Raw genomic sequence first — 140,579 nt, 5'->3', positions numbered from 1 at the left:
GCATAGGGTCTCCTGTTACCCTAACTCTTGTCAACTTCACAGAGTTGTTTGAGAAGTTTGCTTGATATACTTATTTATTAAAATTATATGCAATTAATGAGGCCGCCTTTGGGGTTCCGTCCTCTACTTACTGCTGGGATCTCATGTCTCTTGTGTCTCACAAACACACTTTTCAAGCTGTCACTGAATCCTCTACAATTTTTATCTTCTTTTAACTCAGAGTTTAAATCAGAGTTAACAAGATAGCTCTGTTCCCTGGCCATGCCAGCAGATCCATCATTCTCTTCAAAGTTGGATGTCTTGCTGTCCTTTTGGGCTTCCAACTTGCTTTTCTCTGAATGCGTAAACACAGCTACTGTTTTCACTGTCCTGGATCAGACTAAATAAATTGTACTTCCTCAAGCTGTGGCCAATATCAGGTGCTTTATGGGAAAAATGGGAAAATGCCGGTACCCTGAAGAGTATTTTTCCTTTACCAAAGTATAAACCCTCCTAATCCAGAGCATGTATTTTCCAAGAAGATGAATGTTCTCCCAGGATACACGCACATACCCAGTCCTTTTTTTTTTTTTGTTTGTTTGGTAGTCTCTTGGACTTAACTGGTATCACGTGTCAGTGAGCAAAAGCTAGCCAGCAGTGTTTGTCTCTTATTCCAAACCTGTCTCTTTCCATTCCCTTGTTGTTAATGTTAATTGTTTTGATTGTTTCAGCATCCTTCTGGAAGCTTAAATATACCTCCCCTGCTTGCCTTCCCTTCTGCTGCTTGAGTCAGGTTCTGGATGTGATCCTTCAAGCTTCTGCATTCATCCATAAGATCTAAATTGAGCGTTCCTCCTTCCTCCCTACCATCCCCTCTGCTCTCATTGCCTCTTCTGCATAAGTTGTCCACTCTCAATTCAGTGTTATTCCTTAGTGTCTGTCCTTATCTAAAACTGTGTTAATTGTACAGAACAAAGCCATTAAAGCTTTATGCGTTCCTCCTGGGTTGTTCTGTACTCTCCTTGTATGTGCCTCTAGACTGTAAGTTCAAGGCTGGGACGCTGTTTGCCTGATGTTCTTCGCCTAGCAAGCTGTGCATGCTCACTGTGCTCATACAGTAAGTGATCCTTAAAGTGCTTTAAGGGCCTCATGTGATAACTGTTGCGAATGTGCTGTACTGGGCTTGCAGGGAGGCTTGCGCCTGTAAGTATAGACCCAAGAGTTCTCAAAACTTCAGGTGAATCAGATCCAGCTTAAAGTCTTTTTTAGCTGTGTGTCGTGGTAGTAGAAGAGAGAGGGAATCTAACATTGCAGTAGAAGAGATGGGAAGCAGAATAGCACAGAGAGGGGGGACTGCCTTTTAAGCACTTAAAGCCAGGTGATAAATGTGACTGGGAGCCATTGATCTCTTTCTGTAGCACCTTTGCCTAATCCTAGTTTATTTAACGCCATGTAAAACTTAATTTGTGGGGTTTGGATGTGATTAACATGGCAGTCCAAGAGGATAGAACCCTGCCATGACATCAACTTTCCACTGAGCTGTTTAAAAAGATACATTTATTTTTTTTTTAATCCTGTGATGGCTCATCATTTTAAAACTAGTAAATATTTCTCATTGTAAGAACAAACTTCCTTTTATAGTATCCACATGCTGCTGTTTTTATTGAATCCAGTACAGAGCTATTTCCTATTTCTAATTGTTCACTCACACTCTGCAGCTCTTGTGTGTTCGTGCGCGTTCTCTCTCTTTCTTTCTCTCTCAGCTTTTTTAGCCTTGTTGATCTGTTATTGTGACTTTGGTGAGACGACGCCAGCTTTCAGCATTTAATGGGCTGTGAGGAGGAATGATCAGCTACTTCCTCTGCCTGTGAGACCATGATGTCATCAGCTACTCTGGGCTGCTTTACCATCTGCTGCTGCTGTTGCTTTGGTGTGTGTGGAAAGAATGTAAACAGCACTTTCCAGATGTTCTCAGGGCAGCTGGAGAGCCATAAATGGACTGTTTTACTAATCTATTTAGGAGATGGCAGCGAATAAAGTCATAAAAACATACAGCTCCGATGCGTATCAAGGGTATCACAGTGGGTTGTTGGAATGGTTTAGTGATTACATAGCATGTTCAGGACTTGAGCTAGGAAGGTGAACTATCTTTATACCCTCTCTCCTTCCCTCTCTTACCCTTCCTTCAGCTTCAACTCCTGAATGAAACACAGCAACCACGTCCTTCTAATCTCATGCAAGGCAAATGCTGTTTTGTTCACCCAGAGTGCCTCCAAGTTGTAAGTGATCTCAATAGACGAAGAGTGAAGAAAGATGATTTAGTTTTTAAACTCTCAGTATAATATTTGATATAGTAGAAACTACTGAATAAACATGTGGGTGTTTCATCTTGGTGCGGTATAGAATACGAATTTGGAAGCCGATGTCTCTCATGCCTCTGCAGGGCTGGAAAAAGCATCAAATCTCACCCACTTGTGGTATATCCAAAAAAGTCTATTTTGGGGGAGAACCAGTCACTTCCTTCTTTAGGGTGTGTGTGTGTGTTTTTAATGCATTAATTAATTTTTATTGAGTGGTGGAAAAACTGATGTCAGAGCTGCATTGCGGCTGGACGTGCAGGAACACAAGCTTGTAGGAAATAATACAGCTAACAGCATAAGGGCAGTGAAAGTTTAACCATGGAGAGTTTAAAATAGCAAAGCTGAGCCATATGGATATTAAAAGATATGACTGAATCAAAACAACAGTCTAATATTAAACTAGATTTTGCTGGGGGAGTAACAAACTTCTTGGGTTAATTTTTCTTGTGTATCCAGTGTCCAAGGGTAGGTTTCTTGTCTCAACACCTTGATTTCTGACTTTGGTGTTGTCAGTTTCTGGCTATTGCAGGATACAAACTACAAGGGGCAACATAGGTTGTGTCTCACTGTTTGGTTGTGGGGTTTTTTTTGCCATGCCTCTTTATTCAGGAGTCTGTAGAGTATCCTTTTCCTTTTACGGTGGTCTGTAAACTTGTCCAGCATGACTTCTTCCCTGGCACCTCTCACAGTTCAGATTGCACAGATCCATGACAGCAAGGCGGAGGGAGGCGGAGAAAAGAGCTTTGGAAATTGGAGCCAAGGAGCACAGTTACATAATTGTACAAAGAAAAAGGATTTTTTTGTTTTTCCTTCTCATATCCTTCTGCGAACTGAAAAAATGTTGGAAAGCTGGATGGAAAAACTTCAGCATCATTCATCCCTGTGGGGACATGAAATGTATTGAAATGTTCCACCTGTTTTATGGCTGTTGCTTTTCCTCTTTCAGGTTTGACATCTACAGGAAGGTGCCAAAAGACCTTACACAGCCAACCTACACAGGGGCCATTAGTAAGTAACACTTCTTTTTGATGTCCTTGCATACCCCTGATCTAAAATTAAAGATCTTTTGGCTTCTCTGTCTCCGGGGATTTTTTTTAAAGGGATATTAAACACTGGAAAGGGTATCCTTTGTTGCTGAGACAGCTCATTTTGCCCGGTCTGTCACATTATATTAAACGTCAGAGTGGTTTGCATGGATTCAGAATCTCAACAACAAAAAGTAGTAAAGATATATTGTCATGAAAGGGAGCTCCTAAAAGCTAGGACTGAAATACCCTCTCTGCTAGCTTCTGAAGTAGCTAGAGAGCTTTTTGATAGTGTTGTCCCATGAACAGAAGCTGTGAGTCTGTTCCAAACACTGGTGGGGGAGATGACTGCAGATTTTTTTACCTCTCTCTGATGGACATCCCCTCCGTTGGTGTGAAAGACACCTGGTCACAGTTGCATTCACTGTTAGTGTACCCAGGCGTGCGTTTGTTGAAGAGACTTGAGGAACCAAACTACTGCAAACAGAGAATCTGGATCAGTAAGGAGCAGTGTGGGTGGCAATATGCGGTGGCCAGCCGTGAAGATGATTTGGGAAACACATATTTCTCTCACAACGTACTCAGGGAATTCATCTGATGTTGTAGGTGGGAATAATGAGCAGAGATCTTATTTTGTTGTTATATGTCACGCTTTTAAAGAAGAAAAATTGCTCGGTCAGAAACCACCGACAGCCATCCACTCTCACTCCTGTGTATCAATACATAGACTTCAGCTGATATAAATCTCTTGCCTTGGGCCCCTTTTCCTTCCTTCCTCCTCCTGAGGGAGGCTGTAGGCTGAGTAATGCAATTTCACACAATTATGTGCAGTGAGCGCACTGTGCAGAGTCGTAAACATTGATCAGGTTGATCCTGCCAGGCCTGTAATTAGACGCCTAATGCAGCTTTCCTGTTCCATTGAACAGTGACTTCCTTTGATCATGTAGCTGTGCTCCATTCATCCATTCTTGTAGATGGGTCAGTAGCCTTGTATGTCATTGCTGACGTGAGTGATGTCACATCCCTTGCTGACAGCAGGCATCAAATAGAACTGAGTCAGTACCACTGAATCAAGGGACACAAAGGAAAGCCCTTTGTGAGCTGAAGAAACCCTTCACTCCTTACTGTGAGGAAGGTCGAAGAGTGGAACAGGTTGCCCAGGGTGGTGTGGAGTCTCCATCCTTGGAGATACTCAAAACAACTAGACCTGGCCCTGAGCAATCTGCTTTAGCTGACCCTGCTTTAAGCAGATGAGTTGGACGGGATGATCTCCAGAGGTCCCTGCCAGCCTCAACTATTCTGTGCTTCTGTGAAGATAGCACGTTACTCTAAATATTTATTTTCAGAGAGTCCTTGTCCTCTGTATTCTCCTGACCGCTGAATTATTTGTATTTTGACTCCCTTTTAGGTTTGATGAAGCTGTGAACAAAGGGCTTGAATAAAACTGTTTGCTAATTTAGAGGAGTATGAGATTTAGTGTTTTGAAAGAACACTTTGAACTTGTTACTGATCCTGCCTTCTCTTCTGTTTTGGAAACTAAGAGTTCCCACACTGTAACTGGGCTCCCTTTGAGAATTTGTTTTGTTATGAATCACCTGCAAAAGAGTATGTTTTAGAAACAAAAAAACCATCAAAGGCCATCCAGTGTTAGGCTTTCTGATCTGCAGTAAACAGCTCAAGTGATAAGTCTGTTGTGGGAAGGCTTGAAGGCTGTGACTCTTACTTAAAATTATTAGCTGACTTATTTCTCTCTATTGTTATTTGCAGCTTCTCAGGCTTTGAGTTTCTTCTCTAACTGGTTCTCCTTCTTTTTGTCAGAGTGTTTTTAAACAGGCTGATAGAAGCTTTTGAACCACACAGGCAGCCAACAAACTGTGTTGGCTTTGCATGTGAGGATCTTGTGCGCAGCTTTCCTAATGGGCTTTCTGTCTGACCGAGCTTGGGACTTGTAATTTGAAAGCCGGTAATCTTACATGTTGTAGGAGGCCATGAATGAGACCAGCCCATTGCCACACCAGTTTGAAGCCTGGGAAGGTTGCATGATTTTGTGATAAATGCTTTAGGGAAGTCAGCTTGTAATAACATCGGGGGCTTGAGGGTAGGGGAAGTTTCTGCCTCTCAAAAAAATCTTTTAGGGTCTAGTAAACGTGTGAAACAACTGTGGCTGCAAATGTATTCTGGCTTTCTTTAGGTCCTTCAAGTTTTACACAGCAGATATAAAATAGCCTGTAGTAGCCAACTATTAATTTGGGGCCCTTCCCACATGATTCCTGCTGAAACTTTAGTTCAGTATCACTTCTGGTGTTGAGGGCTTTCTGGAATAGGAATGGGTTTACTGCAGAATTCCTACAGTTGTTTTTGGATTGTAAAAAGGACTTTTTTTTTTTTTTTTAAAGTTTGAGGTTTATTAGGGAAGAAGGCATAGATCCGATTACAGAAGAAAAGAGGTAGAAAGTACTAGCTCTGCTTCTGACCACCAGGGCTAAAGTGGCCAACTCCTCTAGGAAAGAATCAGCTCAAGGAGAGAGAGTGTGAAGGTATTTTGGTGGAGAATAGTAGGCGATCTTGAACACAAGCAAGTTTAGAAACCAAATGGACTGTTACTGAGGCTTTTTATTATGTGTGGGTTTGTAATTTCAAAAGTTGCAGTGAACGTGGCATACGAGATATTTCAGATCTGTGTAGCAACCCTTCCTGCTATTAAAAAGTAGTAGGGATGAAGGAACCAAGAATAGTCCACTGCATTTTACTGGAGTGAGGTTTGTATAGAACAACATGCCCACTGCTGTGGACTTCTCTGAAAAGTGTGCAGAAGTTACTCATTCCTTTTTCTCAATAGAAATCTCTTCTTTCAGGCAACATTGCAATCCCTGTGCCACTCAGCCAGTGGTGCCATTGCTGTCCCTCTTCCACCAGATGCTTGTGCCAGTCTTTCCAGGCCTTCCCACCCCTGTGTAGTGTGTGTATGATGCCAGCACACGGCCGTTCTAACAGACCTGAGTAACGTGGTGACAACTTGGCCATGTTTGGCTATGTAGGCAGCAGCAGCACATGCCCTGGCTGGCTGACAGTTGGCATCTGGCTGGACAGGAGCAGTCTGACTTCGTCAGAGAGGGGCCTGCAACTCAGACAGCTGCTGTAGCAATCCTGCTATTTAACAGTCAGTGTGGATGCATAGTTTGCATGCACATGTTGTATGCACACATGGTAATCTTATCCAGAAATACTCTATGCTGTTTGGAGGCTGAAGTTTTAAATACACATCAGGAAATATCAAAGTTATGATTCACATGGCATCTGTAACAAGACCCGTTCCTTGCACTTCATAGCAGTTTGCTCCATTGAACAATAAATTCTATTAATTTTATGCCTTAATATAGACATGGATCCACGTTCTGAGTCTGTATGATGTGTTAAACACTTTGCGTTTCTTTCATTTCTTGTGGGGTGGGGAGGAGAAGTCAGGAATGTACATAGATGGGGTACGTATCAGAAGGGATATGTACAAAAAGGTTTGGTTGTCCAGGAGGAGGAAAAAAAAAAGCTTGCGAGAATTTCTCATCCTTTTGGAAGTACTGATTAGCCAATAGCAGTGTGTTCCAGTGTGTCTAACACCAACAACCTTTGATATATTGATTGTGTTATCATATTAGAGTTTTAAGAAATCTGTCTTAGACAGTCCTTCGAGCTCTGTGGGAACATTGCAGTGCTCTTGTAGTTAAACTAAGCTTTATGCATTAATTGTTTTATTCTGTCTGATCCTAGCCTTTAATCTACTTTTCCAAATATAATACAGTTGTCAAATGTGGGTGGCAGGAACTGCACATTTGCATGGAAGCAAGTAAAGGCCGTCACTATGAAATAAGTAGCTGAGCCACTATGTGCGTAAATTCTTATGCTGGGAATATCATATATGCCTGCAGCTCCATGCTAAGGAGAGGAGCTCACGTTCTGTGTCTGAAAAAACATTGGCTCGAGAGACAGTTTAACGCATAAGACTTTCACATGTCTCATGCCAAAGACTGGCATGAGACCCCCCCTGCCCTGAAAATGTGTGTGTACAAGAAGAGTTTAACACAGGAGCGGCCATGCGAGCTAGGTCAGTGCAAATGTCCACGTAGTCTGGTATCCTCTTGCCAGGAGTGGTCAGCAGCACATGCCTGAGAAAGAGCATGAGGACAGGTTAAACACATCGCCAGGCTTTGGTCAGTTGACACTTCTGAACTTCTTGAGCTAGAGGTGGGTCCTTTGTGTTTAGTAGCCCTCAATGGATTTCTTCTTTGGGGCATATCTGATTCACATAATCGCAGAATGGTAGGGTTGGAAGGGACCTCTGGAGATCATCTAGTCCAACCCCCCTGCCAGAGCAGGGTCACCCAGAGCAGGTTGCACAGGAACGCGTCCAGGCGGGTTTGGAATGTCTCCAGAGACGGAGACTCCACCGCCCCTCTGGGCAGCCTGGGCCAGGGCTCTGCCACCCTCAAAGGAAAGAAGTTTTTCCTCATGTTCAGATGGAATTTCCTGTGTTCCAGTTTGTACCCATTGCCTCTTGTCCTGTCGCTGAGCACCACTGAGAAGAGTGATTCCTTTTTGAAATCTAATAGGCTTTTTTTTTTTTTAAGCATCCCCAACATCCATAGTCAATAATTTTCAGAATTTAGTTAGGTGTTGTATAAAGGAAAACATCCTCTTGTTTTTAACCTCCCTCTTCCCTCCCATTCCCATACTGGAAGAGACAGTGAGTGATTGTTCCCCACTCATCTCCTTCAGGCTGTTCATGATTTTATATACCCCTCTCATGTCCACCCTCAGTAATCTCTTTTAGAGGTTGAAAACTGACTCTGTAGTTTGAAGACTGGCAAAAGCATTGAGGAGCTTTGAAAGCCAGTCCGTGCCAGGTGTTTCAGGGCATTCTTACAGGATTTTTTAGATATAGGTTAGTGGAATTTTACTGTACTGTATTTGGTAAGTGTTGTCAAAAGCCTTCACTGCAAGAGCTGGATTGGAAGATGGGCTTGAGGGAGCAAATACTTTGTGTGCTGGAAAGGGAGAAGATAATTTGATGATGGAGATGGCAGTGAAGAAAGTTAAAAAATTGAAAGAGAGAAAGCTCTGGGAGAGAATTTAGATTTAGTAGTACCAGGCTTCCATAGAGGTTCTGGAGAGCAGAGAGGTCTAGCTGATGCTGTGGAAAGCAGCCTTTACAGGATGATAACAAGCAGAGCGCAATATGGGAAGCAATTAAAGAAGAAAGGGTTGTCTCTATGTCAAATGCTCTCCCCTGCATACTGCCAAAGATCAGAGATCCTGTGTGTCTGCTGTTCAGTGATTAACAGTAAGAAACATTGGATCAACTAGTCTTATGCCTAGGTTGCCTTTTTTGTGCTCGTACGTAGGTGTATATGTTCTGATAAGAATTTGCTGCTGTGCTTTAAGTAGATCTTTCTCCTCCCCCACGCTGCATGGTGCACCGTGCCAGTGGCTTAGCTGGGTTACAGCAGAGGTGGTGTTCTGTGTCTTGACAGCCACGACTTGGAAGCAGCTCTGTGGCCGTGTGAAGTTTCCCTTTAGAAATGAGTATCCCCTCTTGCTTCCCATTTTGCTACTGGTCTTTGACTTTGTTTTCCCCTTTTCTCTCTTTCTTCATCCTAGCTAATGGTGAGGGGGTTTTGGTATCTTTTATAATCCCTTGCACTTTTCAGAGGGTCAGTAAATTAATCCACCCTTGAAATGACTCTGATGAGGAAAGGGAAGCAACGCATTTCTCTTTCCTCAGAACTATAAACTGACTAATCTGAAGAATGAAGCACAAGGCTTTAGGTCACTCAAGGGTCTGTCTCGGTATTTGCCTTATGTACCTCCTCTTTCCTTCCCTTGCCTCTCACATTCTCTACCAAGGGAGTTTGGACAGGCGCAATTGTATGATAAAATTGCTCCCCAGCCAGTTGTTGCTTGAGCTTCCTGAAAGAATGAGTATTCAGGCTCTATAGGTCATGTGGAATAAAGTTGAGGAACAGGGTTTTTCTTATTTATTTCTCAATCCTAATTAGTGGCTCTGGTAAAGTGGTCATTTCCAAAGAGCAAGTGGTCATTGTAACTCGGCTGGGATTGAGGGGTGAGCCAGATTGTGCTCCTGTTGTCAGAGCCCTGGAATAGCGTGCCATTTCCTGGTTTACTCTTTCATATAGTGATTCATGGTGAACTTGGGTATTTTATTTAATACAAACGCACATTGCAGCCCTGTCTCCTTAAGTTGGCACATCCTTGTCTACTCCAATCATCCCTGCTCAATAGGATTTACAGCTGTCCTTCCTTCCTCCCAGCCCCTCCTGTGTGGGTCAGTGACTCTTGTCAGTGCTGCGTGAACGTCACCGTACCATGTTTTGAATAGTTTCCTGATGAAGAGTCACCAGTAGTATGCCAGTTACTTTGGGTTCCCTCCTTTTAACTCTAGGTTGGCATTCTTAGAAAAGACATGGGACTTCTTGTCCAGGTACTTTGCATTTCCTTCACTAGGAATTTTCCCTCTCTGAAGAGTCAATATATTGGCAAATGGAGAAATCGGAGAAGTATCAGGCGTTGGCTAGGTGTTACCCGTTATCGCCATGGCTCTGCTGTATCAGCTCTATCTAGTGGGTAGTGAAGGCTGTGAGATGGCTTACACTTAAAACTTGACAAAGAACCAAAGAAATGTCTCCTAATCCACAAAAATCTGCATAGCTGACTGTATGCTTTTAAAGCAAGGAGGTGTTGATTCTTTTTCCTTTCCAGAGGTTTTAGTAGTAAGAAAATTTCATTTGGAGCAAGGGCTCCAAAGAAATCATATTGTCAAGCAGCTTTGTCAGGAAGGAGGGAGAGCTGGCAGACCAACATTGTGTGCTAGAGTTGGAGAATGCAGGAAGCATGGGAAGATGGAAATCATGATGGAAAAGGTGGCCCAAGAATTAAGATACTCAGCAGGATGTTGGGTATTGTCATGCCATTGAAGTCACTGCTCTGATGGCCTTGTCTGGATCATTGTCTCTAAACAGTGTTAGAGTTCTCAAGTGTGTCTGTGTGGCATATCCATGGGGGGAACAATATCCCTGTGTGAAAAGACTTTATGTCTTTGTTAGAAATATGAAACTAACCTTCTCCTCTCTTTGCCTCTTTTCCAGTCTCTGTCTGCTGCTGTCTCTTCATACTGTTTCTCTTCCTGTCTGAGCTCACCGGATTCATAGCCACTGAAATGTAAGTAAAAATCATGTTTTCCTTTGTTTGAATGTATGTGCATATATGATTCTTTACAGCATTATTCTGTTATCTTGGAAAAATGGGCCTGCAATTTACTAGGTCAGTTAGCTGTCTAATGTTTTTTGGATTCCTTTTGGTTGAGTCCGAATTCTCTGTCAGTCCTTCAGCCTTGTAATTTACTGAAGTATGCTAGGCAAACTCGGTTCTAAAATCCTTTTGTTAGAGAAAACTGTTCCAGACCTGCTTGATCCTTTATTAGCTGCATACTGGATTTCTCTGTTGAGCACAGTGGATATTTTTCATGTCACCACAGATCACATCAAAAGCTTCTGACCCTTTTCAGTTCTCTGGTGATCAGGTGTAAGGTAGCGTGAATGCTAAGAAGATCAATGCCACTCAGTTGCAGTTTCCTTCTTGCTCCTTAAGCTGTTGATTTCTTGTCTTCATCTGAGATTTATTTCCCCTCTCTTCCTGAATAGGCATTTTCCTCTGTACTCGTTTGATTCCAAGCGATTCTCAAACTAGTGTATTTTTCATTGGTGATACTGTATGTTAAAATGTGTGGTGCCAACTGGTTGAATCCACGTGGTCTGTGCTCTGAGACTGGGGTCCCATTGCAGATATGATGGGATCTCTGGCAAGATGTTTTCTTTTCCCCTCACTTCCATGTGGATAAAATGGGTATCACATTCTGCCAGTCTTCACTGGATGTTTTTGGAGATGCTTTTTGGAACTATGAATTGCATAAAGTACAAATGATACGAGTTTAATGTTAGTAATACCTTTTTTTTTTTTTTTTTTAATGTCAGAGGTGAATTTCTGATACATGCAGATAGCTTTACTCATGCGTGAGTTTTATCTTCTTTTCACGTGGTGAGCCTTACTTGGGAACTTGGTTGACAGGTTTTGTGCCTGAAGACAAGTTGACCCAGGTAGCCTCTTTGGGACCTTGCTTTGAGCAAAATGGAAATAATTTCCACTTTAAAAAATTGCTCATAGAACAAGTATTTTAGTTAATCAGGGTTTTATTTTTTTCCCCCTGTTCTCATGCTGCTTCTGCCTTGAAGTAAACTTTTCTTGGTAACTGTTAACACAGGTACCTTTGTTTTGGGTTCTAGGAAAGATTCTCCGTCATACTGCTGATGTGGCAGTGAGCTCACTAGACTGTGATGCACAGTTCCTGGATAGTTAGGAAGGGTGGAACTTCTGTCAGACTTAGGTGATGGTCCAGATAGCAACAGATGTCACTGCTGAGCAAAAATGGTCTGAAACGCATTGGGCTCACGTGGTATCAGATGGCTTCTGATAACCATGTGGGTTTTTCATTGGTTTTGTGCAGCTCTGACTTGGGTCAAGAGTATAATTTCAGGAATAATTTTAACTTGAGTAATGTTTAACCTTAAGATGGTAGTGTAATCTAGCTGTAGCTAATTTTTTATGCCCATTGAACGTTTACTTCAGAGATGATATCTTAGGTTTCTTACTCGCTGTTTCTTTGAATTCAGTTCCATAAATTTGCTTGTAAAATACTAGGGTCACCTTATCAACCCACTTCTCTCAGGAGCTGAGTTTTCTTGGTTTTCTTGTTTAAAAAAAATAAATAAAAGCTAGGTAAATGGCTTCAAGTAAAATAGTACTTTTTCTTGCTGTCCTCTTAGATCTCATTCTCTCATCTGGTTTTCTTTTTTCTTTTAGTTAAGCATTACCAGAGGAATTAATAATATTTACCTAATTTTGATCTGATTATTTGAGTGCACACGCCTTTCTGTAGTGGTAGTTTCCTGACTAGAGATTTCTTTTTGAACAGAAAAATTGCATGATTGTCTGAGGCTTCTTTATGTTTTTTTCTTAACAAGATGATGCATTTTCCGCCAAGATATTAGAGGTGCTGTAAGTTCCTGCATGTTCTGCTGGCAACTTTCTCATTAAAACCTTAGAGAGATGGTAAACTGCTTTTCCCAGCAGGAACTGCGTGGGGAGGAGGTGTTTGTAAGCAATAAAGCAGTAAAATTTTAGAGAGGATGTCATGGAAGAGACTGAGACAAATGAATGCAGGAAACTGATTCGTCATGGACCATCCAACACAATACCTCGCAGAATATGAAAACCTCCTTCTGATGAGTTATAAGTCATCAAAATCTCTCTTGCTGGGAACAGATCACCCACAGCATTTGTGAATAGGCTCTCCCTGTAACAGCGGAAATACTTCAGAAAGTCACATAACAAAGTGCTTCCCAGTTTAGCAACTTCTAAAGTAGAAGTAAACTTTTCTTTTTCCATTTCTTAGTCATTGCTTTCTCTTCTGGGAAACCCAGTACCTTAAAGGTGTTCAAAGATGTTGCTTCCCTTTCAAGTGTATATTACTGGCAGTGCATTGCGGGGTGGTATAGTCTCATCATTTGGAACAAGGGTGTAGAAGTGTGGAGCTCTACGTGGTCTGGAACAAACAGTGTGAGAACTCTGTGCCACCATTTAAACTGGGTGGTAGCAAATAACAGGGGAGATATTATCTCACAAAGATATTTTGAGCCTTGTTTGCCCATGAATCAAATATTTTGATGGTATGGAAGATGCCTTATGTGCAAACTGTTCGATTCCCATCAGCTTTTACTGCAAGCTGTATTAATATTCTCCTACAACAGATATTTCTACCAGATTGAAGTTTCCTGGTGTCAGCCAGGATCTGAATGATTAACTAGAGTGCGCACTTACATGGGGTGAGCTTTCCTGCTTTGCCAGTGCCAGCTGTACTATGAGACTGCATCAGTCTTTCTCCTCTTGTGTAATATTTCCCTTAAAGTAGTCATGCACTTGACAAAAGCTGGATTGCATGGGGATAGCTGCACATTTTTGATGGCAAGGTGAAATCGAGAGCACTTGGCCTGGCACCTTACATCAGAGACGTACCAGGTTCGCTGGTGTGGACTCATGCTTACCTCATAGCCCTATTATGCCGAGTAATTGTGCATGGCGTGTGTGCATCGACAGCTTGCTTCAGGGCAAGTCAGCAGCAACCTCAACAGCAGTGGTACCCACAGGATTAACTAATGCTCACCAACAGGAGGTTTCTTTGGTATCTGCATCTAAAGTGACAGGTTGGTGTGGTTTGTTGAACTCATGCTGCAACATGAGAAAATAAGGTCTGCTCCGCACCACGCTAACCCCTAATGCTTGTTAGCTTCTGCCCACTGTTGGACTTTCTTCTGCATTCACATGACTGTAGCAACTTAAATTCCTGGTATTACTAGAAATCTCAGTTTGGTCACTCTTGCCCAACTTCAAAGCTGTTTTTTCTTGACCAGCCCATTGTCTTAGCGCTTATAGTCTCAGCTGCTTAAGACTTGTCTGGGTGGCAGAAAGCCAAGAAATTACACCCTCGTCTTGAGGATAACAGTCATAACACTAAAACCAAACGGATTACCTATGTGGGGAAGACAGCGTGTATCGCAGTAGCTATGTCATAACTCGTGTGGGCATTTCTAATGAGCACCGAGATTGCGTCTGTGCACGGGCGCTTACTTCAGCTAGGAAGCCGAGCTAAGACACTGTGTGCGTTACAGCAGACATGCAGGAAGTTCATGTGGCATAGGTAACGCGCTATAAATGCACATCCTATTTTCCTGCTGACTGGCTTCCTGTGTAGACAAGCCCTGAGTAGGGTAGAAAACTCATAATTTCTCATCCTCTAGGTTTATTGCATGACCCTAACAGGCAGTCCTCCGAGCAGCCATGAAGGAAATCAAAACTTGGTTCTTAGGTGGGGCTACATCCTTTTCAGGAAAAGCACAGTTGAAGGGCTGCTGAGGGAAGAGCTTTTTCTTTCTTGCTCAGCCACAACCCATCATTGCAGTTAAGGGGAGGGTGAGTTTAACTCTGAAAATCAAGGATCTTCTTGATTATTTTCTTCTTTTTTTTTTTTTTCTCTCCAGACTGAGAGTGACTGAAGACTTAGTCCAAAACAAAAACCTAGATTAACTTCCTCAATTCTGTAAAAGACAGATAAAGACAAGGAGGTCCATGCTTCACATTTGAACCTCTGCAAAGTTAACAGTATCAAACACAACTGTCCCATGCGCAAATGAATCAAATGGCTGAAGAAATGAAGCTAAAGTGTTAAATGTGTCTGGTATTTCCTGGGCAGGATCGTTAGTAGGTTGAGAGCTGAGAGTAGATTGAGGGCTAGAAATTGCTTGGCATGCCTTCGGCAGCCTTCCTCATTCATCGTGCTGTTATGTTGCAAATCAAGAACGTAGAAATCGCCTATCTCTTTTCTAATTAGCTCAGATCAACACTAGAAGTTAATAGCTGGCAAGATGATAATCTTGCAGTTTTATCACTGTAATTAGGTCATGAATTATGTTCTGTAGGATCAATAAGAGTTTTCCAAGTATTCCATCATTAAGGAGGAAAGATGTAATTAACTAATCTAGTCTGCCTTGCATTGGCAGCCAGGGGAAGGGGTAGGAGGGCATGAATGTGATACTTGTGGTGTGAATGTAGCTGCTCAACAATAATTCATCTGCCACAGCACACTGTAGAAAGCAACAGACAGTTCCTGGCAGTGTTTTTTTTTTTTTCCTTTTAGATGTAGTAACAGGCAAAGAACAGTCTGAAGCGACAAGTTTGCCACTTGGAAGGCTGTGCCCCCCTGCAAGGCAATTAATTACTTAGCAGAATATCAGTAATAAAAATACTGCCTTTGCATAAAAGCATAAGTCATGAGCAATGTCCAAATCATTTGTTCATTTAAGGTGACCAGATCATTTACTGTCGACCAGCTTGCTTTAATCTTTATGAAAAACACCTTGGCCAGTCTATGAATATCACACAGCCCAGCTCCTGTGCTGGGGCCACATCGTGTGCAGCACAATTTGACTGTTGGTGCAGGCTGTCAGGTACTCCGAATGTGGGAGGAAGGAAAATGCCGGGAGCTTCTGAGACCAATGTCGCTTGTTCACACTGGATTCACTTGTATTCCCAAGACCAATCCTGCACTGAAGCAGAATTGTTACCATACCTGCCTTCAGAGCTTTTTTGTCCCTTAGCTCTCCAAGGTATGTGGAATGTGTCTTGTGGCTCTTAGCCCATGAAAATTTCTCATAACAAGCTGCAGGTGCTGCAGGCAGCAGAGTGTGATCCTGGTGATCCTTCTGCTGGAAATGGTAACCTTGGAGCCTAAGCACTGGGAGCGCAATGCTATAGTTCATATGGTCTGATCCAGGTCCCAGACACTAAGCTGGAGATGTAACTCCAACTCCACCAGCTCATCCGTTTGAGGCATATGAAATGCTGGAGCAAGCTAGACCAGCATAGGGAATACAGCCTAGTAGTCAGATGGGAATGGGAGTTGTAATCCTGCTCTCGCCATGGACTGACCTTGAGACAGACACTTTTCTGTAGAAGGATGTAATGCTTAGCTGCCTACCTCTCAAGGGTGCTAAGAAGCTTAATTAATGTTTGCGTGGTAACTTTGAGATTACCTAATAAAAGGTGTTATATATTTCTGAAGGGTTGTTATGCCGTTTGTCCTAATCTATGTGTGTGGGTTAGCAGGAAGCGGAAGGTCGTATCATGATGTCATTTGCAATTTCTGACTCTAATCTACATTGACGTCTTTCGAACCCTTCTCCTTCTTCCTGCGTCCTAGAGAACTGTAATTCCTTCCTTTGTAGGACAGTGTGTTTTCTGTGCTTCACAGCTGAGCCAAGACCTAATGTGGGACAAAGACCTTCTCAATGAAGAATTGATTGAGATTCAAGGTATAGAAAGACGATTGCAAATGGCAGAGCAATAGACATAGGCACAATGGCACAGTAGAGAATTTGCCAACCTGGTGGTTGTTTATTCCTACAAGTTGAGAAGAAGATGGGTTGTTTGTCCAATGTTGGGTCTTCTCTGGTCTGGCACAACTGAGAGGAAGGCAGTGGAGGAATCTCAGCTTCGGATGGTTGTGTGTCTAGAAGGTGGTTGATTAGAGCTGAAATGGCAAGCAGAGCCAAGAGAGCTCACCTGAGAAAGTCTTTTGAGAAGCTTTGGGCTCCCTCAAGAAAGAATAATTATTTTCCCGCTTAGGCTTAGGGTCCTGGAGAGCAGAGAGTGCCTCCTGGGAGTTGTAGGACAAGGTAAAATGCAGCTTGCTGGAGTAAGCGCTTGTATTTTCTGTATGGCTGATGACTGGGGAGGAGGACGGTGTCTTGTTGTTTGCTGTGAAAGAGGGAGAACAAAGGCTAGAACTTGAAGCAGAGACTAGGACAAGGAGAACAGAAGACCAAGAAGATGCATTTAGAGAGCATCCAGGCAGCATGTGAAGCTCTGAAAGGTGCCAAAGCAGTGTGTCTTCTCTTGTATTCAAAGGGCCGCAGGCCCTTCAGCTGTTGAAGTGCTGAAGTGTCTAACATTAGTGGCCAGGGCCGCTGGGTGGAAATAAGTTACTGGGGAAGTTTTGTTTCTGCGGAAACAAAGCTGTTGTGTCATAAATCTAAGTCCTAAAGCATGGGGAACAGGTCTGGCTTTCTTTGGATAAAATCTTAAAGAAATTATGAGCCCTCTTGCTGCTGTTTCCCCCTTTCATTCTCTCTCGCGTGCCATTTGCATGATCTGCAGTCTTAGCCAAAGAGTCCCTCCAACTTTTTCTGTGTAATGCTGCAAGTTTGTAAGCAAACAGGATAAGCAACTGAGAAACCCAGCAGCACCGCTCAGGAATGTGAAGTATTTCGAAGCAGATCTTTCTAGAAGTGAAGCAGATTCTTTCTGTGTGGATCACGGCTCCTGCTGCATGGGGAAACTTTCCTCCCTTTCCTTCAATCAGTGGTGGGAGGCCCTGCGGAGGGAGAGGTCCACCTCTCACCTGTCCTATTGCCCTTGTTGTACTTTCATAGCTCTGCACCTCACCCCTGCTTTATCGTGCCACTTTTATTTAAATAGTCCTTAACAGCAACCAGTAAAATAATAACTCCTACGTGCTTAGGGTCTTCAGAGGAGGTATGTGCCATCTTTGGAGTCACAATATGACCCTATATGCTTCCTCTATAAACAGCCATAGAAGCAACTGTGTTTACAGTGTCCTTCTGCCCGACCTCGGGTTTTATTTCCCTTGTGACTGTCCCAGGATCACTGTTAAGCACTGTTACTCCTGGGACACTTCATGTTCCAGGAGGGACAGCTATAAATTAGAGCCAACTTCATTTCTTCCACTGGAGACGCTATCCCTTCAGGGTGGTAAATAGTGCTTTTCCCAACATTGCAGGATTGTCCGATTAAATAATAGGAAGGCTGTGTGCAATTTGGCCTCTTGGCCCTTGGGAAGAGGATAGCAAGGGCGGCGTGAGTGCCAGTTCTCTGCCAGCTCCATCCAGACTTAGATGGTGGTGGTGGTTCAGGGGGAGAACCTGGGAGGAGAAGCCTTGACCCTCAAAGTTTGTTTTACCTCTGAGGTTTCCAGAATGTATTTTGGGAATGAAATTTCCAGTTTGTTGAAAATGATGTTTCTTCTGAGGTTTGCCCCAGCAAGTGGTGTGGTGTTGTTGTGCCCTTGGTTCCCCAGAGTGAGAGGGAACCTCAGTAACAGAGCAGGTCAGCACAAAGGGTGCACTTGGGAGCTCCGCTAAGAAACCTTGCTGGGTTTGTTAGCTTGGGTCCTCTGCAAAAGCTGATGCTGCCGGGAGGAGGCAGTGGCTGGAGCTGGGAGGAAGAAGCAGGGTTCCGCAGGCGGAGTGGTCTGTGAAAGGCAGCGCTGCAGGTCCGAGGGAGGGGAAGGAAGGACAGACTGTCACGAGCTGTCAGATGTCTGAGGAGTGATAGACAGCGTTATGAAATTGGGATCACGAGTAGGAGAGGGCAGGGGGCTACTAGGTAAAGAGGAGGAGGAGGAGGAAGTGGCCGTGAGCCTTGCCTGAAGGACAGGTTGGGAACCGTTGGTCCAGTGACCAGAGTGCAGGACAGGAAACCAGTTTCCTTCATCTGCGACTAATGGGCTGTGTGACGTGGACAAACTGGCCTACTTCTCTTTGCCTCAGTGATCCAGTCTGCAACCGAGTGACCTCACCACTTGCCTTCCTATGTAAGAGCTTCCACAGGCTCACTGTGCCCAGTTTATCCTTTGACTTCTACCAGCAACCGCTTCTCACTCGCTTATCACCGAAAAGCTTATGCGCCTTTGCTTACAGACCACACATGACTACACATTTTCTGACAGGTTCAGAACTGGAAATCAGCAAATACAAATATTGACCTTCCTAGAGCTTTCCTCCAAAGAGCTGGGATATTCAGCTGAGCTGCTGAACCTGATGCTCTTCTCTGCCAGCCCTGGGGCAAAAGCTCCTTTTGGCCAGTAACATCAAGTTGCCTGCGGCACTGGCTGGCCATGTCCACATCTCAGATGGCAGAGAGTTGGGAAGAAGCCAGGTGCTTTTATGAAACAGGTTGGCTGGCAACTGGGATCTGGACGGTAGGACTCAGGGAGCGCAGAAAGGTGCGTTGCCTTGGGGGATTAGTGCCTGTCCTGGCTGGAGCTGCTCCTTACAACCCTATTTGGACATGTGACTTAATCCCCATCACTACCCAATCTACCAGTAATAAACATGTAGAAGATTTAATGCATTCCACCCGGGAGGAGAGGGCTCAGCCAAGAAGCTTCTAACTAGGTCACTGATGAGCAATCTTTCCCCTCCCTCTGTGTCATTTTTATTAATCACTTGAAAAATACGTTGAGTAATGATTGCAAGCATCTTGTCAAGCCAATTAAAAACAGAGAAAGGTAGGGCTGTGAAGCTGAAGACAAATGCTGTGCTGGTTTTAAATGAGTGTCTGTAAACCCCACTGACCTGTGAGTAATTACCTCCAAAAAAAATTGGCAGCTGTGTGTTTCTCAGTGTGAAGGCTTGTTTCTCCTGAATCCACAGGGCAAACAGTTCATTATGGTCCAGAGATGTATCACCAGAGCAAAACCACTTTGAATCTGTCTTGTAGCTGCCCTTAGTCTGGTTTGTCTATTAGCATATAGACTCTTCGGCAAGGGCTTGTCAAAAGGTTTCACGCACTTTGAGCATTAAATAAAAATAATACAGAGCACTTACTAGGGAAGGTAGTTTATTTTATGTAGCTTGGCTGAACATAAGTTCCCATAGCTTTATAATCTGTCCGACTAGAAGACAAATTGTCAAATCTTCCTGTTTGATGAGGCTGAACAGTGCTGGAGTTTGAGGGAGAAAGAGCTGCTAGGTAATCTCGCCATCTTCTCGGTTCTGTGTGATGAGTTTCCCTGGAGTGGATTCTCTAGACCATTCAGCTAATTCAGCTGTGCTTGATTTGGGCTTTTTTGGTTTATATTTTACGTGTCAGATGGATTGTATGTGCCAACAATAAATATTTATACTCTTGTATTCCTTTTACTCTATATCTGCATTTCGTCTTCCGTGAAATATGTGCCAGGACTGTGGGTGCTATGAAACAACATTGCTCTTTGGGAGGCTGTTGCATAGTGTGTTCGATCCTGCTGTCCAGGATGTTTCTTCCCATCTGTTCCTGGCTCAGATCCTCTTCTCCTCAATTTTAGTCACTGCTTTTGGTTACCATTCGTAGATTGAAATGAGATATTAAGGAGAGGGATACAAGTATGCCACGCTGCCTTCTGTTGCCGCTGTTCTGTCAACTGGGTGGTAATAACAAAAGGCAATTAGTTACACAAATAAGCTTTCCTGTGGGATGGTTGAGAGTGGCCTTTCTCTAAAACTATTTATGAAACAAATGGAAAAACACACGCTTCCCTCTTTCCTAAAAGGAGTAACAGCCCAGGTATGCGGCAGGCTGGCGCGCTAAGCCTGCCACCCCTTCAATGTTAGATTCTTGTTTGGTGTCGCCTCTGGAAACTCATGTTAGGAAGCATAAATCACAGCAGGAGTTTTGTTTTCTGCTGGTGCAAGGGACTTGCTGAAAGCCTCCTGCACTTGCCAAGTAAGAAGTAAAATTAAATCGTGATTTGCCCCTGCACAGTTGTGGGGGCTTTTCATGCTCTCCATCTCGTAACTCTGTTGCAGGTGTCACACTGCCAACCCCCCTGCTTTAAAGTCTCCTTTTTTCCCTTCCCACGCAAGTTGTTGTTTTCCTGTGGAAAGCAGCTATGTGCCTGAAGCCACCTGTGTTTTCTGTCCTCCAGAGTTAATGAGCTCTATGTGGATGACCCAGACAAAGACAGTGGAGGTAAAATAGAAGTGAATCTGAACATCAGTCTGCCAAACCTGCATTGTGAATGTGAGTACCCCTTTTAACTTATCAGGTTTTCCTTGTATTTTAAGTAATACTTGAAAGGGGCCCAGACTGGTACGGTGACCCTTCTTCTGTAACCGGGTGGATGGAGATCAAGTAGCTGCAGCCTTTGCCAATACCCCATCGCTTGCTGTTCAGAACACCTGTTTTCTTGGATCCTGTGCTCGCTCTGCAGCCTGTGTTAGTGGCTGACCTCCCTCGCTGGCTTCTTCCTAAATCTCGTTCCCTTTTTTCATAGCGACCTTTTTGTCTCTGGGAGCAAGAAACCTCCCAGGTTTCATTCGTAACTCTGAATGCACCAGCTACTTGTTGGCTTTTCACAAATCACCTGCCTTGCCCACCTGAAGTTTTTCTGGTTGTGTAACTGAGGCTGCAGTGAGCTGGCAGGGTATGGGAGGTATATTTGCGTCAAATAGGCAGTCTGAGAAGTTTGGTTACAAAGCTCTTTCTGAAGAGCTGGTATAACAATATTTGACAAATGACATTACTAGCACAGTTTAGTCAAATGTCAGGAAAAAAGATGTGGATTTTTTCCCAGTGAAAGCAATGCACGCTTTTCCTATGCAACCTTCCTGTTATTTCTTTTGTTTTGATTTTTGTCTCCTCCCCTCCCACCCATGCAGTAGTTGGACTAGACATCCAAGATGAAATGGGAAGGCACGAAGTGGGTCATATTGACAACTCAATGAAGATACCTCTCAATAATGGGGATGGCTGCAGGTTTGAGGGCCATTTCAGCATCAACAAGGTGAGTAGGAATGACAATGGGTGAGTGTGTGCTGGCTGGGGAAATGCCATCAAGATCCATTTGTAAAATGCTCATGAAAATCTGTGTGTTGGTATCTCTCCTGTAGAGTGTACGTTCATGTCCCTAATCGATGGTAAGGTTAAGTTTCTCGGTGCTGCAGAAGCGTAGGGAGAGGAGGCTGCATATTTAGACTCACAGAGAATGTGTTAGGTCAGGCTTTTTCTTCGTTCTCCGAAACAGGTAATCAAGATAGCATTGCTTAACAGCAAAGAGAAGGTCTGCGTTGCGGCTAGTGCTGTCACTGTCAGTGCAGCAGCCTAATGTTTAGGGGATGTATGAACACCCTACAAATGCCAAACGGCTTCTGTGTTTACTTGTCAAGACTTTTGCACCTCCAAAATGTGACTCACTGTGCAGAGGTCTTTAGCAATGTTTCTATCCAAGTGCTCTTTTGTTCCGAGAGCCGCAGAATGACAGGAATGTTCCCTACTAGAGGGTGCCAGCATAACAGAAGCAGCTCCGTGCTGAGATGTTTGGAATACGTGCACGCGGCCTCTGCGCATGCTTTGTCAGGATGATCCGTTTCTGTATCAAAGAATGAAAATCCAGGCCTGGAGGAGGCTCCTCTCTGGGATGGGTGTGTTCAGAATTGAATAATCTTGCTATGTAATGCTGGAGATGACTAGCTGGGGTGGGGGAGGCAGTGGTGGGGCCCACTGATGTCCTCAGAAGGGCACACCCTTTATTCATGCCTCCTCATGTACCACAGGCTACAGAATCCTACTTCCTTCTTTTCCTCCCAGGTCATGTTAAATCGCATCTAAAAATAACAGGCAGAACCTCTTACTGATTCTGTGGCATGGAAAGGATTAGGGACTTAAAAAAGAGGACGTTTCTTTCCTCGCCTCTAAGCCACCAAGATTACTGGCAGTTGATAGTCCACAAAACTGGGAAAGGGCTTCTTGAAAGGTAGTTCTTGTTCTGTTAATTCCCAAAGCACAGAGCTGAAATACTTGGTGTTTTGTCTGGTAGATGTGGTGTGTTCTGCTCACCAGAGCGACTCAAAAGGGGGTTGCTGTATGTGCAGTGAGGAGCTCCCTTCACTGCTTCGTCTGTGAGAGGACACTAATTGCATTGTCTCATAGGGTGGTTGGGATTGCTGTCAGAGGGAGGGGACCTGACCCAGGACTTCTGGCTCTGAAAACCTAAACCTATCGTGTGTGAGCTGGAAGTCTGCAGTTCCTTGTCAGAAATTGTACAGGCTTCTGTATAGCTGCTATCTAGAGTGGGACATGGCCTGGCTTGAAACTTCACCAAGGGTTGCACTTGGGTGTTATTCTCAGGCCTGAAGAGGGAGGACAAGGTAACAGTGAGATGATTGTATGTACTACTTACTGCAGAGTCTGCCACCCTGTTTACCAAGCTTGCGTATGACACAGCTCGTGTCCACACCTGAAAGTGTTCCCAGGAGTGCGCTGCTGTTCCTCAAGTCATTTAAATTAGCTTTCCTGAAAGCACATGGAACCGGCATGTGGCCTCCTGTGGCCCTGCTGGTGAGGTGTCTCTACAGAGAGCACAATGGGCACCAGTTGTATAACCGTCCTCCCACTCTTGTCTTAGGCCAGGTTGGATTGCTCCTCAGTGTTGCCTAATTTCCCAACCTTTTCTCAATAGGAAAAAAATCTTGCACCCTTGCAACAGTGATTGAGCTGAATCTGCTGAAAGACTTCACAGAGTAGGGCTAGTGACCTGAAAAGTGTGTGCATACTAGAGTGATCCCATCAGAATGACACTAGTGCTCATTTTCTGTCTTGAAACGAAGTCCTTAGGTGAAATCTGTATTTTTCAGAAATTTGTGTTTCCCTCCGTTTAAAACATTAAAACCAGAAAATCCTGTACTTGGAAGGGCTATTGCCAGGACTAGAAGCTGAAGATCTAGCTTAGTTTGTATGGGAAGCCCCATTGTTTTTGGTGTTTTTTTCTCTTTTTATATAAAACTTGTGCAAAATCTTCTCAAATGTAAGGTTGCTCATGACCAGTACTATAATAAGAATATATCCACAGCTTTCTTGGGTTGTTCTGCAGCAGTGGGCCCATTTACAAATGCAAGATGTGGGAGTAAAACATTAAGCAACTGTTTGATGCCTGTCAGAGACATGAATCTTATTTAAATAGGGATGAAAGACATAGCCTTAAGTGTTAGGAATACCTAAAGTTGGGAGTGATCCACTCATCACCTCCTAGTCAGCAGCAGTAGCGATGTGAGGGTGCCAGACTCTTGGGCTGTGGGATGTAACCGATCTCCGCTCCCTATGCGGTATGGTGGTGTTGGTCAAGTCAAGTGCAGGAAGGTATTTCAGAGCCTTTCTCTGACATGCCAGAGGTTGTCCACTGCTAAGTAGATACAGCCTGCCAGGCTGGATGGATGCAGGCATTTCTGCTTCATATCGCAGAGCCTAGCAATGCCTTGAGGGATAAAATGTGAAATCCTGTCTTCCCTGTCTTGACTAATTTTAGGTCCCTGGTAACTTTCACGTGTCAACGCATAGTGCCACTGCGCAGCCTCAGAATCCTGACATGACTCACGTCATCCACAAGCTCTCATTTGGGGACAAGTTACAGGTGAGCTCTCTTCCCTGAAAATTCCCTGGCTCTAGGGGAATGAATGCAATGAGTGACTTTAATATTAGACACTTTGGTATGGAAGGGCCATGCACAGTGTGGGGAGGACATGATAAAGGACTGCCTGGGTAGGCAAGCCCATCTCTTGCATTCATGCAGTGTACACTCAGTCCGGAAGAGCTCACAAACTCCTTGCACACCACCACTTCAGGAGGGAGTAGTGTTCAGTCATAGCGTAACTTTGCTGTTTCCATCTGAAACTGAAAGTGCTTTTGGAAAACCACATGGCTATCTTCCTGCAGGGAGTAGAAATGAGGATTCCTGGCTTTGCAAAATCCTACATTACTGTACAGTACTGTTTTCAGTATTAATACAGCAAATATCTTGACTGCCTTTGCAGAGGAGCAGTGAGTACACTAAGGGAAGATGCGTGCTCACTACTGTCTTTACCATGGCACCAGTTAAGTTCTTTTAAATTTTCATTTCACTGTACTTGTATAGCAGACACTTATTAGTCAAATTTGTTCTATGAAACACAAGTTGGACTTAGAACTGCCAGTTTCCTGCTGGGAAGAAGCTGAATGTGTGCACTTGCCCAGTCGATAGAGTTTCACCAGGTGTTGCAAGTTATGTAATAATTCCTGATTTCTCAATAAGGACAGATTACAGCACTTCTCTAGCCTACTTCCAAGGAGCAAGCATCATAGGTGGGAGTTATATATGTGCACACCCAGTTTGCGACTCACCCTAAACATTGCTTACCCATAGTCTCTCTGTAATCTTCTTTCCTCAGCACAGACGTCTCATTAGTCTGCTTCTTGTACACCCACTTCCAAAACCCTTTTTCATGCTAACAAGTCTAAGCGTTGCTTTGTAGTCTTCTGATTCTGCTCCCGGCTTCTTTTAGGAAATATCTTGTGTGGGAACGCTGAAATATTAGCATATAAATAAGCTTGGCTTAATGTCTGTAAAGCACACTGAGATTATGAAAAATATTAGGTAAGTGCTAATAGAGAGTTCTGCAGTTTGCGTGGGAAATCAGTGCTCTAAGGTAGCGTTCCCATTGTTTTATCATGGAGTCTTTGAGTAATGGAACTGAAGAACTGAAGTGCGAATCAGCATGAATGAGATGAGAAGCCTGGACAGTTGGGAGCAGAGGAGCAAGCGTCTTCAGTTCTGGTGGTGAGAAACCTGTCTAGCAAACATGTAGTTGGCTCCTGATTTGGACAAGTTCTGATTAGTATTTTCAAAGTTCAAAATAACTACTCATCATCTCCATACACAAGAATGGAGCATGTAGGTGCTGCTGATCCTGTAGGCAAACATGAGTTCAACAGCACAAATTAAAGAAGGATATGTTCACTAAACAGGTGCTACCAAGACTCAGCAAGCAGCGTAGAGAGTCAGCAAGTAAGGAGAGCCTTTACATCTATCTAGAAACACCTTTGAATATTTTGGGTTGTCTCCGCCTGCTTTGATGTAATATATGCTCATATTTCTTAAAGAGGGTGAGGAACTTCTCATTCGCTTGTGTCATGTGCTGGGAGTTAGTTCTTTGTAGGTCGTTACCAACTTTGCCAGAATGATCCACTAAGGTACATGCTGTGTTTTCCAGAAAAACAGTCTATTTGAAATAAAGATTTAAACCTCGTCTGGCAATGAATGAGCTTCAGTTCTTCAACAGTAGTTCATGCACAATAGTGTCAGACTTTTTGTAGATCTTCCCCTCGTGTAGATGAGACCAAAATTCAAGTTCTTGTATGTCAGGTAACCAAGCAGAGACAGATATGTGGAAAGTAGGAGATTACACATTTTTAATCATAGAATTCTCTTGAGTGATAGATAAAACTAGGATTATTCAACATCATTAACTTTGTGAGAGGTCTTGTGTTCCCTTGGGATTTGTGAGGTTGGAAGTTATTTTAGCCTGCTGTTGGACTCTGCCTGAGTTATATATCCAGTTATATATCATAGAATCATAGAATGGTTTAGGTTGGAAGGTACCTTAAAGATCATCTAGTTCCAAAACCCCTGCCCTGGGCAGGGACACTTCCCACTAGACCGGGCTGCTCAAAGCCCCGTCCAGCCTGGCCTTGAACACCTCCAGGGATGGGGCAGCCACAGCTTCTCTGGGCAACCTGTTCCAGTGTTTCACCACCCTGACAGTAAAGAATTTCTTCCTGATATCTAATCTAAATCTACCCTCTTTCAGTTTATAACCATTACCCCTTGTCTTATCGCTACACTCCTGATAAAGAGTCCCTCTCCAGCTTTCTCACAGGCCCCCTCTCAGTACTAGAAGGCGGCCATAAGGTCTCCTCACAACCTTCTTTTCTCCAGGCTGAACAACCCCAACTCTCTCAGCCTGTCTTCATAGGAGAGGTGCTCCAGCCCTCTGATCATCTTTGTGGCCCTCCTCTGGACCCACTCCAACAGGTCAAACAATATGCTTTTGCATGTGTTTGTAGAGGTTAAAACCTAGAGTGTTCAAGGTCCTGGCAGGCATCTTTTTGAGGTCCATGTTGGCAGGAGAATAAAATGTTGGCACTGTTAAACCACTGGCTAGCCTCCTGTGCCACTACTCCAAGCACTAGATTTGGCCTTGGTAGTGCAGGACAGTCTTGAGAGCATCTGGCTAAACAGGCTTGCTTAAGTTCTCTGTTGCAAAGCAATTTTGTTACTGTGGCCAAAAACTTACTCCCTGTTGAAGTCCCTCCAGGTACTTAACAAGGTACAAACAAGTATGTTCCCCCAAGGAACACACCTGTGCACTTTGTAGAGCAGAGATTAATTAGCAGTCTATGGACAGCGAGTATTGTAATGAGAGTCCAGAATATTCCACAAGGAAAATTGTGGTAAAACATCAGACTGGGAGTTACAAATGCCATCCGTGTTGCAAAGACAAGAGAGGCAGATGCACCAAAGGACCTGATGGCACAGAAACTGGCAGTTGAGGAGATGCCTGGTGGCTTTGTCTGTGTGGAAGCTCTGTAAGTCGCAGTTTGCAAACTCACCGTGTAGAGAGATGCAGAGCAGACAACTTTTACACATAAACAGAAATGTGGATGCTGGGGAGGCAAGGACAAGAATGTAAGTCCAAATATACAGGTACCTCACAGGACAGATAGATACAGTTGTTTGCTGAGTGTAACCACTCTAATATTTACTGTTAGTGTTTGAAGTGGACCTTAAAGTCTCTGGCCCAGATATGCTACGAGACTTACTTCTCAGCTGTGTCACGAATAGAACATAATACTGTAGCTCAGTCCAGGGGCTCCTCTTTCTTTGTATGCTTTTTAAAAAGAAAATAAAGAATATGTACGGTCTGCATGTGTAGTTCAGAAATGGTTGCTGTTGTGTAAAATATTTGAAAGGCACTGTAGAAGGTTCAGCTGCTGCTTTTGCTCTGTGCTTGTTACCAGCATCTTGCCAGTTGAGTCGAACTTTCTGATCATTTTGTTTCTCTAGAATTTCCTTTCTCAGGAGAGAAACAGGTTCAGTTGCTATTTCCTCCAAATCGTCATCAACTCTGTAGCATTCAGAATACGGAAACAGCCATTAGGATGAGACAAATACATCCACATGCTATCGGTTGTTGAGAGGGTCTGGGAAGGAGATTGCATTGCCCTGTTAGTGAGGTGAAACTTGGTCACACCGATGACCAAATACTTCTTCCAAACTCTTCTTCCCTGTTGGCTGGCTTAAGGTCAGGAATTTCTAGGTTGTGGAGTTACTTGTCTGTTCTGTATAGCTTACTGTACATTATGTGAATGATGCAACCTCTGATCTACAGCTGTTGCGGTGGGGTTTTCCCTGTCTAGAGAGTTCACAAACTGATTATTCTGTTGGTGGACATCAGACTCCAGATCATAGTATGTGGAAGGCATGGGATGGAAATCCTGTTATTCTGGGCAAACAGATACTTGCATGCCTGGGACCAGCTGCAGGAAAAGCTGAATGGATGGCAGTGTTGGCATGTGTCCTCCCCACCTCCAAGGTCATAGTGTATGTGGTGTGAAAGCTGGGCTGATGACTTAAAGCGGTACAAGCCCAACTGCTCTGGCCTGAGCTGCCTTTACAAGAGAACTCTTGAGTTTTTAGCAGAATTTGACTCCCATTTATTTCCCTTTCAGCCTGATAAATGAATTTCACAGTTAACTATGCAAAGCTAACTATTTCTTAGGAAATACCTCACAATGAAATTTCACAACTGGCCTCTTCCAACTGCAATTCCTTTAGCTTTGGAGTGGTTTAGGAGTTTCATCTTGTAAGACGTTGTGAAATCAAATTTTTTACTTGGAACCAGCCTCTGTGGTGATGGTCACTGAAAGATATTTCAAGTCATCTTTTATTGGGTTGCAGCTTTGTTTTCGGAAAGGTTGAATCAGGCTGATCTCCTCGTTACAGGATAGGATAGGGAAGCAAAGGTCAAGCGTACCAAGTCAGAGCATAATTCCTTCATATGTCTTTTTGCTTTCCAGGTCCATAACGTTCATGGAGCATTCAATGCCTTGGAGGGAGCAGACAAACTCAGCTCAAATCGTATGTATTCTTGGTGATTGCAGGTTTTAGCCACTCTACAAGAGGGAAAACAGGGCCATTCGTGCAACACTGGTGTATCTAGAAGTCTTTAATCTGCCTCTCTAACCAAAATCATCTCGACATTGCTGACTGACATTTCCATTTTCTCCAGTACCATAGAGAAGTCTTAGCCCAAAAGGTCCTTTGCAGCCCTTCTGCAACCTGGACATTGTCTCCAGCTCTATTATGACAAAGTCAGAGTTACTGAGCGTTTTATCCATATCCTATTCCTATAGCTTGCCTTAGCTGCTGTCACCACCAGCAGAACTTTTCCTTGTTCTTGTGTTGCAAGTTAGCTCTTACCTTAAGTTCTACCCTGTGGCTGGAAGGATAGACACTTTCATTGCCCTTCTTTATGACCAGCAACACAAAAAGTAATTTCCAGTGCATGCTACAATTCAGCACAGTTTTTCTTCTTCAAGTGTTCAGGCTCCCGCAGGATATCATTCTTGTCCACTTCTTGGAACAAAATTTCTATAGTTGTTCCTGAAGCTAGACAATTGTGGTTGTGTTTTTTTTTTTTTTTTCCTCTCCAGGAGCCAAACGTCATTGTGTTACACTTTGTCAAAGGATCCTGCAGAGAAATCATTTAGAATTCTAGTTTAGAACTGTTTCAGAAGACACAAAAAATGGCCCAAGCCATTTAAATCATGAAAAAAATTTGATTAATAATTGTTAAGCAGTTGTAGGAGAAGGAAGGAGAAAGAGAGAGAGAAAGAAAGAGAGAGAGAAAGAAAGAAAGAAACAAACATGGGTACACAAGAAAAGGGACTACACAGGTTGTGATACCTCAGCTTTTTCTGTCAAAAGCAGCTGTGAGCTGCAGCTCTAACCTTAGCTCGTTCTTGATTTATCCAGGACAGCTTTTTGTGGTGCTGATAAGTCTTACCATTTATACGTACAAGCAGGTAGGAAGGTTCAAGTGACGCAAACTGATCTCTGTGGGTCGTGGTGCTACAGAAGTCTTAGAATGGTGTGCAGGTTCTGGCGTCACCTGAGTGCCTTACAAAGTTTTGTACAAAGGACATAAATGTAGGATGTGAAATTGTCACTTTGTCACAGAATCTGAGATAAAGAGGAGGGACATACCCTTTTTGTGACGTGACTTGTTTTAGTTTATTTCGCACACACTTAACTTTGAAATGTTATGTAGGTTGTGCTTCCTTTCTCTGAATGCTAACTTATACTTTCCTTCCCTTTCCTGGCCGCAGCTCTTGCATCTCATGATTACATATTGAAGATAGTCCCGACGGTGTATGAAGACATGAGCGGCAAGCAGCGATACTCATACCAATATACTGTAGCAAATAAGGTAAAGAAGCAAGTAGTTCTCAGAGAAGCTCCCCATTGCAGCCCAGTGGATGCATGGAGGATCTTCAGTCATCATTCCTCCTCCCTTTTGCTCCTCTGCTCTGCAGCCATGAGCATTGGTTTGTAGGTGAGCAGTAGCCTCTGCTGGGAGAAGGAGGAATTGAAGCTCTTCAGAGTAGGCCTTCCCATTGCTCCTGGTGCTGGCATTTACCAGGGTTGGGGTTGTCAGGGCTTGTCAGAGCAGGTGGTGGTATTGTTTTTATTCTAGAGAAAGGTATTCCTACCCCTATACGTCACTTTAACTGATCTAGATTTCTATAAATTGTGTGGAAGGTTTTTACAAGCTGCAGAAGTTCTTGTGGTTTGTGTCAAGATGCATCTGGATGGAAATTGCAGTTCAACTGAACGTGCAAAAGAGCACTTATGGTTTTATTAATAAAACAGTCTCAATTGTGATGCATGTATCAGACAAATAAGTTAGGAGAGTTTTTAGCTTTTTACACATGTTGATTTCAGATATTAAGCCACTGAATCTGCATCAGCAAATATGTACTGGTTGGCTATTTCACAGTGCCTACTTATTGTAGTGGATTATGATAGTTATTGACGACTTTTTAATTCTTAAATTAGTTTACATTAAATGTGAAGATATTTGTATTTTAATAATACAATGTATTGAATTTAAAAAGACCCTATTTATTTTTTAAGGTAAAAAGCCTCTTTCAATTGAAAGCGATTTGCCAGTCAGGTGCTAAGTGAAAGTACAGAATCACTTTATAATATCTAATTACTCCTAGTTTGCCATAACTGAGAATCAAATACGCACTGTCATGGACTAGTTCTGAGATTAACGTTCCTGTCTAGTGACTTTTGGGCTTGCTTGTACAGTGTGTCCCAATGATTTGGATGTCTCCCTCTGTTCAGATTACAATGTATTTGTTCTGCTTAATGTCACAACTGTTGTTCTGATAAGACTCTTGCGACGCAAGTTCTGAAAGTAATTTGGAAAATAGACAGCAGGAGCTTTTGACACTTGTGTGAGCATGGTTGCAAATTGGGGCATTCAGCCAAGGCTGACTCATTAGGGCTGGCTTACTGGTGGGGAAAAGGGGAGAGGAAGGGAAAAATGATGTCAGTTCTATCAAAACTGAAGTGCAGAGAAACAGTGCTGCCTCGGCGTTTTCTTCTCATTAAAAATAAAAATTCTTTTGTCGGTGCTTTAGTCCCTGATTCCCATACTGATCAGTAGGAAACAGAAATTGGAAGCCATTGGAATAGTCTGGCACAGATTGACTAGTATGAAGAGATGAGTAGAGTCTTAAGTGTGGACTGTCTGTCTCCCCTCCCCTTTTACCTCCTAGGCCCTCTGTTTCTTCAGTTCCCCAGATAGCCACTGTCCCGAGATAACGCTGCAGAACTTCTGCAGTAAGACCCCTGAAAATGTTATGACTAGGGACTTCAGCTGCTTTCCGCTTCTCTTGTCATCCATGGAAAAAAAAAAACTAAATAGAGGGAAATTTGGGATTTATGTGAAATTAGTGAAGGAGATAGACGCTGTTTCACTATCTCCCTCTGAGCTCACAGAGAGTAAAATTATCTTTCTGGTATCATTCTCGTGGGTAGCCTCTCCCTTGTTCTTTCTTCATCTTTCCAAAGTATTTGAGTTTGTCTTTGCCTCTGTGTGAAGGAAAATTAAAACAGAAGAGGTCATCTGAGTTGGCAGGCATGTCATAGGGCTAAAGAAGGGCAGAGCAGGTGGGTAAGGAGGCATTGTGTGCCAGGCTGGTGCTGGTGGCTCTCATTGGATTGCTGAGTCCCCAGCCTGCTTTTCTTTGATTTTTCTTCAATCTGTCAAGATAAATGTCCTGATCCTTGAAAATTGATATATATTCCCACTGAGAGCACAGAAAAAATATCGGCTCAAAAAGATGTGACTTTTGATACTAAGTTGATGTTAGGATCTGTTCTACGTTGGCATTGTGCAGTATGTCTTGTTGGGGTGTTGTCCTGTGGCTGATTGATTGCACTGTACCTGTTATTAAAGAAATGGATTAGAGACGATTATCACTGGCAATTTGAAGAGGTCTCTCCCGAACTAGCTTGGATTATTTTTTGAATCTTTGCCAATATTTTTCTGAATACAGTTTCATTTTGGCTTTCAGCATGATTTTTAAACATGGTTTAAACATGGTTCTACGAGATTCGTACTGAGTGGGCAAAGCATTCACATTGTTGGTCCCAGTGCAAGGGGGGCCTTACAGAGGGGAGCTGCTGCTTGCTGTGCTGAGTGCATGGACAAGAAGGGATTTTCAGGTTCTTGCAAACTAAATTCCATTTGTTTGATGAATATCCCAGTATACGACTTACATACTGGCACTACAAAAACTTCACCTGCAACCACTTAGCGACTGCTTGTATTTAATAGAGCAGATCTAAGCTAGAGAAATCAATGACAGCCTTTCTGTTTACTTCTGTAACTTTGAATGAAGGTGAGAGTAAGCACCATCACACTCTGTTCCCAGCTGTATCATTGTCAGACTGTAAAGAACTTATTTTCCTATTTGATAAGGGTGGGGGTGGGCAGTCATACATGAATTAACTGTTTGCTTCTTTCAGTCTGATCATTAGTACAAAAACAGTGGAGTAAGGGCCAGATCCACAGAAGCAGTTTTATTGCTCTGAAATCTGAAATGAAATTGCTCACATTTTCTGCCATTTTCCCCCCATTTTCTTTTCTAGGAGTATGTAGCCTACAGTCACACTGGCCGCATTATCCCAGCTATCTGGTTTCGTTACGATTTGAGCCCCATCACAGTGAAATACACAGAGAGGCGACAGCCTTTGTACAGGTTTATCACATCGGTGAGTTACTCTAAACCTCTAATTCCCCTTTCTCCTGCATTTCATTTCTCTTCTGAGCCTTTCTTGTCCAGAAGAATTGAGTTTCTGCTTCAGAGCATTGTGACATGATTGAAATAAAGCAGTACATCACCGCAATTGTACTGAAGTTTAAATGAGGTAACTGGTAAGCCCTACGCTCTGACAATTTGATTTAATAGCTAGGCACAAGAAGAAAGAAAATTATCCTCTTCCAGAAGTGCCAGGCTCTGTCTAGGCAGGATGGGCACTATTGCAGCATGTCAGAAACTTGGAAGTAAAGCTAGTGCGGTATGCAGTAGAGCATGCTGCAATAAACCGTCTCTCTAATGATGAGATCTAACTTGCAGAGAACGCAGGGCAGTTGTTTTACTCAGTGCTGCTGTTTGACTTAATACAGGTTTGCCAATTCCAGGCATTTACTCCTGGGTAGTAGTGGAGAAGAGCTGCATTATCAAATTCCAGAGGTGTTTTCCTGACAAGTTATGTTTTGATCTATCCAGATAACATCCTGCAGTACTGATCTCAGCATCTGTAACAAAGCTGTACTGTCCAAACCGCTAGTTAGGCAAAAAGCTATTTAAAGATCTTCCAGAACTTAAGAAAATGTGTCCAGAGGGAGTTGGCTTAAAATTTAAGCTACAGTCTGCTGTGCCAGTGAGGCATGGTAGAATGTGAAATAGTTGATAAATTGGCTGGAATGAAGACCTTGGATTTTGATTTTTAAACTGTTTGAATATTTTAATTTGAAGTAACATAAAAGAGTGTGGCTGTGCTGCACCTAAAGATTTTGATTTTACAGCTTCTGATAAACACCAAGTTCCCTCACTTAACTTTAGAAATGCGCGTGATCTCTAGGATACACAAGAGAAAGGGACTTGAAGTAAAATCCGAATGTCGTGGTTTAAGACCTTCGCTTCTTAGCACGTCTGTTTGATTTCGAAACATAATCGTAAAAAAGGTCAAACATCAGCATTTTATGACTTGGCATTTCATACTGCCTCTACTTTCCCTAACAATATGCTTTCATAGGTTTCTTACACACCTTGTTGGGGGTGAGGGTGTGGAGGTATTTTTAACAGGAAATAGCGTTTGGAAGTGATTGATAGCTGCCATTATTCTTTGGCATGTCCGTTGCTAGCATTGATTTACTGCTGTTATGCCACTGCATTCATATAAATAGGATCTTCATTGAATTTGATACCGTGCTTCGGAGTTTACACAAGGAGTCCACAGTAGAGGCTTTCCTCACTGGTTGCCACAATGACCTTTTGGATTTGAGATGGCCCCAGCTAGAATTCTGCTCCATCCTGTCTGTAAAGTTATCCAGGCACGTGCTGGCTGCTAGACTGCTGAAGAAGAGTGTTACAATTTGATTTTTGTCTACTTTGTTTGGTCTTATAAATGGATGTAGTCTGAAGCAGCTCACTTGGGGCCATTCCAATTGAACGTCCTTCCTGTAGAGCCATGTGGGTGACCCTGATACCTGCAGTAGCCATTACACAGTACGTCACCCAGGTGTGACAGACCTTTGTGAGACGTGGCTGACTTAGAGGCAGATCCTTGTTATAGATGCCGTATCGTGGCTATCAGTTCGGACCATCTGGCCCTGGTACAGATGACCTGCTTTTGCTCTTATTTAGGCTAGGAATGTTTTACAGTAGGGCAGCCTTGGCTACACGTAAAGCTTTACAGCGTTCAAGGTGGCATTGAAAAGGTTGGAGGAGGGAAGCAGCACTGCAGAGGATCAAAACACCTTTTGTCCTAGGTTTCCTTTCCCTGTTCTGATGACTTGATCTGTTCCGTTGTCCTTTCCACTGCTTTAGCCCCTTCCTGTATCTCCAGGGCGGCCTTTTGCATCACAGTTGCTCTGGAGACCAGTTAGTGATGATCAGCACTGGGCTGAGGTCCAGACAGAGATTGTGCTGGGGCATCTGGAGTCATTGCCGAATGGAGCTGGCCATGGAAAACATCAGATTTTTCTGAGCAGCAGCTGCTTCATTTAAAAACCACAAGAGGGTCTCTGGGGCAGGGGGGTCACCTATGAATCCTTTTAGTGAGCAGATTGTTTAGTAGGGCACCCGTGTGGTTTTCAGTAAATTTAAATGTGTCCTGGGGATGGGGGAGGATCCTGTGGGCTTGAAAAGGACGTTAGGGGGGAAACAGTATCGATGTTGGAGGAAAGGATGCACTGTGGAGGGATGATCCCATGTGGAGAGATCAGGTGAGAGAGGGGGTGTTGGCTGTTCAGCAGGGAGCCAAAGGAATCTCATTCTGCTGCTGGGAAGATTATCTGATGCTCTTTGTTAGTAATGAGTTTAGCCCAAAAAACTCAAGTGCCGCTGAGAGCAGCATTGTAGCACCATAGCAGGGTTCACAGGTCTTCTGTGTTCCCAGCAGACCCACTCTAACTTGTGCCTGCTCCTTGGGTTTTTGTGGCATGAAGAATTATCCTAATTTTCTGTACCATGTGAGAGATGCTTCCTGTGCAGGACAAAAGGCATTGGCTTAGCATAGATTTTACTTTACGTGTCACACTTCAAAAAATTCAGTACTAACTAAGATTTAGCTCTGCCTGTGGGTCAGTGCTGCCACTGTCACTGTGCTGTGAATTTGACAGGGATTTGGTGGGGTTAACCACAGACACTTGGCATAGCGTTAAACGCAGTAGGTTTTGCCTGTTGAACCGTACTGCTTAAAATCAAGGCATCTCCCCATAAAGAGAAGCTATTCATGGCCTCGTGGTTGAGGTTATGGAGCAAGGAGAAAAGTTTCACTGCTGAAAATTTATGAGTTCCTGTAAGTAGCCAAACTGAGAGAAGGTTTTATCATGAGGTCAGTCTAGGGGCTGGGAGGGGAGAGGAGGCAGAAAACAAGCCAAAGTTCTGGTGAAGCGTTCAAAATCAAAGAAAAGAATAGAATTTTTTCCTGATGTGAGAGGACTCGTCTGCCCTCTAGGTGCATTAAAAACATTAAACTGGAAATAATGGGTGGAAAATGGAATGGTTGCAGGGAGAATTATTTCAGATATGGGACCTGTTACCGACCTGTATCAGAGACACAATCCCATGGCATTTTTAAAACCAAGACAGTGTTGTTCTAGAAGATGTGATGCAGGTCAGCCAGAAATCTCTGGGTAGGATTCTGCAGCTTACCTTACTAGGAATTACCTGGGACTCCTATTGGTCCCCTCTGTCCTTAAAAGTAATTTTCAGGTTTTAAGGTCCACAGTCATGTATCTGACATTTGCCTTTCTACCATCTTGCTTGCGGCCTTGCCTCCTCTTACCTATCCGCTCATGTTTTCCTTTAGACTTCAGCCTGCGTCCCAGCCACTATCCTATAATTGTATTCTGTTCAAAACCCTTGTGTGTACCCCACGTTGCATGGTCTCTCACTGCTGTCATTATTACACTTCAACATTTCTTTTCCTTCCCCCTTTAATGGTTGGGCCTGAGTCAGACTAACCTCATGGAGCCAAACGCAGATCGTTCCCAGTATAAAACTCCATTAAATATAAATAAGTGCATGATGCCCGACTTCCTTCAGTGCTGCTAAGGAGCAGTGCTCCGTACACATTAGAACCGCGATGACAGAGAAACACGGTGGTGCAGCTTCTGTGCTGACTTAGAGACCAACCCTGGTGCTGCCTTTTTTTTTTTTTTGTCGCAGCGAAACAAGAGGGCTGTGTGCGTGCTGGGAGGCAGGCTCCGAGCGAATGCCAGGTGTGTGTGACTCATAGACACTCAGCAGTACAGAGCTGTGCAGATGAATATATATTTTTTTTCTATTCCCCACCCCCTTGCACTGCTGCACTGAAATCAGATTTTCCTACCATATGATGCAAAATCTTAGTGTTGGACGGGTTTTCTGTTGTTTGCGGCGTAACATCTCCTGTCAGCTGAGCTGCTGTGGACTGAAATAACCCAACTCCATTGCCGTCATTTTCCCTGAAAAGTCACCCTGCGTCATGCTCCGAGGGATAGCAAGGAGGGGGGGCACAGGGGGCAGGAGCCGGACTTGTCCCCTAAAAATACTAACTTTGCCTCAGGCCGGTGCTCTGGTTTTTGAAACCTTTATCTGCGGAATGCCAACCGTCCTGCAAAAGCCATGTTTACTGCAGCTCCGCATTTCACTGAGCTCACTGAACGCATGTAGCCCGGTTATAAATACGCATGGAAATGACTGCTTTATTTTTTGCTGCCTTTGCTCACCATTAATGAACTGTTTGCTCTGTTGCCACTGCTAACTCCCTGCTGAGCGGAACGCTGCTGCTGTTACCTTACTCTTTTGGCTGTAACTTTGCCCATGGGGTGTAGGGCGCGTGGGAGAAGAGACATGGCACCATAGGTCTAGTGTGGCACTGGTTCCCTTCGGCGTCAGTTGTATTGCGCATCCCTGATACCCTGCTACATTGGCTTTCTGATTTTGGGTTCCCCTCTCTCTCTCTCAGCTTCTAGCTCACAGCAAAATCCCCCTTTTCCCAGGCAGGCCCTTCTCAGGAGATAAGCTCGGTATCTTGTCCCCTTCTCACTGACCCGGTGTCTCTTATTCTCACAGCCACCTAGTCCTACGCAATGTAAAAGGCCAAATTAAAAGAACATCACAGTTATGAAGTAAAAAATGTGGGAGTTAGGAAATGCCAGGTCCTGTGTAATTATAACTTGGCTGTTAAATGTTATTAGGTTACACTATTGTGTATCATAGTTTCCATGTGAACCCAGCCTTGTGCAGCCCGTGGGGTGGGGGTGGCACCCTGTGGGCAGCCTTCCTTCCCATCCTACGGCATTTGCCTGCTGCCTTGTTACTGGCAGGTGGTTTGTATTAACCCCGTCCTGAGTGCGTTCCACAAGGACCCTTGTCATGGTATTGAACCCTTCAAATGTGTTTTCCATCGTGGTTTCCCTGGGAGGCAGGTTTGGCGTTGTCCCCATTTCATAGATAAGGGGATTGAAGCAGCATGTTGCAAAGTCTGTAACTGATGCCCCCTGATTTTGGGTGCTCCGAGCCAAGGTACCTTTGGTTTGACATGTCAGAATACTTTTGTGTTTTTCTAGCGCTTGAGAACTGAAGTAGGCTGTTATGCTAATCAGGAGATTAATTTTTTTCCCTAACTCTGTTCTTGAAAATGATTACGTGCTTTTACTGGTGTTTAAATAATTCAACCCGAGACATTGTGCATGGAAAACTTTGGCCCACCGAGAGTTAAGTTGGCAGTGCTTTTACAAGCAGCCCTTGTAATGGAAAGTGTTAGACAGACTTAGCTGTAGGTGTCACTGGTAGCTGGGTTCCTCTGTTAGTCACTGTCCTTCACATCCTATTTAAGTGTCTTTTGCCTGTTTGCAAATGCTGTATCTTGTGAAATAGGGAAAAGACTACAGGGCTGTGGTATTTTTAATAGAAAACGGTAGTAGGAAGATATGAGCAACACAGAACTTCTAGAAAGCTTTGTTAGGTGGAGTTTAGCCCAGAAAGGAACAGCATTCATGCTGTAGGCTCTCAGGAGCTGGGATTTTCGATTGGCTCAGACTGTGATGAGTTCAGGATAGCACTAAGTTATTCCACTGTAGGGAATGGTTTTCCTGAATGATTGTCATGTAATTACGTCGCCAGTACTGTTACCCCGTTCTTAGTATGCTTCCAGAAAATGCTCCAGCAGTAGGCAAATAATATCCTTCCTCGCAGTTTCAAGCTGCGTAAAAGTTTCCCTCGTCACTGACAAACCTGTTTCCTCTCTCTGTACGTTTCAGATATGTGCCATCATTGGAGGAACATTTACTGTAGCTGGGATCCTCGACTCCTGCATTTTCACAGCATCAGAGGCCTGGAAGAAGATCCAACTGGGGAAAATGCAGTAGTGGTGAAACTCTACCCTAGTCTCCAAGGACAGGAGCAAAGATTGAGAGATCTACCACTACGTGTTTTTGTCTTTATTTTCTATTTGATTGAATCAATAAGTTTTTCTCTAATCAGGCCGTTCAGTGAAGACATCTTCAACAAATCAAAGAAATGTCCATGCATTTCAGAGCTCTGAGGGTGAAAAATCAATGGAATCAGGGCGTGGATTTCGATTCTCTCTCCCCCAGAAAGAGAGGTTGAAATGCCGTATATGAAATACACCGTCAGATCTAAGTAAGGATGACAGTCTGTTCTCTGGGAGGTTCCTATGGCAGTGTACAAACTAGGAAGTAGATAGCAAAGAGTTGAGCTGTCTTGTGGCACTTTTTGGAATTCTGTTGGATTTGCATGATTAGACAATCGACTTTTGTATAAGGAAAAATTATACATCAGGAAGAAATTCCACTCATGGTGCCAAAAAGGCGATGTATCTGTTGGTGAGGAATGGAAAGTGTTAGTCCCCGTAGCAAACTTTAGACACAGAGGGCAGAAATAACATCAAGAAATGTTGTGTGCTTTTATTGAAAGCTCTTTTGTCCAGATAAGACCTTTCTAATGAAATGAGCAAACAAGAAGAGGAAGCCTTCCCCCAGCTACCTTTTCCTGGGTAATCTGTGATCCAGGCAGTGGAGGGCCTTTCTTTTACTCTGGATGTAAAAGGGGTTTCATTTCTTCCCAGAAACTGAATATCCAGTCTTGTGTTTACAGGTGGCATGAAGTAAAAACCAAACTGAGCAACACAGTTTTATGTGGCCTTTGCTTTGAAAGGGAATAGTTGTCTTTACAGCATTAGCTTTTATTCTTTCTTATGTTTTTTAAACACAGACCACCCAACAGTCTGGATTCTGCACTTCTGCTTTGTTGTTGTTGTTGTTGTTGTTATTTTGAAAAGGGGTTGTATATTCTATGTGTTCAGAAAAATGGTGCAGTCTTCTGGGTGGATGATGAGCACAGCTTACTGTCTTGCTTTGTGTGTGTACATTGAATACACCTGTCAAACACAGGCAGTCTGTCTTTTCAGGGTTTAAGGTGCCTCCCTTTTCCTTTAAAATCCAGTCAGGCATCTTCTCTGAGCCCTAGACTGACACTGTTCACCCGCAGGTACACCAGTAGCAGGGCGGGCATTCCCACAAGCTGGGCCCTGCTAGGAGGTTGATTTTTTTTAGTTTTATTCCTTAAAGTGGTACCTGAGCTTCCATGCCCATTCATTCAAGCCTTGTCTTCTGCAGCCTCCAGTAAATGGAGGCGTGAGGGGAAAACTACTGCCAGGTGTGGCTTGCATGTAATGGTAGACATGAGTTCACTAAAATTAGACCAATACCCACCAGCGCATTTTCCGTAGCCTCCTAGATGTTCCTTGAGTAGTAACAGTCTCTGCATGCTTTGTAAATGTCTGAGCTGAGGATACACAAATTTTAAGTGTTCCAGGATGGATAAAAATCATAAGATAAAAATCATAAAATAAAAATCTTTTAACTCAATCAATGCTGTAAATTCTGGTGGGTGCAGGATTTCTCTTGGATATTATCTACTGCCCGCTGCCCTTCCCTGGAGGCAAAAGTATCCAGACTTTATGCTGTAATAATATGAATCTTTGAATATTCAGTGTTAATGATAGAGTCAGGTGCATTTCAAAAGTATTCCTAATACATGTCTGTTGAAATTGTCTCATTGCTTTGGAAGTAGGGAAGGTAGCCAGTTTTATCCATACACCAAAAAGAAGCAGCCAGCCACCCTCCCCCTGCCGTCCTCTGCCCCGTAGCGACTTGGGACAAATCACAGCATTGGAATTTTTTCCCTGTTCTTATTATGGACTGATTGCTATTACTTTAGGTGTAAACTGGATTGTATAACTTCCTGTATCTGTTAATGTATGGATAGATTTTATACATTTTTTTTTCCATTTACAAAAATCAACTTGAAAATGAGATGCTTGTCTTCATTTCAGTGCGTGCGTCCGTGTGCCCGGGAGCGGTACCCACTGGATGGTGGCGGCTGCCTGGTGGGAGCCGGGATTTTCCATTGCAATTGCTTCTCTTGCTGGATGAAGGATTTCCTCTAATCCACTGCGACCAGCTGAAGTTTACAGCAGAAATGTCCTAGTTTTTCCTCTTGAATTTGTTGAGTCTTTGCTCACAGCTTGTGAACCCAGTGGATTACAAGGATGTAATTTTTAATACCTTAGCAGTGCATCTTTCTCCTGAGCTGTGCAAGGGAAGATCTTTGCAGCGTGGTGGATTGTACTGTTAGTTTTGTCACATTTCTTCCCTGGTACAATTTCTTCAACACAAACGAGCAAAACAGGTCACAGATTCCTTGTGTCCCGTGCCGTGTTATTTCTGCCCTTCTCCCCATCTTCTGTCTGAATTAAACGCTGCCTTCTGTGCAGTCCAGGCCAGTTCCCTAAATCAGACCAGTGAAATTGTTTGGCTTTTTTTGGAAATAACAGATGCGTACTTCACTGTGCCTGCTTTCTCTGCCAAAATGTCCACTGCAATAACCTAATAAATCACATTTTTTTGCTAGATGTGGAAACCAAATTGTACTCGAGTTCTGACAAAACTCTGCAGAAGAAACAGTCCGCACCATAGTTCTGTAAACCAGGTCTAAGCCTTTGAGTACTGCCAAGGCCCGGCTACCTGCCGGGTCTGCTCTACGTTGTGGTGAGCTTGGCCTTCGGACATGGCTGGCGTGGGTCGTGTGATGATGCTGCATCCTGTGTTTACAGAAGAATCTGCTCTTCATCTCTCCCAATGTGAACGCGAGGTAGTTACTGTTACAGCAGCCCTGCCCCGCGCATACACACCTTGTTAGATTTCACTTTTTATTTTCAAACACTTTGTAGAGACAAAGTGAGCTTAGTTACGCTTTTAAACACCAATGCAAACAAAAATGATTTCAAGCCATAGTGGAAGGAAAACCATCGATCGTAAGCGTTCATCCGTATTCCTGACTTCACTCTTTGACAGAAGTATTTGTGGTTTTCCAAGAAAGAAATCCCTGTAGGAAGTAAAATATTTAGAACTTCTATGTATTCCAGTTTAAGTAAGTCCCTCTAAAGCTACACTCCATCATAGAGTGAGAACGTGTGGCATAGGATGCTTTGCAATGGTCAACTTAGAATTTTTAGCTCTGGAGAAAGCTTAGGTATATTCTAGGCAGTATGTGGACTGCTGAAGATTATCTTTTAAGAAAAAAAAAATGAAATATGGTAAGAAAAAATTGGAAGACATGCATTTGTGACTGATCTATCAAATGCGTTCAACTACTGCTCTGTAAAAAGTGAAATCTGCAGCGTAGATAGTAACATCTGTAGTTAATTTCTGAGTATTTCTCATTTAACGTTGTTTTTTATTTGTGTGATACACAAACTGTTCGGGCTGTAAATGACTGCGATGAGTATCTGCTTTAGAATAGCCGTTTGAAGTTTCGGATGAAATATGTCAATCAGGTATTTCTCAATAGTCCTTGGAAGAAGGGAGAGAGGTGCAGGGGAGGGAGGACGTAGTCCTGTAGTGTGTTATGGCGATGTTCAAAGCACAAGTCTTTCGCATTTTTACAGTGGAGATTATTAAGGATTTCTGGCATTTCTCTCTTAATTTGCAACTTTATGTTAATAAAATATTAGCCTTTTTAGTTCTATGATTAAAAATAAAACTCTCATGTTTTGATTGGCTTCTTGTTGCGCTACTATTGCAAAATCAATCTAAAAGGGCTTTTTTCTTTTGTTTTTAATTATTATTTCAGTGAACTAAGCGTTATCACACAATGAAATCACTGTAAGCCAGGTCACTGTGTAGAAAGTTAACACGAGACTCTTTTGTAATCAGCACTGAGTCATGTCTGGACATTCAGTGCTTGGTTTTGAACAGTACCAAGTGTCCTAACCTCCCTTTTTTCATGAGAGGTGAGTGGACTGTGCTGGAACTTGCTGCGTTTGGCTTTAGTCACTGGGCCACTTGGTATACAAAATAACCCATTTTTTGTCATCCCCCCCCTTTAATTTCCTTTTAGCCTTGCTTCACTAAGTATTTAGAAATAAGTGCCTGAGGCAATCATTAAAGATTAAATAGTAAAGGGTTACAACACAGTGAATTTGGGCGCTATATATCTGCACTGTATTGAGAAACCAATTCCTTTTAAGTTCTGGTATTGCTGGCTTAATGGGGTGTCAGCTGCACACCATCTCTGTGAAGGAAGAGATCCCACCTGCTTCCAGTTAACTCAAGGATGGACTGGAACTCAGATTTCCAGAAGTGGCAGGACGGTACTGAATGTTCCTTACTCCGTGTAAAAGATGAGTAAAGGCACTGGGAAAGGCATTTGTCCAGCTCTCAGCCTGCTGCAGCTCAATAGTGCGGAAACTTTTCCATCTTATCTTTATAAACCAAAACCCCACCAAATGTCTGTAGCTGCTGCTCACCCCATTCATTGGTTCGTTTCTACCAACAATGTGTTCTGACATAAATAATTTTCCTTGAGAATAAATTAATCTGTGTCCTGAAAAAATGTAGTAGCACCAAATCTACCTGAAATACAAGCAGTTTGTGCAGGTAAGTTAGTTTTGGAGACGAGGATGCAGGTGACAGTAGCCACAGGAGCAGGGTCTGGGCTGAGCAATTTGAACTTGGCAGAAGTTCCGGGAACCCGGTCTCCCTTTTGGCTGAGGGCGTTGGGCTCTTGGCTGGGCTGGAGAGGGGAGAGCTGGTTGGTGATTTCTCTGTTTTCGTCCACGTTCGGGGAGAGGCTGGGTTTGGGGAGAAGGAGCTGCTGCTAAATAGCCCTGACTTTGGGCACGGCGAAAGGAGGGGATGCAGGAGCAGATGTGGGGACACCCGTGTGGGAACTGGGGGTGATGCCCGGGTGGGTACTCCGGGGGATGGTGCTCGGGTGGGTACTGGGGAGGATGACGCGCGGCTGGGTACCGGAGGGATGACGCCCGGGTGGTTACCGGGGGAGTGATGCCCGGCTGGGTACCCGGCTCCCGCCCCGCCGCACCTGTGTCCGCCGGCCGCCAGGGGGCGCAGGTGGTCCCAGCTGGGCGCGCACAGGATCTCGCGAGACCCCGGCGGCCGCTTCCGGAAGCGGAAGCGCGTCGAGTTCCTCTTTCCGGGCGACCGTCGCGGCGGCAGCAAAGGGGTAAGGGCGGCGCGGCTCGGCCCGGGCCCATCCGTTGCCATCCTGCGCGGGGTGGGCCCGCCCTGTCCCCCGCCGGCCGCGGTGTGCCCGACGGGGGCTGTCCGGGGCGGCGGGAGGGAGCTCGGTCGCCTCGGGCCCTGCAGGCGCTGCCCGGGTCCTCTTGGGACGGGCAGGCGCTGCGCTCTGGCTGGGGAGGGGAGCGGGGCTGGCCCGGGCGGGTGTGCCCAAGGGTGAGGGCGCTGGTGGCCTTCGAGGGTCGGGCAGAGGCGCCGAGGGAGCCCGGCCCGGAGCCCGGCTGCTGGGGTGGGTGGTGGGACAGGAGCTGTGCCCCAGGTGCGCAGTTAGGAGCTCGGGTTCCTTTGGTCTGACGTTTGGTAATGAATTGTTTGCGTAACGCAGCTCAGGCAGCGTGTGGTGCCCTGACCTACAGCGTGCCCTCACTTGCCGTAGGGCCCAGGCTGGCCTGCGCAGGAGGTGGGAGTGCATAGTACCCGAAAATCGCAGAACTGAGCAAAAGTATCACCTAATGGACCCCCTTTGTCAGTCAGGATGAACAGTGCCATGGCAGATGGCCTTGTAACACATTTTTTAAGATTTAGGGAAGGCCAAGCGTATTTTGTGTTTGCAGATGTGTTATGTGCACCAGTTTAGTGTTATGCTTTATTGGAGATACCAAAGCAGTACAAGTTCCCTGTCTCTGCCAGTCCAAAATATGCATTCTCTTTATAAATGAATGCAGTGTACACTACAGTGCAAAACTAGAACTAGTCACTCAGGTGTCCTGACTTCTGAGAACAGCGAGCTTTGGATTTGAACAGTCTGATGTGCATGTGTGTAGCACATCTGTCAATCACAGGGTCCTTGTCAATTAGGGAAGAGGCTTAACCTTATTTGAAGTCCAGTTCATGAGGGTATGTGAACTGGGGGTGGGATTAAAAATATTTAAAATTGCTTTTTCAGCCCCAGTATGCTTTGTGCGTGTAGATGATAAGCACAGTGTGTATGAGTTAGAAGCATCTCTTGAACTATTGTTTTTCTTCATGCAGCCAAAATGAAGTTCAATCCATTTGTGACCTCGGACCGCAGCAAGAACCGCAAACGGCACTTCAATGCACCTTCTCACATTCGAAGAAAAATCATGTCCTCCCCGCTCTCCAAGGAGTTGCGGCAGAAATACAACGTCCGCTCTATGCCCATCCGAAAGGATGATGAAGTCCAGGTAGCTGTGCTGCCTCTCTCTTACGATGTATTGTCACATGTGAACTTCTGACTGTGCTTTGGTTTTCATGTATAGCCTGGGCTAAAGGGAAGGGCCAGACAAATTCAGACTGGTGCTAAGGCTTTGCTATGAGTCTTGCAGAAATAATACGGGTTAACATAGCCATAGGCTTGGCCTGTCGAGTGTTTCTTGAGATCGCATCAGTGAGAAGGAAAATACAAGGAACACAAGTGTGCTGGCACCTTTGCAGCATTTTAGTTACGTGCATTGATTATCAAACTGGATTAAAAGCTTTTAACAGTAAAGCACAAAACAAAGGATGATTTCTTTTGGGTTTTGTAGACCATTTGCTACCTGTGATATTTGAAGGATCAGTTTAGAAATGAATCCAAGTGGCTTTATTGTTTTAAAATGCCATGACAAGTGGAAAGTTGATGAAAAACTGTTGAAGTTGACCATTATTCTTCTGGTTGAAAAGATACAGAGCTCCTTCGTTAGGGAAAATGAGTGAAAAGAACCATTCTGATCCATTATATTTTGTATTTTAGTGATTGCTGAAACTATCCAGTAATTGCTGTCTTTGTAGCATGTATATACAAAGAGCACAGTTGGAATGTCAACCTATGCAGTTCTGTTTTTCTGTTGGGATGATTAGATAGTGTTTCTTAAGGTCTGATAATTATTTAAGAGGTGGTTTTGAAGTATGGGACTGTGTCCTTCTTACATTCTTGTTTAGGTTGTCCGGGGGCACTACAAAGGACAGCAGATTGGCAAGGTGGTCCAGGTGTACAGAAAAAAATACGTCATCTACATTGAACGTGTTCAGCGTGAGAAGGCTAATGGCACAACTGTCCACGTGGGGATCCACCCCAGCAAGGTACGGTGCGTGAAGTGAGATCTGAAATGCATGAGGAGACCTTGTTGGCAAATGAAGGCACTGCTGCTGGCATAAGCAGAACCTTGTTATGGCCCATGGAATGAGAGACTGAGTTACCACAGCATTGGAGGGGGTAATAAACAAGGAAATGTTACAGTGTCACAATAGCACAGAAGTGACAGTTGAAAGCAAGAACTCCTCGACGTTGCTAAGGCTTCCCTGGTGGAGAAGCTTCTAGGGACTTCGGAGTCTAGCTAAAATACTTTTTTGTAAGAACTTGGTGTTTTTAAAGCACAAAATAGATCTTTCAGAACAATCCTTCATCTTTGCCATGTGACATTTGCACTGGTTAAAGAGGTGTTGGGCATGTTGAGATAGATGCTCAGAATTGTGGTTTGTTCCTGTGTACTATTTGAACAAAGTTCTTCTGAATCTGGTTTTAGCCTGAAGTGATTCACAATGTTTACGGTTTGTGAAAACCAGGCAAAGCCTGTTTAGATCATAACAGGAAAACATTTCAAACTGAACAGAACAGCTAGCCAAAACCTGGTTTAAAGCAGATGAAATTAGTCTGCTTCAGCCTTGCCATGTGGGCACGCACACTGAAGTGTTGGTGGAAGAAATCCGGTTGTAACAGGTTTTCTAGTCTAAGTGGTTGGTATGTGCAGCAGAGGGAGAGCAGAATTATTCCAAAACAACATAATGACTTGTGTGCAGTAATAACATTTGAGGGACAAGGTGACATTGCGATGGAACCAGTGCACATATTACTTGTGTGGTAAATAGCAGTAGGAGAAATTGAGGTTTGTGCCAGTCCTTTATTTCTCTTAAAGTTTTCTCTAATTGGGAATCAGAACTTGATAAAGCTTTGCATAAAGATTCTGATTATTAATGCAAAAGGAACAGAAGAATGTAAGAATATTTTGTTTGTTGCAAACTTGTAGTGGTGTGAACAGTTTCTACCTCTTCTAGGTAAAGGTAGCAATTAATTGTAATTAAGAGAGATCTGAATGCACGATGGAACTGAGCGGGAGTGTGCAGCCCTGCTGCAACCTGTGTGGTTTTTCTAGGATTTGATTGTCTGTTGCATTTTTAAAGTACTTTTGGTGATATCAACACATTTATTTCTTTGACAGCTTGAGGGGGCACAGAGGGCACTGAAAGCTGCTTCAGGGCTTAAAATCAGAGCTTCAGTTTGCTGTTGCTTTGTTAGGAAATAACATTAAAGCTCTGGTAGCAAATGGGCTGCGAAGTTTACCTTTTGTGTGTCCATGTTAGTAGTACTTGATAATTGCCTGGCCACTTCGCAAGTGTTCAATAGCAGATGTGTTCTTTAAAGTGTCTTTATGTGAGTCACTGTGATGCGTGAGCTTTTACTGTTGCCTGTAGTTTAGCCAGATGTCTTGGCTATTCCAAGCTGTACAGCAATGATACAGTAATGCCCAGCGGCACCAGCATCGTTTTCCAGTGTTCCAAAATTTAGATAGTGTTGCTGAAAACATGGAGAAATCGAAATAATGCTCCATTACTAGCCTTTGTGGTGGTGGGAAAAATACTCAGGTGTAGGCTGTGTTCTAGATGGGTGTAGAATCCATCAAGTTTGAGCAGCATAATGGAAATCAGATTTACTTCAAAGTAATTTTTATGTAGACGGATAGAAATTTGGCTGCTCTTCAGTTCGTACAAATGTTGTGGCTGTGCATTGAAAAAACTGTCCATATGTTCTGATTACTGAATGTACCCGGAAAAATTAATATAGCTCAGTGTTTTGCAATACAGAAGGCAATTAAGTACCTCTGTTCTACTCAAACCAAATTAGATAGTCTATGCAAATAAAACCTTGGTGATACGGTGCAGTCTGTCAGCAGTGATCTTCTGGGCCATGCTGTTACCACAGTTCTGTCACGTTGTGCTTTAACACTGAAGAGACACTAAAATTCTTTGTCCTTTCTCTAGGTGGTGATCACTAGGCTAAAACTGGACAAAGATCGCAAAAAGATCTTGGAGCGTAAAGCCAAATCTCGCCAGGTTGGCAAGGAGAAGGGCAAATACAAGGAAGAAACAATCGAAAAGATGCAAGAATAGATGGTTTCCTTTTTGACACCATTAAAGAACTGCTAAAATTAAACCTATTGTTGTGTCTTTTCCTTTAGAAAGTTTTGATACGGTGTGTGATCAGCGCTTAAATATTCATTCTCATGTTTTGATGTTGGCTATGTAAAAAATACTTCCACTAAATTAAAAAGCTTTTTGTGCCTTTTTTTTTTACTTCTAAGAAAACAAAAGAGTTTTTCCTCTTAAAGGAATGTTTCAACCAACGTTAAAAAGGGTAGTACAATTCCCAAAACATGCACCTAATGACCATTGTACTGTCTGTTACACTGATCTTTAACACTTACTTAGATGTGTCCACTGTCTTAAATGAACACGTTAATTCTGTGCACCATATATATTTAATATTTTATCAGACATTTGAAGTAAGCTGTTTCTGGCTATGAATCTCTTTCTGTAATCCCCCTAAATTGCGGTTTTTTTTCAACTGTCTTGCATATTTGACAGTAAAGAATGACATTTTAAAGGTTCACCAGGCGTGTTGTGGCTAAACACAGTGCTGCATTTGCTCTGTGATGTCGTGGGGTCTTACATTTATATTGGAGATTGAGGATGGGGGATTTACTTCACCGGTGCTTGTGAGGTAGAGCTGTCTGCTCTGAAAAGGATGGGAGTGAAGGCAGTCTCAGTGCTGTTTTGGGTGAACTTTTCTGTAAATGGAAATTAGTTCTTCAGAGATTTATAGTTCTATAATGGAGAGCTGCTGCAGTGTGTTGAAAACAGCCCTGCAATTAAGTGAATTTACTTCTGGCACGGTGAATGGCCCTCTAATTACTTGCTGATAGAAATGGAGCTTCTGCCTGAACGACACTAAAATCTGAGAAATGGGATGGTGAGAATCGAGGGAAATTACATTAGCGCTTCTGAAATCGCTTATTGGCATTGACGTGAAGGGTGAGTTGGAAGGCGCCTTTGAGCGTCACTTCTTTCACGTATGCTGGGAGGTTTTACCCCTGGCGGTTCAGGCCTGCGCTCGCCGCTTGGTGAGGTCGTTCTTCACCTCGAGCCAGAGCCCTGAGCGGCTCCTCGGGGTTCGCTGCTGCCCGCGGCCGTCTCGGCTGTTGAGCCGCTCTGCTGCCGCAGCCTTCGCCGCCTGCCCGATGTTTTGATGAGCCCGGAGCCTTGTTCCTTCTCCCCCTCTCGGGGTCGGTTCGTCGGAGCCCCGCCGCCCCCTTAGCGCCCAGCACGGGGGGCGGGGCCAAGCGCTCGCGCCCGTCGCACCTCCGTGATGCGGCGGGCGCTGATTGGCGGAGGCGGCGGGGCGGGGCGTTGCGGCCGGCCGTGAGGAAGGGGCGGGGAGGTGCCGCGCCGGGCCGGACCGAGCAGCTTCGCCCCCTTCCGCCGTCGCCCCCGCCAGCCCGGCCATGGCGTACGGTGGCCTGACGGTGCCCATCATCGTCATGAGCGTTTTCTGGGGGGTGGTCGGCGGCGTCCTGCCGTGGCTCGTACCCAAGGGGCCTAACCGCGGGTGAGTGACCGGGGGGCGGCAGGAGGCCGCGGGAGGCTGGGGCCGCTCTGAGGGGGGCGGCGACGGGACCCTTCCCTTCCCCCTCAGGCATGGCGGGCGGGGGGGCAGTGTGTGAGGAGGCCCCGGCGGAGGCGGTCCCGGTGCCCCGTGCCCTTGCGGGCCCGCCGGGCAGCAGCGGCCTTGCGGCCCCGGCTCTCTCGAGTTCCTCTTTCCCCCACCGTCGAGGCCCGGCGGCCGCCGCGGCGCCCCGTCTGCCGTGCTCGCCGCTCCGCCGGGCCTGGAGCCGCCGCCTCCTGCCGCAGTGGCCCTGCGGGCTCCTCGTCGCCGTGCTGGCGCAGCGCGGAGGGCGGGCGGCCCCGGGGCCCAGGCGCTTGTGCCGGCCGGGATCCAGCCGGCGGCGGAAAGGCCGGAGCAAACGCCTGCGAGGCTTCCCGAGCACGGGGCGGGAGCCAGGAGCGGAGTCTCCGTGCCTTAATTATCCGTCACGGTCCTGAGTTTTCCCCTCAAGCCCTGTGACCACCTGCATATGCAGCGCCCTGTGGCAAGGAGACGTGGTTAAGTTAGATGGCTTTTGAGGAATAGCTTCCTTTTCTTACTCATTCTTTTCTAAATTATTCTGCTATCCTCCAGTCCCATACTGGATAAGGCTGCAAAACTTACAAAACCATAGAATTGCCTAGGTAGTAGATCTCTGTTCTGTGCTTAAACGTATACTAGTGGCCTTGTTGCTGTGGTGGCCTGAGGACAAAAGCAGGGTATCTAAGCAGAGAAATTTTTCCTGCAGTGATCATAGCTGCTCAGATTAAAAAGTAGACAAGTTTCTGTCTTTCTCTTTTCCCTAGGAGATAATGACTTCTTAATCTCTCTTCCTCTCTCTGACTTCCCTTCTACTCCACAGGTACCAACCGTCTTTTCTCTTAGTCATTTATCTGAACTGTGTGGAATTTTCCTCAAGTTCTATTTAGTTCTGATACCTACTGCCGCAGTTTCAAACCTTAAGTGTGTTTTGTGCCTGAAAACTTGCCTGTTCTGAGAAATACCTTGGAAGTAAGTCTTCCAGGCATGCCCTTAAAGTATGTGGGTCACCAACAGATGTTTTGTCGTTATTCCAAAATGTGATCAACAAATATGAATGTAGAGCACTACTGTGTTCTGATTCTATAGCATGTCTATAGTAGCACTGTGTAGTCTGTTAAATTCTCATCTTTTTAAAAAAACCCCAACCCAACATCTGCTCAAAGTCTATTTCTGAATAGGATTGTTCTCTTTCTAAGAAAAGAAGTCAGTGCAAACTTTAACTGACCTAAGAATTCACGTTGCATAGGTTAAAACTCCCAAACAATGACTCTGGGACTGCCTGGAAAGGAGGGGTTCCTGAAGCTTTGTTACCTTTGTAGTGTTTGCTTGAAAGTTGGCAAGGTGGGTGTGTACTGATAGATGAAAAATATTGGATGTTATCCATGTAACAAAAGAGTTGTAAGTTAACGACCTGGCATGAGTTTTTGTTATTTGGTTTGGGGGTGAAATACATAGAGCGAAATACCTTTTTTATGATTTAAAAAGAAAAAAACACACCTCCATTTTGCTACTAAGTTCCATGAGCTGCATAGATCACTCACTGTTAGAAAAAAATCTCATTTCCTTTCCTCTCATTTCAAAATCATACATGTGTGTAGCTGCAGTTTTTCCATTTTCAGTTTAAAGAGCTGCTTGGTTCTTGCTTCTTTTCAGCTTAACTATGGTTTCTGACACAGTTTTCTTTCAGCAAGAAAGGAAAAATCTTGTCTCACAGATAATTCTGTGTGGCTTTGAGATCTTATTTTGTATTAAATTTGTATTCATGATAGAAAATTAAAAGAAATATTTTGATACCAAAATGTTCTGTAAGCAGAATTTTGCAAATGGAGAAAATGCTTATTGTTTACTGTTAGCATTAGAACATCCTGCTTCAGTAGTTTACTAACTTGCTGGTAGAAATGACTGTGAAATGGAGCAAGGACACTGACTGCATAAGATTTTGCTCCTCTTTGGAGTGATTTTTGTTAAATACTGTTGTATACCTCTGTTTGACAGAGCTGTGTCAGTTCTTTTGCAGAGTCTTAGCTTTGCCTCTGCAACTTACTCGGCTGGAAGAAGTTAGAACGCTTATGTTGAGTCACCTTGCATATGATCAAAGTTGAACTTGTTCTCGTTTGCTGGTTGGTTGTTCTTTGTTTTTCCGATGTATCTTGTGGTCAGTCATAACATGACACTTAATCAGCTGTTTCTCTCCTTCCTTTTTGCAGTGTTATCAACACAATGCTGGTGACATGTGCTGTTTGCTGCTACCTGTTGTAAGTATAAATAATCTCTTGCCTCTTAATCAAGGCGTGGTTCTGATGTAATTGAAAGTTCCTTTTTTATAGCCTCAAAACATTTAGGAAGAAGAAGCTTTTCAAATGTATCACAGAGATTTAGGTTCATGGTATTCTTTGACAGCTCTTAGAATTCTTTAGAGTTCTAAAGACCTTCAACATGCTGAAGAAAACATTTTTCCATTGGAAGATACTGAATTAAAACGTAATTCCTCTTGTCCTCTGACACCTAACTGTTGAATAGTGCTCTGCCTTGACTTGATATTATTCCGTTCCAGTTCACTAGCTTATTCACTCACAAGTATAATGGCAGTTTGTCAATTCTAGAATTTTTCTGATTCACAGTAGCGAAATTAACTTTTTGCCTTTTTCATTCTTTATACCTTACATTTATTTCTAAGGTGATACTAATTTAAGCCTACTGATGAGTTTTGCTTTACTTAGATTGGTTGAATATATTCTCAAAATCTGGTAGAGCAGTGGGTGGAAAAACTTACACATCAGAGGTTTTATATATGACTAATATTTTTTGTGACACTTTGCTATATCAAGACTGTTTATATTTAAATGCACAGTATATTTTGAGGCTGCCTCCTTTCTGTAAGAGAATTAGTAGAAATAATGACTTGTTGAGGAACTCGTCATATCGTGTTTGGGTTTTGGCAAGAGGTAAGCCAGCTGCAGCCTGCAAGAGAAAGCGTGCTTATTGTTTTCTCTCTCTCTTTTTGTTGTTTTCTTGTTGTTGTTTGGTTGGGGTTTTTTGTTTGTGTGTTTTGTGGGTTGGTTTTTTTTTTTTTTTGGTAAGACTACAGTCTGATCTTTTCAAAGAAAGTGCTGCGCAGAAATAACTGAAAGAATTTGTTATGGAGAGTAAACTGGTAAAAATCGGGTTAGATCTTTAGGGTTAACTTGTAATAAAATCATTATTCAGAGTTCCACTTGAACCTGAGTAGTATTTGTACTTTCCTGAAGTGTTTAGGCATTATTTATGCTTAACATGAATATTTAGAGAAATGGATCTCTAATCTCAAGATTCTTAAGAACTGGCAGCCAAAAGCCATTATTATCAGTGCTAGCATATTCCAGGAGAGGCCTGTTTGGTTCCATGGTGGGTTGGCCTGTGGCATAGGCTTATGCAGGTTTGATTTACTTTAGTAAGGTGATATTCGGGTTTTATATAGGTGAAGGCTATTTTATTTTTTTTTAATTATTCACTGTATTTGACATATGAAGTCTTAAGAAATGTTCTTCTGGATAATTGTAAAAGTACAGCAAACTTGGTCCTGTGTTTTTTATCTATGACTGTTTTTTAAATTAAAGTTTTGCCGAGCAGATATAGAAACTTGAGAAGAGCTTTGTAGTGTCAGCAACTTGAATTTGGGATTGAAATGACAGTGCTATGAAGGCCTACTTGCCTGCCCATAAAATACGCAGCAGCCCAATCTCGTGGTATGTCCCAAACGCTGGCCTAAGAAAGGGCAACTGTGGATGCTCATTTTTACTAGGTTACTGTGTTTTGGTTACAGTAAATTGGGACTGGGTTTTTTTTGGAGGGGGGAGGGAGAGAATGTTTTGTGTTTTGTTTTGGTTTTGTTCAAGTTTAAAGTTCTCACTTAAGTTCTTCCTACTTGGTATTTTAACAAATACTGTCCTACTCTTCTAAAATCCTTGAAGTTTAGGGCTTGTTTTCTTTATTGTTTGAAGAAGGACAGTTTCCTTGAAGTCGAGGCCACGTGGTTTCTGCACAATCCTCTGGATTACGATGTAGAATGTATTCGTTGTAGGATTTTGACTGAATGCTATGAACTCTTCAAATGTATGGTGGTATTTCACTTGTAAGTTTAGTGATTTTTGTACCGAAACAGACCTTTTATAAATCTAGTGTCATTAACGAGATTTATAATCTGTTCTTGCATGTCCAGTGAGGGGGTTCTTTCATAATCTTGTGGACTCTAACTTGTTTCCTGTATTCCCTTTGGCCTTCTCCGATTACACCTTGAAAAAAGAGAAGCAGCAAAATCTTAGTATATTTTTAACCATTGGTAGTTACATCCAACCAGATAAATTACATAGATAGTGCCTGCTTGCCAGAATACAACAAAAAGCAGATATTTCTCCTCATGTTCCAAGATAGAACTTGCGTAATCACACAGTCTTTTTGGTTTTTTTTCCACTCGTGAATTCTGTATAAAATCATAGAACAGCCCTGGTTGGAAAGGACCTCAAAAGATCATCTGGTCCAACCTTTCTTTCTTCTGTTTTACTCAAATGTATGTAAGTTTGTTCTTCCTGTATCAGTTTCTTTTTTGGGGGGAGACATTGGAAAAAATTTCAGACCTTAATTTCAGTGACTAAAGAAAGAGACTAATTCATGCCAGTCTTGAAGGAAGCACGAAAGAGGATTCTTTGTTGGATATGTTAGGGTTAAAATAACTTGTGTTGTCCCAGCTATGGTCTCTTCCGTATTTGTGTGTCCTTAGTAGGTAGCTAGTCCTGGCACCTACTTCTTTGTAGCGTTGTTTAGAACGCTGCTAGACCTACTTTCGTACTCTTTTGAGTTACCTTTCCAATTAAAAATAGGGAAAAAACAATTTCCTGTCTTCATTAAACACCACTTGATTCACAAATTGATTTGCATCAAACTGAATTTGTTCCAACTAAATTTGAAATCAATCAAATTTCAACTTCAGGCCGTTTCTTCTGTGTTTGGTTTAACAGTGATCATTTTGAATAACCATATTGACCACACAGTGTTAATTTGGTTGTTCTATGGAAAATTTTTGTATGGGTAAGTGCATAATTTGTGTACAGATACTGTACCCAGCAGCCTTTTGAAGGAGAATACGTGAGCCTCAGGAACCTGATAAAATAAAAGGCAAGACATAAGGAGTCACTGCTGCAGAAATTACAGGTTACGCCGTGTTGTAAGGTACTGTCAAAGTCCAAATCTATTTTGCCGTTTACAAAGCAGTTCCTGAAGCAGTATTATGATATTCTACTAACAGAGGTCAGTGTGCTTGGAAAATGGTATTATTTGCTACTGATTCTAAAAGGATTAAAATATGGTTGCCTAAATTGACATTTAAACAGAGATAGCAGGACCTTAATTTGTAATATGCAGCATAGACAGATGGCAGTTATGGTAGAAAGACCTTTTAAAAAATCTTTCTGGTAGAACATAAGGGACTTTAATTTCCTTGTCTGAGCTGGGTAATTATCTGGTAGAATTTAAGGGCCTGTGGGTGGCTCGAATGCCATACCTGATTTTAGCAACTCTGGAACGTTACACATTGGATACAGAGCCTTGCTTTGTTTTACTTTGAATGCCGTGTTTTGTTTTGCATTGTCATGATAGATTATTGTATAAAGCAGCATCACTTAAGCAAAATGTGGGAAAAGCTTTTTCATCTTTTCTTATCTTGAATGCAAGGGAGTCATGGAGTTCAGTGCCTAACTACTGCTTTAAATTATTAGGCCCTAGCAGAGCAGGGAGGAGGAATATACTATTGACCTGTAATGCCACTGTGGCTCAGAGCTTGAGTATCCAGCGTGGTCCCAACAAATAGCTTTTGAAAACTGCACAGTGCTTGCCTAAAGCATGATTATACAGCTGGGACACGTCAATATTTTGAATGTGCTTCCAGCTCATTTAATTCACAGCCATGCTGGGTTTGAACTTAGGAAGCATAGAGAGGTGAGATATTTGTGCGTAGAGTTCCTTCCTTCTGTACAGTGAGACAGAGAATAATGTGCTTTCACAGGCTTTTAGTGTTCCTACCCTGCTCCCACTTTTGTTAGTTCAGGATGCCAAAGGCAGATGGTACAGTGCTCTGGCACCCCTTCGATCTGTCTTTTCTATCTGAAAATTAACCCTTGCAAAATAAATTCTGTGACATTTTTAAAAGCTAACTTGCTTTTCTCTTAAGTAAATTTAACATAATGATTAACATGGCTTCAAAATACATTGTTGTCATTGCTTTGGATAACAAAGTAGAAACGTGTCCACCTAAAGGTTAGTGGCTCTTCTTGGTAGTGTCATGCTGATGTTTTAATTGCTTTGTATAGCCTGCTACGTATTTCAGAGCTTGCATGACTGATAGACTGCTGCAGGCTCAAGTATATCATTTTAACTAGAGTCCTACTTTATGCAGAACTGAAAGCAGCATTGAAAATAAATATTTGTAAACTTTAAGAGGATTGATGTGTTTTCTTTAAGTCTTGCCCACATCTTTTGCCCCTGGCTGTTCTTGCCGTTTTACAGCCAACCTGCACTTGGTTTGCTGGTCAAAGCATCAAGGTTTGTGTGGAATTTTCCATGACTGCCTAAGCACTCTGATACATTTGTGGCAGCTCCCATTACAAAGCTGCTCTGCTTTTTCTCCTCCTTACAAAGCATTCTAGAAATAGCAGACAGATGAGCCAGTGTGTTCACTAAATGTGTTTATGTAGTTAGTATTTAACATAGATTTAAATCCATGCAAGCATCCATTGCTTTTTCTGAATATTGTAATATTTACAAAGCAAATATATCTTTTAACAGTGCAATATTTATTTCTGTTTAGCTTTCCTGGATGTTTTCCACAAACTACATTCCTCTTGTTTTCAGTTCTGGCTATGGCTTCTGGAGTGTTAGTTTGTGAGCTGCTCTGATGAGAAGGCTGCTGTTCCTGATGATCTGGGGTTTGTTGTCATATTGGTTTTGTTGTTGTGGGGTTTTTAATTTTGTGTGTGTTCCTGTAGTGTTGTACCCTTTTATTTTAGGTCCCTGTTTCTTGACCTCTGTGCCAGGCTTAAATTCACTTTTGTTCAGTCTCTGATGCAAGGGTAGGTTGTCATACACAGAAAGTAAGAGCAAGTGAGAGAGAGTATGTTTCTCGGAGGCTTTTGTTTAAGGGATGTTTCAAAGGCATCGAGAAAAGGTCTCTCTCTTGCGTTTCTATCTCCTGAGCCCACAAATACCTGAGTTTCATATGTCTTAGAACACTTTTGTGTCAAAGGGAAACTACGAGAGAAATGCTGTCAGGTGGGTTTATGCTGCTTTAAACTGAATAGGACAACTTACTGTTTCAGTTGTGGAGTGATGCGGTACCAGATCTTCATTGCTGGCATCTGGTGTTTTATGTATGAGCTTCAATAAAGTTTTGATTTGATAGTAGACCTTCCTGAAAATAGTTTCTTCTTCTCTGATAGTGCTTGTGCTTTGGACAAGCCTTTCCATTATCATAAGCTTTGTAATTTGGCTGATGTTCTCTCTGTTGGGTTGGGGGGTTGTCTTGCAGTTGGCTGATTGCGATTCTGGCTCAACTCAACCCTCTCTTTGGGCCGCAGTTAAGCAATGAAACAATCTGGTATCTTAAATATGACTGGCCTTAAGGATGCCTGTCCTCTGCTGCAATTTATTGACTAGGTGAGTATGATCAGATTTATTAATATATTTGGTATGTTAAAGCTTCAGGAGAAATTGAGCAGTAGTGTAAGCAGTGCGTTCAGAATTGCTAGCTGTTTTGCAGGAGAAATCTATCTTTTTATAGGCTGCAACAAAACATATTTTGGATGTTAATCTTGACTGGATACCGTGAAAAGCTTGGACTGAATTCTTGTACAGTTATTTTTCTCTGCTATCATGTCATGTGGTGCTGTGTTCAGTAAGGAGAACAGTACATTTCTTCCTACAAAAAAAAAAAAAAAATCAGGCTGGGGTGTCTTTTAATAGCGAGCATAAGTGGATTTCCTAATCTTTAACAATTGTTAAACCTCCCTTCGAGCCTACTGCCATTTCATCCACGACCTGTAATGATTTCCAAGGAAATGTGCAGTTGTCCTCATTCATCTGGAAAGTCAGACTGAGAACTGCAATTAGAATGGTTCTTTATCTCCTGTCAATGTATAGCACTAACACAGAGCTTGCAGATGAATGTTTTATTTTTTTTAATGATAGCCTGCGTGCAACTTTAATCATAGGTAAGCCTGGTGGTTGCTATCTGGCTAGTACTATTGGAATGCGGTTGTTGCAGTTCTTGGGCATGCTTTCAGACATGACCAGCAAAAATACAAAGTCTTGTACTAAAAGTTAGGGGGATTGTGGATGCCCCATCCCTGAAGGTGTTCAAGGCCAGGTTGGACGGGGCTTTGAGCAACCTGGTCTAGTGGGAGTTTCAACTCTAATCATTCTGTGATTCTATGAAAACTACCTTGATGACTTCAGGTTTCTCTAGAATGGCAGCATTTGGAGTTGAAGGTTCAAATGAAGGGTAGCTGTGGAAAGAAGTACACATGATTTTAGTTTTTATGCTGGTAACTGAATAATTAGACATGCTGAGGTTTTTTACATGTTTTTGTGGTGGTTGCTTTTGTCCTTTTAGGTTTTAACTGCCTACCCCCCTGCTGTCATTACTTTAACTTCTGTTTACAGAAGTCCAATAGCAGCAGACAGATGACAATTGATGTTATAGCTGAGTTAAATGCTGACTGTAAAGCATCCGGAACATTTACCCTGAAGCAAAGCTCCACTGCTTCAAAGTAGGCTTCATCTGAACTGTGGTGTTGTCAGACTGTGGCATGTGTATATGTCTGTAGCTTCTCTTTTAAGCAGTAAGCAGAAGCTAAAGGTAGACTTGGCCCTGCTTCAAGTAGAGGCCTGTAATTAGTGAAGTCAGTCAAGCTGGATTTCCTATGTGCATTTTCACTGCTCATGTGTTAACACATAATTAGTTAGCTAAAACAGAGACCAGTGTATTCTGGTAATGGGCGTACAGATCCCTGAATCCCATAGGATAATTCAGTTGCCTGGATCTGAAATAGCAATGTAGTTATCTGGACAAGTGGATGCCTTGGATATAAAAATTGGGCTTCCTTCTACCTGATAAATGGTCTGTTTGTTGCAACCAGCAAGGATAAACTGGAGATGAGATACAGCTCTTGGACTCTAGGCAGCTGCTGAGAGAATCAGAGCTTTCCCACTCCCTTTCAGTGAAGGATTTACCAGAGAACTGAAGGTAAATTTGTACCAAGAAAGAGAGGGAACTAATGCATTCTAGGATGGCCAGGTTTATGTGAGGAGATATCACTGGAACTGTTATTTTAAAACTTAATAGAGAATTTGAGACCTATACAGTGCATGCTGTTGTGTTATGTGAAGCAGTTTAACATTTGACATATCTGATTTCATTGGCTTATTTTTAGAATAGAATTAAGGTTCTTGTCTTTGTGAAAAAGAATGCTTTAAAAAGTAAAAGCATATAACAATCCTCGAATATCATAGTTAGCTATTATGTTTGTTCTTGCTAGAAATGTGCTATTCCAGGACATACTATTCTCCATGATCTTGTTTGAATTACTCTTGTAGTGTTGAGTGAGCTGAGCAGCAAGGACGTGGCTACCTTGATCAGGCTGCAGTGCCGTGCCGTGCCCTGTCTTTCACTGTTGAGCCTCCTGTTGAGTTTCTCACTAGACAGGAGCTGTGAATTAGATTGCATCTGAAAGAGTGGGGATACATCTCTGACACAGCATGAAATCCCACAAATATAGCTACCATTTCTTGTTTGACCAGTTATTTTTAGCTTATAAGAGGTGCTTTTCCAGCACTCAAGGTACATCTACTATACTTTTTTTTGCTTCCTGTTTCTCTTTCAGTTGAGGTTTGGATGGATTAGTATGGACAATGCAGAGTTAAAGCAAAGAGAATGAAATACTAACTCCCAGAGTGGAGAGATCTCAATTAAAAATAAGGATAGTCTAAGCAAACCCATTTTACTTGACCAACAGAGCAGGCTGAAAATGCACACAGAAGGCCACTGCATTCTAGTGAGGAGCTCCTACAGATGCTGACTTGATTGATCCATGCCAAATTACAGTTTGATCTTTCTTTTCAGTCAGTATCCCTGCGATTCAAGTGATGATGCTGTATCAGATGACTTGTCTGTATAATCAAGTTAATGGCTTGGATGGCAATATGTAAGGACATGCAGACTTCTGTAGCTGTGATACATATGGGCTGTAGATAAGCAATGTGATCTAACGCCGCCTTTTCTCCTTAACTTTCTCAATTTAAAGTCTCCGTTCTCAAACCAGGGACTTCCTTCATGCAAGCGCGAGAAGGGCTATCATCCAGATGACTGGATGCTGTTACAGCATTGAAAACTTCCTGGTAAAATTGTTGTTCTACCAGCTTGTAATGTAACTAAAACGACTTGCAGTAACTTCAGAATTGAAACTGCCAAGAAAGCAAGAAAAAAGAGGTTATTCTTGAAGCTCCATATAGATTAATTATCTACAGTTCTTGACCATTTCTCAGTGCATTTGTGGAATGGAAATAGTTGCAGTTAACAACCAGGTCTTCAATTAGTAAACTGTCTCCATGAAAAGGAATAATTAAGTTGCCTTTTGCTTTGCAGGTAAAGAAGAGATTTCCTCCAGATGAAAAACTCCACTGGCCCAAAGATGCCTTTAACGTAGTTGGTTGGATACCAAGCCTGCATTAATGCCTTAACCTTTCTATTGTGCTTCAAATGGCTTGTTCAAAGCCCTCCTTTTTTTCCTACTGTACCATTTATCAGTGTGCCTAATGCAATTTATACTCCTCTTTGGTACTGTAAATTTTTGCCTGTTAACTTCAGATGTGATGAAAATTTCTAAAGTTTTTATGGGTCATAAAGTCATCTTCCCTGTTCATTTTACTCACCCTGCAGGAACACTGTATATATCTTCCAGGTCTTAGGTTTTCTGTTGCTGTGCTTTCACACCCCTGTTCTGTTTGACTGCACTTGAAAAAAACGTGTGCAATGAAACTGTATGAGGAGAGGAGAAACAGTGGTGCCACATGCTGATGGCATTTATTTTTTAAAATGAGTTGTATTCTTGGGAAATTTGGTCTAAAATTTCTCGTGTCTGGAAATAAAACTAATCCTCTGCTTTATACAAAATGCTCTCGTGCCATGTTTAACTGTTACAATGTGCTTTTCTGTGGTTTTAGTTGGACAAGAGTTGGCCAGAGCTGAGGAAACTTAGATGATGTGGATAAACCTTAATAAAGTCATAGAGTGTGATGAGATGAGCACACTTGCTGCCTGTATCGAGACCTCTCTGGTAGTACTAAAATAGGACTAAGTTTGCAATTGGAAATTGCTGAAGAGTCTGCAGGAAGAGGCAGATGCTTAGCTTGAGAGCCTTTTCTCCATGAACTTCCCACTGTCCGATACTAGGCGACTAAGTAGCAGAAATAACATTACTAGTTTGAGTGAAGCGTAAATAGTAATTTTTGTAGGAGATTGGATCCTCCCAAAAGGCTAGGGACTAAATCCTATAGTAACAAGCAATTTGAACTGAACAGAAACCAGCTGTTGTTTTACACTGACTTGAGACTCGCACGTGGAATTGCAGACCTGATAAAGCACATGGCAATGTAGGCCAGAGAGGAAAGATTGCCGAGGCTCCTCGATGTCAGCTGAGTCTGTGGTGTTGGGAATGAATCTCTTAAGTCATTTGCTAAGGAATAGCTTCAAAGGGTATAAATACCACTGCATGCACAGGAGTCTTTGTGTACGCTCTTACTTCCTTAAATCCTCTCCGGGTAAACTGCAGTTATTCCTTACTGTGTGTTACTGTTATGCACAAGGACATAATGGAACAGGTTTGTGGTTTTTTTTCTTTTTCATTTTGTGTAGCACTGTTAACTTGTTGAATGGGACAGTACTTATTGCTACACAGGAAATTCCAAGATCCTGCCAAAATGCTGTAACTTGCGGTGACCGAAAACCAGACAGTGTGAATTGCAAAAAGAAACAAGAATGCGTCTGCTATTACAAATAAGCAAATTTTTTGAAGTGCGTGTGGAGGATAAGATACATTAACATTCCGGGGGGGAGAAATGCTTCAAGACACTGTTGACAATTTTGAATATGTAACAGTTTTTTAAGATATATTGATCTGCCTGTCATATTTACCCTAAAGTAAGATGTCAAAAAAGAAGACATCCAGTGACACACAGCGGTGTTAGTATATTGGTATCGTCGCTTTCTTTAACAAGCTTTCTGTTTTAGGTTCTAAGCTCTCGGTCATTGTAGAAGATACAGGAGAAGTCATTGTTCACACGGCGTGTTTCACTGTTGGTGAATTTAATGTAAAGAGCTATTCGAAGCCTGGACAAACAAGCCATAGTTGAATTTTTATTTAGGTTCTTCACAGATAAAGAAACTTCCCTTTATCCGAATGTTTAATATTTTCTCTGAAATGGATACCAGGTAGCAGTGTGATTGAAGAAGTTGAAAAAATAATCTTTTGTTTCTGTTGTGCTGAATGTTGTGTGACCTACTCTCTGCATCGTGATTGTGGAATGGTCTGCTCCATGTGTGCCAGGAATTAACACTGCTGCAGATAATTTCTTTTTTTGCATGACTGCAGGAAATGAGAGCAGACAGCCTCAGCTGCTGGTGTTTAACAAACCATGCAGGTACCGAAGCCTTTAACAGTTCCCTCTTGCTTTGTGACAGCGGAAGAGAATGCAGAATGTTAAAATATACATGAAGGAAGCTTGCGAGTACTTGAAGTAGATGCAAAGCCTGGGTCTGCAGGGAAACTGTCTGACCTCTGCATGTGTACTGATATTTTGGGGCAAGGTAAAAAGTGAGGAAGATTAAGGAAACTGTCTCCGTAGCCAAGTCTTGAAGACTGTAAGTCATAAACATTGGCAGCATGTAGAGCAAATCTTCAGGTCGGGGTCACTTCAAATGTGACTTCACTTCAAACTACTTTTGTTCGCATTGTTTAGGAAACTCAGATTTCTGCATCTGTGCCCCTCACGGGACGTTGTTCTGAAGAGTTTATGGAAGTCTGCTTTTCCTCTGCTGGAAATGATGGAAGCACTTTACCTGTGCACAAGGCTTTCAGCTAGTTGTTGGAGGTGGGCAGCTGGACCCTTCTGGTCAGAATCATATATTATCAAGCAAAAAAAATTGCTTTGTATTGTCAGGCGTGATGGGTTTTAGGTATAGCGGAAAGTTTTGCGACTGCAGGGGCCTGAAATGCAAAAAGTCATCTAAACGCTAGAAGAAATACTTTTTACAATTAGTAAGATAAGAAGGGCTGGGTCTCTTTTTAATATTTATTTATTAGTAATTTCTCCATTTGCAGCTGAAGTGCTGGAAGCTAGTCGGGGTCTGCGTGTATCTATCCGTGGCCGGCACCAGAGCGACCGGACCAGCGGCGACCAGCTGCCGAGCAGTGACCACCCCGCCTTAAATAGCCCCCGCGCGCCTCTCCGCCGTCACGTGACGGGGGAGGCCCCGCCGGGGCGGCGCCCCATTGGCCGGCGGGGCGGCGGCCGGCGATTGGCTGGCGCGGCCTTTCCCCCCCCCCCCCCCTTCCCCTCCCTCCCCACGTGAGGGGGGCGAGTCACGCGATTTCCGGGAACCCGTCAGGAAGGGACATAAACAAAACAAACCCCGAAGCCGCATGGAGGGTCCGGGCCGGAGCGCGCGGGGCGGCGCCCCCTGCTGAGCCCCGGCCGCCCGGTGAGTGCCGGGCGCGGAGAGGGGGCGGGGGCGGACGGGCAGGGGGCGGCGGGGCTGTGGGAAGGGATGCCCGGCTCCTGGGGAGGAGAGGAGGGTGCCCGGCGGAGGGAGCCCGCCGCCCGCTCGGCTCGGGGGGGGGTGTGGCTGCCGGTGGTGCGGGAGAGCCGCTGTGCTGCGCGGGGGGTGTCCGGCTCCCGGAGCCTGGTGGGGGGTGGGTCGGGCCCGATGGCTGAGGGGCTGCGGAGGGGACGGAGCGCGGGCTTAGCGGCGAGTTGGCGCCGTCCCTTCCAACCCCCCTGTCCGTCGGGAGCGGCCCGCGCCTTCGCAAGGAAAGTGAGTCCGGCAGCGAGCGCCGTAGAAACGAAAGCGCCGTCCTGCCGGGGGAGACCGGTCCTGCTGGTTGCGCGGGCGGAGGGGCTGCTCGGCTGCCCGGGTGCGCGGCGCCGGTGCAGGAGGGCTCGGCGGTTCCTGCGCTGTGTTGCTTTTCAGGCTCGTACTCGCGTCCTGCGCTTTCGACCTGTTTGAATGCTCGGGGCGACCCCGGGGGGCGACCTTGGGGGGCGTGGGGTTTCTGTGCCCGGGGCGCGCCCGTGTCCAGCGGCGTGGCTGCGGTCCGTAGGGAAGGCTGCGGGTTTGGGGGAGGCGGAGAGGGGTCCCGGGCCGGCGGGCGGCGGGGCAAGGCGGCGGGAGGAACTCTCCCCGCTCCGGCACGGCGTTTTATGTAACTGACTGGGGCGGGGGAGCACGCAGGTTCACCGGCCGGGGGTGGGCGGCAGCCCCGGCCGCTCGGGAAGGGGCTTCCCCCGGGCAGCGAGGGGTGGGCTCCGGGGGACGCCGCGCCGGCCGCCCCCAACCCAGCCCCGGCGGGGGCCGCAGGGCGGGGGCTGTCTCCCGCGGGGCAGGGGAGCTCTCGGCGCCCTTCCCGCCACTCGGGGTCGCGGGGGGAGGCCAGCGCGGGCTCCCAGTGCCCCGCAGAGCGGCGTCCGCGGCTCGGCTATGCTCGGGGCTGCTTTGGGGGGCCCGGGGCCGCGGCCGGTCCCCTCCGGAGCGGCGGAAGGGGGTTTGTTTACATGTCGCCTCACCCTAGCTTGAAAGGACCGCTGGGCGGGTGAGCGGCGTGGGCGGTGACCAATGGGAGCGCGCGGGGCTGAGGAGCGAGCCATTGAGCGGGCGGGGAGGGCGGGGCGGGGAGGCGGTGGCCGGGCTAGGCTGCGCTCCGCGCTGGCTGGCGGGGCGGCCATGTTGGCTGGGAGGTGTGTTAGTGGGTCAGGGGCGGGGGCGCGGTGTGGGCCGGGGCCGCCCGGGCCGGGCGAGAGCTTGCCGCGGGAGGGATACGGGGGCTGGAGCGGTGCCCGGTGGCTGCCGAGGGTGCCCACGGCCCCGTCCCTCCGGAGCGCTTTGCCTCAGGGCGTCTCTGCCTTCTGGGGGTCGGGCCGCCGGTGCCCCACACCGGTTCTTCCCCCCCGCGTTCCCGCCTCCTGCCGTGAGGCACTTCCCACAGACTTGACTTATAAAATATCGATAACTTCCCCGAGATGCCGCTGGGTGTGTCAGTGGCGTTCAGCGTCCCCCCCACACGGGTCTCCCGCACCTCTCCGGGAGGGGTTGAGTTCGCGCAGGCTTTGAGGCGGGAGCAGGCTGCCGAAAGCCCCCCCGCCCCGTCTCACCGGGCATCGAAGCCTGGGCTTTATTTCCCCTCCCTGTCCCGAAAGTCCACGGCGTGGATGTTATTTTAGGTAGCGATGGCCATGGTTATAACTGGTGTGCCCCAATCTCGTCCCCATGAGCTGGCAGTGGTTCAGCGTGGCGAGGCCAGCCCGCGGTGGTTCTCAGGGCATCGTCTAATGTCACTGATCGGATATCAAAGATAATGCAATGACCAGAATTCACTGTGTCATGCTCCAGTATAAAACACAGGCTCTTTTTCAGGCTTCTCCATGCAACAGGCTGAATGCTTTCAATCGTTCAGCTATGCCTGCTGAAATGTTAACTTCTTGTTTAAAGTAAGCGTAATCTTTATGTTGTTGTCACTTGAGAGTAACTTGTTGAAATCATGCAATACATAACCTGCAAAACCAAATCAGATTCTGATACTATCTTTCAGACACTTTAAAATGTTTTAAAGATGGTGATAAAAGGTTGGTGAGCCTTTGGCCTAAGGTCACTTAACCAAGTGGCTTCTAAGCTTCCCTGTTTGGAGTGTTTATTATTATTATTACACGTCTGTTTTCGTAGTAAGAATTACAGAGGGGCAGACATAGGCGTTTTAGAAACTTGGTCGATTTTTATTGCTGGCAACTTAGAAGTCAGAATTTCTATGGGAAATATGTTGGGTGTTTGTTTTAGCAGGAAAGGTTCCTTGTGGAAATATCAGTGCTTAGTGATGATACTTTTTAGAGGCATGAATAATAACTCAGGGACCTGTACAGCGCTTTGTGTATAGTAGTTTACCTGAGCAAAGAAAGAATTTTTCTGTGTTCGATGGGAGTGTTAACTGATGAGAGAAATCTGCAGCAGGGGCATCAAGCCATTGAACGTCTTTGCTATGTTTGTTTTAGTAGTGAGAGTGGCAAAAGAGCTGTTTGAAGTCCCTTCAGCATTAGCAGGAATTCACTGGGAATAAATAGAAGCTTCTGTCCAACTAATAGATGGATACTGTGGTATAAATAAGGGAATGCACTGGTTTAGATTCCCATGACTTGCATGTCCATGTTGTATGGTTTGTGAAGCCCAATAAAAGTTTGATAAGGATATTTGGCACTTCATAAAAAGTGCTTTGAAGTTGGCATTGGCTTGAAAGTCAAGCCAAAAGTTTTCTGAATTCACAGATTTTAAGGTTTAGATCTTGCTATGGTAATTTCCCTGATTATATTATTATATTTAAAAAAACCTCTCCTTCTATTCTTGAATTCTTATGCTGTTGTTTGTTTTTTTTACTTTTGGGACCATTTTGACTGATGCGTTTTTCTGATTTGTTGCTGGCTTTGAAGAACGATAACCCATTTCTAACAGAAGTATAACAAAAACATAGTCTAACAGTATGGAGAGTAGGCTAGATTGTACCATTCGCTTCATCATAAGAGGTTTTTTTCTGGCAACTATAGAATTAATTTTTTTCTTACCCTGAAAGACTGCGCTGTCAGAAAAAAAAATACAGAAACAACCATCATGTAGGGTTGTAGAATACTGCTGGAGCCTGTAAGCTAAATTGTTGTAGTTTTGCTTTTGTTTTCTGTCTTTGCTTTGGCCGCACGCTGCTTCAAGGGAAATCTCTGGCTAAAAAAAAAAAAAAAAGAAAAGAAAAAGTTAGTCTTACTGCTAATTCGCTTGTGCAGACAATTCTCCAAACTTTACAGTGGTATTTTAATAAAGGTTTGTGCAGTACATATCTTAGCTATAAAAAGTTTTTTAAATTAATTTAAGTGTGTTAATATAGTTCTAATAAGTTTAACATGCTGCATGTCCTACTCCTGGCACTGAAATAATAATAAAATCTCAGTCTTTGTTCCAGAATATACAGAAAAACTAGCACTTTCAGTAGGAATATATTATTCTGGGCATAGTTGTTATCAAATAGGTAGATGCAATATGTTGTTTGTTGATTTAAAAAAAACCAGTTTTTTTTCCCTCTGCTTCTTGTATTATGATCAGTTACTGGCATCTGCCTATTTGCTTATGCTGTCGTGCTGAAGTGGGATACCCCTCCAGAGCTGGGTAGCTGGCATTGCTATGTAGGGATGTTAATTCAAACAAAGAACGTAGTGCTGTATTCTTTTTGGTAATACATCAGCTCTTTTATCTGAGGTGTTGCGTGTGTGATTGGAGACCAGAGCTTCTGTTTAGTGGTATCACTTCCAGATCTTGAAGTCTGGCTGCTGTGGGCAAGCAGGACTAGAAAAATAATATTGCGGCGGGGAAGGGAAAGTCAGCAGAGGAAAAGGAACAAAGACAGTGAAGTAGCAGTTTCCCTCTCCTGAAGGGAAGAGGCTTAAAAGAAGTGAAACAGTTTTTCTGTCTTCAGTTCTTTCAAATGGCAGTGCTCCATCAAACTTAGGATCTGGGTGTCTTAAGCAGCTGGTGTTTGCTCTCCAGGATAGAGAAAGCAAAGGGCATGTGTTAGATGCTTACGCTGGCATTTTAATAGAAATACATCACTGAGAAGGTAGAGGGACTTGGCTTCTTTGAATGTGCAGGTGAATGAGGCTACGGTGGGTCGAAGCAGGGGAAGACCTTTTATAAGAGTGTCTTTGCTCACCTGCTATGAAAAACGTAACCAAAAAAAAAAACAAACCCAAAAGAAAACTTAGTGTCTTTGTGGTGGGAGAGAGAAGTAGAAGATTTTTTTTAAGTCTGGCTAATAATTGAAGAATCATGTAGAAAGAAGGAAAAAAAAATTACACTCAGCAAAACTAAGAAAAATACGTTCTGTGCTTGAAGACAGCACTGAGTAGGCTATGTTCTGTAATAGGACACAAATTGGCACAAACTGTGGAAGGAAAAAAAGTTTTAAGAGAAGCGTAGGAGAGCTGCTTGCATCTCTAACTGTAGTACTTCATAAAATATCCAGATGCAGCAAACACTCTGTAGTATATAATGGTTCTTTTAAAATACATGGCATAATTTTTGTGCATTCACCAAAATTCAAAGTTTGGCATTTTGAATGTTTTAGGCTGAGTTAGAAAAATGTAACTTTGACAAACTGTGCTGTGTGATGCAGTCACCATCCTGAAAAGTGTAATTGTTCGTGTAATGTATGTACAACAGGCATTTAGCCGCTGTGATAATAAGCAGTGTACAATCAACAAAATGGTATAGCGACGCTCTGTGTGCTTTCCAAATTGTACAAAACACACATCTGAATTGAGACAGAAATAGCAACTTTAGTTATAGCTACAGTACAAATGATTCATACAGGTGACTGAGGAAGACTTTCAGAGTTGTCAAGCTGAAAGCTGGCAGTTTAGGTTTTTCTCTTATAGGGACTTCTTTGGAGTTTTGTTGCAGAAAGGTGTTTTACTAGTCCAGGGAAGTGGCACATACACGGTAGCTGCCATGTGTCTCCTTTATGCTGCGTGTTTTGAGTTGAGGTCCTCCTGTTTGCCAATTTAAGTGTACTGCTGCATCAGTAATGTCATGTAATAATCCTGACATTAGATTGTTTGAAATTCAGTCTTCCTGGGCATCTTGGGACCACTGACAAACTATTTTATATGCGCATTTTCAGAAAGTAAATATAAATGCAGAGAATTTTTATTAGGATTTTTCATTAGATTAATGAATTATTAACTCCATAGAACAGTTTTTGGTTACTTACTGATGACTGATGGGTTTTTTAACCAGTGTATATATGCATGCCTCCATCAGTACCCCAGATTCTTAAATGTTAGATGAACATAGCAGTTCCTGAGATGTCTTGCTCTTCCTCACACCCAAATCAACGAGCAAGCATTCTCCCAGGAGCAGGGGCGCAGCTCTGCACTGATGTGGCTCAAGAATCTGCAGATGCAGAACCAACTCAGGGACTGGTTCCTTAATCACCTTAATCTGATTTAACTGCAGGCTGCTGCCAAAAGGAGTGGCAGCACCCTGCCTGGTGCCTCAGGCTGTGTATTCCACAGTGATATTTGAGTTCAACATAACATAATATTCCACAGATATTTGAGTTCATTCAAATCTGTATTCGTTACAGATAATGTAATGACAGGACTATTCTGTTTTAACTCAGTCTTCAGCAGAGAGAGCCAATAATGATAAATTCTGTAAAAATGGGACTTCAACTGTGGTCTACAAAGTTACTTTGCTTCGCAGCAAGTTCAGATTTTACATCTGTGCTTCCATATGTGTCGTTGACTTCTACGATACATCTTAATTTACCAGTTGATGAAAAAATACTCATAGTTAAGTGTGAACACTGGGAGTCTTTTATTGAAGATCTTGATGATTGTGGGAAATTTAGAAAGCAGTTGGAAGTAGGTCTGCTTTGTTGGGAGCATGAGGGCTGCAGCTCCACAAGGCAGTGTCTTTATGGCCTCACCATGTTTCCTCCCTTCATAGCAGCGCTATCAAGAAAAATCTTATGTCGTGAAATACTTGAATAGAACCTAATGGGATTCAAATCACATTTAAATATTAATATTACAGAATGTCAAGAATGAAATATAAAGATAATTAGGGGAACCATGAGATTAGCTGATATACTGCTTTGACCCAGGAGGATATACACTGTCATTCTTAAATGGTGCTATAAGTTTATAGCTAAAAGATTACTGAGATGGTAAAAGTATTTTGAATGTTTAATATCTGTTTTGAGGATTTGTAAATGATCCAAAAGCTACCCCGTCCTGATGCTTGTAAGCGTTGGTCAGTCGTTGCTGAAATCAGTGTCAGTACAGATTAAGTTTCACCCCACTTTCCTATTTGTGTGTGAAGGACAGAGGAATGACTTGACGTATGTGTTCTAACAAAAATATAACAAAGAATAACCAGTAAAGAAGCAGCAAATGACTCCTTTCTTTCCCATTTATATCATGTAGCGGCAGAACTTTGACAGCCTCCCATGTGAATGCAGATGGTGGTGGTGGTGTTCTGGTGTTGACGTCAAAGTGTTAATGTGATGTTCTGTTGAAAAAGACGTCAGTCTCTGCCGCTCTGTACAGACAGAAAGTCAGATACTGCTCAGGTGTAGATTGGTATTAAAGATGCTACCCTTCCCGTGTCTTTCTTTGCACATGAGAACAGTGTTTATTTGCTTTAAAGAACAGGCCCTTTCTGCTACATCAGGCCAGGTTGAAAAGTGAATTAGTCATTTGTGCCACTTTAACAGCACAGGAAGGACTGTACATAGCTGTGGTGTAGCCTTTGCTGGGTGAAGGAAGATGGGGGTTGTTGAGGCATGTTTCCCTGTGACACAAACATAACTTTAAATGACAATTAAGGTAAGTAGGAAGAGTTCCCTGGAAGTTTTAGAGTAGGAAGAAAATTTTCTCAGAAGGAACTGGCTCTTACTCAACACAGAGCCCTACAAGAAATGGCTTGCTTTGGCAGTGGTAGCATGGTTTTACTGAGAACTTGTGTATAGCTGGACTTGTAATTGTTATTCTTTATATTCTAGCCGATATTTGAAAAGCAGTAAGTTTTGATAAGTGAAGACTTTTTCGCATAGTGTCTGTTTTTCCCCCAGTCTGATGGCATATGTGCTGAATATAACAAGAGCTGAGATACTATCTGAAAGTAGGAATAGTCATGGGGATGCTGTCAGGTGCTCGTGGGAGGAGGGTTCTGAGCGTAGCTCTGCTGTAGGAGAACACTTTTACTTTATTATTGGTTTTTCAAAATAAGAGAATAAACGTAGCCCGAGCAGATTGCACTAAAGTCTGACTTACAAGCAATGCTGAGAGGAGAATTCTGCTCAAAGAAACAAACACATTTTAACTGATAATGCTGAAAAACTTTACAAGTATGATGGTTCAGTTTTTTGATTATGCTCCTCTAATGCTGCTTTTTTGTTAAAGAGACTTTTTACAGAAGGGTAGGGAACTTGCAGGCAAGCAAGACAGTAGGAAAGCAGCATTCTTAAAAACAAAGTGGTTATATTAGATACTAAAGTATTATACCATGGGTAATTTTTTGTTATTGTTTTTGATATAATATTGTTCTATTTTACTTCCTGTTACTTATTTCATGAGTCTTTTGTCATACTTTCAGTGTAGATATAGTTACTGATGTTTGTGCTAAGGTGCTTGCTTTTCTACAGTTCAGTTTTTCCTTATGTTAATAAAAAATGCAGGATTAAGCAGGATGTGAGGCTCGGAAAAGTCTTTAGATATACATCTGAAGTAGCACTGGGTCTACAGAAACTACTGAACTGGTAAAATTACTAATAGATAAATTGGACCAATTTCAACATGTGCCTTGCTTGAAATTAATAGAGAAGATAGTTTATTGGGCAGCTCTGAATTTGGCACAATTTTTAATTTATTCTGTTGAGGAAGTCTGTCTCTTCCCTGCCTCTGCTGCTGGACGGTGAGCATGTTTGCTGTAATCCCTCTGCCACTAGATGTTGCTGTGTGAGTGATTGATATAATCTTATTTGATGCTGGGTGGATTAATCTCTTAAGAAAAGGAGGAGATATCGCCGAAACAGTATTACTGCCTATTCTGAAATTAGTATTTTGAGATATTTGCCTGAGACGTTTTTGGAATTTATTGCCTCTGTTATATTAGTCATAAAGATTGTTTCACTCCTGTGTACCCAGCAGTATGCTAGTCATTATGTCCAATTAGGCATGCTTTTCCTTCCATGTCTAGAGAGCTCGTGGTCTCAGTAGTAAGGAAAAAAGGCAACAAAATGTAACTCTGCCAAAAAAAGTTTTTGCAGGATCTTTGTTCTGTAGCATCTGTGGCTTTTCATTCAATGAAAGATGGCAGGGAAAGAAAATTACTATACATTCCAGAATGAGGAATAATCACTTTTCATGGGAAATTTTTGTCTCTGCTTCGCTTTGGCTGTTTTTTAAGCATTACCTTTTTGGTGAAGGATTACTCACCTCCTTGGGATTTTGCTGCGTTTATTCTACACAGAAGTCTACAAATAGAAGAGCTCCATCAGGGTGAACTAAAGTTATCCTAAGGAAAAATTTCATTGCATGGATTGTGTAAACTCACTGAGACTGAAGTAAAGCTGGAAAGGAATCTACAAGTGAATAAAACAAGAAGTTTGGAATTGGATTTGGGGAATCTGGGCTTGGAAATGCCTCAGGTAAGTCTATCGTGATTTTATTTGCTTCTGTAAATAATTTAACTTCCTTATTTAAAAAAAAAAAGGGGGAAGTTTAAATTTGACTGGAGAATTTTAAGAGATTACATGGTGTATATTTTATAGGGTCCCAGTAGTGTCTTTGGTAGAAGCGATGTTGCTGCTCTTGGTACTGTATTGGTTCACACAGCAAGATTCAGCAAAGTTGTCGTCTTGATGAGGGTGGATGCCTGGAGAGCAGCCTTTTATTACTGCAGTGATTCACACACCAGCACACTGAATGACTTTCAGTAGTACAGTGTTTCTCCCTTCCCAACCCTCAGGGCGAGTGTGTCTAGAAGAGAAATAGAGGTCTGGAATTCAATGTAACAGAAAGCCTTGCTGCCCATTCCCTGCATGCCCAGTCACCCTGCTTAATATTTTTTTGCAAAGTTCCACTTTGTTCTCAAGAGATACAACACTCTTGATTTACTTGTAATAAAGTTTGCTTTTGTTACGATATCAGGTGGAAGTTTTATGAGTTCTAATCGTACTAAAAACAGTCAGCACTGCTTCAGTACAAAATGGTTTGTATTAGGTGAAGGCCCTGCAAGCGTGTAGTGCCTATTGATACTCACGGATCCTGCCAGTACTCATTCTCTTCTACAAATGCTAACATATCCCTAAACTTGGCAAACGTGTGAGAATTTCAAACCAACAAAAAAGAATGAATGAGCAATGCTCTTGCAGCTATATGATGAATACAAATGTGTCCTTTGATTAGAGCTGCATGTTGTTAGCTGCTCTTAAAGCATTCTCTCGCGCTGAGAAATGACATGCTTATCTGTGTAGGTAAAAACCTTCCAGATGCAAGTATAGCACAAGTTAAGAGACTTGGATGAAATGGCAATTCTCTTTATGTTTTGTTGAAGAAAATAATATGCCTTTTTATAGCATGCTTCAAACGTCAGTATCAATTTTGTTGTAGCCCAGTGTGAGTGGAATGGACCCTCCTTTTGGGGATGCCTTTCGGAGCCATGTGTTTTCAGAGCAGACTCTGATGAGCACGGATCTCTTGGCAAGCAGTTCAGATCCAGACTTCATGTATGAACTGGTAGGTCATCTTTCTGTGTGTGTACATAACTTCCTTTCCTTGCTAATACCCTGAGTTTGTGTAGTAATAAAGGGGTATTTGTTCAAGAATGCTCAAAGATTATTCATTACTATTAGCTACTGATTAGGAAAGAGCCTAACTGCTTGTCCAGCAAACGTGATGCTTCCTCAGTAGAGGCTTGGTGAAGCTGGCCATCAGGAGAGGCTTGATACACGAGTCTCAAATAAAGCTGTGTTGACGTTATGTAATGGTGCTTGAGACTCTTCCTTACAATCTTTTCGGCGAGAGCAGCTATGTGCTACTGCACCCAAACTGTCAGTGCAGGAGAAGCAAAATAAAAGTTGACTCATGAGGTACTTACACTGGCATTCTTTTTTTTCTTCCCCCCGCCCCCCCCCCCCCTTGCATCAAAGCAGAAAGGTAGCTCATAGTTGTTAGTTGATCGTGTTAGAATGAGGTTTTCCAGGGACTGGTAAACTTGAGCATATTCTGTTAAGCACACAGCAAAAATTGACGTAGGTCAATAGAGACTAGAACAGCTTGCCTGTGGTGTCTTTCTTATTTTAAATACATGGATACTGGTACTAGTCTGGTTCCTGATGACCAGATGAATTTGCAATATCAGAAAAAGAATCCAGCAGCATTTGACTTGTATCTTTAGCAATCTCTTCAGAAGGATCTGCTGCTGAAGCACGGAAGCTGGACTCCATTCTGACCCTCAGAAGAAGCTTGTAGTTGGAAGTTGAGGTACCTTTGTGTGTTATCACTCTCTTGGACTTCACTGGAATTAAGCTCACCATACTAGATAAAGTACAGGACAGAGATGATTGATACGTTTTTGTATTAACTTTTAATTTGTCTTATTATGCACAGGACAGAGAAATGGACTATCAGCAAAGCTCCAGAGACAACTTACTTTCAATGGAGGACTGCAAAGACCTTGAGAACTTGGATTCTTTTACAGACATCCTGGATAAAGAAGCTGCTCTCACCTCAAAGTGGGAACAGTGGGACACCTACTGTGAAGACTTAACTAAGTACACTAAATTAACCAGCTGTGACATTTGGGGAACAAAAGAGGTGGATTATTTGGGCCTTGATGACTTTTCAAGCCCGTACCAAGATGAAGAGGTGATAAGCAAAACACCGACACTGGCTCAGCTTAACAGTGAGGACTCCCAACCTGTTTCTGATTCACTCTACCCTGATTTGCTCTTTAGTGTAAAACAAAACCCTTTAAATCCTTTGTTACCTGGCAAAAAAATTGCAACCAGAGCAGCAGCCCCAGTCTGTTCCTCCAAGAACGTTCAGGCTGAGGCACCTTTGTCGGACTGTGTTCAGAAGGCAAGCAAACCTGCAACTCAGCCTGCTTCCAGTACACAAATCATGGTGAAGACCAATGTGTACAATAACGAAAAGGTGAACATTCATGTTGAATGTAAAGACTATGTTAAAAAGGCAAAAGTAAAGATCAATCCTTTACCACAGAGTAGACCAGTGCTGAGCCAGACACATGCTGATGCAGCAAAGGAAAACACCTGCTATTGCGGTGCTGTAGCAAAGAGACAAGAAAGAAAAGGAATAGAGTCCCCGCATAGTCACAGTACGCCTCCTGTTTTGCCTTTCAAAGAGACTCAAGAACTGCTCCTCAGTCCACCCCAGGAAACCCCAGGGCTTATTGTGGGGGAGAGCAGTCTTTCCGCCAGCACATCAGTGTCAGATTCTTCACAGAAGAAAGAAGAGCACAACTATTCTCTTTTTGTAACAGACAGTTTGGGTGAACAGTCAGCCAAAGGAGACCCTGAGGAAGATGAGGATGATGAGGACGATATTGAAGATGAGGACCACGATGAAGGATTCGGCAGTGAGCACGAGCTGTCTGAAAATGATGATGAGGAAGAAGACTATGAGGATGATAAAGATGATGACATCAGTGATACTTTCTCAGAACCAGGTACCAGCAATGTCGGGCTTTGTTAACATGGAGGTTAATGGATTTGTCTGCCAAGTGGGGAAAAAATGCTTCTGAATGCTTTATAGTTACAGATGAGCAATGCTGATCTTAAATTATGAACTTTCATCACAGATTTTTTTACATGCTTGGCAAAATGTAATTAATGAAAACTATACAAGGTCTCTATTGCCCTGTTTCAAGAAAAACTGCATAAACTGTGGTTGTGCAACAAAAATAATAGAGAATACAGGAAACCTAGCTTGTAGCCTGAGGTCGTAGAGCAGCCACCTGCAATTTTTGTCCTTTTTTTGTGGCTTGATGATAGGATGATAGGATGTGCAGGGCTTTCTAGTGCTTCAGTAGGTTGCTGCTTTGAATTTATCCAGAGTTGTATCTCTTGATAGCTGGTATGAAGTCATAGCCTGAATGAAGTAATTTCATAAGTCCTGCTGTAGGCACAATTTTCCACAGAATCCAAAGAAAATACCTACCACTGAAACTAATAGAACTGTTTCTTGGTGGTTTTCAGCAGTAACACTTAGTGGGTCTTCAGAGGATCCTGAATTCTTCTCTTCTGCATGTAGAAATGGAGCCTTAACAACAGAAATAAGAACTAACCTTCACCTAGAAGGTAACAAAGTGGTAATGTGCAAAAATAAAATCCGAAGGAAAAGGGACAGGACTGTAACCAAGTATTAGTTTCACTGTAGAAACTATTATAATATTCACATTTTATAAATGCTTTGTAGTAGAGTATAAGAATTAAGGTATTCTGACATTTGGCAATATGTAACTTCGGGGGGGAAAGCAGCTGCCTTTTTTAAAAGCAGCTTCCCTAAAGCTTGTCAGTGTTTGTCATAATGAACTCTCAGATTTAATTATTTTTCTAAGTAGATTTCCTGAGCTGGCATTAAACTTGTAAAGCATTATGCCCTTTATGTTACTTTTACATGTACATAACACATTTTTGTTAACGTTTTTAAACCTCTTCCTCCCTTCTGAATTGAACTCCCTCTTCTTTCTGGGGCTCTGAGTAGCTATTACAGCTCTGCAGTGATTGCTGTGCTGCACGCTGCTTTGCAGCCCACAGAGGCATGTTGCACAGAAAGCCTGGTAACCTTGAAAAGGAGATGTATTAAAATGCTGGGATTTCAGTTGATGGAATTACATTAACTATTTGCTGTTTGTTCAAATTTTACTGACGTGCAATCGCTCTCGCCTTCTAAATACAACTACATCATGCAGTACAGTAACTGAGGAACTTGGCTTACACAAGCTTGCTGGAACTTTAAGTGAATGAAGCCATTCACCTCGAGCATGGTGATATTAAAAGTTTCACCATCTGTTTTGATTATATTAAAAGGTAATGTCTCCAGGTGTTTTAAGTATGTCACTCTTGTACTTTCTGTTGCTTTTTTACCTTTACAGTAAAGGTAAATACTATGGATAAAGTTTCTGAAAATAGGTATGGCACAGGAAGATTTAACCTTCCATAGCACTGAAACCAAAATCGGTTGATAAATTTAGAGTGAAGATGTAATTTACTGAAACAAAAAAAGTTATTGAGTATTGCTGACCCTCTGATGTATTTTATACACAGTTTGCTTTTGTTTATTCTTCTTCATGTGTGTTTTTGGAGTGCATTAAGTGCTTTCTTAAAGTGTTAGCGTTGTCTGAGGAAATAGATATAGTAAACTTCTGGAACTTGGAGAAATAACTAAAAATGCGACCGGCAGTCAGACAAGTTTGGGCCTGTTTTTATTGTTTTTCTTATGATACAGATCTAACAATTTTTGTCATCTGCAAAGGCAATTTATTATGGGAATTACCAGTCCAGGCCTTTTCTAGCACTTAAAACTTTTTTTTGCCATTACTGGTATATTTTACCTGTCTCATTTAATAGAAATATTTGTAAATGATTGCTGCTCTCCCATCAAGTAGTCAAGAGATTCCAGAAATGGGAGATGCAACAAGCGATTCGATTTTCAGCAGCACTAGAGAAGAAATACCTGAAAGGGAAAAGTGCTTGTAGTGACACGGTGATTGTTTAAAGAAGTTGCACTGCATCCATTCTGAGCACCTGGGCCATCTACTTGGGGGAAAAAAACCCCTCATAAATGGTTTGACAGAAGTTGTATGATTAAATGGTAAAGAGAAGGCTCCTTCTGGTTTTGTTTTGGTGGCGCTATTCTTGCTTTTAATCTGATAAGGTGCATAAGTCATGTCTATCCTCTTCACCATTTTACTCTAATGTGTTCTGATTTACTTAATTTAACCATGGAGAGTTTAAACCTAAAACTGTAATAAGGGATGCGAACAAAGATTTTTAGGAGGGACTTGCGGAGGGCATGAAAGGTAAATACAAGACCCCTTTCAGATTTCTTAGAAGCCCGCCAAAGAAAGTAAGACTGCTATATCATCTTTGCTAAGAGGAGAATTCAAGGAAGCTGAATACAGTGCAGAAAAGCTAAACAAATTTGTTGCACTCCTGTGTGTTACAGACTAGGTTAGGACATTGTGCACTAGATTATTCTATGTAACTTTAAAATGATAGCAGGTCAATGTTAGAGTTGAAGGCAGGATGCATTAAGTCAATGTAATTTAGGTTGCTAACTTAATTATGGTTTAAATAAGCAAACAGGAAGTCATGATTTTAACCTTGTTTTACATTCGTACACATCAGCTCTTAAAGAGATTTGTTTTCATCTGATGGCTTGATTCCGTGTTATCATGAAGATGGGCTAAATTTATACGTATCTGTATAATAAGTCGCATAGCTTGACATATTTTTTCAAGTGGAAAGTAAGTGGGGTTTTTAAGAGTACTTTGATACTTACATCAAACAGCATTTCTGTAAAATGGGAGTACAGGTAAAAATATTTATGGTATTTGAAACTAAGTTTAATGTAACTTGTCATCATTTTGGCTATACAAGAAAAAATGTTTTATAAAGCATGTATCATTGTTTGATTTGCCTTTAAAATACTGTCTTTTTAATAAACTAGAGAATCAAAGTAAATGAGTTGATGAAATGATCAGAAACAGATAGGACTGATTTCATCCTTCTGCGCATCTAACTTTTATTCATACTGTGAGTTATGAGGTGAGAGTCAGACCAAAGCAAGAAAGTTTGGTTTTCCTCTTTCAACTGTTTTTTCAAGTGCAAACAGACTAATTGAATGGACTGTTTTAAAAAGAAAGCCGTCTTTGTGCTACTGTTAAAAGATGAAGCAGAGCTCAAGCAGATGGGGTCAAGGCTTGTTAAGCTTACAGTTTGTTCAGTGGTTGGCTTTTCTTTAAGCTACATCAGTGTATGTGATGCTTTGAAATGCATTCTTTTTTTAAGTAAATGTAAACTATTATATAGTATTTTAGTACAAAAGACTATGCAATGGTTTGGGGTTTTTTTAACCTCAGTATAGGTTGTCTTTATTTTCTAAAGCATAGGTAAGGTTTTGAAACCTGTGGTTTGTGTAATTATGGTATAAATATTTATGCAGTGTGGATAATGGCATCACAGTTTCCATGTACTTCATGAACAGTTCATCATATCAAGTGCATCGTAATATACCTCTAAAATATTGTGTAGCTTTACTGTCGATCATTTCTCTTCATCCCACTAAAGAGGTGAGGAAGAGGTTGAACAGCTTGTGTCCAGATCCCTTCAATTTAGATGGCCTTTTCTGAAGGACTTTAGGTCATTGTCCTGATAACAGAGCCCCCTTCCTCTAATAGAGATGGGTGGTTGATTTATTTCCCAAAGGTATTCAAACTCAAGGAGAAGTCTCCTCAAGAGGAGGAGTTGGACTCGATGATCCTAATGGGTCCCTCCCAACTCAGAATATTCTATGATTGAATAATTTTGCTTTTTTTATTAGTATTTTGCTAATCCATCTTTATTATCTGCTTCTCTTTCCGTGCTTTTTGATTAGAGATTAATTGAAATGTGGAGGCGAGTTAGGATTATGTTCCTGCAAATTCATGAAGAAAATTTAAGGACAGAAGAACACTCTCCAGCAGCTGTTGTCTGTACTTTGCAGTGGTGGGACTGCGGGGGAGAAGAGCAAAAGAGCAATAGAGCTTAAGGGGTCAACATAAGGGGGCTCTCAATGCATAAATAATTTGTCTCTATTCAACTAATGAAGGACAGTCACTGATTCAACGTCTGTCCCTGGATTTAAGGCGAATACCTAGTTGTAGTTGATGCAGGAAACCAAGTCTATTAGATAATGTAAAACAGGCCTCGTCTGTGGTTTTGCTGTTAACTTGAATGCACAGTCCACCATAAAGGGCTAGAAACAGTTTTGTTAACATTATATAAATGATGCAATGCATCCTTTTAGGGTATGAAAATGATTCTGTGGAGGATTTAAAAGAAATGACTGCAATATGCTCTCGGAAAAGAGGCAAGCGAAGATACTTCTGGGAGTACAGCGAGCAACTAACACCATCACAACAAGAAAGAATGCTGAGGCCGTCTGAGTGGAATCGAGATACGTTACCAAGTAACATGTATCAGAAGAACGGTCTCCATCACGGTAAGAATAGTGTCCTAGTTACAAGTGAATGTCTTTCGTTCTGACACCTTCGGTAGCCCAACTCCCATACTTGCTAGTAGTGAGAAGTTGTGTTTTGGCCATGAAAATAAATCATTAAAACACTGTAAGTCTGTTGCTCGATTAGCAGAGTTCTGCACAGTGTCCAAGGCAGGCACAGTGGACATACAGTAGTAACTTTCAGTGTAGTTTCTTCCAGAGGAAGGTGGATGAATTGAGAATTGTAACTTCCAAGGGCTTTCAGTGGAAACTCCAAGAGTTTGAAGTTTTCTCAGTGCGACGCTGTAAACAGATTGGATGGGTCACTTGACTGATATATACTCCATGTAGCTGTTAGTTTCGGTCTTGCTCGTGTTAGAAGTGAGCTGGAATTGATCTGAGATGCAAAGTTCACGTTAACTGCAGCTTGAACTAAAGGACCAGCAATAAGGCGTAATTGTCTCTTTGCACCTCCCTACTTATGTCTCCCACCTATGGAAATGCAGCACAGTGAAGCGGTTAGTTCTCAGTGAATAAACTATTTCTTTAAAATACCCTCTTGGAAACTTAAACCAATTGGTCTAATAACTGTGTTTTATTCCCATAACTTTTTGATTAGCAATTTGCTGTACCGCACACGTGACATCACCTAGAACAAACCACTCTTAGAAATAATGTTTGTTTTCTTGTCACAGGACCTCTTTGGTAGGCTGCTCCATTTGATTTTGGCTTTGAAGGAGAAAATGAAACCAGCTTCCCTGGTTGTAATGTTAACGTTCCCTTACAGTTGAAAATTATGTCTTTAACATGGCAGTTTATCTTCTGTTAAACCAAAAGATTTTTTTGTTGTTGCTACTTGTAGATTTATTCATGAAAGAAAACATTTTTTTTTAATTTCTGTAGTTTTTTATATGCTTATTTATCTTGTAGTGAAATATCAGTACCTAAAGTCCCTATCACTGCTCCTTCATATGAAGGTTTGTATCTATACCTGTTACTAAACAACATATAACCAAACATGCCTTGAGGACTCAGGCCCACCAGACACTTGGAGGAGCAAGTGACCTTTAAGTCGGGTCCATATGCAAGGGATTTGCAGGATCAAGCACTACTTAACAGCCAGAAGCTACAGAATATAACACATGCAGGATTTTTTTATTTTCATATACAGATATATACCAAGGTCACCTACTACTTCAGTTAAATCATGCTAAATTACCATCTCTCTAATAAATATTTTTCAGCAGGTTTTGTTAAGTTTTATTAACGTTTTCATGCAAGAGTCTGTAACAACTGGCATTTTTAATAGAAAACTACAAAAAGACACATAGCAGTGGCAGAGAACCTTAAGGAATAAAGATTTTGTCTTGAGTATGTGTATTTCCTCAGGAAAGCCAGGCCTTAAATAGCTTCAAATACATATAAAAGGGGTTAACTGGCCTTTATGTAGATCATTTAAGCACAGTATCACTGAAGATCATTTCAGTACCAGGCCTCGACGTTTTTCCTTAATACAGAACTTTAGCAATAAGGTTACTTAGGAATTTAATCAACTTGAGCGTGCATAGAGGATGAGAGCAAGTTACAGTTGGGTCAAAACAACTGGGTTTGAACTTGTGACATGTTTTTCAGCACAGTTGCGTGTCTACTGTCTCTCACATCCAGTAGCCTTGCCAGAAGTATTTCCTCTTATCTGATCTGGATATAATATGAATTATACAAAGCAGTTTGTCTGGAAATGCTCTTTCTATTGTGAAAGGCCATAGGGATCACATGATTCCAGTCCATTCTCTTGTAATGAACAAAGGAACTTAAACTGCACCCAAAAAAAATACATATTTAAGAATGGTTTTTTGCAGATTTGTGTAGGTATTGTGTCACTCCCCGACCCAATTTTCTGCATATTCAAAACAGGAAAATATGCAGCAAAGAAGTCACGAAGGACTGATGTAGAAGACCTGACTCCTAATCCCAGAAAACTTCTACAGATTGGTAATGAATTGCGGAAGCTGAATAAGGTGATCAGTGACCTGACGCCAGTCAGTGAACTTCCCTTAACTGCCAGACCAAGGTCAAGAAAAGAAAAGAACAAGCTGGCTTCCAGGTATATATTAGATAATGCTACATGGATAAGTAAATTTGGATTACTACAACTGAGTTAAGATCTAACTAATTTTTGCCCCAAGAGATCCTGCTTCGTTGTGGCAGTTCCTGCAGTTTGCCTGTTCCCTAGATAACGATGTATTTCCACCGGAAGCTGGCTTACTTAGCTGCAGGGCAAATGATTGATACAGTGATAAAATCCACAAGTGTGAAATATAAGCAAATGTAGGTAGCAGAGTGTTTTTGTTGAAGGTGAGTAGTGTGCAGAAGGAGTGAATAGATGATTTTGTACGTCACAGCGCTGGGAGTATTGGTTGATTGGTTCGTGTGGCAAACAAACACATGCTCTTAGTATTCTGGAATTTTTGTTAGTGTTCTAATTCTTCCCCTCTTCTTACTATAGGGCTTGTAGACTAAAAAAGAAAGCCCAGTATGAAGCCAATAAAGTAAAACTCTGGGGTCTCAACACGGAATATGGTAAATACAATTCTTCACATCTTAATTTTTCTTTTGTTCAGACAAGTCTGTGTTTTTGCACCATCATGTAACCTGGGTCATACCTGGCAGTTTAGAGAAAACAGGGTTGGTACAAACCCAATTTTGTTGGTACAAAAACAGTCCACTCTATAAAGTGTACATAGATTGGGTTACCTGCAGTGTTGAGCTACTTTACAGATGTAAATTATGTAAATAGCGTAAATACTTTTGAAAATAAAGTTTACAGATGTAAACTATTACATCTTAATTTTATAGTAAGTGTGACACATTTGACACTTACAGATAACAGTGTGTGGATCTCTCTTGCTCCAGGGAGGATGTGCTGTAAATCCAAACAATTTTTTTTTTTCTTTGCAGATAATTTACTGTTTGTGATCAACTCCATTAAACAAGAAATAGTTAATCGGGTGCAGGTACCTAAAGACGACAGAGGAGTCAACATGGAACAAAAGTTGCATGTACTTATTAAAGACACTCTTGGTAAGCAGGAAACTTAATGTATTTGCACGTATGTGAAGAGACATATAATCTATGATACCTTAGATTGCAAACAATTTCTGGAATAGACAAAAGAAGGAAGCGCTTCCTAATTTTAGTTGTCTGTGCCTTTTGGTTGGTTACTAACCAAAGTGCTCTTTGGCTTTGTATTACTTATAGGAACGTACAAATATGTGCAAGGAATAGTAACCTTACAGCACATTTTCTTACCCTCCCTTTTTAGGACTACCTGTAGCTGGACAGACATCAGAATTTGTGAATCAAGTTTTAGAGAAGACTGCAGAAGGAGACCCCACTGGTGGCCTTGTAGGGCTACGAATACCGATGTCAAAAGTTTAAGACATGACTTCAGCAGTTCTCATCAGTCAGATTCTACCTGTGTTGTCAAGTACTTCATTGTAAATTGCATTCTGGTCTGCATGTCAGTTTAGCTTTATGGAAACACTTACCTTTAGGTTCCATTGTTTTTAAATAACAATGTAGTACAACAAATCAAAGCATGATATAAAATGCTTAATAGCATTTTTGGAGCATAAACCAGATAGTTTCAAAGCTGCTTTAAGCTTAAATACAGAGATGAGGATTCTTTTTAAAATTAAGTTATCTAGGACCAGAATATATCGCTTTTATTTTAGAAGCAAAAACATTGTTTTGCTAGTAAAAATTTTTAGCATATGCCAGACATTGTGACAGGTTTATGCTCCAAGTAAAATAAGAGGAAGCATTTTTTTGGTAAAGCTGTCGATTTAGGGAGTTTTTTGTTCCTTTTTTTTTTTTTTAATAATTGGATTTTCTTTTGTTCTTAAAATACAGTGAGCTTTCTTTGCAACCATTAACTTGTACATAGCACACGTGGCATTAGAGCTAGTGTGCCATATAAGACTTTAATTTTCTGAGCTTAATATAGTATTTAAATGTCTGTGCAAGCAAGAGAAAAAAAGTATATTCTTTGTGCCTTGTATTTTGGGGGGAGAGCTATCAGTATAAGCTGGTAAAGTTGTGTATGAAGAAAACCCTGAGGGGAAAAACCGAGATGTGCAGATGGTAAGATTATAGGTTTTAATGTATTTGTTCCAGCTCTTAAAATTTTTGAATGTATATAGGAATATGTTGAAAATGTAGATATATGCCACAGAGTCTATGTATTGTATAAAAGATGGCTCTAGAAAACTCAATTTCGGTACTTTGGCCGGAAGAAAACAAATACTTGCACATTAATGCGATTGTTTATTTTTGTACCAAAGACAAATGCAACTGATATGGCGAACTGCCAGTCTAAGTAAAGTTTTGCACAGCTTATATGATACTGTACTGAATGTAAAAACAAATGAAAAAAGAAAAAAAAATTAAAGGTCAGGGTTAGGGATCTTACTGAACTGTGAATTTTTTTGTTTGGGTCCAATTATCTACAGAAGGAGCATTCATACATAACAATATTATTTTGCTGTTCTTGTAGTTCGCTTCCATGGTAGATAAGTTGGTGTCCGTCTCGGAGTCTTTAGATCTTTTTTCTCTGCACTTACTGTAGGAGATTTTAATATATTTGGATTTTAGTAAGCTATTGGTAAAATAGTTTTCAACTTTGAGAATTTAAAAAAATATTTAGCTTGTTGTAGTATACTTCCACCAAACAACCAAAATAAAATTATTTTTATTGTAATGTGTATATATGTAAAGAGAAAAAAGAGCTACAAATATCTAATTCCTTAGTTGCCACTTTTCCAGTTGATGTATTATTATGCATGTGATGTTTCCAAGAATCAACACAAGCTTCAAACAAAACAAAAAAAAAATTTATAGACTTTTATATTTTTGTACAGGTATTTCGAAACTAGCTTCTTCAAACTTATATGTGACTTATTCTTGTTAATTCAGTAGTTTCTATGATTGAGGAATATTAACACACAGTTCTTATTTGCTCTTCTGCTAATAAGAGTTGGCTTTGTAGTCAGTGTTAACGTACAGATTAAAAGCTTTAGCCTTTGATGCGAAAGTCCTTTATCTCAAGGCAAGATCATTCTCTGGTTTCATGGACCCCCCCCCTTTTCCTCCTTGTTCTTTCTCTCCCTATTTAAAGATGACAAAACACTGTTTACTGAAAATAGAAATACCAAATATTTTTAAATGTAGCTGCTGAAAAAAAATGCAAAAGTCCATGAAGGCTTTTTCCCCACTCCCTTTGGGGAATTTCTCCACTTCATTTCTAGTTGTCTGAGTTTGTTTGTACTGTGATTCCTTTTTGTTTATAAGTAGATTATTTTTATATCCAAGCTTGTACTATAAAAACAAGTCTAAATCGGTAATAGTGCAGTAAGAGTGGCTGATGAAGGTGGCAGTCCTGCCACATACTTGTGAGTGTGCACACAGCTTACTTTGTATCTAAATATTTTGGAGGACTCAAAAGGGAGGAGGAGGCCAAAATACCACTACTGAGCTGTACAGAAAGTCTTTCCTACAAGAGACTGAACAAATACCCAGGGCAATTTAGGCAAAACTTTGTAAATCCACTTAAGACTTGCAAAATCTGAGTGGAATGTGGGTGTTTTTGTTTCAGGTGTTTTTGTTGTTGTTGTTAGGGTGAGGTGAGATTTGGCTGCTGCTTTACACAGTGGGTCAGATGTATTCCTATTGTAATTATTGCCAACGTTGCAGTTATTCTGGAGATGCATATGGCCCATAAAACCCCGACAGAGAATGTCTCTTGTGAAGTTAAGGCCACGTCTGTACCAAGATTCGAATACTGTTGTTCCTTTCTGATGAATGGTGTTAACGCACTGCTCGGATGCGAGAGGTCCTTACGCCATATCCAAACTGTCGACGAGGCAGCATTTCTAAACATTAAAAGAGCAGTTTTGCAATCGGGTAAAAACTTTTGTGACAAACTGACAAGGTATTGAAAAACCCCTTTTTTACTGCTCGGTAATACTGGGCAAATATAACTTTATAGCTTTTTATTTTTGTCTGAAAACCAGAATATGATTTTGGTCTAGCATTTCAAAGTAGACGTTGAATCCTTAGTGAATTCCATACCCCTGCATTTCAGTGTTTTCTATGTATTATTTTAAGTTAAAGCTTTTAAATAGTTGAGCTTTTTAATGTTGACACTTTATTTTGTACCTATTTATATGTATGTATATCTTAGAAAAGCACTTTGTTTAAAAAAAAAAAAAAAGAAACTGCATTTTATATGATTCCTGCCACTTGCTGCTAACTCTGGGCTGGTCAGAATGCTGCAGCGATACTTGATATAAATAAAACCTGGCAGTAAAATGTAGAGTAAAGATAAGACCTTTTGCTGGTTTAACTTTATCATAAAGGTGACATAGGCAAGCTGTGCAGCTTTACATTTTAACCAGGGGACTCTGTGGCATTTAAACCGTCTAGAAATGGTTGTACTTTAATGCCAGTAACAATCTGCTTCCTCTAGTGTCATTAAAATATATACATTTAGTGTATACTTATCACAAACAAAAATCTTATAAGGGTATAAAAACCAACAAATGTACATGTTTTTGGCAATTGTGGCATGCATTTTTGGATGATCTTTAGAGAAGACCATTTTCTAAAGATTTTCAATGTTCATACATGGTATGTGGATCTTAATGAAGTCCTGGATTTTTTTGTTTGTTTTTGAGTGTAGGCATTGTGAGTATTCACTTTTAATCCTATATCCAAAAAACAATTATACATTTTTGATTTAATACAAACAAAAGCTCTTCCTTTTTCTGATACACTGGATTCTCTAGAATTTGTTTCCATATTAAAAGCATGCTGTCATAACTGCTCTTGTTGAGATCTCGCCAGTCTGAACTTAGGTGCCACACTTCGAATTGATGGACTGCTTGTTCTGCTGTACCATGTATGATTCTCGTCCTTTCCTACTTCCTTCATGACAGATGATGATGTGGCTTTATATTGTGCCTTACTTGTACATCTAGAACTAACTGTTTTTCGTTCCCTCTGAATTCTTTAAACCTAACCCTTCTGAAATTGAATCAGAACTGATAGAAGCATCCTCAAGAAAGTCTGGATAGATCTGACTTCAGTTTCTCTCAATAGTCGTCCTTTTGTATTTATATGGAAGACCAGTTTTTGAATGGCCTTGCAAAATGTGGGGGTGCTCATGAAGGGTGTTTTTTAGCCCTAAACCCCTTTTGCTAACGCTTCCTTTTATGGTTTATTGAACACATGTACTGATATTTGGTGAGTACTTTTTTTTGGATGAGAGAGACTTACTACTAAAGCTATGTTTACGTGTGGATGGGCTGGATTTTCTTATCATACCAGTTGAAATCATTGTGATTTAATGAAGTTGCATTGCTGTAAAGCTGATGTGAGTGAGAATCAGGCTCAGCTGCGTTCAGTTCCTAATTCTTTTATAGATAGACTTTTTTCCATACTAAGAGGGCCAGGAAAAAGTTTTTTTAAAAAAAAATAAACAAAAAACCCAACCCTAAAATGGATGAAGGGTCTTTTAACTAACCTAAAAGCAACCGCACACTTGTGAAATAGTGGTGTCAGTTTTGACTTTATTTTTAAAAAATCCCTCCCCCAAATATTTATCTGATATTTGCCTTCATTAATAACAGCTTATTCACAAAATATAAAGACTGGACGTGCTTTTCTTTTCTGTAAATCATTTAAACATAGCTATTTTTTTAAAGCTCTAAAAGGCTTTATCAGGAGAATTTCAAAGGGTTGTATACAAGTTGCCTTCAGCAGAAATAGCAAATGCAATTCTGTTGCTCAAACGTGCTTGCTAGTCTTCCTGAAATTCTGTTGAGGCATAACCCAATTATGTACCATGAATGTTAGGATCTGTATTTGGCCTTGAGACCTGAATTTCAAGAATGCATCTAATCATGATTTTATTTTCATTTTAAGTTGGAGGCTTCAGTTGGAATCATCTAGTTAAGTGTGCTGCTAGATGTGGTCTTGGCTTATTGACACAGCCTTGTACACAGCTGAGGTTTATTTTGTTTACCCCAGGGATCGTTTGAAGTACATTTCGAACAGTTACTGCTTCAGTGACTGATTCTTCTTGTAACTGTATTAAGGGCATTAGTATGTTGAGAAAACACCACTCTTAATATCTCCCAATATGAATTGGGATTCTTTAATGTCATTAATGAAAGATGGCACTTTTAGGTTATATCTTCTTTGCAGCATACAAAAATGTCTCTATCTGTCTACAATTTACATTTCACAATATGCCATGTTTTTTCCACCAATGCTTCTAGCCTGTTTAAGTGTGTGTGCGCACTAAATTATAATCCTCAGCCTCTTAGACATTCATGAGCTTCCTTTCACGAGAGCAAATACTGACTATGCATTTATTGTCTTTCTAACGAGCTGTGGAGCCAGAGCTATTTTAAGCCACACTTTTCTGTTGGTTTTTGTTTTCATAAAGAAAAAAAAGAAACTCCAATCTTTTTAGATAACGTCAGTGTTCAGAGTTTTTCTTGAGTTAAGAATATTCTGTAGTCGGGTATCTGTGTAAATCAGATTTGTGTGAGTTACCTAGCTACAATAAGGAAAACTTCTGGATTGGATTTGATATTGGCAAAAGCACACTCCACCCTATCAAAATATTCTGATTAAGAAACAGAACCTAGTAGTACCACTTAATTTTATTAATCTTCCTTATAATGATGGATATTCATACGTTCTGATTTTAATCATCTATGCTCCCACAATATTATGTCCAAGTAAAACTTACTGCTCAGTATTTGTGGTTGGGTGAACTCTTAAGGCTGACGGCATGTGTGGATGTCAGTGGTTGACAAGCAAAAAAAAAAAAAAAAAAAAAAGGCATTTTAAACAAAACATGGCATCCTGTTCTTCCTATGCTTGGGGTCATGATTGTAATGCTGTCCTTGATATTCTATAATCAACTTCCAACTGGAGCTCAGAAAAACTTACTGAAAGTCTTGTCTCTGTTAAAAAATAAATTTACCTTGTTAAAAGCATGATCTGTTAAGAGTTGCAATGTTTAATGTTGGTTAATAGTTGTGCAGTTTTTATTTTTTTGAAAAGAGGCACAATTAAACTATTGACTTTGTTTACTCTGTCACCCTTGATCCCTAGCACTTCTATTCAGATACAAATTCATCAATGTATGCAACATCCTTTGTAATTTAAAATAAAAATTGTGGAGGAAATACCGTCTGGAATCATTCTGTGCGTGGAGTGGTAGTGAATGGCGCGCGCCTCCTTGAAGTAAATGCCCTTAGTCTCCTGGTATTGTCAGCAACTTTCCTTTGAAAGGGATCATGGATAGGTAAGGCAATAACTTGGGTTTACCCCCCCCACCCCCGGTCAGCACTCAGCTGCCTCTCAAGGCTGCTGGGTCAGCATGGTGGGACCAGCAGGAGAACCTGGACTGCAGCCCACCCCCAGGTCCTCTGGCTGGCGTTCTGCCATGGTGGTCTCCACATTCAACACCTGCTAGCTTTGTCCAAGCCTGGTTTATCTCACAGCATGGTCTTAGGGAAGGGGGGAGGAAGACACGGCAGGAGTTTATGGAAAAGGCAAAAGGGCCGTTGCACTCCCTTCCCTTTCCTCCTCTCAGGGGCACGGAGGGCACCTCATGTCCGCCCCCCCAACCTCCTCACGCACCCGCCATCCTCCCCGCTGCGGAGGCTCAGAGACCTTACCGGTCGGAGGGAACACAGTACGCCTTCCTCAGCACAGGGCCGCCCTGTAAAACTGAATAGCCTCTTGCCCTTCGCCACAGCACCTGCGGCCCCTCAGCGCGGCCCGGCAGCGGCCCTCCCCGCGGCGGCCGCCGCCTTCCCGCGCCTCAGCGCCCGCAGGGGGCGCCGCCCGCCGGGCCGCGGCCTCCCCTCCCTTCCCAAGATGGCGGCGGCCGCCTCAGTGCCGGTGCGGGTCTGCCACCAGGAGATCGTCAAGTTCGACCTGGAGATCAAGGCGGCCGTGCAGGTACCGCGGCGGGTCTCCTCTGCCAGGGCTGCGGGGCGGCTGCCGCTTTGTGCCGCGGAGAGCCCCGGCCGGGCCAGGCCGGGCTATGGCGGCCGCGGGCCGTGTTGACCGGGCCGTTGTCTTCCAGGATATCCGGGACTGCCCGGGGCCGCTCAGCGCCCTCACGGAGCTCAACGCCGCCGTGAAGGAGAAGTTTCACCACCTCCGTGGCCGTATCCAGGTGAGGCTCCCGGCCGGGGGCCGCCCCGGTGGCCGGCCTGCCCTCGGGCTGCCTGAGGTGGGGGCGGCTGGCCTGAGGTGAGGGCGGCTCAGAGCTGTGGGGTGCTGGTCTATCGGATCGATAGTCCCGCCTGGGGGGTTTTTCGGATCAATCTGCCGTTAATTCACTCCCCGGACGGGGATGGGGTGTGCGAGTTGCAGGTGGCAGTGGTCGTTGTTCAGGTTTTCGTGTTTCTGCTTTCCACCAAAGGAGCTCGAACAGATGGCGAAGGAGCAAGATAAAGAGTCGGAGAAACAGGCCTTACTGCGGGAAGTGGAAAACCATAAGAAACAAATGCTCAGGTGGGTCGGGCAGCCGGTGCTGTTTACGGGTAACCAGAGATAATCTGACTTCTGTACAGCGTCTTTTGCATCCTGTTTTGCAAATGTAGTTGCTGACATGATGCTGTTTTGCCCAAGACCGGGAGAGGATCAGGAATGGAAAGGGTTAGGACTCCCTTCTGCTTTCCTCTCTCTTGTCCTCACTCCCAGACCATGGTTTGTTCCTTTGAGCAGTTGAGCATGTAGGTGGGTAGCTTGAGAGTGTCTGTCACTGACAGCTGGTGGGAGTCTGTCATTTGACAGCTGGCACAGTTTTCTTCTTCCCTTGCTCCATAAATTATGCACTTAGGAGAAGAAATGACAGGACAGTATATTGTTATTCTGTGGTGTAATATAGAGAAAGTCCATGCATGTATCTAGGGTGCTCATTTACAGTGGTGATTGCTTTGTGAAGATTGTTTTTGATTCAAAGATGTTACCCTCATGTTACAACATTGTACTCTTGTGATTTCAGCAATCAGGCAGCTTGGAGAAAGGCAAATCTGGCTTGCAAAATTGCTATTGACAACTCTGAGAAAGATCAACTGCTGCAGGGAAGAGACTCCTTAAGACAAAGGTATTAGACTGTCCCACTGTACAATCTGAGATTTAAACAGTGTGTGCTATATTCACTAGTTTTAGATGGAAGTGATGTAATGTTTTTAAGTTACTTAATTGTATCTGGAATATAGCTTTTCTTTTATGAGTGCATTTACCTTTTGTGGAAGTTTAAATTGTTAAGGATAATTTCAGGTTTTCTTGGCATTGGCATGCCTTAAGTGGAAAAAGGGATAAGTTAGCCTTCATAGTTTTTCTGACCTTCTTCTACATTAATTCCAGTCATGGTTATAAACAATTAGTGGATCATTATGCAAGTTGTTTTCACATGCAGAGCTGGATGTAAGCTTATATAATTTCTGTATTGAAAAGTTGGTGTATTTAGTATCATGAAGCAAAAAATAGGATACCCGGGATAATGAAGTGATAGTTTGTATCAGTGCTTCCATACCAGCTAATGAAGTTGTACAATCATGGATAAATAAGTGGTGAAATATAGGCCCCTGTGAGATTCTGAGCCACTAGCAGTTGTTTTGGTTCATGACTTTAATATTTTGTGATTTTTTTTTTGACTCTTTAGTGAACATAATCTGAATTTCTCATGCAGTAAAAACTAGTCACGGCTTTTGTATAATGGCAGAGATATTTGGTGCCAAGCTCTGTTCTAAGCTCCCTGGGTACTGTGGGGAAAATGCTGCTGCCAAAGACATAATTTTATCCCAACATGCTTTACTTTTTCCCTTTCTTTTTCAGGAAGACTACAAAAGAAAGTCTGGCAGAGAGTGCAAGTAACATCACAGAGAGTCTGATGGGCCTTAGCAGGATGATGTCGCAGCAAGTCCAGCAGAGTGAGGAGACCGTGCAAACCCTAGGTACAGATGTTATTTGGGTGTCTGGGTCGGGACTGGATGATTGAAGCAGCTTTTGGCAGTTCTGTTAGGATGGGGAGAGGCAAACTGACATGGTATGGAGCATAGTAGAAACCTGCTCTGCTGTAGGAAAACATACTACAATGATAATTAAAGGATTGTCCCATCAGAACTCCTCTAACCGTTGGACATAAACAGAGAATAATAATGTGTGTTGCGTGGAGCTGTTTGCTGGAGTTTCTGTTTCATGATTATGAAAAGCAGAGGGGGCAGGATGAGGAGCTTTTGGGTTAGTTTCGCATAAAATCAATTGTAAAAGCAACGTGAGTTCACACAGTACTAAGAGCGCATTTGGTGTTACTCTATGCTACTGTCCTGGTTACCATACATTTGGTAATAGCAGAGAAAATGAAAGCGGAGGTACAAGTCCATACACAGAGGAAAGTTAATATGGCTGGAAGACTGTTTTCACCCAGTCTCCAGCTGGGATGACTATGAGACGAGGAGATCAAGTGACTTGAACCCAAGGTCACTTGCTCTGTCAGCAGCGCATCAGGGACTGTGAAACCAAGATTTCACCCAGTTCTTTGGCTTAGACTCCTAAGACAATAAATCAAGTGACCTGTCAGAACTGGTGATTCATGAAGCATTTACAAGTTGGATCTGTGTTGCCTGGGCCTCTTACTGGCTGCGCTTTTAGGCAGAAGAGAGAACATTTTAAAGATGAGGATAAATAACACAACTTTTGCCCTCCTTGTTTTCCGCCCCCATCAGAGGATGGCAGCTGAGCACGGTTTGTTCATGCAAAAGTGGCATGTTTCTTCTCCCATTAAAAAGACAGTTTGGCAGACACTTTTTTACCCTGTTTCTCACTGAACAGCACTTGGAGTTCGTCAAGGGAAGAACTATCAAAGGTCATTTACAAAACCCAGCTGCAAATTCTGAATCAGTGGTTAGAATTCCCTTTTTTCTGAGCGAGTCTTTTCCTAGTATGCAGTGAATATATGCAGCTGTGAAGCAGGGCAGCTCTGCTTTGTCATTAATGATGGGAAACAAATTTTCTATTTTGACTTTGATCAAAATGCCTCTTTAAAATGGGATGTAATCGTTTGCAAATATTACAAACGTATTTGTACTATTCTTGTTTTTGTGAACCAGACATGCTTGGAGTTTGACCTTTCTTTAATCAATCAGTTCAGTATAGAGTGATATGCCAGCATTCATTGTCCTACAGGATATGCATTCTGAAATATAAGAAAAAGGGGACTCATGGGCTTTTGCTTTCATTTAGTGATTTGAAAGGAGGAAGGCTGAGGAGTTCGGGGCATTTGTTTGCTTCTTTTCTCTCAGGGAAAGAGATCGACGTTCCATCTTGCTGCGTTGGCATATTCTCAAATTCTGTCTTTAGTTGAGATCAATCAACACACTTTTCCTCTAGCTGATTTTCTCTTTTTTATTAGGGAAAAAAAAGCAAACAAATCAAAAGAAATACGTTTGTCAAAAATAACTATTAAAAACTGTTTAAATTGTTTGAGTTGAATAATTAAGGATCTCTTACTACTGCATGCTGCTTTTTCACTTTCTGCAGCCCCATCCGAATCACACTGATTTACTGCTCCATCTTGGGGGAACAGTTTCAGTTGTGAAATTAATGTATTCAAACATTGACCTGTCCTGCTGCTGCTAGAACTGATGCTGGTAGTGATGGTGCTTTCTCTCTCTTAAATTGGTAGTTCTAGCACCATTCTTACTTCACTCTGCTTCCAGTGAGCACTCAGGTAGCACTGATTTTATTCATAAAAAATGTGGACTAGATTTGATCTGGTAACCTAAGAATTAAAAATTCAGGAACGGGACATAGGGCCTTTAAGCCATTCAGTACTCTTATTTTGTTTTGCATTTTTCCTTTGCACATCAGGACTACTGAGTTGTGAAATCTTCTGCAAGAACACAGTCTGCATTTGTTTTACCCATCAGTCAGTCTGACCCAGAAGTATCTCACAGGCTCTATCTGTATTGCCAAATATTGCGTGCTTATATCCTTTGTCATGTATTTTTGAAGCGCAACCAGCTGATTTTTTTTTTTTCCCCCCTTAATTTCAGCGAATTCTTCACGAACCATCCTGGAAGCAAATGAAGAATTTAAGTCCATGTCTGGGACAATTCAATTGGGGCGAAAGCTAATAACAAAGTACAATCGCAGGGAACTGACGGACAAGCTGCTAATCTTTCTCGCCCTTGCCTTATTCCTGGCCACGGTGCTCTATATTTTGAAAAAAAGACTCTTTCCGTTTTTGTAAAATTCCAAACTTAAACTGAACTATTAGAAAAGATCAGAACGAGGTGGCATAATAACAATAGGGCTTTTACATAAAATAATAAAGGGATATTGCAATAGCTGAAAGAGTGTTAGGGCAGGCATGACTTTCGTACTGTTCCTGTGGAGCATGCGACCTGCCGAAGAAGAGCTTAAATGAGCACGACTCGGGAAGAAGGTGCGGAAAGAAGAAACGCCAATTTGCTTGTAGGTTTGGGGAACCAGACAAACACTTGAGGAACGAGGCACTCGAAGGTGTCAGTCTTAACTTTCAACCTTTCTTCGTTTTGCCTTGAAATTAACTTTTTTCCTTGGCTTGGACTGGAAGCTGTTTGACATCTGTGTGTAAGGTGCTGAGAGTAAGAGGAAGGACGGAAGAAAGAAACTCACATACATTCCATTAATAAACTATTTATTGTATACATGTAAACTGAATTTTGTTTAAAAACACAGTCTAATGGATTCAAAGAGCCTGAATAACTTCCAGTATAAAAATTCTTCTTAAGAGGAGTGGTTGCTTATGGATTGTTTTTTCTGGGAGCATAGCACACATGCAGTCTGGCTCTGTTGCGCTGGCCTTGGCAGGGATCTGAACAAAGTGAAAATGGGAGCCCCATTTGTTACTATTAATTCATGCAATATAGTTGAGAATTACATTGCCAAGCTGTTGAAATCAAAAGCCTTTTTGCTCCTTTTCTTTATAAAATTCCACTTACTACTTTATATTTGCAAAATACTGCCAAGTTGTATGTTTCGAAGTTTTTCTTGCTCATACGGTTCATCTTTTCTCAGTTAGTAAAATCTTTTACAATTATTACCTTCCCTATCTCTTGTGCTTTAATAGTATGAAGACCAGCCTGCCACACTCCATGTAGTACTCCTTGAAGTACCAAAACCTGCACTGCAACGTTCTCAAAACAATATCGGTTGCCTTCCCCTCTGGAAATTGTTTCATTGCTTCTTCAGAGCTGACTGGTAAAGTTGACATTCCATTTAGGAAATTCTCACAGAATGGTTAAATACTGCCTTAATTTAGTAGTTAGAAGTATACTTTTTTAAAAGGCAGTGCTACATGTATCTTAAGAAATACGATGTGAAGCAAATTGTGGTATATAAGTTTATGTGAAATTTGAGGCTAGGTTACCTCTGTAGTTAGTTCTCAATAGTCTGTTTAGAGAGAACAGATGACCAGTCAGTTATCTTGTCATTGTAATATTAATTTACTAGATCTCATCAGTAGTCACAATTTACACTTCCGCTGGCAGCTGCTACAAGCTTGGTTAAATACAGAAGTGGCAGTAGGTTGTAGCAGTCCAAACCGAAGTGTGGGACAATTGAAGTGGTGATTGCATGGCTATGTGCATAAACAAGGAAAGTTGTTCAAAGCTCAAAAAAGTTGTTCGAGTTCAAAACTGTGGGCTCTGCCTGAAGAGTTGATACCTGAGCTGTTCTTCCTAGGTGGTAAGCAGGGATTTGGAAACCTCTGCACTGGGATCGGTACATCCCGCAGAGGGCACTACTGCATGGGCCTCGAGAGAGGGGTCTTGCCCTGGGAGTCCTGTAATGCGCAAACTAGACAGAATGGATGTGGCTTTTTCCGTATCCTTTATTCATCGTATTGCAGTGCAGCCTTCCTAATAGCCTTCCCTGAGATACAGAATTACACAAAGATTGAAATAAATGGACAATGTGCATGTTCTGGTTCTGAATGAGAGAGAAATTACTCGGCTTAAAAAAGAGACATTGCACAAAGTCAACGCGTGTGTGCTTTTCAATAATAATAAAAGCCTTGCTTTGGAAGAAGTCTTCTGATGAGCAGACTGCTAACCAAGGAGAGCGTTGTGTAATCTGCAAGTTGGGACCACAATGAAGCAAGTTTCATCCAGCTCGGTGGTACTGGCTGTTGCATTTCATATGCATCATCTCTAGCATCAGACTCCTGCCCTCTCCGGAGCCCGCTCTTCCCTGTGCCCCTCTGCACAGATGTGTACAACCATACAAAGGGTGATAAAAGCATGTCCACCTACTCCCAGTCTTGGAAAATATGTCTTTAAATACAACTAATATTTAAGACATGAAGATTATTTAGATTATAAGTACATTTCAAATTAATTGCTGTGCAGCAGTTCCTATTTTCCAAATCAGCAGTGCAGTGCAGTTTTTTGCAACTTCATAGCAGTCAAATAAAATTCTCTTTTTATGGACTACTTACTGCTCCTCGGCCAGATGTAGCAGTGCAGCTTTATTTTTTTTCACCCAGCTTGAAAACAGTCTCATCTTTCTGGAACACAGTAGGTACCGTGTCAAACACAGGTGGCCAAACACTGCCTCAGTATTTCCTCCCCTCATGCGGATGCAATATAAAAATAGGTTGTTGCTAATCTCTCAGATACTGGGAGGCTAAGCAGAGGAGAGAGCTCTGCTGTAAGCAGTGATGCAGCGTGACTGTCTGCAGGAAGTTTCACTGGGTTTATCTTTGCAATGTGTTCCCGTCAGAACATAGATCAACCTTAAAAAAAGCAGCAGCTTTCTCACAGTGCTGAGACTTTCAGTAAAGTTCTTTTTAAAGGGATTATCTTTTTGGATGGGGATCGTAAGGTAGCAATCTGGGGGAAAATAAAAGGTCTGTTGCTAAATGTCTTGCTCCGTTCTCATCTTGTTACTGAAATTTTAGCTTTCAGACCTTGACCTGCTGGAACACTCTGAGGACAAAAAATAACTTTTAAGGACCTCCCTTATGACATTTGCTTTCTGTTGCATGCGGATTTCATTAAAAAGAATAATTTAGTCCTTTTGTAAACACACCTACCTGCTCTGTATAAACTGACTGTCAGTCCTTAGAGAAAAGGGAAATAAGTCAAAAAAAGATCAAGGGCAACTGGACCTTCTGGGAGAGGGGAAGAGTAGAAACCCTCCCCAGCACACAACCAGTCAACGTGCAGCACTTGGTGCTTGAACTCTTTCCTTCCATAGGTAGCCAGAGAGCACCTGGGTCCTGATGGGCCACAGACCTGAAAAGAAATAATCACTGGAGACAGTGAGATAAATGTTATTTCCTCTTTGGGGTAGGAAAGGTGATTTGGTGAAGCACCATTTCTAAGATGTGGTGCCTCGGTAGGCATCCTGGTCTGGTGGTTGGATGCTGAAGCAGAGGCAGAGCTGGTGGAAGGTGCCTTGGAGCTCTCCTGGGCGTGGTGGGATGCCTCAATCAGCCCATATGGCCCACAGCTGGGATGGCTGTGTGCTCAAACATCGTCCCTCCAGACTGCAGTGTACTGTCTGGCTTCATCTTCATCTACAGACTTTGTTCCTGGCTTGAAGGTAGGTCTCTAAATCTGATCTTTTGAATAACTGAGTGGGAACAGTACCATGGGAAGAGGGGGTGGTTGTGCCTGGCTTTTTGTTGTTTGCTACTTGCGATGTTTATCCAGGGAGTGTGGAAAGTTGGGCCTGTGCAGATCTTTGTCTACAGGGGGATTTTTATTTGTATCTTCTGCCTTCTGGGCAGCCTGCTTGTCTTCATGGCCACCTCTGAATGTGAAGATGGGTTTGAATCACACAGGATGGTGTGTGTCAGGGTCTTGCTTCTGCTGCATGCCCGAGGTTGTGTTTTGAAGGGTAAAAACTGACATTATTTGAAAGAAAGTAGCATTTTCTTAGGTGCTTCGCTGTCCAAGTTTGCCCTGACAAGTGCAGCGGAACCATTAGGGGTGGTGAGAAGAGGATGGCCTCTGCTCCCTCTGCACTTTTGGGCTTGGGCGTGATTTGAGGGCCAAGGGTTGGAGCCTCCTGAGACCATGAGCTCCAGGACTGCTGAAAGCGTTTGGGGAGCTTTAGAGTAAGAAAGAGATCTGGAGACGTGTTCAGGGCTGAAAGCCAACAGGAGTGCTCCTGTTGCTACCTGGACTGTTCCTCTCCCCCAGGCAGCAGGTATTCAGATGTGGTGGCCACAAGCTGATAGTGCGGTTCATTGTCCCAAAACAGTTGCAGTGAAAATCTTTTTCCTTCAAAGAATGACAGTCCTTTAAAACAAGGAGCGCAAGTAACTACTATAAGCTTAAAAAGGGATTGAAATTTCCCTGCTGTGGCGTTCAGGGGCTGAGACAGGCAGCTGGTAGCAATCAAACAGCTGTGGGTTAATGAACTCCTCGTCAGCTGAGGGTGGTTAACTACCTGTGTCCTCCCAGCAAAGGGGGCTGAGCCATTTAAAGGACTATTGGTGTTTTTCTGTGCAGCTGGAGCCGTTTAGCGATGAGGATGGGGTAGTTCTGATGCCTCAGCAGATTTAGATGTTAAAGAGCTTGCTGGTTTCTGAGAGTCCATGTCAGGTTCTGTCTATGGAGTCCAGCCTACTGAGATCAGTTTGCTTTTTCTGAACACCTGTGGGAAAGGGGAAAATGGCTGGAAGTTGACCCTCGGTGTGCCAGGAGCCAGACAGTGCTGTTGGGTATTTAGCTGTGTTGCCAGCACATGGTTAGTGGGCTGTGGATGCAGATGTGATCCTGGTCTCCATTCCTACCTACATGGCTGTGGTAGAAAGCCCGTGGGCAGGAGTAGCTGCCTGCCAGGTACCTGTGTTGCCATAGCTGGGTTTGTGGGCATCTCCTCGCTACGTCCCTGAAGTGTGCAGCATGAAGACCGCTATCTAAGCGTTTACTTAGGTGTATGTTTCCGAGTAAAGTCACCTTTTAGTGATTGCAATGAAACATGGATCTGAGGAAAATAATTGAAAACAGTTTTAACATACGGTGTAACTGTGCTGAAAAGACTTATTTGGTTTGACTTGTAATTATTTGGTTATTGGTGATAGCATCAGCAAATACAGAAATATTCCATGATAGCTCTCAGTGGGAAAATAAGAGTGTAATTTCCCTAAGAATTGAGGGGAAATGCAGTGTGTATTTGAAGTTCTGCTTTTGAAATGCTTTCCACATAACTGGCTTTACCAAAATGGAAGGGTGAATTCATAGCTTGGAAGTTTCTAAAAATGTCTCTGCCAAATGTGTGCGGCTGCTATCACATGCCAAGTGGTCCAGAGCAAGCCAGGCAAGTCAGGCTGGAATCTTTGGGGGCTGAGAATATCCAGGGGGCATGTGCATACTTGTCTGCAAATATGTGGGGCTCTTCTTTGCAAGGGGGGGGGAAATCACTTTAATGTTCCTTTGCTTTCCTATTTGTACTGGTAAAGAAGAGAAATCTTAAGCAAATATTTTAGTGAGATGTGCCTTTGTGACTGTGCATTGCTGCAAAGTGCAGCAAGCTCTTCATGTAATTGGTGCCTGAGTGCGTGCTCTGTTTCTGTCCCTTAAAGGTGTGATAAGAGTTCTCCAAAGAGGCAGCAGGTGCTATGTACCACAACCAAACGCACTCAGCGCTGCCAGAGCAGAGCGGCAGCCGTAGTATGGGTTGGTCATGATGGTCTGCGGCGTAAATGCCAAGTTCCCATCAATTAATTTTTTCTAATTGCTGAAAGATTGATGTAATTCTTTCTCTGAGAGTAGTTGGTGAGAACAGGAACCTTGCTTCAAAACTTATCCCTTTTAATAGGGATGGAAGTTTGCTCTACTGTAGTCATTCAGTTTCCCTGGTTATCTGCGTTTCTGAGTCACAGAGTGGTTGATATTTGCAGGGACCTCTTGGGTCCATGTGGTGAAAGCCCCTGCTCAAGCAAGGCCACCCACAGCTGGTTGCCCAGGACCCAGGGTTTTGAATATCTCCAAGAATGGAGACTCCCCAACCCACCGCCCAGCCCAGCCCCTGCATTGCTCAAAGCTTGGTAGGAGAAAAAGAAATTTAAAATGTCAGTGCTTCCTGAAAACAAATCTCAAATCACATCATTTAAATTCATGTTGTGTAAGTGGTATAACTAGCTACTGTGGTATCTGGAGCAGTGTCATCTTCATCTTTCTAGTTGCCTAGTGTGCTGTGAATGTCTGTGCTCAAATCAAATATTCACTGAATAAACACTTCTGAAGGTGCCAGTCAAGGAAGGACGATCCATTCCTGAAAACTGATGTTCTCCTGGTTGTGGGCTGTGTTGGGATCTTTGATTCATGCAACTGGGAGTCACATAACTAGTTATTACTCTCTCTGCTATCTCTGCATCTGTCCTGTTGTGCCGGGTTTTCAACTGATTAAATGCAGCCTGGGGCTCTTGCATCATCCTAGTGCTACCCAAAGTGTTTGTGGACTGGCTTAATGCAGGTGTCTGTCCCTGCAGCTGGTTGTGGACTTCTTCAGGCTGAGACTGTTATATGGAATTAACTAAACTTTATTATTATCTGCTTGCTTATATAAAACAGTACAAACAGGGTCTGGGCTGCTCTGTGCAACAAGGCAACTGACAGTCCCACTGAGCTGAGACTTTAGTCTTATCACAGGAACAAGCGATGGAAGAGTTTGTGACAATTTCTTTAGGTGACGCATAGAGAGAGATGCTCTGGATGTGCTGGCACACTGTAACTATGCCTTGAAGATTTGATCCTTGTCCACATAGAGGGAGCTACAGTCTGAGGAAAGGACTGGGAATCTTTATTGACTTAATTGGGTTTAGGGCCTGGCCCTTCATGTGGTGTACACTGAGATCTCCACTCAAATTAGTGGAGACACACAGCATGAGTGAAATCAGAGAAAGCAAGATGTGAAACTGGTCCAGAGACTTATTCATGCACTGTTTACCTGTTCAGGTTTTTTCTTTCTTGCTTTCCCATGAAGATGTATTAACGGGGGGATGGGAAGACAATAAGTGACGCTTTGGGTTCAGTATCATCTTTCTGTTACTTATAAATTCTTGCCAATGAGTAAAATCATGTACTTTTCGAGCTGCCCAGCTGTGTGAGTCTGCCTGCACCAATGCACTCTTTGGGGCAAAATCCCGTGAGCAGAGAGGAGCTACTCCATCTCCATCGATGTAGAGCTGCTCTGTCTTTCTGCTTGTGGCCTCTGTCTGCCTCTTGGTTTCCAGAAAGATTGTTTTCTCCTAAGCAATCCACCATTTCTTGACAGTTTTGTCGCCTTTTGCCATGTGCCTCCTATTTCAGGAATCCAAACCTAAGCTTCAAAAGCTTAGTTTGATGTGACACACTGATAGAAACAGCTCATCCTTTTCAGTGCAGTCACTACGGAGGAAATTATGAATTTAGGAATGAAGTGCATGACTATCTTCTCACATTCTGTACAAAAAGATGGACTAGATCTTTCAAATGTGACTCAAGGCTCTGAAATCAGGGTAACAGCTTGCAGAGTGACCTCCTGCCATGGCAGCATTGGGGGAGCCCCAATTGCTCCCAGGGATTTGCAGCACTGTAGTTACAGGGGGGCACAACAGAAAATCTGCTGCTTCCTTTGGCCGTATCTGGTTTCTGAAACCTCCTGCAGAACTCTCATCTTTTTCTTCTTAAAAAGCAAAGGTTAAAATAGCAACCAGGAGCAGAAAGCGAACACTAAAGCAGCTCCCTTTCCATGCTGACAGTTTATCAACATACGAAGCAGTTTAATCATATGAGATCTCCAGTGATGTCATAAAAGATCTGTAAATTGAGCAGTAGTTTGACTAAATGGATAGTGAAGGTCTGAATAACAAAGATCAGGTTTCATTCATATATTATGTTCTGAATAGCACTAAATCTACAGATAGACTGGTTAATAAGGGTACATCCATAAGGACCTAGGTTTTTCCTTCTGTTCTTCCTGTTTCTTCTTGTTAAGTGATTTATTGAGGTTTTTTAGAGGGTGCATATTCCTACATCTTGATTATAAGTTCAGTGATGCTGAATCTCCTTCCTTTATATGTTAATTCTGAAGATGAAGACTCCTTCCTTTATACGTTAATTCTGATACTGCTTTTAAATGGATTTCATGCAACCAGCGGCCAGATCTTTGTTCTGCCTGGGCTGTGGCAGAACTCTGACAAGTAGCAGGTAACATAGGGAAGGTTAATATTCAAGTCCTTTACTGTCTATAATTATTCACACTCTGCAAGTTCACTGGAAAATGCCACCTAGTTCTGTCTGTGTGTCGCTGAGTAAATGCACTTGGTTAAGGGCTGTGAAGCCAGCACTGATTTTCCAGACTGAAGTCCCTCCCCTGTGCTACAGGCTGGGGCTGCTGGTCCCACCAGCACCAGCAATACACTCAATAAACTCCCAGCTTCTGCCACCGTGTGATCATAAAAAGTATCAAATTCTACACAAGCAGATATATGGTCTTCACAGTAGCAAGCAAACACATTAAATATGAACACTGTGGAATGCTTCTTAAAAAGCAGCTTTTACTTGTATTTGCCTCTGGTTTGGGTTTGCTTTTAATGTCATTTTAAGCCTATTATGTAAGTGTTAAATATCGTAAAAATCATAACCGTGGAGCATCTGTGCTTGCTAATTTCTCTTTGTCTGACTACATCCTCACCCACTGACTATTCCCACTTACTCCGTGTGAATGGGAATGGCCCAGCCTGGCCTTCCTGGGCTCGCGGGTGTCGAGGAAAATGGCGTGGTTCCAGCGTGGACCTTGGGTACTTCTGTAAAGCAAGAGCTGCAGTAATCGTAGCTGTGCCTCTGCCTCAAAGTGATGTCTTGGGTGCTAAAGTGCTGGATGAATCATGAGGCTTATGCAGCCACATGAAGTCATTAAAAATAATTTGGTAGGAGTTGTGAGGAGCAAATCCGGTGAAGGTCTCTCCCTGGGGTGCTGTGACATCTCGCCGTACCTTAGACCACCGCACTCTCTCGCTTCCACTTGGGCTTCCTTCTATTTTTAACCTCGCAACGTGAGACTGATCAGATGTTATCACTTCTGACCTTTGTCTCCTGCTGCAACATCAGAGCTGACTGGCGTATCCCACTTATCTCCCCCGCTGTAGAGGCTGCCAGGCAGGGTCGCGGGCTGCGCTGAGCGCTGCCGAGCGCTTTGCCCTGCGGTTGGTGTCGGTGGCTGCATGAAAGGAAAATGCCACTCGGCTGCTCTGAGCCTGGCCTGGTGATAATGCTGCGTGTGTCCCTCTGGTCCCGCGATAAGCGCCCAAAGGGCAGGCAGGGAGAACGTCTCCTCGGGGATCAGCGCACACCAGGCCCTATAGATAGAACCACATATATATAGAACAACATGAAAGCTTTTTGCTTTCTTCTTTTCAACAGCATGATGGCTAAGTATCACATCCAGGGACGCTTTCGGACCTGACCCCTCCAGGGGTCTGGTCTCATTGTACCCGCAAGTTCTTTCGTTTGCATTGTCCCAACAGGAATGGAGATTTGAAACCAAAACCCACACGAGCTGCAAAGCATTATTTCGTACTCCTGATAAATGCACAAAGACCAGCAAGGGCTGGGTCGGTTCCCTTTATCTTCAAAATGGACAGCAGGATGAAATTTTTCTGTTTGGGTTATTGGCTTTTATAGGTGGCACCCAACTACCGAATAGTTACTGCTGCTGCTGATGGGAGATAACTCTGTCAGTGGCATCTAGGTGCTGACATTATTGCTAGCTAGTCCAAAATGAAGATAAGATTTTTCTATATTAAGTCTATTGATCCAGTTGGCCTCCTGTCCTGTGCCTGATAATAGCAAATACTCGGTGTTTCCAAGAGAAGCAAGCCTTCTCCTGTTCTGTACATTTTTATATACACACAATATATATAACAATGATCTATTATACATATATCAATGCTGTATATTTTGGATTAAACAATGAAGAATTCCTTTCTGAGCCGTGTTCTTAAAAGCATGCTGCTTTTGCTTCTTTTCATTTGGATATAAAATTGCAAATGCTGCTGAGGATCATAATGTTATTCCCATTTGTTTAAATGTCAGAGATGATATTTGAAAATAGCTGAAGCAAAAATGCAAGTAGCTTAATGCCAGCGACTCCCAGCTTTCACAGACTGGTTTGTGCCAGTAATCTGTCTGCTTATTCAAAACCAACCAGCCAAAAAAAAAAAGGAGAGGGAAAAGAAGAAAAAGAAAAACCAAACCCCACAATTCTCTTTATTTTCAGGTTTGTTTAAAATAGTTTTGTCTTTGCACGAGTATCTTTGGTAATTGCAGACTTTGACCCAAACTTAGTTCCTGATCTTTCACAGACTTAATGGTAAATAACCTTGTAGACCATAGGATAATACTCGTCCTGAAAGACAGCAAGTGGGAATTTACATTCTCATTACTGCAAGTTAATTAATTTCTATAAAGATGTGGGTGGATGTTTAGGTTTGCATATTTCAACAAGAGCTTCTGGTCTTATCACCTTGTCAAAAAGACATTACGTTACATGTCTGTTGGAGGATTCCAGAAAAGATAGCGAGCTTTGGGAGAGAAATTGCCAGTTAGGAAAGCATAATGCCTGAACAACAAGCAGTAAATACAGAATATTCCTCTACAAAAGAAAAAACTTTTATGTTCAGTACTAAACTCTAGATGAAGACTTTGCTTCTGCCTCTGCAAGAGGGGAGTGTCAGCAGAGCTCTTCTTGTGGAGCAAAGCCAAAAGATCTCAGCAGTCCTTTCTGCATTCAACCACAATGCCTAGGGCACTGGATTTAGTGTCGTAGTAATAACCACGCATGTATTGTTAATTAACATATCTGAATCTTATTCCTGTGAGGTACCTTGTCTGTGACCCCACAGGAGAAAAAGTTCCCAGGGGTGAGCAGAGCAGCTGGTCCTTGTTCGGTCCGGGCACAGCTCACAGTCGCTGCAAGTTCTCCAGAAATGTGTTCATCAGCCCCAGACTCTGCTGGTGACAAATGACATTTTCTTTGCCTTTGTACACTAGGGCGTAAGATGTGACGTTTACATTCAAGATCAATTATTTTTAACTGAAGAATGATAGCCCTGCGTCTAAATTATCTCAGGGCTTAATTCACATCAGTTAAACCTTTTCAAAGGCTTATTAAAATTCCTTAAGTGTGTCCAACTTATCAGCAGTTGAGTGTCAATGGCATTATACAAATGTTGCTATTGGAAATAACTGTTAAGTATGGTTTGACTATATTATTCTCATATATATATATTACGCCTGTGACTATTAATACTACTTAGTACTTACATGACTCCTTTCATCTGGCAATCATAAGGCATTGCCCAGGGAAGCAAGTACCGTTTTCCCCTTTCTAAATATGGGAAAACTGTCACGTCCAGCGGCTGTCTCATGCTTGGGTTTAACATCTTCCACTGAATCCTGCCAGGCTTGGCTCTTGGTCTGCCCTGTAGTTTTTTTAACAGGACTTCATTTGTTTGTGCTGCTGTAGCACCTAAGCCTGGCACCCTGGCACCTGGGCAGTGCTGTCTTCTGTGTGGGCAAACACAGGGCAACCATGCTGCTCCTCAACCGAGGCACCTGTGATGCTGGAAAATGTATAGATCAATATAGACGGACAGGTGTATATTGATGGCAGGGAGGAGATGATACTAAGCAGTGCAGGAGGCAGTTCAGCAACCGCTGTCACTGTTAATGGAGCAAAGGAAAGTTTGAGAGGAGCATGGAAGGGTTTTTGGAGGGGAGGAGGCTTTGTTGCTCCTTCTGAGGAGTGTCCCCATGCTGGCAGGAAATCTGGGAAAATCTGATCACAGAGCCTGGCATTAACATCTTGATGCTGTGAGAGAGGATGAAAAGGGGAGGGACAGTCTCTGAAAGGCCGTGAACGCCGCTAGCTCCATGTTCCTGTGCTAATCCCTGGCAATGGTGAGAAAGGAAAAATCCTGATTGTCAAATAAAGGTGATGCTTGTCCTGACATCTGATACAGCTGCCAGAGGTTGGGATGGGGTTGTTGATGTGCGTGTGTGTATGAATATCCAGTCGGAAACGCTTGGGATTAGATCACAAGTGTTCTTATGCATTTTTTTCCTTCTTTTTTTTGCCTGCAGTGTGTAAATATATAGTTCCTACCCATCTCAGGCAGTGCTGGAGTTTTAGATTTTATACACACTTGTATCTGCTTCATATTGAGGTTCTGTATGGAGAATGCATTTTGACAAACTGATCGTTTATTCCAGAAACCACTAGGTAGCACTGTGAAATAAAGTTCTGCCAAGCCCCGCGCTATTTCACTGCCTCCCTGCCCAGCTGGCCTCAGCAGAACAAAGACAATGCAAATTCCAGCATGTTTGGGCTCAGTGTGGGTAAAGGTAGCAAGGGTGGGTTTAAAAGTTTCTCCAGTATTGGGTCCACAGTCACACGTGGGAGAAACCACCTGTGATACAACTGTCACTATATATGCTCTTTCAGCAAAATTCACTATTCAGCAAAATACTCCAGCATGTATGTACCTTAGGCGTGTGAGCTGCTTGTGCTGATGGAGCAGACCGGAGGCTCACACAGACAAAAGCCCCAGTTGGGAAGCACAAATACGTGTTATGTTTTCTGCTGCTTATAAGTGACTGCTAGCACCAAAACGCTGCAACATGCGTTTCTCGAATGATTAAACTTTGTGCTTTGACAGTGAGAGCTGCATGGGATAGTCAAGATATACTGTAGTTTGATTTCTTGTACGTTATTCTCACAATAAGCATTTTGCTCTCATAAAAAGTCCCTTTATTGGAATATAATTTTTATAGAGAAATTGTGAATGGAGTCTAGGATGATAATTTTCAGTTTGATACTCAAAGTTATTTTTGGTTAAACTCTGAGTTTCTTCTGTCTCAATAGGATTTATTAATTCCTAGGAGATCCATTGTATATCTGATTTTCATTGGAATACGCCACAAAGGAAAATGCACTGTCTTGATTTAATACATTAAGGGTTATTCTTCCAAAGGAATGGAGTCAGGTGAAAATTTGGGTTTGATTATTAACTTGTTTTTATTAAAATTACTTTATGGCTAGATCAGAGAAATACCTTGGATTATTAATACTAAAACTACTTTAAAAATAAAATTAGCAAGTCATCTATTTTAACTTTTGAGCTCCAAGAAGTTAGTAAATTAACTTTCTGCATTTTGTTTAACTCTACTCAGTATAGTCAACTGTAGAATAGCTTAACTGTAGACCAGCTTCTGCACATTTATATTTAAATACCCAGCAGCTAACTGTAACGCGTGTGACTGCAACAGCACCATATCACTGCTTTTTAAAATTAGACCTTGCTCTGGCTGCCGCAGGGAGAGGAGACACGATAAAGGGATTGAGCATCATGCTCTGCAGTAACTGCTGGGCTTAAACACCCAAGTTACAGAAACCCCAAACCACCACCACTGCCAGAAGGGTCCACGTGGTCCCTGGCCTCAGGGATCAGGGTGTGCACACTGGTCATTGTCAAACGCTTTGGAGAACTTCAGCATCAGCCTTAGCTGAGGAGGAGGTGGAAATTAGGACGAGGAGATTCTTTTTACAGATATATGCACCTAATGTAACGGCTTTCCTATTTGCGAAATCAGGCAATTGGACTAGATCACCCTTGTAGGTCCCTTCCAACAGAATTATTCTATTCTAAAATAATTCTGTTTGCAAAAGCATCTTTTGCAGTGGGTCTAATTCACAACTGACAGGGAAATACGTGGAAAGTGCTGACCAAAAAGGGCAACGTGTTTGTACTAAAGGTTCTCATCTCATGCAAGCCAAAGATGCCCAATTTAAGCTGAAACAAATGTCCTTATTTTGGCCTGACAGGGGCTTGAATTGTTTGATGTTTTCATGTTTTTATAGGTTTGGCCACCCTGGCTTACAGCAAAATAACATTGTGGCATCACCTACTGCTCTAACGGTGTCTGTTAACACTTGCTGGGCAGTTGCTTTACCTTATCTGGTTACTCCTGCAACATCTGCAAGCAAGTTATGTGGTATTTTCATCCCCCTGAGGATTTATGATGACCTCTTGGGGACCTTAATCATTGGATCAATACGCTTCTGACACCTGTAGATCAACATAAACTTGACCCTTGGTCTTGACAAATCTATCACCGCAATGCCCTTTTTTTTTTTAAAGCATCCCCATGGCGGGGAGCAGAGGGGGTTTGGGCTGGACGGAAACAGTGATGTTGGCAGGGCAGAACCCTGTCCCTCTCAAGGTCAGAAGTCAAAATGATAAAGGAAGTGCCCGCCTGCAGTACCCGGGCAGAGCGCTGGCATAACGGGGGAATGGCTCAGGGAAAGGTCCCTGCAGGCTTTTGGGGTACAGCCAGGTCCCCAGCAGGGCTGGTGACTCGTTGAGATGCTGGCCCTGTGGGTGATACCCATGTCTGGGGGAAGAGCTCTGTAAAACACCGTGTTCGGTGACAGTGCTGTTCCCCTCCTCGGGGACTTCTGATAAGACGAGATCTGCTGCTTTAAAAAGCTGCTGGTTGCGCTCATCCTATCTTTAGCTCAGGTCATCAGAAAGCGTTTTCTCTTTTCAAAAGTCAGTTCCTCTCTGTGCAAAGGCTTTCCTGCGCTCACCCCCCACCCCATGCATTTTTCCATGCAAGCACTCTGAAGCGGGGACTTCTGTCCGTGTCTTTGCAGCCTGCTTGTGTTCAGCGGGTGATGGAGGATCCTTGTTCCTCACCTGAACTTTCCATCTCTGTAATGCAACACATGAAGTTAAATGACCGTCTCGAGATTCTGCATCAAATGAGTGTCAGAGTTACAATTAAAACAGGGCCTTGCTAATTTCAAGATCTTGACAACTCTGAGTTTACTGAAAAAAGCAAAGCAACAAGCAGTGCATTCTGCAGCAATAATAAGCATAGGTAAAGAGCACTCTGCAGAATAGTAATCACAGCAAAGCTGTATTTTCACAGAGTGATTTTTAGTCTTTTTTTTTTTTTCCCAAAAAGTTTTCCACAAAATGTCAGTGACCCAAAAATTACCAAGTCATCGGTTCTAAGAAAAAATAAAAATACAGGATGAAGCCCTGTGGCCCGCATTGTATTTCTCAACTGATTTTGAACGTCCTCTAAATATTTTCTTTTTCCCTCAGAAGGTGGGTGGGATGCTGCTATCTTGGCTGATAAAACAGGAATGGTCTCAAAGGAGACTTCTGATTTGAAAGCATCTGGCTAATGCATTTTGAAGAGGCTCAACTGGTACACACCAAAATCAGCAAAATTTGTGTGACGTTATTTCATCTTAAAAAAATAAAAAAAATAAAAACCCAACAAAAAAAACCCAAGATGGTTAAGTGGGAACTAATTGCTTGAATGGCCTCTCCAGTCCCAGACACCTGTACCTCAGTCTAAACTTGACTCCTGTCATTTACGCTCCCTGAGCACGTCACGTTGACTTTTGGATGAAAGGACCGAGTAGAGCTAATGAGTCCCAATGTCTTGATTTCAGCTGCAGTTGGGAACAGCTGCATGAAGGGAAGGAACCTGCCTGGAAAATGAAAGGAATGGCCATCTGGGAGGCAGGGGGAGGAGGAGAAAATAGTCAGGAGACATTTCCTTCTGCTTTGCAGTTAATCGGGGTCTCTGTTGTTCAAGACAAATCTTGGAGGGCCAACTTGGCTTTCATGGAGAAGAATCTTTAAACCAATTAATTTTGCGCTTGTAGTAAGGGTGCATTTTGCTACTGGGAGCAAATAAGTGTCTAACTTTGACAAAATGCCCTCTCTAGTCTGTTATAGACTGAGGTTTAAATGGATCTATGTCCAAAATACCTTTCTACACAAAGCAAGTTGAGAACAGTGGTATTAACTTTCCCCAAAGTGCATCCTCTGTCACCAGACCTGAGATCATGGCTTCTATGTGCTATAAAGGGCATTAAACTCAAGTTTGAGTCTGAATTGCATGACATCTAGAAACATATTTGTATATAGCCTTTGCTTTGGGAGCCCACTTGCTCCATTTAAAGGTTTTTAAGGCCAAAAAGGGCAAGTAAGGTGGTCTAGCCTGGTATCTTCTATGATACAGTCCAAACTGTCGTCTTCCTTATGATTTCTTACCCCTTCTCTGTTGAGTAGCTAAAATAGCAGTATGGTACCCACTATCCGATATAGCTGTCCTTGCAACAAACCTTGTGTAACTCTTACATGACCAAGAAGGTAGCAGGACAAATGCATTGGAGAAAAAACCTTCTGTATCATGGCAATGATGGGTGTATGCGTTTGCTAAGTGTAAGTAAATGGATTCTGGGTAAAATTAAAGTTCCTGTACACCAGGGGTCCAAAGCACTGAATTGTCATCTTCTAGGGAAAAATAAGGGAAGCTCTGGCTGCATAAAAGGAAAACCATTTCCCCAGTGATTTTTATGGGATTTAAAATAACGTTGGCATCTGAAATGGATTCTTTTTTTCAGAAATCTTTATTCCACCAGGGCTCAGCCATTGGTGCAGGATGGGGTTTCACCTCTAACACTCCCTGATCATCTAAGTAACTTGAGTTAAATCCCTGTTTCTGGATGTATCATTTCATCAACATGTGAAATGCTGGGCCGGGTAGCTTGTAGGGATAGTGGTGCTCAGATAAGTAACACTTGCATGTGTGGTGCTTTGAAATGCTAATCTGAAAGAACTGAAGAAGTGTAGGTCATTATTATTTTCTAATAGGACCTAAAATAGGTATTCGGTGGCTGTAGCCATCAGGTGTTGTGCATGCCCTGCTGATCCCCCAGAGCAGGACGGGTTACTGCCGCACAGGTTGATTTCAGCATGTGTAATCTGGACACGCACTGCCAAAAGCCATCCGTCATCTCCTGTTGTGACCTTGTACCACCTGTCTGTCCCATGCAAGGCCAGCAATTAAAATGTAAGGTAATGAAGACAGCAAGACATGAAAGGGCTTTTCACTAGCTGATCAAAGGGGCAGAGCACGGTGTTTTCACAACCAGAATATTGAGACCAATAGGACTGGAAATGTGGTTAGCAAAGAGGATATTTGGAAACTAAACTACAGCTGTCCCTGTTGTTCCAGTGTGCTGCACAAGGGTGCTCTTAGTTTGTTTTTTTTTTTCGTGGGGAAAAATATCAAGTATTTACTTTCATCTTGTTATGTGGGAAATAATCTTTGTGTATATAAAAATGAAATGCTATAGATAACATTACTGCCGAGGACTGAATAGGGAAATTTTGTTTCCAGTTCTAATGCCTCATTGTGTAAGAAATCATTTAGGCTTAAATTCTTAAGGTGAAATACTGGTGGGCTCTAAATTGGTGTCTAACCAGACAAACATAGTCACCTCAGGCCTGGCTCTCAGAGGTGCCAATGACCAGCAGCTCTCACTGATTTTTTTTTTTTTTTTCTGGTGCATCTAAAAGGAGAAATTACCCCAAGGTACCAGACGGGCACGCTGGATGCCTGTGAGTGTTGGATGAGAGATATGACAGAACGTCTTTTTATAGCACCGATTCCACTTCCATGTCTTCAGAACGAGGGTTAAGTAAAGCAATTTTATTGGCATTGCTTAAAAAGGGCTGTCTATAAAGATGCCCATGAGGAACCTGCATTCTGAGCATGGCTGTATGTGTGGCATCTTTGTATGTTTAGTGGCTGTAGGATGGGGACTCTTGCAATACTCGCCACTGTACAGGGTATGGATTGCTTTCTGGGCATGTAATTGGAAAGAAAAACTCAGATATACCCTGTAACCCAGAACAAGTATAAAAACTCCTCTGACCCTCATAACCAGAAATAAACAGCAGAAGGATACTAGAGCCTCAGCATGGGAGGATGCCAGAAATGTAGCTGGGTGTCAGCATGTCCGTCTACTTCCACTCTGAGCCCTCGTACGCTGTCCGTGTCGGTATGAGAATCTTCAGTGGGATTAACCATGTCCGTAAAGTGAAGTGTGTGTAATTGTGGGATGGATCTGGACCTGTCTCAGTGGGTATGCGGGAGAGAGGGAAGCAGCAGCTGACACTGCACAATGCATAAAGCAGTACATGAAACCTCAAGTCAACCAAGATTTATATTTTCCTTCCCTGAAACAGCACAAGTCATCTCCTTGATATCATTAGAACTGACTTGCTGAAGCCAGGCAGTAGGACTTCATTCTAACTTTTTTGGTACTTAAAAAGACAAAAAACTTACTTATTTGACTGAAATGGTTTTGGATTTTTTTTTTTTGTGACCTGCTTTTTAACGGCTTCTCTTGATGACAGCCAGCCAGCACCGTGTACATGTCTGTACGCTGCACCTCCACTGACTGCAGCGACTGCTCTGAAAGCAGCTTTTATTTTTCACAGATAGTAAGGAGTACAAAAAAATTCTGGCCAGGAAGATGGGATTTTGGGGGGCAATTTCTAGGAGCCAGTACTGTGACTTATTCAAAGGTTATGCTGGAAGACAATGCAATCTATTTAGGAAATGTCTGCTGTGGTAAAGTAAACTATGGCAGATTCTTGCGGCAGGAGAGTGCACCAAATCCTATTCTTAATATGCAGAACACCTACAAAATGTTTCTGAGAGTAAGTGTTTTTAACTGTGGAAGTTAATAATTTGTACAACTACAAGATTTGTTCGTTCTAGAACTAAAATGCTAAAATGCCTTTCTAAATTATATTTGTTATGTTTCTTACTAAGTAGTAGTCAGAGCAGTTCGCAGAATTTGAAATACTTGACAAACTTGCTTTTCTTTTCCTATTTGAGCCGGTTAACTCCTGACCTTGCCCACTGTACAGTAGTGTCATTCATGCTTGTTTCTCCTTCAGCCTACCCATCTCCACAAATAGTAATTTAGCTCCAGATGTCTCCCCAGGGCTAATTAATTTTACTCAACTCCAAGAAATAAAATTATTTTGGCCACTAAGAGATTCTGCCCCTTTGCAAGTTTGTTTTTCTTTTGGACAACTTATTTTTTGAGCACATCAAACTAGGCAAGTATTGAGTGATCTCTGCAAATCATATTTGTGAGCTCCTGCATTTGCACAGCCCCTGCTTACAGTTGTGTAGGAGTCAGGGTCTGCCTATGCTGGCCCAATTGCAAACATGATGCCCGTCTCTAATGGAGCTGGGGAAAGTGCCCGGATCTCCTGACATACAGACCTGTGGTTTAGCCATTTGCCACCATTTGCCCATGCTTCTTTGTTGACACAAAAAAAAGGTGTTATTTTAAGCAGGGATGACTAAACAGGCGTGTTAAGAGTCTCAGTGGAGTCAGTGCATCAATTGCTCAGCACACAGAGCTGCTTTAAAAATGCCCTGCTTTGCTTTTCTGAATTTTCATCTCTCTCCCTGAGCTTCTGTCAGGTTTTCCTCTTGCTCAGCTTCTGTGAAACAGTTTTTCTGTCTTACCCTGCCTCTTAGTATATTCATCCAGACTCCAGTGACATCGCTTGTATGTAATTTGCAGTTCCAGTAACTCCTTTACGCAGACACAGAGAAACTCCCCTATTTTTACTCATCTCAGCCAGACCATCGGCTCTAGTAGCCATTTCAAGCAACAGCCTGGGGGAAGCCTGTGCAGTACTACGATAGAAATGGTAGAGATGCTTTAAAACTGGTTGATTAGCTAAGGCACGGCAGTACAACCCTTCACTGAAGCTAGAAGCAGCAGCAATAATTAAGTTCTACTGGTGCTTTTGCTCTGTGTTTTCTGAGGACTGCAGTGGGAAGTGAAAAGAGAGGAGTCTGAGATCCTTGCGGATCCCTTGTTGGCACCTGGAAGGAAAAATCTGTGTTGATCAGTGCGCTACCCATGAAACAGAGGAAGCAGCGAGCGTGAGACCTTTGTTGAGGCTGGATGGGAGTTTGTACTAAAATAATAAAGCAAGCTGTTTTGAGAGAGGAAAAGCTGGTAGAAAAAAGCAACCACTGGAATTCCCTTTGGTGTGGAGATGAACTAGGGAGAGGTTAGGAAAGGCTGTGGCTGATCGACTGCTCCGAGGATGATCTTGTCGCTAAATGGGGCTTTCTCACTGAATGACGCTCTGGAGTGGCAGGGTTTAAAATGACTGCAGGAGACAGGTAGTGATTGTCAAGGAACTTACTCCATGTCACTTTGCTGAACCGTGATTGATTAACTTTCACAAATGTATTGCCGGTGCTTGATCTTCTGTTAGGAGAAATCTCCACTTCCCTCTCTTTCTGCATCAAAATGTAGCATTAAGTTCATGTTGTAGTCAATAACTAACCACCCAGGAATGAAAAATCAGACTCCAGCCTGAAAGCCTATCCCTTTCTCACTTGGGAGACAACGTGGAGTAGCATTTTAAAGGTGTTGATTCTTCTTAATAATCCCCATTAACAAGAAATCACTTACTGCTGATATTGATCTAAACTGTTGTCAGTGAGATGAATTAGGAGTAGGGGGCTAGGGAGAGAGGGTTGTTGATCTGTTGTTTTCCTGTTGGGCTTCTCAGGAACATTGAAACATTTAGCTAATTCCTGCCAGGACCATATCTCCTTGTATTCTGACTCCAGAGAATAACTTTCGATGTGAAAACTCCTTGAATTTAAGGTATAAAATTCCGGCCACAGATGCACTTTAGGAACTGCAGGGGTGTTATTTGGGAAAAACAATTACTTCAGTTCCTACAAACCTGCTAAAGGCGAGGGATTTGGTATCAGTCCCTTACAGCTGACAACTTGTTCCTGTACAAACTGTGTGAATTCCAAATAGTTTGTATAAACCTACCATATGCAGTTTGTCTCAAGAAGACAAGTGGGCTGAGCTGCGCTTGCCCTGTTACCTTCAGGTGGAGCTGGGGCACTGAATGCTTATAAAAAAGCTGGTCTAAACCAGAGAAATGAATGCCAGTGCCAGGCAGTGTAATCCAAAAAAAGCTGAGGAGAGGACAGTAAGATCAAATCAAAGTGTAAATCTTATTAAAACCTCTTTCCTACACCCCTTAGCATGCCCCCAAACACTGAGAGGATCTCTGATTTCAGATTCCCAGGGGAAGTGCCAGGAGCTTGCACTTTCCTCTGGAATACTGTTTTCTAAGCACAGGCTTTTCATATTGCTCTGTAGCTTAGGGAGAGAAATGTGGCAAGTTTGATGCATTCAGTTTTTCTAAGCCTTTGAGAGGATTGGACTCGGGAGAGAACATCATCGTGCTGTGGTGTGTGCCAACAGCGTTGGGTGCCTTTGGAAGTCCCGGGGAGACCTTTTACCGCTGCCTGACCCTGTTCGCTGTGCTGGCTGCAGAGGCTGTTCTCTTGCTGTGGCTGTTCTTGCAGACGGGGGTGAGGCAGACCTGGAAGAACAGGACTAGTAGCAATGGGGTGTCTGTGCATCTGAAGACAGTGAGCCCTCCTTGGCCAAAATTAGTGTGCTGGGGGTTAACTCCTACTGTGTATCTCTCTTGCACTTCCCCTTAACCCAGCTAATGAAAGGTCTTTAACTATGCCTTGCTCTGCGGCTGCTGGTGCCTGTGCCAGAGCTGGGCTGCCGCACTGTGCTCGGCCTCAGCCAGCTGCGGTTGTGTCCTCTGCCTAAATCGCTTCCTGAACTGGCTCCAAGGCTCCGGCTGCTGTTCCAAGCCCCTTCTTATCCTGCCATGCATCTGCTCATGATGCAATTCCCACAGGAATGGGGAAGCATAGGGAGAGGGGGGAGCGTGTGAGCAGCAGTGTGGGCAGAGACCATAGTACATCCATCCCCATTGAGAATGAACGCAGTCCTGGAAATTGGACCCAAAGCTGGTGCCCAGAACAGCCTCTGCAGAGCAACAGGAGGCTAAAATCTGACTGGACAGTTGGATTCTCTGATAGCTGCAGCTCTGAAATATTACAAGAGGAAAATAAACAGATTTGAAGAAATTAAGAGATCTGAGGAAGGGAAAGGATATTTAGAGTATGTGGAGAGGGGGGCTGTGTTGATGTGTGGAGGTACTTTTTCCTGTGGCTTTTCCTGGAGTCTCAGTGTACTCCATCTTGGTAGACCACTTACTAAATCAGGGCCAGCTTCTGAAAGTAGTGGTTTGAGCTTTAGCTAATCTTAATGCTTTCCTTCATGTTAACTCAGGACTTGTCCTGTCTCCTGAGGGCTCCCTGTGAGCTCTGATCCTGGCCAAGCTCTGCAATGGCAGGATCCAACTGCCAGTGACACCAGTGTCATGGAGTGGAGTGGAAAATTTGTACTTATTTTACAGATCAGGCAAACTGAGGCACCAAACTGCAACTCCTCCACAGCATCCAACAGTGCCAGAGTTTAAACCCATCTTTCTCTTGCCCCCTCCCATGCTTTTTGTCCGGGACTCTCAGGAAGGCAGACACCCTTGGCCCTCTTAGAGCAGAGTATTTTCTGGCTAACCTGCTGCCACTCTAGCACCTGCTGAAGTCTGTGTGTGCTTCCAATGCAAAGCCTGTGTGGGAAGAAGGCAAGAGTCATCATGCAGCCTGTGATACTGGGATTAGAGAGGTTTCTAATGAGGGGGAGAAGTAGCCTTTGCTTCTTCCCGCGGTGCGCAACTGTGGGGCTGGCCCCAGCTCCTATGCACTTAGGAGCAGACAGCCCTGAGTCCTTGCTTCAGGCTGTCAGGCTCTGACCCCCTTTGTTGTAACAGACCCAATGTCCCTCTGTCTCTCTGGGGTAAGTGCCCCCGAGGCAGACTGTCCTGGGGGGGTGGCAGAAGGCCACCCTTTGCCCAGCCCTGAGCCCCAGACAGGTGTCTACCCTGCATTAGGGGCTTTGTGAGCAGCACCCAGGGCTCCTCTTCCATTTGCAGAGATAAGAGGGAGGTCGGAGCACCTTATCTGTGCAATCCTACCTCGGGGTGTGTGTGAGGTTGGTCCCCTTGGGAAGGAGGGACAGAGGCTGCAGGCAGCTTCCATTCACCGGCAGCCTTTCATCCTATGTCCCAGGGCCACAGCCACCCTGTCTCCATCCCTGTTTACTGATGGGGCCGATATGGCCAAGGCAGGAGAGGTTGCAGGTTCCCCTAATCGCCTTGTCACCGGGCCGGACAATCTCAGACACTCAGAGGATGTTTTGACTGCGCTGAATTACAATGTTTGTTGTTTCTCACTCCCAATAATTGACATTTGATAGCGACTACTGTAAAAGCGGCCGAGAGGCTGGGGCTGAGGCAGAGGAGAGGCAGGGAGCCGGGCGGTGGGGAGCCCCGCTCGCTGCCCCTGGACAGTTTGGGGGCAGGCGGGGGGTCCCTTGCCCCTCTGCCCTATGGGGAGAGAGTGCGAAGGGGCTGCGGAAACCTCCCGCGAATGCGCTGGGGGCAGTTCCCCTCCGGCAAAGCTCGATCCCCTTGGTTTATGGCTTGGGGTGTTTGTAACCCCCTCGCATTGCTTTTCTGTATGGGGGAGAAACCAGCCGCTCACCCCCAGCTCATGAAGACTCGGAGCGACGGGGTCACCGACGGGGGGGAACGGAGCCGGCCCCGACACCAGCCCGCGGAGGGGACAGGACACGGCCGGTGCATAGCGGTCCTGCCCAGGCTCTGAGCTCAAAAAGCGGCTTTTAAATTATTTTTGAAAGACGTTAAAATAGAAGCACCGTTTGCAGGCGTCAAAACGGGAAATGCTGAAATTACGGGAGGGCTACACAACGCTGGGGCGGGGCGGGGGGAAGCCCAGCAGGGGAAGGCTGCCGGAGTGAAGGAGGCTGCAGCGGGCTGCCGGTGAGAGCCCCCGAGGCAGGCGGCTCCGTCGCCGGGGGATGCTGGGGGGCCCGGGCCGCACAAGGAAGGCCAGGGACGCGCATGGTTAAGCCACTCACTTTAATGACAACTGACTGATCTCCATCAGCTTGTACAGCAAAGGGAAACACGTACCAACGGGCGGCGGGGCGAGGGGCGGACAGTGCATTTCAATACTAACTCACGTTTTAGTGCATAACCCTACGGGGACCTGGCAGGTCGGAGTGTCTGTATTCCTCGTCCGGGGTGGGGGGGTCTGTCCTCATCCGTGCGCTGGCGAGAGCCGCTCCCGGCCCGTATCGGGCGCCGGTGGGGCGCAGCCGGATCCGGCGTTAGCAGCCTCGCAGGGGGAGACCCTGGGGCTGGCGAGATGCTGAACTGGCCGCACAGCGGGGACCGTACGGGAAGTGCAAAAAAATTAAATGTGGATCTCAATAATAATTAGTATAGAGTAAAAATTAAAAAAAAAAAAGTTTCAGGGCTAGCTGTTGTTGGGAACAAGTCAAGCAAAATGACCGGCTGCTTTGTAGGAAGGAAGGAGGGGAACTACCGGGGCGAAGACCCCGGTGGAAGGGGGAACGAGAGGGGCGGGCGCACGGGTCGGGGGCTGCGGGCAGCGCCGAGCACCCCCTGCGCGCTGCCCGCACCGCACGGCCCGGCCCGGCCCGGCGCGCAGGCATCGCACGAAATACTGAAGAATTCCCCGTTGGAAATGGCCGCCACGCTCGTGAACTCCACCGGGATGCTGCCATTGAACCGTCCTCATCCCCCCCGCAGCCTGGAAATGTCCCGAGACCGGCTCGCAGGCGCGGCCGAAGCCCCTCCATTCCCGGCCCCGGGGTCTCGCCGGTGGCCGTGGTCCACGGAGGGGAGCGGGCTGGGTGCGGGGGCGGCTCTACCAGGCTCGGATCCCGTGCAACGTGGAGATCCCCGCGTTCCCCTGCGGGATGGGCGTCTGCACCGAATTCAAGTCCCCTACGCTGAAGTTCATGAAGTTATTACCGGCCGCCGAGGGCTGCATGGTCTGCATGGAGGGGTAGTTGCAGTTGTAGTTGGCGTTGCAGGCAGGGCTGTTGTAATTAGTGTACGCGGGGTAGGCGTTGTAGCTATAGGGGTTAATGCTGACATTGTACGGTGAACTGTAGGGAGAAGACTCCCCCAGGCAAGGCTTCCCATCGCGCACCAGCACCGGCACCGCTATCCGCCGGGGGGGAGGGATGCCCACCATTTCGAGGGTCTGATCCTGTCTCTGCCTTTTGCATTTATACCTTCGATTCTGGAACCAAATTTTCACCTGGGTGGAGGTGAGCTTTAGGACGTTCGCTAGATGGTCTCTCTCGGGAGCCGAGAGGTATTTCTGTTGCTTGAACCTTCTCTCCAGTTCGTAGACTTGGGCTTGAGAAAAGAGGACGCGAGGTTTCCTCCTTTTCCTCTGTCTGGGGCGCTCGGGATCTTCCAGGTCTCTCTTCTCCTGCTCCAGGCTCTTGTGCAGGGAACACAGTTCTGCAGCAAAATAAATGGGCAAAGGAAAAAGAAGGAAAAAAATGGGGGGGGGGGGGGAAGCTATGTTCAATAAACTGCGTGCACCGTGAGCGAGCCCCGCGCCCCCGGCTCTTTCCCGGCTCTTTCCCGACCTCGCTGTGCCTCGGCCCCGCAGGCCGCCGTGGCGACCCGCTCCTGCGGCAGCGGGACCGGCCCTGCCCGCTCTTTAAGTACCTCTTTAGCAATTTTCCGTCGGTCTTTTTTTTTTTTTTTTTCCTTGTTTGAAAACAAAGATGCTCTGTGCACTGATTTGAGTCGCGACCGCCTGTGCCACAGCCTGGATTTGTCGCATATAGTCTTTGTACCGAATCCCACTCCGACCTCATGGGTGTAAGCTCCGCCGAGCGAATTAGAAATCAGATTTGTCGCCTAATTTCTGGAGAGGCTCGAGGCCTCACGTATCATCCTGCAGCTTTGCCCGTCCCGTCGGGCAGCCGGCGCGGCTGCGGCCCCAGCCCCGCTCGGGGGAGCCGTGGGGGTCTCCCGAGCCGGGCTCGGTGGGATGCTCCCCGCCGTGGGTCTGTCCCCAGCGGGGACATGGGACAGCGGGCCATGGGAGGGGATGAAGATGCTCTTCCTTGCCCCGGCCCCGAGGCCGGGTGCCGTGCCTTCCGCCCGCCGCCCCACACCGTCCCCTCTTCCTCCGCCGCCCCGGGGAAGCCCAAGCCACCCTCGGCCGACCCCCCAGCGCCGGGCTGGGGGTCGCCTTCCCCTGCCCTCCTTTTTTCTCTGCTTCACCGGTGAGCCCCGGGCAGCCCTGCCATTACTCGCTGGCTTTACCTTTCTTGTCTGCCTTGGCGTCCTTGGCCGAGTCCATTTCCACGTAGCTTTTAACGTAGTAGGAGCTGGGGAAGGCGGCAGGGGTTTTGGCCGGGTGGGCCTCGGGCAGCTCCTCCCGCAGGTCGGGCAGGGCCGGGGGCTCGGCGCTGTACGCCTCCTGCTTGAAGGTGGCCAGCATGCAGGAGGGGGAGGACAGCGAGGAGAGCTCCATGGAGGCCAGGCCACTCTGATGCTGTTCCAAGTTCAAAATATCCTTGACCGAGAAGGGTGTCGTTGTCACAGGGCTAGGAAACATTGCGGAGGAGAGCGGGGCAGTGGCCGGAGCCCAGGGTCATGGAAAAGCAGGTGGGGAGCAGCCAACCTGGAGCAGTAGTGGAGCGTGGGCTCACAGAGGGGGCACATAGCATTCCTGCGAGTAGCCTTGACTTGTGCACTGGAGGCAGGTAGGACCAGACCATAAGGGAAAGGAAGGAGGGACTAGGCAGTTTTTGGGTGACTTTAGCTTTCTATTGGCCAACATTGCAGTGATGGTATGAGAGATGCAAAGTTCCATGTCACCTAATATAGTAATACATCTCAAAAACATCCCCACTCATTTAAAGGGGCGGCACTGTATTTATCCAGCTTTTCCCCGCTGAGTTTGTTGATCCATTAAAAAAAAAAAATCCAGAATGGCCTAATGTGTACAAAGCCACTATCTGATGCTATCTATCATACAGTCAGATTAAATAAACAGGCCGGGAGGAAACCATCAACCAAATATGTGCTGATTTTTTTTTTTTTTTTTAAGCAAGGGAACGGAGGTTTCATTTTTAGTATTCTGCAATATCCGATCTCGGGAACTAGAAAACAGGAGTTCACTGTTGTGTGAAGCGCACTCAAGGGGAAACCTGCGCTTAAGATTTATTCAGATATTCTGAAGCAGCACAGTGCCTGCAAAATACCGCTGATAGGAGAGAGACCCTAAACAGCCCTTGCCTGGCTTTGGAGGGGGAAATGCCGCTTGGGTTTACCCCCCGCCTGTTTGTAAAGCTTTCAAACGAAACAAAAAAATAGCACTGTCCGGAAGAAACGCGGGTTGAAGACATTGCAAAATATATAGGGGTCCTGGGGTCAAAGCAACCGGCCGCTGGCCTGCGGCTGGGGGCGAGCCCCGGTGCCGGCCGGGTCCCCGCAGCCCGGGCGGGCGCGGCGCTGCCCGCAGGCCCCTGGATTCCCGAGGGGCAGAAGTGGAAGCTCATTAATTTAACGCGCTTGGAGTAATTAAAATAAACTTTAGCGGCAAAGTCTCAGGTTGAGGAGGGGCGTTACGGCGCTTTCTGGCTTCGGGGGCCGAGGGAAAAAAAAAAAATAAAAAAATCTCCTCTAGGGACTTATTCGGTGCGGCCCGCCCGGCTCCGGCGGACACGGGGATGGGCTCGTCCCCTCCGAGCCCCGGCGCGGCCGAGGGCGCTGGGAGATAAGGCAGGGTCCGGGGAGCCGAACGGAGAAGCCCTGCGGAGATACGGTGAGTTGGGAGGGTCCCTCGGCCGGGCCCTGCCCGGGGGGTCGTAGGGCGAGTTTTGCAAATCCTCCTCCCGCAGCCGGAGGAAACCCTCCGGAGCCGGTGGAAACGCGGGCACCTGCCCGCAGCTCCTCTGTCCGGGCTGCTCCTCCTGCTGTCCCTCCTCCCGCTCCCCCCCGAGATTTTGTGTCTCGGCACCCTCGGGCTCCCTTCTGGGGAATTGAGTTGAGGATGTTTTTACGGGCGATGCTGTGACTTTGGTCCCGCTCTCTGGGGCCCGCTGGCCGCTGCGGCAGCAGTAGCCCGGGCGCTCGCAGCCCCTTGCCTTAGCCGTCTGCGGGTGTCCCGGGAGCGGTTTGTCCACGAACCAGATCCGGATCTTGCGATGACAGTCGGAGCGATTAAGTGTGTACGGGGAGGCCTGAAATATTGCTATTTAATGAGGGGAGGGGGGCGGCTAAGCGGCCACCTCGCTTTTCGCGGCTGCGCTTCCTGCGGACTTCCCTGGGGAACAGGACTTTCCTCAGTGGCAGGAGAAGGGGTGAAGTGGACGGGGAATGTGGAGGCAGCCTCGGCAGCTCGGCTCAGGAGAGAGGCTTACGGCGGGACTTTGACGGGTGTCTGCGGCACCCCTTGCCCTCTGCACCGCCTGGTGGTCTTTCTAACCTCGTTGCCTCCTTTTTAGTACAAGCTAATGGAGATAGGTTAGATAAATACTAAAATAAAGAAGTGTTCCCGATTCTCCCTCCAAATACAGACCCGCGCCCGCAGATTCGCCTGTCATGGGGGCACCCACCTCCCTCGGTACGGGAGAAACGGGGTCCGGCGCTCCCTTCCTCCATCCCGGCCCCAGAACGCCCTTCCCAGGTCGCGCCCGGAGCTCGGAAGGCAGTGCCTGCCACGGAGGTCCCCCTCTGCCCGGTGAACCTGGAGGGGAAAGCGGCCCCGACTCGGTGGGGGTCCGATCCCGGAGCGCATCCCCGGCGGGGCGGCCCCGCCGGCGGGCTCTGCGGCCACCGGGAGGAGAGAGCTGCCGGCCGACAAACTGCTGTGAATTGAGGATTGACGGGCTTCCTCCAGACCCCCTGTCACACGGCGGCTCCCGATCGATGTGGGCCCTGCTGCAGAGGGTGGAAGTGATTAATTGAACGATAAGCCGGAGCTATCATTTGGAATGTCATTAATGCGTCGGGGAGACATTCATTGGAGACAGACAGCGTTATCTCCGCTTTATCTTCAACAATGCATCACTTTTAATACTGCAGTTTAGAAACAAATGGGGGCTTTAGCCTTAGCCCTTCTCTTCGTGTTTATATTTTTGGAAGAATCACAACTAGTGGGAGTCCTGGGCTCGGCCCCCTGATAAATGAACATTAGCACTTTTTAGAACTACTGTATCAACAAAAAGAGCTGCAGGGCCGCAATAATTGGTGAAAAAGCAAACACTCCGCAAAGAGAGGCCAGGTCTGCTCTGTGTCCGGCTGATTGATGAGTAAGTTACTGACATACAGCAGCTCACGGACTTTCCGGGTCGGGGCTCAGCACCCATTTCCCCCCGGTCCCCTTTTTCCCCCCTTTCCCGGTGCTCTCCAGCGGCTCCGACTGCAAATGGCATCTCGGCCGATGGCAGCCGAGCAGAGGGGACACAGGCAACCGGTTCACCCAGCTCCGGACCCCGCTTGCAGCCCTCCGGCGCCGCGGCTCGGTCGCCGTCCTGCTCAGCCCGGGGAGAGCTGCCGGTCCCCCCCGGCTGAGACCCCGGGGCAGGGGTGGAGGGGAGGCGTCACCCGCACCCCGAGCTCTCCCGCACCGCTTTTGCCTTCTGTGGGGTCGCTTTTGATTGCAGCCCAGCGGGTGCGAAATTAGAATCGCGTTTAAATAACACGCAAAAATGAGTAAAGGGAGACAGGACCCCGGAGGAGCGCCCTGAAACACCTTCTCCATCCCGCCCATCCAAATCGGGACCCAGGCCCCGTTGGGTGTACGTGGGGGAGATGGGGCGAGCAAAGCCTCTGCCGTTTTCCTGGCTGCGAGGGGAAAGCGGGGGGTGCCCTGCTCTCTTCCGCGGTTTGCAGGTTGTTCTCGCTGGCCCCTCGGGACTGAGCCTGTCCTCCACGGTTATAAAAGCCCCTCGCAGGCGCGGGTTGTCTTCTTCACCCGCTTGTTGCTTCTCTCCGGGATTGCTAAATGCGATTCGTTTAAAAGCAAAAACTTTTCTTGCTGAAAACAAACAAACAAAAAAAACCCCCAAGCCCGCAATTAGCTCCGGAGAGCACATCCTCTCTCCCCCCGAGCTTTCGACACCTCGGACTGTTTAGAGAGAGAGAGATGGGGCCTTTTAAAAAAGTTTTCCTCTTAATCCCAGTCGGTTAAAATGTCCAGGGCCCCCTCCCGCTCTAATTCCCGGCTATCTCCCGAGGACTCTGTTTATACCTCACCAGTAAACGCCGGGGTTTGAAACCTTGTCACTAATTGAGTGCTAACACTTCAGGTGCTGTAGATTTGTTAAGAGCCAGTAGTCCAGAAATAGCCTATTAGGGTTTCCTTGCGAGAACTTGTGCCAATCTCCCGGTTCCCATCGTGGGCGGCGGGAGCCGCTGGGACCTCGGGATCTCTGCGGGTCCCCGAGGGCTCCCCAAGGTCTTTTGGGCAGTTACTTCTTTCAAACGATTGGAAAAGAGATATTACAAAACGGCGAAGCGGCGAGCCCGGGTTGAATAAATCCTTCCGGCGTGATAGCTGGTCTGCTCTGCGTGTCCGCCGTGGCGGGGTCCCACCGGGGTCTCGAGGGGGGGCTGCGGGGGGGCCGCACTGCCCGGCTGCAGGAAGGGTTTGCTTTCACCCCTCTGGATTTCTGCAGAGGAAAACGTCCTTGGAGCTGTCCAGACTCTCCGCTCTGCTCCACCTAAAAACCTTCTTTTCTTGCTACCTTTTTTTTGTTGTTGGGGTTTTTTTGTTTTGTTTTGGGTTTTTTTTTGTCCGTCCGTCCGTCCCCCCGCTTTTTTCCTCCTCTTCCCTCCCCCCGCCTTTATTTTTTCCGCTTTCGAGCTCTAATGAAGCACGCCTTTCCCGGCCGCCCCGCTCTGCTCCCGGCGCCGGGGCCGCTGGCGGGGAGAGCAGCCCCTCTCCGCGGCCCTGGCCTCCCTATCCTTGGGCATTGCGCAAGAAAAAGATAATTTTGACCTCGACGTGAAGGGGCCTGGGGCGAGGGACCTCCCCTCTGCCCGGTGCTCGGGACTGCTGCTGCGGAAGCCGGGGGCGGGGGGCTCCTCCGGGACAGCCCCGCTATCCGTCGGCGGGGCAGGTGCAAGGCGGCTCCGCTACCATCCCCGCTGCCGCTGCTCGGCCTCCGGGGCCCCTGCCCGCCGCTGCCGCATCCCAACCCATCCCTGCCGGGCACTTAGGAGAGCATCGGGCCCTTTCCATCCGTGCAAACTGGACGGAGAGCGCTGATGCCAGGGCACAGCACGCAAATGCAGCGTCCAGAAAGCACCCAAGTGTCTTCCCTTTATTTCAGGACAATTTATACAAACCCCGTAATAAAACTGTGCCGGGTCGTTTCGGTTTTGCGTACCCCCCCGCCTCCGCTTTTCAGGCAGGGCCCGGGAGGCGCGCACCGGAGATGGCTCGGTCGCCGCTTTCCGCCTCCGTCGGTGACACGGGCGGGGTGGCCTGGTCAGGGGGGGTTTGGATAGCAAATGCCACCGTGGATTTTCCCCTCCTGCCCTGGGCTCTGTGCCTGGAATCTGACAATTAAGATGCCTCTTGCACCTCGGGTACTGGAGGTGGGTTTCTCCCCCCGCGGCTGAAGCGGGAGCTGGGAGCCGGTCAGATAGATCAAAAGCTTTACTTTTACCCTGCCTATAACTTTTTTCTGCCTGTATCTGTGCTGGGTTCGCTGGTGAAAAGAGCGCGATCTGGGATTTCGTCGTCCTTCCCAGTGCCCCTCTCCCAGCACCCGGGCGTTACTGCAGCCGTCGCGTTATTAATGCTGGCTGCGGGACCCGCCGTTTTACTAAGCTCGAGTAAAAGCTTTGTAACGCGTCCCGTTAATTACAGAAGCGCTTGTTCGTTACGTTTCCAAGAGGAACTCACGCAGGGCAGAAGCAATACGGTTATTTTAGGGACGGGAAAATTAAACGACCGAAGAGACTTTCACGTTTAGCAAATGCTACAACGGTTTGACACACGCGTCCAGTAGCCAGGACGCACCGGTGTCTAGTGGTGGTCAAGAAAAGTGTTTTAAAAACGAAATACCTTCCAGGCACTATGAGGCGTGGGCTGTTTCGGAGGACAAAGCTCGAAATGCGGCGGGGCTGCCCTGTCCTCTCCCTCGGAGCTTTGTCCCGATCTACCCCCCCGGGCAAAAAGCTTCCCAGCGGCTCCAGTGGGAATGGGAGCAGCGCTTGGCTGGGAAGCCTGAAACCGCCGCAAGGATTTCAGGGTGTTTGCAGCTTGTCTGTCCGCACGATGTTTTCCAGAGGAGATAAAGGTCTGACTTCTCGGATACTTCCTGCTGGCCGTGCAAATCCGATCCGTCTTGCGATGTCACCATGCGCGCTTTGCGCTCCCCGGGAGCCCGGGGGGGCCGCGCCGGGGCAGGGCCGGGGCAGCGGGGCCCTGTCCGACACCACCCCCCCCCGCCCTGCTCCTCCAGGATCCGGGTCTGCCCTTGGCCGCGTAGCCCGGAGAGGGGGAGCCGTATTTAACATGAGACGGTGTTTGGGCTTTATTTGTCTAAAAGTGATTTCCCGCCCGCCCTCCGCCGGAGATGAGGGACCGGCGGCGTTCCCAGCCACCGCCCTGCCCGGAGGTGCCGGCTCTCAGCCTCGCCGGGGGGTTGTGGGTTCCCCCCGGGGCTCTCTGCAGCGGGATCCAGCCCGGAGCCTGCAGGAGACCCCCTTCCCGAAGGGATCAGCTCCGCCGAGACGGGCGGGAGGATGAACCCGGGCGAGTAGAGTTACAGAGTCCTGATGCTCCGGCGTCTCCCGGCGATGTCCCCTCTGCTCCGGCGAGGGCCCAGCCTGTGACCCACAACCGGAGAGGCATGAAATCGGCTGCCCAAAGGGCAAGCCCCGGGAGGAGGGGTTGTGTATGTGTCCCTGTCCCCGCCGAGCTGCCCCCGCGGGCCCTTTGAGGGGTGGGTGGCTCTGCCTTTCCTCTTTGTCCCCCTGCATTGGGATGGCGGCTTCCCGAGACGGCCCCGTTTCTTTTCCCGCACTTGCCGCCGTGCAGCTGGGCTGCCCCGGGGGAGGCACGGGACGGGTCTCACTCCTCTCCTGCAAAATCCCCCCCTCACGCCCCCGGGGGGGCTGCCACTCCTGGCGGGAGTGCTTCCAGGTAATATTAAATAAATAAATAAAAAAATACACCACCACCACCCCAAAAGAAACCCCAAAACAAATAAACAACAACAAAAAACAACCTAAACGAACAAAAAAACCCCTAAACTCAACAAAAAAGCAATCAAACAAACAAAAAGAAGGGAAATAACCCCTCTACCCTTCGACCCGTTTTCATTTTTGCCCCGAGACGCGCGGGTTTGGCGCAGACGGTTCCTCCTTTTCCACCCCGCAATTCTGCAAACGGAGGCGCCGGGAAAACGGGCTCCGCACAGCCCGGAGCCGGGGGGCGGCCGGGGCGCTGCAGCCCCCCGGGGCTCCCAGGAGGTTCATCCCCGGGAGCAGGATCAGGCCTTTGAGCCGTTGTTTCTTCCGAAGGGGGGCAATTGTCCGTTCGGTTTTGTGGCTGTCTGGCGGGGAATGGGTTTGTTTCTCCGAAGGGTCCCGTTTTTGCATCTTATTCGTGAAACTAAAGCTCCGAGCGCTCCCGCGGTTTGTATCGCAGAGAGAAAAACGGTTGGGAAGAAAGCCGTGCAAAAATAAAATATATGATAGCGAAAAACCGGCAAATATATGCGCGGGAAAGTGTTTTCGTCAGCCTGATGAATATACAATTTACCGAACATAAAATGCGATATATTTCAAGTGTGTGTCAAGAAGAAAAGGATGGAAAGAAACGAAAATCTTGTAAAGGTTCTAGTTTTTTATTCTTTTTTTTTTTGTTCTCTTTTATCCTGGGTAAAATTTTCAAGTTTCGGATACCTTCACAAGTATCTTTTTAAATTTCAAAGGAATAAAACGAGGTCTGCATTTTTTCCCCAATTCCTGCATTCATTATCATCCTGTTTTTCAGCGGTAGAAGTAAAAAGCAACATTTAAATGGTAGCTTTTTTTTTTTCATTTTTTTTTCTTTTCTTGGAGCCCCAGCAATACTGTAAAAAGAAGAAAGGGAGGAAAGGAGCGAGCGTTCCGCGCGGTGCCTCGGTGCCTGCCTTCCTCCCTGCCGGGTCTGCGCGATTTCCCGGCCGTTCCCAAGCCCAGACGCCGCCCGCCTTTTCTACTTGCCAATTAAACAACAAAAAAAGCCGAGTGAAATGCATGAAACGTTAAACGCCCTTTTATTTCACGGGTAGGGTTGATTTCGTACAGAAATTGGAGGGGTTTGGGTTCGGCTGTTGGCGTTTTTTTTACCGCTTTCCACGCCTTTCTCCCCGTCAGTCCTCAGGGTTTACTTTTGGTTTTTAATTGCACTGTATCTTTCGTGCCTGAAAGCTAAAATTAGTGAGAGGAGCCGGCGGGGGACGGGGCCGCGCTGCTTTTGGGAAGGGGAGATCCGTGGGGACGGATGAATCCCGAGGAGCTGCCCGGGGGAAGCTCCGGGGGGTCCCAAGGGACGGGGCTGGCCGGATCCTGGCGTCCTGCAGCCTGTCGGGATGTTCCAACTGAGAGGAGTACCGGAGCCTGCAGGGAATACGGGGAGAGGAAGGAAAACCTGGAACCTGTTACCCCGTGTGGCTGGAAAACCCGGCCCTGGGTCTCGCCCTAAGGTGTCTCCTGGTCTTGGTTATACCTCTGAGCCCAGGGCCTGGGGGGGGCAGGGTTGTCTGGGGCCAGAAGGGACCCGGCTTCCTTCAATGCTGGTTTTGTGAGCCGGGACCGGGGTCCCCAGCCCCTGGTTGCATTACTGCTGTGCGCAGTCTCCTTGCAACCCCAGGGCTGTGTGTCTCAGAGCCATGCAGCTCCAGGCTGATGTGTCCCCAGGGCAGCACCTGCTGCAGCTGGAGGGACAAGGGAGCACTGGGGTGGGTGGGTGTGTGTCTGCTGGAGAAACATCACTTGGGCCCATCTTTCAGGTCCTGTCTTTCTAGCTCTCTGAGGCAGTGATTTGGGAAGAGATCCCTAGGGAGGTAGTGCATCCTTTTGGGGCACCTTTGCATTGAAGGTTAGAGTCGGAGTCAGAAAAGGTCCCTTCCTGCCATTTCTGTTGTTTTTTGACCCTGGCCTGTGGCAGTTTTAATATGCAGCCCTGGTCAGAGCTCAAGAGGATATTTCCTCCTCCAGTGTTTCTCTGGGCAAAGAGGCACCAACAGATTTTTTCCATAATGATGAAAACATCTGGCTGTCTCCAAGCTGTCAGGCTCTGCATTGCTTCTTCCCAAATGCCTTCTCTGCTCCAAACCTCCAGCTGCCCCAGCGCAGCCCCTCTGTGCCCGGGGCACTCGCTTGGGCGACGCACTCCCGACCTCCAGCTCCAGCTGAGAGATACTCGACACTGTCTGCACAAGGGGGACTGAAACCTCCAGGATCCTCACTGCGGCTCCTCAGGTTTGGAAACACGTTTTAGGCACAGCCAGGCTGGGGAGCTGGAAATCTCTATCTCGAAGTATTTTCTGAGGCTTTTTCCCTTCACTGTGTCCAGCAGAAGTTGTTTCCTCCACTACCCCCATAAGTGTAGTTCAGGATTAGCTGCCCTACAGCTTCTAACCCTTCTGTTTGGCAGAGTCCATCCCGGAGAGGAGGGGTACATCTGTGCTTTCAGCCAGGGCCCTGATCTTCACAGCTCGTGCTGTCAAAACACGCTTTGGTAAAAATGTGCCCTTGATTTTGTGTGTATCGGTGCTGGATTATGCATCCATTTTTAAGAAAAGTAAAAAGACAGTAAACTCCCAAAAGAGAAATAAGGAAATACATAAGCAATGATTCAGTAAGATCCTAAAGTGCTGGTCAAATTTTAAATATCTGAATTACAAGGATCACTCATGTGCTTGAAGTATCATAACAGAACTAAGGCCCAAAACAGGAACTCTGTTACATATTGTGATTTAAAAGAAAAAAGTCATGAAACTGAACCCCTCCTGGAAAGTGAATAAAGGTACATCCAAGTGGAATGACTTGAAAAAATAAATACTTTCTTAGGCCACAAGAAAACACTCTGAAAGATGCATTTGGCTTCAGGCAGTCAGAGCAGCATGAGCCCTGTCTAGGGTGACTCTTAGAATTTCAGTATTTAAAAAGGAAAAGGGGGATGTCCTATGTTTAAAAATATGACTTTACTTAGTCCCAAAGAAGAATAAACAAAGCAAAGGCAAAAACCTAAATGCCTCTAGAGAAAAAATGTGTTTAACCACAATTCTAAACTATCCTTTTCCTTCTCCCTCCCTACTTTTTAAAAAATGGACAAATAACAGCCAAGCTCAAAACCATTCTGTCATATTCCAGCCTCTCTACCTTTGCTCTCATCGATGCTAAAGTTCATAAAATAACAATAATATTTACAAAATATGAATCTGATCCAGTAGTTCACATTCAGGCAGCGCTCTGCACTTAAAGGTGATGGAAGTTGTGGCAAAACAGAGCGGAAAATGACCGTTTATCTCCTGTCTTGGGAACTTAGATTTCATCAGGGATGTGAAACCTTTGCTAGACTGATCCTTGACTGTGTTAGTGCTGAGACGTTAGGTGTCATGCAGGGGGAGGTGATGGACTCGTCACTGCTGGTGTGACTCCATGGTGGAGATCTAACGGAAACAGAGTAGATCCATTTGCTTGGTTGACTCTCTCCTGTTCTCATTCCCACCACATTTATTCGAGTGACTTGTTAGCATTAGATGGATTAAAGTTCCAGTAGGATAAAATGTCCTGCAATACTGATTTCTACTCTACATTTTGATGTGAGTAAATGGCGTTGGCGCTGTGTACTTTTTCATGATAAGCTCCACCAGCCTTGGAGTAAATCTGCATTTTGAAAAAGCTTGTTGTACGACTGGAGTCACTCCCAACTACTTTTTATATTCAAAACACATGAGCAAAAATGAGGTGAAAGGGACAGCGTGCGAGCTGCAAAGTCAGGCACTCGGGACTCAGGATGTGACTCTCCGTTGTGTACATTCCCCATTGGGCTTTTGGTTTTAATTCAGCTTTGCTTTTTTCCTAGAGCCTCTGTCTCACGAAGCGCACAGGATGCAGAGTGCTTGTGCAACAAGCAGCCATTCAATATTTAGTTTTCTCCCTCCTATTGAGCTCCAGGCCTTGTTCCACAGCAAGCTGCTAAACTACAGACACGGAACTTTTCAGCTCCTCTTTCGTGTCCGGGTGCTTTGAAGGTGCGAGTGGTTCCACCTTTGCCTATCCCATATGTTGGGAGGAAATAATCCACGAGCTTTACCCCTACTGCCTCAAGAATTTAAGGTGCAGAGTTTGAGGTTAAAAGCATTAATTGATTTGGGGTATCCTATGTGAGATAGCTACAGTGTGAGTTTACAGTATTTTTGAAGTTAAAAGGTGCTACAATCTTCCAAGTATGTGGAAAGCACAGAGAAACTGCTGTTTAGCAGGGTGTATAACTTGGCTACGTTTAGGGCAATTCTCATGTAGATGACAAAAATGACTGTTCCCGGTAGAAAGGCACAAAGTCCAATCTTCTTCTAAATGCAGAGGTGTGCTACAGTTTCTCAAAGCAAAGATCCCCAGGATTTTTGCGATGCGTCATTTTCCAGCTTTGCTCTCCCCTGAGGTTTTCTGAAAAGTGGGTGGGTACCGGTTTGGCTCAACTGCTAAAAAGTGCTCAGCAGGTGAAAATTATGGAAATGTGGGGCAAATCCCCATTAGGTGGGAGAGCCTGCTCTGTCCAGAAGTGGGCACTGGGTTGTTGGGCTGCTGTCCCTCACTCTGTGGCCGAGTGCCATCTTGTGGGACCTGTAGCCCTGCCTGGGAGCCCCCAGGGCTTGCAGGGTTTGGGGGAAGGGGAGTGCCCAGGCTATGGGTGCAGATGGTGAGCAGAAGGCTCCTGCTGCTGCCAGAGAGGCTGGGTGTCCTCAGCAGCGCTGAAGAGCACCACTAGAGAATAACCTGGGGCATGAAATCAGAAAAAGCCCAAAGCAGAGCAAAATGTCATGCAGCCCCCAACAGCCATGTAACTCCCGTGTCTTTGTCTAACTGAGGGCAGATTTTATCTGTGGCCATCCAGCAACAGGGATGAGATGCTGTCTCCAGCTGATGAGCTTGGAAAGCTTTTGTGCATGAACAAGCAACGGGCAAAAAAATGGGCTTACTTTAGGTAAGTGCCCTGAACTGATCATTTACAAACTGTCCTCCTGCGCAGGCAGATCCCTTTTTTTTTGTGTGAGGAAATCTACTGCAGACAGGTGCCACTGGCGTGAGCATCTGCCCAACTTGCAGACACTAGGACTGTTCTAAAGCTAGAAAAAAGCTTGCTTTCTTTCTGTTTACCATTTTGTAAAAGTTAAATCTGTCTAATTACATTTCTTCAAGTGAATAATCCCTTTGTACAAACTTTTAGCATCCTGCCTACTGCTTTTTGCAGGGAACACTGTCTCAGTCTGCTTTGTATCAGCTCTGTCTGGTTTTGGACACCCCATCCTTGGAGTTGTGTTTACTTCTATCAGTCATCGTGGTACATTTTTCTGATGGGAAGGGCTATCATTAGGAACAGAAGCTGTTACCTCATCAGAAAGGTGTTAGGTGGGCCTAGCTTTTGATCACTTTTACAACTTGATGGGACTGCTATGGCGATTGCATGACCAATACACAAACGCATCCTGTCAAACCCATCCCTCTCTCCTTTCTGCCATCGAAGTCTTGAGATAAGCGATAGTGAGATGTCTGTCTGGTTGATGGAACTATCAGTTTCTGGTCCAATCCATGTTGGGCTACAGCACAAGTGTCTACCAAGGATCACAGAGTAGTGTGTTTTATACAATATGTGCTGGTGGGTAAATTTAGAGTTGACAACTCCCTTCCACAATTGGAGGACTCAAGGACAGCCCTATCAGGTGGCAACTGGCTGGAGGAGTATTTATAATCCATTTGCTGACTGGAATTAATATGAATCTGTCATCCCTTGTGCCACTTGGGAAACCACGTAACCGAGGACTGATGATGCCAATAGCTGTTGGTGATCTTTTCTGGCAATAGCTGAACATGTTGTTCCCAACTGATTTCAGAAAAGAAAGTTGTCACCAAGATAAAGCACTGTCTGGATCCTCTTTTCTCTGAGCTCTGCAGACTTGGGGAAATGGGACATTTGACACGGCCAGTAGATTGTAGTCTGGCTGTGGTCAAAGCACAGCTGGCAGGTCCAAGGAGCTGACAGCTGTCTACGAAGCAAACTCCAAGCTTCTCTCCTCTTTTAATGCAGAGCAGCATCTTGTGCTCCTGCCTGATTTCAGCAGGTAATGCGCTCTGTGTCCATGTACATGGGAGAGGGACTTACACTGTTTTAATCAGGTGAAATGCAGCCTGGGCAGGTTCTCCAAGGAAGGGAGGTCCATTAGTTTCCCTTATTTGTCTTCTCCACCACACTGCTTTGGATTTAGTGGATCAAAAAGGTTAACAGTGATGCCAGAACAAAAATAATTAGAGAGGTGGTCTGAGCAGAAGGGCAAAATGTTAGTGCTGGGTAAGATCCACAGTGAGATGAGGGATGTCAGAGGAAGGGCTGGTTAACTGGTTTCTATGGAGGGCACCAACGCTTGGAGCGTATTCCCTGCAGGGTGGTTTAGGGGGAGTTAGGGTACAGGTACTGCTTTTTGTTTTCTTTTTGAGCACGTATACAACAATCTAGGAAATTATAGGACTGTGAAGGTCCTGAGGGGAATTACCTCTATCATTGCCTGCCCCGCTCCTCTGTCAAAGCACTTTGAGGAACCGACCTTGGCACTGGTTAGCCCTTCATGCCCATGTGCCCGTATGTCCAAGTCTAGGATGCATCTAGATATGAGTGTGCCTGCTCATCTGAGAGCAAAGCCTGCAGTAGATCTTGCTCTGGATACTGACTGCTTGCCATCAGACTTGGCTGCTTCTACATCTCCTGGAGAAGTGGTGCAGTTCATGCGACATCAGGGACACCCACAAACAAGCACTGGCCTACACCTCCTGGATGTTCATCCAGGACTTCCTTCCAGCTTGTTGGCTGGATAAGCTAATTTTATTACTTGTCTTCTCCCAAATAAATTGAACCAAAATAGCACAGCTAGCTAACCTTTCCACAAGCTCCAGGTCCATCCCTTCTCTTCTGCTCTCCCCAGTCTTCTTTATTTCCTTTCTTTTCAGCCTGAAACATCGTATTCAGTCAGTCTTTCCCTATCTGTTTGATATGAATGCCTTGCTGTAGTTCCTTACCTCTACCATTTGGCTTTTGTATATGCTAAAAATAGCTGTGAGTTTTATTAGCAGGAGTCCCCTGTAAGCAGCGTGCACCCACAGTGGAGAGGTCTGCGTGCTGCGAACAGCCAAACACCACGTGTTCCTGTTCAACAGCCACTGCTGGGCTAGAGCTATTGCTCGCTTGGGAGAAACGAAAACTGTGTATCAGGGTTCCCTGACAAAAAACATTCCTTGGCTTTGCTGTTGGGTAACCCCGTGTTAACATGTGTGATCCAGCACCCCCAGCACACATCCTCCTCTTATTTTGGCCTCTGTAGATTTGCACAAGGAAGGCTGCCTCAGGATGTGCTGCAGAGAAGCACACCCATCCCAATGCACCTACGGTGGGTGCCGAGGAATCCCTGATGCGATGCGATGTGACAGTAGAAGGGAAAGAGCGATTGCTGGGTAAAGCCACAGCGTGTGTGATTAGATTACAGCCTGTCTGGCAGGGAGGTAAAACAAGCTGCTATTAATTTCAGAGTGGGGAGTAGCCTTTATTTACTATTTGGCAGGAGGCAGTCATGTCTGCAACCATAGGCAGCAGCAAGGATTTGAGAAGTGGTCGAAAAGCCAACTCAGCGCCTTATTTCCTCCATGGCTGGGTCTAGGAGCCAGGCACATATACATATGCAGGAATATAGGTGCACAGGAATTTAGGTGGGTCTTGTGTGAATGGAGATATTTAAAACTTTAATGACTTTTCCAGAAGGCAAAATAGAAATCAGGGAGAAAGATTGACCATGAAAATATACAACCCTTCGAAGGTGAGTCGGTCAGGAGACTGTTTACTTGTTCCACTTCACCAGTGACATTAGCTGGTTAGAGTAGATTGAGTGGCTGTCCCGTATTTGAGAGCCATGTGCTTTCGATGCTGTTGTTATCTCAATAGAGCTACTATATTCTCACAGCATAATGCCCCTACGCTGAGAAACACACCTATCTGCTGGATGCAGCTTGCTCAGTTGGCTGCTAGCAAATACAAAGCCCTGACAGACCTACCACAAACAGGAGGATATGGAAGGTGGAGGTGTCACCTCACCACGTAGCAAAAGCCATTTCAAAAAATCCTCCAGGGTTACTAAAAATGACATGAAATTTTCCTCTCTCTCATCACAAGGAAAGCTCAGCTTATATTTTAAACCCTGGAATGGCTCTCAGGATATCTAGTTCTGCTCCTCGGTCTTCTGCAGGCTTGGCCTAGGCCAAAATCAGCTGATGGAGGGGTCTGATTTAGGCAATAGGACTGGTTTTCCATGGCACAGCTCCGACAGCTCCGCGGTGCTGCTCCCAGCGCCTCTCCTGAACTTAGAGCCTTCCTAATTGTACCAGTTAAGTGGGCACTTCGCTGGGGGGATCCAAATCAGACACTGCTTCACCTGCAAAATGGTGATAAGACCCTGTCCATCTCCTTGCTGTTGGTGGGAAGGTCCTTGGAGCACGATCTGTCTTTTCGTGTATGTTTGTGCAGCACTTGCACAACCAGCACGGTCCTGACTGGGCTGTAACCTGTTGTAACAGCTTTTACTAAAAAAAACCCAAACCCACAAAATACCAATGCAAATACTTTGCAATATTATTTTCAGGTTTATTGGCAGACATATATTTTTTATTTTAGGCTGGCTTCTAAAGTGGTCATTTCCTAACAGGAAAGATGAAGCATAGGTAAAAACTTCAGTGAAAATTGTGGGCTGCTTTCTGGGCTGTTGGAAAAGAAGGACCATGATTTGATGATTTTAGAATTTTTCCTCGGGCGTCCTACTTTAGTAGTTCTAATAAATGGAAATAAAAGCTGGGACTGTTATAGCTGAAAGGAATTTTAAAAAGTAATGAATTTCTCCTGGGTTTTGATGTTTATTTTTGCATTTCATTCTGTTTGCAAAGGTGAACTGCCTCTGTCTTTTCCGCTACTTAGACACTAATCTCTTTCCTTGGAAATACTGTTTAGCCACATTTTATCTCCAAACAATAAAAGTCAAGATATTTGTAATCCATTTATAACATACTCTAAGACTGTCCTCCCAAATTTAGACCCAGAACGATGAGACCTTTAACAAAAAAGTGATAGTGATAGTTTCCTGGAGACTTTCCTGAGAAATAACAGGAGGCTGGTGGCATTCCCCGGGGAGCCACATGCCCTGTCCTCTGCTTAATCCTCCGATGACCCTCGTCCTGGAGAGCCCAGCTCCCCGCTGGTGCCCTCTCCCAGCCTTGGCTGTGCAGCTCCTTGCCTGTTCCTGTGTCCCCTCAGATGGACATGGCCAGGTTTCAAAGCTCTGTCACCAGTGCGCTGGGACATTTGGAAAAAAGATCAGAAACTTGGCCTGCGAGTTTCCAAGCAGGGTCTTAGATTTCATTTACTACTATTTTCTATTTTCTGCCCATAGACCAGGCGGAATTGGGACCAGAGAGTTACAGAGGCAGTGCAGGTCATTAGATGAGACCTTTTTTTGTCTGTCTGTATCTCCAAGGCCCTGTGTATGCAGTGACGGCTGAGCATATGCATTGCACTCGAGTTCTTAAAAGTTTCAGATGTTGCTTCTAAAACCAACACAGGCTGATGCACAGGGAGAATTGTTTTTCCTTTAGGGATAGTCTACGCTGTCTTCCCAGACTCCCACGTCCTCCTGAAATGGGAGGTTTTGCCCCTGAGACCTCGTAGCTTCTTGCAGTTTGAATTTGTTTTGTTTTTTTTTAAAGAAAAGTTAATTGAGCATAATTGTTCCCACTATATCTGAGAAGGATCTTGTATCCTACAGTTTCAAATGAAAGTTCCTAGAAGTTTTAAATGAAACTTCAGACAGGTTTGATGGGGTTAGTTTAGGGCAAGTAAAGTAACTGTCGATAATATACAGAATTTACCACTTAGACTGAGACTGCGTGGAAACGGATGCAAATCTTTTTAGTTTGACATATTGCCTGCACATAGAGAAAGCTGTATTGTAACCCACAGCTTGCTTCACACCAGATCTTTTCAGTATCTGAATTTGACTTCAAGCCCACGTATGTTTCAGAAGAGAACTATATTCTGCATCCCTAAAGCACATGAACTGCTGGAAGTTGGCACAGATTGTCCCCAAACAGAAACCAGAGAAAAGGCTCCATTCCAAAAAGTCTGTTGCCAGATGGTCATTTTGAGCAGAAGGAACAGAAGAAAATGTTAAATACTGCTCTGCTTTGAAGAGTGGTTTCATAAATGCAGCTTAATGCACAGTAATGTTATCGGTTGTTCTTTCCAAAGTAGTGTCAAGAGGTGGATGTATATAATTTATCACTGTGTCTGTTCCATGAAATGAATGGAAAATACATGTTTAAAACCCTGGACTCTTCTTTTTTTCTATCTTGCATCTCTTTGTATTCTTCTCTGCATAAAACACATTACCATGTTGTACCACTCGCTATTGACCAGTCCATGGGTCCTGCTATTTGTCTTGGGTTTTTTCAGGTACTTATTTCTCCCAGTATTTTTGCTGGCATCGCAGTTAAGCAGATAGGTCTATTATTGTCTGGTTCCTCCCATCCCCTGCTTTTGAAGACAGACGCTACCTTTGCCCTTTGCCCGTCTGCTGGTATCTCACCTGTCCCTCACAAGTTCACTAATGGCTGAGATAACTGGTTTCCTGCGTATCCAAGGATAAAACTCCCTGGGGGCAGCTGATTAGGAAATATCACTCTTATCTACACACTTTCCAGCTTGTTCTGTCCCCACTCAAAATTGAGCTCCCGCTCTGTCCGTGCTATTAATTGTGGTCACTGTTGGTGCTTTTGCTGAAGAGAACAGCCAAAATAGGTGGTGAGCACCAAGGCATCACCCAGAACACGTGTGCTCCCCATGCAGCTGCAGATCGTCTCTTCCCTGCACTTCACGAGACTGTGATCGGAGAGAGGTGAAATCACATTTAGAAGAGCTAAATGAAAAGTCAGCAGAGTGCAAGTGTTGATGAATCAAACCTTATAAGAACAACTGAGCTATTTCTCCTCTGCGCCTGGAGCTCAGCCTCTTCCCACCTGGAAGGTGGGGTATCTGTTGGGTGAAGCAGCTGCAGTGCTTTCCCAGCCCGGTTCTTTTTATAGACAAGTGTGGCGCAAGGTTGCCTTCAAGTGAAAACAGAAAGGTACTGCAGGGAGGGGAGGATGAGGATTATGGATACCGGGAAAGACTGAAGCAGATTTGGGAGCTGCGCTCCCAGCTACAGCCAGGGCAGGGTGAGTTCGGAGCGCAAGAGAGTCTGCGAATAAGAAAGACACAGGAACAACAAAAAATACCCCAGTAATTTGAGAAAATGTTCATAAATTTGGTAATCCCGACCGTAATCTGTGGGCTGTACAACCCACTGAGTTTAGAAACAGTTTATGCTCCTTTCCCACTGCTGTGTACAAATAAATCCAAGCCATGGCTTTGTGGGAAAAGTTGGTGTTGCCAAAAGGAGGCGAAGCTTTGCCTTCGAGAGTCGACACACAATGTGGTGGCTGTTCTCAGCCCTCCTCTGGTTAAGATCTCGGGGTTTTTCTTTAATGGAAATAAGTTTTTATGTGCACTCACACTGACTGGCACAAAGGGGAAAATGCACCCTGCAGTGTGCAGGAGGATGAGCTTTGCCCCGTTTCCCAGCTGCACGCCGCTCTGCTTTTCTTTTACTGGAGAATAAAAAAAATCTGATGTCTTGGTGACAGGTAATTTTGGTCCATTAAAAAATGCAACTAGCTTCAGAATTAATGACACAAATGGTCTGAGTGTAACTTTACTGAAAATATCCTTCTTAAATTTGAATTTCTTTTACTAAAATGGCTCTTGAAAGAATAACTTAAATCTTACTTAAAGCTAATACCAAGTTTCCACTGTTTCAGAGCCCATTGGCCGTTTTTGGTGGTTCTAAATTAATATTCTTCCTATTTTAAGTACTTGCACCTCCTCTGCTCTTATTCTCAGAGTTCTCTGAGAAATCTAGATCCTGATAGGAGAAAGCTGAGTTCCTCTCCAGAACCGAGGAGACCTAACTAAGAGTGTCATCAAACAAATTGAAAACCTGAAGCAAACACCTCCACGCGCTCTGTGTCCTCGCCCGTTCTCATCATGTCTGATGTTACCTAAGCAGTGGGAGGCCAAAGGATGTAAAGGGTCATTTTGCTGTTGCTGCTCTGGTTTCAGTCACGTACTTTGCTCTCCCCGATGCTCTAAAACTGTGTGGGAGAGGGTGTGGGACCAGGGAACAACATTTTAGAGGTTGTGGGGGCATATTAGACTTTTTAGACTCCTGCTGCTGCCTTTGTGCAGATAAGTCACGCTTGTTTCCTTCCCATCATGGATATGGCTGTGCTGGTACGGGGCAGGTCGGTGGCTACTGGAGGGCTGTGCAATGGGAGCAATGGTCCCTGGGACGTTCAAGCAGAGAATTTAGAGAATATCTTAGTTTTAGTTGGGTCAAAACCAGCCACCAGCAAGGGAGGCAGGCAGAAAAGGGGCTGTGAGGGCAGAAGAGTTTAACAATAAAATACTGAATCCTGCAAACTATTCCCAAGATCAGTTGAACCCCAGAGCTGATGCTGGGGTTTGTCTGGGATGCTGGAGGCCATAACTAATCAAAATCTTTCATTTATTGTCTGTTTTGCTCCTGGTTGCGACTGCAGTCCAGGCTGCCCCGTGTCCTTCAGGTCCATGTCTCTGCGCGGTTATCTCTGAAAGATGCTTTCCTCCTTCTTGCTGCAAGATGGTGCTGCAGAATAGGGAAATGCGTCTCTGCGAGCGGCGCTGGGTCTCAGAGCAGAGTGTGCAGTGGGCATTGCTGCTGGAGGACAGGGCCGTCCCTGCGAAGGCCATGCTCATGGCTGCGAGCGGGTGCTGCTGGCAGCAGGGGGGTACTCGGTGGGGCAGGGCGAAGGAGGGCTGGTGAGCCCTGTCAATGTTGGGTTGGGCTGGGGGTCACGTCTAACCTCCACCGATTCTTCCCGCCCAGGGAAAACCAACTAACTGGTGATCCCTCCATCTCCTGCCTGCTCCGCAGATGTGGGGGTGTCAGGCAATATGGGTGGAAATTCCCCACCCGCCTTTGCCATATCGCCGTGCCTTTTGCTGCGTCACGCACAGGAGGAGAAGGGCAGTTTTGTCTTGAGCATGGTGGACAGGTATACATGAGAGTGATTAAGATCACTGACATTATCATGCTTTAAATCAAGGTGTTCATGTTGTGAATCCCAGTCCTGCCCTGGACTGATGTAGACTGTAGTTATTTCCTTGCAGAAATCCTGGATCACAGTGTTGGGACTGTTTGCAGTCCGACTTTCTGGCTAATGTGTTCTGGTGAATCTAGTGGCAGCAGTTTAAGATATTACTGCCCCCAGTTCCCCATCTTGTGTTCTTGTGGGACAGGATGAGCCACACTTCCAGTTCTCCAGCCCAATAGCTTATTTTTTTGGGGGCAAACTGACCTTTGTCGCTGGCTTAAGCGGATGTAACAAACTTGTCTCTGGAAGTCCCAAAATGGAGGTGTGTGTCCCATGATGCTGGTTTTGCTCCAGGAGTGGTGACCATCAGCCACA

At 44.4% G+C, this 140,579-nt stretch overlaps 6 protein-coding genes across 15 annotated transcripts in view; 5 read left to right on the top strand and 1 right to left on the bottom strand.

Moving 5' to 3' along the window:
• Positions 1-42,561, top strand: part of ERGIC1 (endoplasmic reticulum-golgi intermediate compartment 1) — a 62,599-nt gene extending 20,038 nt beyond the window's left edge. The window contains exons 2-10 of the mRNA XM_054217203.1: positions 3,286-3,347; positions 10,522-10,594; positions 20,751-20,845; positions 21,484-21,608; positions 24,126-24,230; positions 28,712-28,772; positions 30,023-30,123; positions 32,862-32,984; positions 38,749-42,561. Of these exons, the coding sequence (XP_054073178.1) occupies positions 3,286-3,347; positions 10,522-10,594; positions 20,751-20,845; positions 21,484-21,608; positions 24,126-24,230; positions 28,712-28,772; positions 30,023-30,123; positions 32,862-32,984; positions 38,749-38,856 (853 nt within the window). The 3' untranslated portion in view covers positions 38,857-42,561. The remainder of the gene's footprint in view (positions 1-3,285; positions 3,348-10,521; positions 10,595-20,750; positions 20,846-21,483; positions 21,609-24,125; positions 24,231-28,711; positions 28,773-30,022; positions 30,124-32,861; positions 32,985-38,748) is intronic.
• A 1,353-nt stretch (positions 42,562-43,914) lies between these two features.
• RPL26L1 (ribosomal protein L26 like 1) lies at positions 43,915-48,259 on the top strand. Its single transcript, XM_054217205.1, has 4 exons — positions 43,915-44,035; positions 45,082-45,254; positions 45,991-46,131; positions 48,088-48,259. Exons 2-4 carry the CDS (start codon positions 45,087-45,089, stop codon positions 48,214-48,216), a joined length of 438 nt encoding a protein of 145 aa, XP_054073180.1. The 5' UTR covers positions 43,915-44,035; positions 45,082-45,086; the 3' UTR covers positions 48,217-48,259.
• Positions 48,260-49,509: 1,250 nt separating this feature from the next.
• ATP6V0E1 (ATPase H+ transporting V0 subunit e1) lies at positions 49,510-60,986 on the top strand. Its single transcript, XM_054217440.1, has 4 exons — positions 49,510-49,711; positions 51,997-52,044; positions 57,345-57,472; positions 60,459-60,986. The coding sequence occupies exons 1-3, from the start codon at positions 49,608-49,610 to the stop codon at positions 57,436-57,438; spliced, it is 246 nt and encodes an 81-aa protein (XP_054073415.1). The 5' UTR covers positions 49,510-49,607; the 3' UTR covers positions 57,439-57,472; positions 60,459-60,986.
• Positions 60,987-63,456: 2,470 nt separating this feature from the next.
• On the top strand, positions 63,457-89,181 carry CREBRF (CREB3 regulatory factor). 9 transcript variants are annotated; one of them, XM_054216932.1, is made up of 10 exons: positions 63,457-63,572; positions 72,153-72,330; positions 73,295-73,420; positions 74,294-75,374; positions 75,904-76,005; positions 79,718-79,912; positions 81,824-82,013; positions 82,416-82,489; positions 82,868-82,990; positions 83,232-89,181. In XM_054216932.1, the coding sequence occupies exons 2-10, from the start codon at positions 72,322-72,324 to the stop codon at positions 83,345-83,347; spliced, it is 2,016 nt and encodes a 671-aa protein (XP_054072907.1). In that variant the 5' UTR covers positions 63,457-63,572; positions 72,153-72,321; the 3' UTR covers positions 83,348-89,181. The 9 variants fall into 9 exon arrangements, 7 of the variants coding, with proteins under 7 accessions (XP_054072907.1, XP_054072910.1, XP_054072906.1 ...); XM_054216935.1 differs by having other exon boundaries at positions 63,472-63,572; positions 72,090-72,330; positions 75,907-76,005; XM_054216931.1 differs by having other exon boundaries at positions 63,472-63,572; positions 72,090-72,330.
• Positions 89,182-89,835: 654 nt separating this feature from the next.
• BNIP1 (BCL2 interacting protein 1) lies at positions 89,836-94,708 on the top strand. Of its 2 annotated transcripts, none has more exons than XM_054217612.1 (6): positions 89,836-89,950; positions 90,078-90,170; positions 90,420-90,511; positions 91,005-91,106; positions 91,841-91,959; positions 94,060-94,708. In XM_054217612.1, the coding sequence occupies exons 1-6, from the start codon at positions 89,867-89,869 to the stop codon at positions 94,254-94,256; spliced, it is 687 nt and encodes a 228-aa protein (XP_054073587.1). In that variant the 5' UTR covers positions 89,836-89,866; the 3' UTR covers positions 94,257-94,708. The 2 variants fall into 2 exon arrangements, with proteins under 2 accessions (XP_054073587.1, XP_054073588.1); XM_054217613.1 differs by lacking the exon at positions 94,060-94,708 and adding an exon at positions 93,875-94,053.
• A 23,151-nt stretch (positions 94,709-117,859) lies between these two features.
• On the bottom strand, positions 117,860-120,452 carry NKX2-5 (NK2 homeobox 5). Its single transcript, XM_054217485.1, has 2 exons — positions 120,033-120,452; positions 117,860-119,213 (listed from the first exon to the last, which is right to left on the bottom strand). Exons 1-2 carry the CDS (start codon positions 120,325-120,327, stop codon positions 118,606-118,608), a joined length of 903 nt encoding a protein of 300 aa, XP_054073460.1. The 5' UTR covers positions 120,328-120,452; the 3' UTR covers positions 117,860-118,605.
• Positions 120,453-140,579: the final 20,127 nt, after the last annotated feature.

The sequence above is a fragment of the Rissa tridactyla genome, chromosome 11 (assembly GCF_028500815.1).
Source record: "Rissa tridactyla isolate bRisTri1 chromosome 11, bRisTri1.patW.cur.20221130, whole genome shotgun sequence".
NCBI classification, from domain to species: domain Eukaryota; kingdom Metazoa; phylum Chordata; class Aves; order Charadriiformes; family Laridae; genus Rissa; species Rissa tridactyla.
Note: the sequence above shows the minus strand (reverse complement) of the source record. Positions and strands in the feature narration are given on the sequence as shown.

Coding starts and splice junctions, on each gene's coding strand:
- RPL26L1 (XM_054217205.1), top strand. CDS start 45,087: ATGAAGTTCAATCCATTTGTGACCTCGGACCGCAGCAAGAACCGCAAA. Junction 45,255..45,990: donor GAAAGGATGATGAAGTCCAG/GTAGCTGTGCTG, acceptor ATTCTTGTTTAG/GTTGTCCGGGGGCACTACAA. Junction 46,132..48,087: donor TGGGGATCCACCCCAGCAAG/GTACGGTGCGTG, acceptor TCCTTTCTCTAG/GTGGTGATCACTAGGCTAAA.
- ATP6V0E1 (XM_054217440.1), top strand. CDS start 49,608: ATGGCGTACGGTGGCCTGACGGTGCCCATCATCGTCATGAGCGTTTTC. Junction 49,712..51,996: donor CCCAAGGGGCCTAACCGCGG/GTGAGTGACCGG, acceptor TCCTTTTTGCAG/TGTTATCAACACAATGCTGG. Junction 52,045..57,344: donor GCTGTTTGCTGCTACCTGTT/GTAAGTATAAAT, acceptor GTTGTCTTGCAG/TTGGCTGATTGCGATTCTGG.
- CREBRF (XM_054216932.1), top strand. Junction 73,421..74,293: donor CAGACTTCATGTATGAACTG/GTAGGTCATCTT, acceptor TATTATGCACAG/GACAGAGAAATGGACTATCA. Junction 79,913..81,823: donor GAAGAACGGTCTCCATCACG/GTAAGAATAGTG, acceptor TATTCAAAACAG/GAAAATATGCAGCAAAGAAG.
- BNIP1 (XM_054217612.1), top strand. CDS start 89,867: ATGGCGGCGGCCGCCTCAGTGCCGGTGCGGGTCTGCCACCAGGAGATC. Junction 90,171..90,419: donor ACCTCCGTGGCCGTATCCAG/GTGAGGCTCCCG, acceptor TTTCCACCAAAG/GAGCTCGAACAGATGGCGAA. Junction 91,107..91,840: donor AGAGACTCCTTAAGACAAAG/GTATTAGACTGT, acceptor TTTCTTTTTCAG/GAAGACTACAAAAGAAAGTC.
- NKX2-5 (XM_054217485.1), bottom strand. CDS start 120,327: ATGTTTCCTAGCCCTGTGACAACGACACCCTTCTCGGTCAAGGATATT. Junction 119,214..120,032: donor CGCCAAGGCAGACAAGAAAG/GTAAAGCCAGCG, acceptor ATTTTGCTGCAG/AACTGTGTTCCCTGCACAAG.